The sequence below is a fragment of the Lycium ferocissimum genome, chromosome 9, assembly GCF_029784015.1.
Source record: "Lycium ferocissimum isolate CSIRO_LF1 chromosome 9, AGI_CSIRO_Lferr_CH_V1, whole genome shotgun sequence".
Classification (NCBI taxonomy): Eukaryota; Viridiplantae; Streptophyta; class Magnoliopsida; order Solanales; family Solanaceae; genus Lycium; species Lycium ferocissimum.
The window spans coordinates 28,679,312-28,819,208 of NC_081350.1; the positions used below are offsets into that span (position 1 = coordinate 28,679,312).

Below are 139,897 nucleotides of genomic sequence, written 5' to 3' on the forward strand. Positions count from 1 at the left end.
TGCGTTATAGGGAACATCAAAGGTCTCTATCATAATTAGCCGTGTATTAGAAATATGGCCTTGGATTTCATTTTTACATCTAACAGTGTGGGCAACATGAAGGTAGGCCTCTTGAAGAAATACATCTAGAGAGGTTTTACTTTAAATTTCAGTTTTAACAAAACAAACTGAACCTTGTAAGGTTTCAAAGTATGACGGATATAGCCGTATTGGGTATATCACGTACTGTTAGAACACATGATAAGCATTGATTTTTTCTTTTTTCCGTCTACATAAAGCATAAACATCACCTCTTTTGAGTTTATAGGGCATAGAGGCAATCAAGCTGTATATCTATCTTGGCATGGCGAAGCAGGGATTCACCTTTATCTCTGGTCCTCTGTTTTTGTTTTTTGTTTATCTATTTCTATCAAGATTTGTATATCTGATGTATAAACTATGTATGTAACAAATTTTAATTGATAATTTAATTCCCTAATGTGTAACTGAATTTAGAGTTTTTTTTTTTTTTTTTTTTGTCATCTGATGTCTGGTACTCGCATTGAAGCCCGACTATTCCACATTCACGCTGCGTAGGGCCAATCCGGAGGAAGCGCTAACTACCAAGGAGTTTTCCATACTTGGGTCTCGAATCGTGGAAACTGAATTCACAGTTATGTTTCATTTTTCGTTTTATGATTTGGAATTTGGGAAGTATTATTAGGTCCCTGAGAAATAGAAAACATTATAGTTCTTTAATATTTTTTTTTTTTGGTTGTAAGTTCAACTACAATAGAGTTGATTCTGAGAACCAAAGTCTGTAGGTTTTACTTTGTGCCGTAATTATAATTCGTTCTCTTCTGATTACTAAATTGAGCATACACTTGTGATGTGTTATCTTACGTATATTTATATATGGTTACATAATATCAATGAACTCACATTTCATTTCTAATTTATCTCTCTATTTATAAATCACTCATTAAACTCTTTTATGTTAATTGTGCTTACGTTTTTACTTCCAAAGATGAATGAAACATTTTCCAACAAATAATGACAAACCTATTTGTTTCAAAAGTACTCCTCATTATTATTATTTACCTCTTCTCCTAAAAATAATCTACTTTCTTTGTTGCGTTAAGTTTCTCAGACGGTGCATCTATTGTGTTCAAACTTTTTTTGTTTTTCTATTTATTCTATTATATTGTATGAAACATAAAGAGTCTACCTTTAAAGTTTCTTAATTTCAACAATTAAGAGTACATTTATTCTTATAATAATTAGGACATTCATTCTAACAATAATATGGAAAAGGGTTTAACAAAAATATTTAGAGATTAAAAACCCCAAAAAAGGAGAAAAAGATAATTCTTGGCCATAAAGAGGTGTCATATCACCTTGTTTATGCCTACCTTTATATTATATATAGATTAGTAGGGTTGAGTAATGTAATAGAATTGATAACGTAGTTTAAGTAATTGTAATAAAATTAATAGCAACAACCATGTTCAATGATTCATTATTATGCATTTAGTGTTTTTGAGAAATGAGAAGAATGGACAGTTGGACACCACCAAAATCTATCAATAAAATCTTCCTAGCTATATGCAAAAGAAAAAATATTAATCGTAAATAAGTTATTCAGACATTACTCATTGTTGCCCAAAGCATAGTTTTAACCAAACTATAAATAAATTCTCACTTGAAAGTTGGAGGTATCACCCGAGCTTTGTTTAGTAAAAAGTACTTTCCCTAATCCGATTTGTATTACACTATACCACTGGATATGATTTTAAAATATACTTTTATAAAAAGTTTTACCACTGGTTTTGTTAATTTAGATTTACTATCCTAAGCCAACTTTCTCATGTTTTGCCATATGACCTAGCAAGTATCCTAAGTCGATTTTACCATTCAGATATGATAAATTTTATGCAAATGCACGTAACTCTTACATGAAAGAAATAAAATTTGTAATTTTATGCCAGGAAAGATTTTTTTTTTTTTTTTACGTTATCCGATACTTGGTTGATTATCAAGCCAACGGTGGCACATCATTCAACAAATTCAAGATTTTTTAAATTCATAAATTAAAGTAACTTACTCCATTTATACCGTGGTCTCAGCTTTATTAAAAAAAATGTATAATGAACCTACCAAAAAATCTAACCATCTAAGAAGTAGATATGTAACTGTATACAAACTTGCCGAAAACTCGAATTACACAGGTCAAAAAAGACGGCATGTACAGATCTCCCATTCGCTTTCAACTCCTGTTGGTTTTGTTTTTGTTATGGACTTTAGAGCTTTAATTTATGGTATAAGGCAAAATACATGATGAGACTTTTGGGATTTTTGATTAGGCAAAGGATGCTTCATTTTCTGAGTGTAAAGTACATGTCAAATCTGTTATAATAACCATTTAAGGTGGCATTATTCAAAGTATTAATGATGGACACTTATTGCGATGTTTAATTGAGCTTTATGAGGCTTTATTATTCCATTAGTTAGTAGAATAAATTAACCAAAAAATGCCCAAAAAAAAAAAGGAGAAAAAAAAAAAATAGGAATGTATCTATGCCTGGCTTTATATTGTATATGGATGTCTTAAACTTTAAGAGCATTTAACTAAAAGAATCCGATGATTCCTTTTTCTTGTCTTTGTTAAAGTTCAAATCTTTGAATCAATAGGATCCTAAATCAGATATATTACTTCATCTCTAAAGGCCAATTACCATAAGTTGAGCATCCTCTTATGGTTACCCACAATAAGATACCAATCATATTTTCTTTGAATGCCATATCAGTAAGTCCTTTTGGGCTAGAGTTACACAACAATGTAACTCAAGCTCTATCACCACCTCTTCTTTTCAGAACACTGACAGTTGGATCAATACCTAGAATAGGCTAAGAAAAAAAGACTTCAATCATCTCATCCATTGGACTGGCCTAATGCCCTTCTGTTTCTGGAGAATATGGTTGAATAGGAATAGTAATCTCTTCAACCACAAACATGAGGACCTCTCCTTCACTCATATATATAGTCAAGCCATAGAATACACTCAAGTATGGCCAGAACCACCATCTCCATAAAGTAGGAACCCCCAGACCCCACCCCCTATAAGCTTAATACAGATGGAGCATGCCAAGGAAACCCAAGGGTAGGAGGAATAGGAGGAGTATTTAGGGATATGAGTGGTAACTGGATTTTGGGTTACATGAAGGGGCTCCCACATACCACTAATAATCATGCTGAACTAACAACTATTTTGCAGGGACTCAAAATAGCTCTAGAACACAATCTAAAGCCTTTAGAGATCAATACTGATTCAACTGAGGTAATCAAATTGATTAATGAAGGACATTTGCCTTATAACTCTATAATTTCTGATTGCAGATGCTTGATGAGAAAGCTGGGACATCCAGTGCTAAAGCATAGCTATCGAGAGCAGAACAAGGTTGCAGACCTGCTAGCCAAGAAGGGGGGAAGGCAGCAGCTTTTTGAAGGAATGAAAATCCTGACAGTTGCGCCAGTGTTTGTTAGAAGTGTTTTTTGGGCAGACAGGGTGGCAACTGTTTATAATCATAATGTGTTATTTTGTAACAACTATAAGGGTGCAAATTCTAGACAATCTAATGGCTCCAATGCCATTAACTCGAACATAGTTTCTGTAGATGTAAGCTAATACATCAGTAATGTCCATCTAACCAAAAAAAAAAAAAGTTGAGTGACTATCCAGGCCACTAACTCTATAATGCGTCAAAAAGTGAACGATGGTGTTTGATGCGAAGCAATAGAAGATTAAAAATGTAAACCGTTTAAACCTGAGCACTAGAGATTGTTAATTAATCATCCAATTCTCTTTTGCTAACTTAAACACTTAAATTCTTGTGGTGACCATAGTACAGTCATCATTAGAGGTGAACAAATGCACTCAAGCTATTTAAGTTTCAACTAAAATAATCATTCAAATTAGGGCCATATTCACTGAACAGTCGCTAGATGACAACAACACATTATCAACATAATGACCATTGACCTCTACATTATCAATTACAATAATTTGATGGCCATCACTCTTTATCAATGGGAACATAATTAGATGAACCAACTAAAAGGATTATTATACTCCACTAGTCAGTTTTTGAGTTGCTCTTTTGTTTTTGATACATTATTGAAATGTGACTATATAATGATCATTATATTGGTGGGAACCAGTTCCTTATAATATTTGGAATATATAAGTTGTATGTACTCAATTAGACTTGTCACATATAGTACACAACACTAATGATAGTTGTCTTCTTACAAAGGAGTAATGCATCTTCCTGTTTGAAATCCTCATGGGGGATCCAGGACACCAAGTTTATGGGTTTCATATTCTAGCCTGTTTGAGTTAGTAGTGTTAAGTTAATAATTTATAATACATATTAAAGTATTTTTTTAAAAAAAATATACAATTTAAACTAAAATTATTTGATTTTGTCTAATCATACCGTCAACTCTACATCCGCCCCTGGCAACCCTCCTCCCCCACTATAAAAACAAGGTTTTGCAATTTGCCCTTTGTCTTCATCAAGGAAAGACAAATTAAGGAAATTGAAGGAGGTCCATTTGAAACAATTTAACTTCTATGTGTTGGATTTTGCATCTGTTACTGCTCAATTTTCTAGAATAATTATTTGTTGAGTTGTCGGAGAAGTCAAATAGTTGATTTAGTAGAATATTTAGGTTTTTAGTTTTAGTAAAAGTCTAATACTTTTGCTATAGGAGAAGTCTACTACTTTATTTATGTGCCTATATAAAGACTTATGATTAATAAAATATATAAGAGACAATTTTCATTAATATTTTCTACCTTGTTGTTTACATTTCTCCAGAAAATCATGACACTATGTGGATTACATTAGAATATAGAATTATATTGATATAATAAAACTTGAACCCAATGTAGAAACTTTGAGATGCAACATAAGTGTTTTATGGATTACTGTTTATTAGAATATGAATTTCTCTTATCCATGGTGACTTGAACATGTGTTAGTATTTTTCTTTTTGTCAAATGAGCCTTTGCTTGGATGGCTCCCAGAAATAATACATCGAGCGATTTTTCCACAGAAGGCTGATTATTTTTCTTTCTGTCCATTGATATAGCAAAATATTTAGGAAAAAAAAAGTTTACTACACTCGAAATTTATCCAAACCAATAAATACAATATATAAATCGTGCATATAAATTTTTATTACATACTCATGACTAAGAGATATATTTTCACTTTAAGTTGTCCCTCTTTAACTTTAAGTTTATTGATTTGATATAGAGCCTCTTTGGATGGGCTTAAAAAAAGCAACTTAACAGCTTATAAGCAAAAAAAAAAAAAAGTCGGAAATTTCAACTTATTTTTTTTGCTTATAAGTTCGCTTTTTTAAACTAAGCCCAATCCAAGCCAACTTATTTTTTTGAAAGCTTTATTTTAAGACAAAATGGCTTATGTTTACGCCTAAATTAAAAAAAATTAAAAACTTAAATTTTTATGTTTTTTCAAGAACTTATAAGCTAAGCCAAACGGGCTTATAATTACTAAGTGCACGTAAGTATCATCCAAATTCAGGTGCACTAGCTACTAAAGCAAAGACAAAACAAATGTACGTTGTCATACGAAGTGAAGATAACTAACTAATTCTCAAGATCTAATCTCAAATGAAAATTAAATCAGTAATTAATACTCTACCTATTCTAATATAATAGGGTATTCTAGTATCGGTGGTCGAACTAGCTTAACCTCTCATGCTAGGTCTAGGAAGGTTGGGCTCGGAGTCGGAAAGTAATTTAGGCGTTGTTTAGTAGCTAGTTAGAGTTACACAAGTATTGATAATATAGAGATTAATTAAAAGAGAATCGATGTATTATTTAATGTGGATATTAGTTATGCAGGGTGAAATTATTCATTTATTATTTTCATCTTCTATTCTGCATAAAATAATACATAGATTTTCTCATAACTTAAACATGTATTAGTTATGCGGCTTCCTAAATTGCAAATTAAACACCGTATTAGGTTTTTTGTTGAATTTTATACAAAGCAAAAGAATGCTACCAAACATGGTATTACTTATACATGATTTAATATGTGAATAACTTAGCTCCTAACCAGCTACCAAACAACTCTAAGTGATATATATTATTACTTTAATTTATACTTCCTCCGTCCTAATTTAAGTGTCTTGCTTTCTTTCTGATCTGTCCCAAAAAGAGTGTCTCTTTCTATATTTAGTGATTTGATAATCCAAACATCATACACGATAAATTTAAAACCACAAGATTTAAATTTAAGACCACAAGAATTAAAAATCTCTTTCTATTTCTTAAACTTAATGTCTTAACAAATTAAGACACCTAAATTGAGACAAAAAAAGTTTTTTTAAAATTAAATTTCTTAACTTTGTCTTAAACAAAACCGATGGTGGATAGATAAGAATCTATTGCAGTGCCTAAACAAAAGTATCGAATTCCCCCGCAACATTAGAAAACTCCTGAAATTTAAAACGACCTCGTCTTGTTTGTCAGATTATTTTTAATTAAGAAAACAACAAAGCGGACAAGCCGAGGAAAACATATTCATTTCGTATTCCAATCGATATGATAGCGCGTAGGGTTACTCTCTCCGACACGTCACACCAACTGTCAAGACATCCGAGAATGTTCTAATTTCACTCGTTCAAGTGCTTGTCCTTAACTCAATAATTATGCGTGATATCCACGCGCCTTTTCACTCTCGTGGAGGTGGAACCCATGTCAGTTTTGAGATTAATAATTGCTTTAATAAACTGTAAGCTATACTCTGATAAAGACATAAATTAATGACAAATTAAAAAAAAGCTTACTGCGTCCCTAAACTGGCCCCTCCTCCCCCCTCCCCCTTTTTTATTTTTTTCATTTTTTTTTATTTTGGGACCTATTGAACTCCCAAACTCATTCTTAAATGTGTCTATCAAACCTCTTAAATTTAATTTTTATTAGAAGTAGCTATTAAATTGAGGAAATAAAGGTGGAGTAATATTTTAGACATATGGTAAGCTATTATGTAGGTCATAGATGTGTCGGTTTCTGCTCTTCTACTGCCACCTTAATTAAGAGCTATTTTTTCCCCCTCTCAATTGCTCTTAATCTTAACTAAAAGATGACATAATTAAATTAATATATATATATGAACATATTACTATATTGAAGATTAAACACTATATAGTCAGATTATATTTGATAGACATACATGAGGACCTGAACAGCGATTAAGTAGAAATAATATTTAGTTATGGTGTCAAAATAAATAAATAAAAAGGGCAAATTTAAGGGCGCATATGCATTTAACCCTTAAAAAAACAAAAATTCGGAGAGAGACCAAAAGGTGGAGCTCACTGTTCTTTTCCTTCTTGCTTACATCAAAGATTAACTTTTTATACTGTTTTTAAGTGAGTTTGTTGTGGGAGAAAGAAATAAAGAGAGGAATCCAATTCGTTATCCAAAGACACCACCTTTTTGGGGTTTTTAGTACTGTAAAGAGAGTTTGCAGCAAATATATATCATAAGTGCATTTAGACAAAGCTAAAAAGAATAGAGGAAAAAAAGCATATTCTTGCTGCTATTGTTTTTCCTTTGAGAAAGAGAATCTAAACTTAAGATATTCATAGTGGGAATCTTTGGGGTCTCAAAAATTAAACCATTCATTGGTTTTCTTGAAAGGTAAGCTCATCTCTTTTCTTTGAACCATTAAACCCCTCAGCTAAATTGGCTGCTAATTCTTTTATGAGTGTGTTATGATGTTCTTTTACCTCTTAGGTCTTTAATTTGTTGCATGGCCACTATCTGCAACCACTTGTAATATTACTTTCTTCATGACCATCCATTTTCTTGTTATGGGTGGGGTGTAGTGTTTCCATTTTGACTTGGCAAGTGTACTCTTTGTTCCACCATTTTTTGTCACTTGAAGAAATGATTTTTGCTAGGCTTTAACATGTGGGGTATATGGTCTGTTTCTTGGTTGCCCTTTTGAGGTAAATCATGTTGTTACTCAAAACCTTCACTTTTACTCTGTGATTTTTGCATATGCCATCAGATTTATCCTCTAGGGTGGCGGCTAGACTTGTGCTACTTATTAATATATCTCTGTTTGTCTTCAGATTTTTGAGGTTCTGTATCAAGGTTCAAAACTTTGGTTCATGATTTTTGCCTTTTCATTTTGTCTTGTTGTGCTTTAGTTGAGCTGCTTTAATTTCTTTATAGCTGTAATTATTTGTGGGGTGTTCCCTTCTGGTTTCATCTTTAATGCTATGATTATCAGTCTTTAACGGACCATATAGTGGGACCATTGCTAGATCTTACACTAATTGTTTGCATTTGTACCTTGTGCATGATCTGATTCTGCTTCTTGCTTGTTTTCTGTTCTCAATCTTTTCTTTCCATGCATTTCCTTGTAAACCTTGATTTGAGAAGTTGAATACAAGAGGATTTTTTTTTTCTGATTGCAGGAAAAAATAGAAAGAGGGACACACAGTTAGCAAATAATAATGGTTTCGAGATCATATTCCAACTTACTAGATCTTACTTCTGGTGATTCACCAACGTTCGGTCGAGGGGGTAGGAAGCTTTCGAGGGTTGCAACTGTAGCTGGGGTTTTATCTGAGCTTGATGATGAAAGTAAAAGTAATGCTTCTGATGCTCCATCATCGATTTCTCAAGAACGGATGATAATTGTTGGGAATCAACTTCCTCTTAGAGCACATAAGAGAACAGATGGTGAAAAAGGCTGGAACTTTAGTTGGGACGAGGATTCCCTTCTTTTACAGCTAAAAGATGGTCTTGGAGAAGATATAGAAGTGATTTATGTAGGCAGCCTTAAAGAAGAAATTGACCCGAGTGAGCAAGATGATGTTGCCCAAACTTTGCTCGAAACGTTTAAATGCGTACCAGCTTTCATACCACCTGAGTTGTTCAGTAAATTCTATCTTGGTTTCTGCAAACAGCATTTATGGCCTTTGTTTCACTATATGCTTCCGCTATCTCCAGATCTTGGTGGTCGATTTGATCGGTCGCTCTGGCAAGCTTATGTCTCGGTGAACAAAATCTTCGCGGACAAAGTAATGGAAGTGATTAATCCTGATGATGATTTTGTCTGGGTTCATGATTACCATTTGATGGTTTTACCTACATTCTTGAGGAAGAGGTTTAACAGAGTGAAGCTCGGATTTTTCCTCCATAGCCCGTTTCCATCGTCTGAGATATACCGAACTCTACCTATAAGGGATGAAATTCTTCGAGCACTCTTGAACTCTGACCTTATAGGCTTTCATACCTTTGATTATGCAAGACATTTCCTTTCTTGTTGTAGTAGAATGCTCGGTATTTCGTATCAATCTAAACGAGGTTATATAGGATTAGAGTACTATGGCCGCACTGTTAGCATTAAGATTCTGCCAGTTGGAATTCATATGGGTCAACTTCGATCGGTGCTGGAACTTCATGAGACAGAAACAAGGGTTGCAGAGCTACGAGATAAATTCTATGGTCAGACGGTTTTACTTGGAGTTGATGATATGGATATATTCAAAGGAATAAGCTTGAAACTTTTGGCGTTCGAGCTTCTCCTCTCTCAACATCCTGATAAGAGAGGTGAACTGGTTTTGGTTCAAATTGCAAATCCTGCCAGAGGCCGAGGGAAAGATGTGGAGGAAGTCCGGGCTGAAACTTATGCAACTGTAAATAGAATTAATCAGAAATTTGGAAGGACTGGATATGAACCGGTTATCCTGGTTGATAAGCCTCTTCAGTTCTACGAGCGCATTGCTTACTATGCTGTTGCGGAATGCTGTCTTGTTACTGCAGTAAGGGACGGCATGAATCTAATACCTTATGAATATGTTATATGCCGGCAAGGAACCGAGAAGCTGGATGCTACCTTGGGGTTGGACCCCACAGAACCAAAGAAGAGCATGTTGGTTGTTTCCGAGTTTATCGGTTGCTCTCCATCTCTCAGTGGTGCAATAAGGGTCAATCCGTGGAATATTGATGCTGTTGCTGAAGCTATGGATTCTGCTTTAATTGTATCTGAGGCAGAAAAGCAGATGCGTCATGAGAAGCATTATAAGTATGTGTGTACTCATGATGTGGCATATTGGGCTCAGAGCTTTTTGCAAGATCTTGAAAGAGCGTGTCGGGATCATGTGAGAAGGAGGTGTTGGGGTATTGGATTTGGATTGGGGTTCCGTGTGGTTGCCTTGGATCCTAGCTTCCGGAAACTTTCAGTTGAGCATATTGTATCTGCTTACAAAAGGACCAAGAACCGGGCGATCCTTTTGGATTATGATGGTACAATGACAGTGAGAAACTCTATCAGCAAGGGTCCCAATGCCGAGGTTATTAGTATCTTAAACAACTTGTGCAGGGATCCGAAGAATATCGTTTTCATTGTTAGTGGAAAAGACACAAAGACTTTAACTCAGTGGTTTTCTTCGTGTGAAACACTAGGGCTTGCAGCAGAGCATGGCTATTTTGTGAGGTAAATCTTTTATTTATATCCTGGAATTACCCGTGTTGATTTCTACTGTTAACCCCCAAAATGATAGATTATCAAGTTGATTCATTCCACTGGTGTAAAAAGATTGTTGCTAATCACTAACGAAATCTTAAGCCGTGGTGTGCAAAGTGTTCTCACTCGAAGTACAAAGTTTGCTTCAATTTGTCAAATAAAGATTGAGCAGAATTAAGAATGCTAGAAAGATCTTTCTGCTACTAGTTGACTAAGTAGATGACATAGTCCTTCTGCTCCTCATTTTGCTGGTATTACTTTTCATTGGTTCTTCTTTCTTGTTTTTACTTTCTTTAAGGCCTTAGGGTGGTCCCTGCCACCAGGGGAGGGGCACTGTGGTGTTTAAGATGCTTGAAAATAGAGAACCACCGAATGAAAGGGTAAGGATGAGTTCCTACTTGTAGTAGAGAAACCGGCTTTTGTAGAATATTGAAATATTAAACATGTAGCCAGTGACAGTGGCATTTTGGCTTAACCGTTTTTAAGGTTCATTTTCTGTTCTGTAGCATAACTAGTGGAGGTCCATCTAGTGGCAGAGACACCCATCTACATCGCTTCGTCGAAAAAATTCACACACACACAATAGACAGACTGCTTGAAAATAATGCAGAACAAACATTAATGTGGGGCTAGAAGCAATGCCTTAAGTTACAACTTCTATAGCTTCAGTTTATAAAAAAAATGTTTTATCATCTCTATGGGATCCTGGTGTTGTAAATTTAACTCAAGATGTCCAAATCAAGAATGCCAATCTGATAAAAAACACAGTGCAATCTTTAATGCTTTTACTGAACTTTACCTTTCTCAACCTACTCTCGGTGCTTGATGTTTTGTTTTCTCTATGAAGCTGAAACAATTCTTTTTCAGGCCAAATCGCGATGCCAAATGGGAAACTTGTGTTGCAGTGGTGGACTTTTATTGGAAGCAGATTGCTGAGCCTGTAATGAGCCTCTACACAGAAACCACTGATGGTTCCTTCATAGATAGCAAGGAAAGCACGCTTGTTTGGAATTACCAATACGCAGACCCAGATTTTGGATCATGTCAAGCAAAAGAGCTTCTAGATCACTTGAAAAGCGTTCTTGCAAATGAACCGGTTACTGTCAAGAGTGGCCAGCACATTGTAGAAGTTAAGCCTCAGGTGAGCAGTATGATGTCTTCTCCACATTTCTCACCTGAAGCACTTGCACGAATCTGTATTGGTGAAAATATCTAAATATCCTATTCATTCTAGTCTATAACCATTTTGACCTGATAACCTCCTTTGTACTTTATCTAAAAAATCTTTAATCAAGACCATCCTTGTTAGTCATTGCTTCAACTTCCAATATTGATTCCCACATATTACTGACCATAAAAGTTTGCTTAGAGCCTCTCGCTCAGCTAGTGTTGTAAAGGAATAGAAAACATTTTCTAAAAAAATGTTTTTCTCCATACCAGACACACCCTTAATGAAACATATGGAGTAACAAGTATGATAGTTTTATAGTTTTATTTGGGTAGTAATCACATTTGGAAAACTTAAAGTTGTGTTTAGAACACAAACATGATCTGCGAAGAGTTAGCAACTCTATTTTCGAACTAATCATGTTTATCTTGAAATATTTTTCACTATAAATCATGTCTTTCCATACAGGTATGTTAATCATGTAACCTTACTTTGGAATTTCTTGTCCTTTTGTTTGCTTTTACCTTAATTTGATGGTTTGCTTTGCCATGAACGTTCATTCTATTGACTAGGGTGTCAACAAAGGTCTTGTAGCAGAACGTCTCCTAGAAACAATGCAGCAGAGAGGAACGGCTGCAGATTTTGTGCTCTGCATAGGGGATGATCGATCAGACGAGGATATGTTCGAGGTGATAATGAGTGCTGTCGCAAGTGCCTCGCTTTCCCCAGTCGCTGAAGTGTTTGCTTGCACAGTTGGCCAGAAACCAAGCAAGGCCAAGTATTATTTAGAGGACACGACGGAGATTCTAAGAATGTTGGAGGGCCTGGCTTCTGCTTCTGAGCATTCTGCTAAACATGTTTCTATATCTCCTCAACGCGTAATCATCGACCGAGAATAGGCAAATGAATATCTGAAGAGTGAAAAAAAAAAAAAAAAATTGAAAGAAGGCTTTCTTGGACATGAACAGTTGCTATTAAGTGTATTGAATCTTCTACTTAGTTGATTTTCTTTTGGGATCTTTGTTAGCTGTCTCCTAGAAATATCATCGTCTTTTGTTTGCCGATTGGTTAAAGGTATGTTTGTTGTCCAGTTCAACTGGAATTTAAACATAAATGTAAATTAGCTATTCATTTAGTGCAATTTCTTGGCGCATCTTTCCATTATACCTTATTGATCATACTGAAGTGACCCGGCCACCTTAGTGTAATTTCCCTTAGGATTTTTTTTATTTCTTTTCGAGCACTTTCAACTCCTAGGTCTTACTGCAGAAAAATATCCTCCTATTAGGTTTAGGAGTTTTTATTTTTTATTTTTTTGGATTATTATACTGCATCTCCGCCCGCCAAAACAATGTCAGAATGTTTTCAATATATAATCTTCGCCAAGTCGAAATTATTTCACATACTTCAAATCATACTTAGTTTATAGAGTATTGAGTCACTTGTCCTTATTTTTTTTTTTTTTTTTAATATATTTACTACTCCCTCCGGTTCAAAAAGAGTGTATACTTAGTTATTTGCACGCCATTTAAGAAAATACTAGTTTTTAGGCAAAAATAGGTAATAGGCAAAAATTACCCCTAATTAAATAAGTATTGAAATTTGGTCACTTAAGACTTCAGAAAGACAAATTTGAAAAAATAAGATTAATTTTTTTTTAATTTAATAAGTGAACGCTCTTTTGGAATTAAAAAATAAAACCTAACTGTAATCCCACAGGTAAGGTCTTGAGAATGTTCCTGTGCATTATTTCATTTATTCGTCCATAACGGCTCGTAGATGTAGTAGTTGAATCTCATGTTTTGGCATGGACACTTTATGATGCAATTATCCAATGTTGTTCGTTTGGAAAATATTCTAAAATTAATTGTGCATATATGATTAGTATTTTAATGTATTTCTTTTTCTATTATATATAAGCATGAAAGATAGACCAACACAGCTGCTCCAACTTGTACCATAATCTTTACAAATTATACATGCAATGAATGCTTGTACCATAAGCTATACAACTTGTACACTTTATTCAACTATTTTTTTTTATCCCACGTGGACATATGTCATAGTACTTAATATTTATTCCTTCTCATGTATAGACGTATACACTTCAATTTTAATTCTCCGACACATTTATTTCCTCCGTACACTTTTGACTTTTCACGTTCTTGCTGAATATTTATTCTCTTCTCGTGTATAGACATATGCAGTTCAATTTTAGTTCTCCTACACAAATTTATTTTCTCCTTGCACTTTTACTTATTCACTTTTGACTTTTCACGTTCTTCTTTGAATATTTATTTTCTTCTCTTGTATACATGTATGCACTTCAATTTTAATTATCCGACACATTTATTTCTTCCGTGCACTTTTAATTGTTCACTTTTGACTTTTCACGTTATTTAAGAATTAATAAATGAAGTACTCCCTCCGTCCCATATTTCTTGACCACATTACTTGGCTTTTCACGTTTTTTAAGAATTAATAAATGAAGTACTCCCTTCGTCCCATATTACTTGGTCACATTACTATACTTACTTTTCTAGTTCTTTAAGAATTAATAAAAATGAAGTACTCCCTTCGTCCCATATTACTTGGTCACAGTACTAAAATATATATCTATTCCCAAGGTGGACGAACACAACAACAATAAGTTGTACAAAAAGCAACTGAAATTTTACTCTAAGCATGGACTAACATGTGTACATTTCAGAAGTTGAACATTAATTTTACGTCTTGTGTGTTTACTTTTTACCTCTTGTGTGTTTACTTTTTAAGTCTCCACAGGTCCGCAATGTCTTAATTATCGTTTCATTTCCTTCATTTGACATGTACTCCCTCTGTCTCAATTTAAGTGTCTACATTTGACTAGACATGGAGTTTAAGAAATAAAGATAGCCTTTCAAATCTTGTGGTTCTAAATTAAAAATGTGTATAATATAATAAAATATTCTTTCTTTGAATCTTGTGGTTATAAATTTGACATATAGGATATTTGAATTGTCAACTTGAGGTGGACATAATCAAAATAAGATAAATTTTAACAATAATTAAAAAATTAAAGGGAAAAATAAGACGGAAAGAAAAAAAATATAGAGACTCACTGTATCATTTGCATAATGGGCCCGTGCTAGTATTAATATAATTGTGATTCGCTCGATGCAAGTATGGCAGTGAGTATCGATCACGTGCTTTCACTATCAAAATCACTAATTTCCGTTGAACGGTAAAGAATTACGACGAAAAATCCATCAAACGTTACTGAAAAATTTCTTTGAAGATTAGCTTTTCTTGTAGTGTTTCATTGTTTCGGCATGACAATACACTGCGAATTAATTGATTAAAAATCACACATAAGTATAAACTATAAAGTGACATCACTTTTTTAAGTGTTAAAAGTAATTTCTATAAATACTTGATTACGTGCTTAAGTAAAATTGTTAGAATGGATAATAAGTACCCTATGTTTGCCAATACTTAAATAATCGTAATAGGCAATTATTTTGGAAAAAAGAAACAAAGAAAGAGAGGGGAAGAAGAAATGTGTTGAAACAACATTAAAACTAGGGTTCACGTTACGTATATAACAAAAAGTGCCACTGTTTTTTCTCCAATCTCCCCCCAAATTCTCCCCTTTTTACTCTTTCAATCCATTAAACTTTGCTTCTCCTTCTTTCTCAAACTCAATGGCAAAGAAATCCAAAGATAAGCAAAAACAACAACCAACCAATAATGAAACCTCAAATTCATCAGATAATATTTTCAATACCCTTTTTGGAGCAACAGAAGATTCCAACATTTCTTCACTCTTTTCTGATAACAATCCCTTCAAAAGAAAACCTAATGACAATTCCACAGCTACCCAAGAACCAAAAATAGATGTTCTAGAAGCTTCTATTGAGAATCAAACTGATACTGCAGAAATCAAGAAAAGGAAAAAAAAGGATAAAAATGTAATTTTGAATGTAGAATCTGAGGACCAAGATGGAAAATCCAAAGGGTTTCTTCATCTGGTGTTGATGAATCAAATGGTGTAGTTCTTGATTCTGTAAAGAAGAAGAAAAAGGATAAAAATATAATTTTGAATGAAGAATCTGAGGACCAAGATGGAAAATCCAAAAGGGTTTCTTCATCTGGTGTTGATGAATCAAATGGTGTAGTTCTTGATTCTGTAAAGAAGAAGAAAAAGGATAAAAATGTAATTTTGGGTAAAGAAGAAGTTAATGAGGATAAGGGTAGTAGTGACCCCAAAAGGGTTGATTTTTCTGAGTTTGTGGAATCAAATGATGGAATATCTGAAAAGAAAAAGAAGAAAAAGAGGAAAAGGGATGAGATTGAGGCCGAGTATGAGGCGAAAAAATATGGGGTTGTTGATGTGGTGGAAGTGGAAAAAGGGATTGGAGAAATGGTGGTAGGCGAAAAGAGGAAGAAAATGGATAATCCAGAGGATATGATGGTAAAAAATGAGGGATTTGATGATGAGAATAAACTTTTAAGGACAATATTTGTTGGGAATTTGGATTTGAAGATAAAAAAGAAGGCTTTATTGAAGGAGTTTGGGAGTTTTGGTGAGATAGAATCAGTTAGGATTCGGTCTATTCCGTTAACTGATGTGAGTGGTGGTTAGCTATTTATACTTTGTATTAATGTGCTTTATGTGTTAAGAATTATGGCTGATTTTGATTTTGAAATGTTCCTTTTTGGCAGAGTGCAACACCAAGGAAGGCGGCTATCATTAAGAAAAAACTCAATGACAATGCGGACAGGTTTGATGAACGCATAACGATTAAACTGCATTATGTTTTTCTTATAATAGTTAAATGTACCGTAATAGGGTGAAATGGATACTGAGGATTCATTTAGCTGACCCCAGCTAATTTGTGATAGAGGCGTGTCATTGATTGATTGTTGATGATGTTTTTCATAATTATTGTCCAGCAAGTTGGACTATGTTTTGTATGCTAATTGATCATGTATATGGTTGATAGAAACATCTTTTCGTATCTTGTAATATCTTTAGGGGATTTTACACAAATAACCGAGCAGATTTACGTTTACTTTTTCCAGCCGGTATACATAGATTCTTCACTGATTATACACATATTTTGCATGGATTATACATATATTATACATCCGCTGGCTTTAGTTTAAGCGGTTGGGTGGGCGGCTATTTAGATTTATTCGTTTAACATTTTAATGGGTATGGGAGATAAAACTTTCTTGTGCATAAAATGCTGTTACTTTGCATTCATTGTCGTATCACTATATTTCTTTATATCTGATTTCCTATTGTATGATAAGGTTATTTGGTTGTAATTGCAGTGTTAATGCTTATGTTGTTTTTAAATCAGAGGAATCTGCCCAGGCTTCTTTGGCGCATAATATGGCAGTGGTAAGCTATGTACAGTAGATTCATTTCATATTCTTCTGAAGAAATTCTTTTTCAGGAGTCAGATAGTTGGGAAGTTTTGCTTATTGTTACTTATCTATATAGGTTGGAGGAAGACATATCCGAGTTGACAGAGCATGTCCACCACGCAAGAAGATGAAGGGAGACAATAGTACACTGTATGACAACAAAAGGACTGTTTTTGTTGGTAACCTTCCATTTGATGTGAAGGTTAGTTACTTGAGAGTGTATGCTTGTTCCTGTTCAAATCAGTTTTCTTTTTCTGTAGCCCAAAATGATTTTTTTTCACTTTCTTGCAGGATGAAGAAATTTATCAGCTGTTTTCTGGTATGAAAGAGTTCGCATCGAGCATTGAAGCTATTCGGGTGATCAGAGATCCCAGTACTCTCCTAGGAAAAGGAATTGCTTATGTTTTGTTCAAAACGAGGGTATATACTATCAACTTCTCCTACTTTCAAATTTATAATAAAATTACGGTTATTTTTCTTACATTGTACTCACTTTGAGGTGATTCACAGTCTTGAATATTGGCACTTTGGTTCTGGAGACAAACTAGAAATATAGCTGTTTCTGGAAACAGTCTTATGAGTCTTATGTGTTTGCTTTTACATGCATTGGGGTCGTCTGGATGATGGATACAGTGGAATTATATAGCCTACTAGTTTAGAACCAAGGCATTGTGATTGTTTACTTCACTCCTCATTTGGGATTCGCACGCAAGACAAAACTCATTTAGTTTCACCTCACCTGGGGAAAGAGAGACAAGTCTTAATCTATTTAGTTTCTTCACATCTAATTGTTGTGCTAACTTGGGAGGAGTTTAAGATTTGTTCTATGTGCTTCATATTAGACAGATGACTATTTTAGCTATTGTTGGAACGTTATATTGGAGCATCAAATTTTGATTCTAGATTAGTTCTTGCTTTTAGTTATAGCATTCTACAGTTTGCATGGTTAAGGGAAATTTGTGGTTTTGGGATTTGTTGTGGGTCATTGGTTCTAGTCGAAAAGGCCAGTTAACTATTTGGGGATATTCGATTTTTCCTTTTGTCCTAGAAGATTCAACTAGCTTTTCCCCAGCTTACTTTGTCACTGCTGCTTTACTTTTTCTTTATTGGGACAAGGATATATATCTTCAATTATAGAGTTAATTTGAAAAGTTGCAAGTAGGAATATCTTTCCCTATTTTGTTACTCTTCTCCTGTCTGTACCTGAGAGTAGCAGTTCCTATTCCATAATATAAATCCAAACTTAAACTGCTGAGTTTTCTTTTTTTATGTTTTTGATATTCTACCTTGTACTTGTCCTCTTTGTTTATTTATTTATCTATTTTTGATGAGGGTACTTATCCGCTTTATTCTAGTGAAACTAGAACCACTAAAAAAGGAGACCTCCTAAAGTGACCCTAACCACCTTTTCCCTTTGCTTTGCACATAAGCACTGAAGCCTGTAATTTTCTTGATCTTTTACAAAATGTGAAAGCAAATTTAACCTCTGAAACTTTACTACCAATCGCCTTCTAGGAACAGGAAGAAAACGAGTCAAGATCCAAGGAAAGATGGAACTCCTTTCTTTCAAACTAGCAAAAGACTAATGGATACGTTTTCTTGAGCAAGTATCCTTTGTCTCCCTCTCGTGCTGACAGAAAGTGTGCTGACAGACTGGATGAATAGCAAATTGACCATTAACTTATCTTCTTGGCTTTTCAATAAATTAGACCATGGTTTGTAATGATGTAGTGACGAATGTTCCACATTAACAAGAAAAACTTCTTGCCTCACTTCCACCTGCATTTAGGGGGGAGATGAGAGAAGGAAGGTCCTATTTATGTTAATCTTCCAGCAGTAGACAGTAAATTTTTTCCTTGAGGTGGATGATCCATAATCAGCCTTATGATGGGTTTTTGGTTAATCTAGCTTTACTACCTCAGTCTTGTCGATTGGAGCCAGTTGCGCAATAAACAGATAATCTGTCTGCCTTTTACAATGTTTGGAATAACATGTTTAATATATGTATCATTCTTTGTCTATATGGTTCTTTTAACAAAGTAGTACGTTGTTATGAAACAAACATCATAGAAGGAATAATAAAATTACCTATAAAAAAAATTACAGGGAATGATATATTGGAAGAACGGTTCAGTCTCTAGACTCTTTTTTTCTTTTCTAATATTACTTTTTGGAAGGATGAGAGAGTCACTAATTTTTCAGTAAATTTGTATCCCGGTTGCTTAAATTGAAAGATAAACTGTTCCTTATATATTATACTTGGGTCTGCAGGAAGCTGCGAATGTTCTTTCTAGAAAGCGTAACTTGAAGCTACGGGATCGTGAGCTGAGGTTGTCTCATTCTAAAGCAACTTCTACTCCATCTAAGAGGAAAAGCTTGTCAACTGAAGACAGATTCAGGTCCCCGGCAAAGAAGTTTGCAGTAGATTCAGCTACACCAGGCAGTAGTAGTAGCTATAAGGCGAATACAAAGTCTGCCATGTCCTACCAGGGTGTGAAGGCAAGCAAATCTGGTGTGCAGAAGAAAACTCAATCGAGGATGAGCGACCGAGGAAAATTGAAACCTAAAACACAGATATCACAAAAGCCAAAAGAGCGCAATGCAAAGAGACCATCTGTTGCTGCCAGGAAAGCAAAAGAACTCAGGGCTGCTGCCTCTGGCTTGAAACAAGGCGGGACAAAACGGAAGCTGGAACACCGAACACCTGACACTGCAGGCAGAAAGAAGAAATTTAGAAAATCTTAGGTCTTACGTTGTTCAACAATGTTATACATGAGATAGTATTCATTCATTCACTTTTCAGGATTGTAGCTTTCTGTTTCATCTAGAATTAAATTTAACTCCCTTATTAATCAAGGTTTAGTGTTTTACGTTATTGATTCTGTCAGTCTGTCCGATTATTCCTGATTGTTGTGCTGACAGATAATAGACACTCTTCTGAGGCTCTCATAAGTTATAATGGATGGCTTAGTGTCCTGTTAACTGCCTGTGATTATCTTCTTGACCATGCTTCACGCCTAAACGAATAGGTTGGTAACTGGATGACGTTTTTTCCTTTTATTCCATTTTATGTTTTGTACAAGACACTAGTTTGTGAAATCAACCATTAATGTTTGTATCAGAGTAGACTACTTACATCACGCTCTCTTGGGGTGTGTGAATGCAGGATACTTTGTATACCGGGCTACCCTTGGGGTGTGTGAACGCATGATTCTTCGTATACTGCGTTCACATGTGTATGAACGCATGTGCGGGGCTACATTGGGGTGTGTGAATGCATGATGCTTAGTATTCCGTTTCCTTTGTTTTCTGGTTGTATTCTTTACAAGTGGTATCAAGTCACGGGTTCGATTCCATGAATGACATGATGCATGTGGCAGAGGGTGGTTGTTGGTTACGCCAACATCCTACCTATGGTGAGGCCTAGGTGATAAGCCGGGGATGACCCGAGTCAGAGTCATGGTCGAACGTGATGTTTGCTTGATGGGCTTAGCTAAGAAATAAAGTGCGCCCTTGCTATCAACTATCTTTTGGCATGATGAAAGGCACAGGATACTTTTATACTGGGCTACCTACTTGGTCTTTTTTCAACAATAATCCCTTTGGCTCCCCTGTATCCTATCTCTTCTAGCCGCCGAATTCCTTCTTATATCGATTCCTCCAACTCATGATAGCACTAGAAATCATTCTGAAATTATTGCTCTACTTTTTCCCATGCAAGCTCTGTTTAAAACCCCAGAAAAGGTCTAATTGCGCCCAAAATATAAGCATATCGAATCGAGTTGTTTAAGATTTTGTTTCTCCAACTCTTCATTCATCTAAATATGAAACTAACGAAAAGGAAACAGATGAAACAAATGAATATAACATCTAGTGCGATGTCTCCCACTAGCATGTCAAATAAACTATTACAGAATCATGACTGGATCTTACATTTCAATATATTCAAATGACATCAGATTCTTTTCCTTTTCTTTTTTTTGTGGTTATTTTTGCAACTTATAGCTAAACAAATGCTTCAGGACCAAATTCAATAGCTCCGTAACTTTCTGCAGCTGAGACTCGAGCACAATGCAACTGTCTAATGCTAATCTGTACAGATAACGAAGTCATGCCGAGGAAAGTTAGTGGTAGTGACGGCACTTCACAATGTTTTCCGATGCTGCTGAGCTCTGTAGTTAGTTCTTGTTTCCAATCAACGTGGGCGTAACAGTTACAAGACCGATAAGGAAAAGAGTAGCTATAGAATGCATGTCATACAGATCACCCACTGATTGCAATTCACCAAGAGTTATTCCAGCCTGCATTAATCCTAGGTCAGCAGAGTCAATTTTAAATTTAATACAGCAGAAATAAATTAATGCCATGAAATATCCTAAACTCATAGCTCGTACACTAGTGTCTGTATTTTATGTAAATAGATAAGTACCCTGACAGTGACATAAGCAGCTGGAATGATCCCAATGACAGTTGCAAAGAAGAATGTATGGTAAGGCACATCCACGATCGGTGAAGCAACATTGATAAATGTGTTTGGCAGTGTCGGTGTAACTCTCAAGAAAAGCATGTAATTTAGCAGCCGCGTTTTTCTTCTAGCCACCTGATAGAACAGACATACTTTACTGCAATACTAGCATTAAGGAAAGCAGAAGAAGATGACTAGGTTGTGAGTTGAAAATCACCTGGTCACGGAAGAAAGTTAACTTATCAGGCCATAGAGAGAACACGAGGGGCCGCCCGATCAGTTTGGATAGGAAATAGCAAGATGATGCACCTGCAGTAGCAGTGAACACGACCAGTGCTACACCTCTTAAGACTCCGAAAAGAGATCCAGCAAGCAGCGACATGAAAACTGTTCCTGGGATCATAAATGTCTGCATAAAAATGTACACTACACAGTATCCCACAAGGACCTGAACAGTATAGTCACTGGTATAGCTCTCCAGGTGATCCCTACAGAACATTTAAAACGATTAAAAATCAAAAATCAATTCATATTCTCAAAAGATGCTGGAGCACATAATATTAGTACAAACTAAGAAGAAAGAAATATACATGACTTGCATGCACGTTCAACTACAAGTGCAGTATTTTGCATAACAATAATGCCAAATGTTCAACTACAAGCGCTACTTTTGTAGATATGTATGTATGTGCTTGCACAAATACAAAGCTTTAACACTTAAGTGCACCGTTCAAAGCCAGGAGACCTTTGGGATATCACCGTCAATTCCTTGGCCAAGTACTCCATTCATGCAATGGGTGGCGAATTCACTGCTTGGAATTATTACTCCCTCTATCCCAAATGTCTGTGACACTCTTTCCTTTTTAGTCAGCCCAAGAAAGAATGACACCTTTCTATATTTAGTAACAACTTAACTTTAAACTTCATATTTTACCCTTAATGATTTATAGGCACACAAATATATATGACTGTTTTAGACCACAAGCTTCAAAAGTCTTTCTTTCATTCTTAAATTTCGTGCCCCGTCAAAAATAACATCATATAAATTGGGACAGAGGGAGCAACAGTTTATGACTTTCATTTATTTGCTGCATTACACATGTACCATCTAAGAATCCGTTCTAAACGCCATTCAACGGGATTTATTTAAGGCTCTCCATCAATTAGCAGGCAACTGCGAGCGTTTGAAATGCACCTAAAACCCCTAAATGAAATAGGCACAGAGGCATAGTCAGATGGGCAGACTTTTACTTCCCAAATCCTTGAAACTATGATGGGGAGACTTTTACTTCCCAAATCCTTGAAACTAGTAAATGTTCGTAAAGTCAGATTATATTTAACTCCCTCATGATCATTTCCCTGAAGTCCATCCCAATATGACGCAAATGCTCAGCCAATACACAGCTTGCAAACTATCCTCTTTTCACATGTAAAGGGAAACTGACGAAGCATCTATGCCGAGTCTTAATTATCAACAATTCCACATCCAACGCCGTGGTCAATTGCTTCTCAGCCCACCATTTAGTGCAATACACAAGATATTCTAAACTTTCTACTTTGATCCATAAAATGCAAAAAGGCTAAAGATCCTTAAAATACTAAAAAAGCTAAGTTTTTTATCCTCCTTTTCCTTCAGAAAATCTGTTCACTCTGCTTCTTACAACCATTAGGAAATAGTGAATACTTCTCTAATTCAAGCAGTTCAGCTGAATCAGCTCCATCTAGATTCTCTTCTATGCTAATGGATTTATCGATACTTATGCCACCACCATTATGTCCTTTTCAAAGACATCTTTTTTACAAACCCCTTTATGCCCTTTACCATCCAACATTTCACAAATCAACAAATTATGACCTTTTTCATTAAAAGTCAAGTTTTTTTTTTTTTTTCAATGTTTTGGTTTGGGGTTCTTTTTTTGGGTTGTGGGGGGGTTACAATTTTAGCACTTTCTCATAATCATCTTCTCACAAGAACCAAAAATAATCAAGAAAAGCTTCTCAAGCTCAAAAATGAATTAAATTTAGAAAAGAAAAAAAAAGATGTACATAGACAATTAGAATGATAAAATAGTTTACCATTTACCTGAGTATTTGAAGATCTTCAAGATTTCTTGGAAGTTTAAGGAAACTGTAATCTGATGCAGGCATGGTAAGATACACACAAGCAAGACCCAATGCATAACTCAAAACGACACCACCAAATACCCCAATCTCCCAAAACGACAATGGAAACTTAGATTCATTTACAACAACAACACTTGCCTCTTTACCATTCCCTTGAATTTCACATTTCAATAAAGATGTTCCAACTTCTCCCTCCATTTTTTTATCTAACAAAAGTCACACAAATTAATGAAATGAGAAAAAGGAAACAACAAAAATATAACAAGAGAGAGAAAGGAAATTTAGTTTTGTGGGGTTTCTTTCTTTTTGTTTTTGCTTTAGGAATACTCTTCCTTCATTCCCCTTCCTTTCCTTTCTCTCTCTCAGTTTAAAAAAGTTTCCTTTTTCTATGTGTTTGTCTTTCTCAAATCAATTTGTGGAGGGGGAAGATAAAGCATATTCTTTCATTCTCTGAATGAAAAACAAAAAGGTAGGGGAAAGTTGAGCCAATTGTATATTTTGAGGGGGTAACTGTCTAATTAATGAAAAGGTGATAGGAAAGAAATGGTTGACGTTGAAACGTTCTCATCGTTTGTTTGGTCTTTGTGTATTAATTTTAATATGTTAAATAGCATTCGAACATGAGACCTCAATTACGATAGCCTCATGCTCAACTAACTGAGCCATCCTTAAGGGTAGATCAGTGCTCTAATTTCAAAACGATAAATCCACATATTAATTTTAAGTTCATTAAAGAATATAGGGAAAAAGGTCAAATTTACCCTCCAAGTATGGTTTATAGTTTAAATTTGTCCTCCGTCAAAGTTTGGGATCAAATTTGCCCTCTCTGTCAAAGTTCGGGATCAAATTTGCTCTCCCCGTTAGGATACTTGATAAATTTGTCCTTATATGGATGGAAATTTGACTTGGACTCCACAACACAAAAAAATTAGCCGCGTCGGATCCACGTAGGCTCCACGTAGACTCCCAAACCTAATTCTCTTTTTAACCCGTAACCTCTTTTCCAATCCCAATTCTCTTAACCCGTTTCCACAACCCTAGTTCATTGTATTTTAGAAAGAGGGGGAACTCAAGAGAGAACAAAAGGGTAATCAACAATATTGTTCTCCATCGAAAAGGGTCATCAGTTGGTTTATAAATTGTTGTCAATTTAGGTCTTGAAACATCTTTTTTCATTTTGCTAATTAGTATCAACATGAAAATGTAGTGAATATGGCATATTTAGATTGACCAAGACATCTATTTACCTATGCCTTTATTATAACATAGATTACTGAATAGTTTCAATTGAAATGTGGCAAATTAGTTAAATGTTTATTGAGCTTTTGGAATAATGTTTTATAGGAACAAATATTACAAAGCGGCTGATGAAGCCGTGCATTCCTGGGTAGGGTATGTTAGAGAAGAAATGGGAAGATAAACTCGTCATATATATATGCTGCTAAGATATTATGCCATCTGTGAAATCAAAAGGTAGAAGCAATAAAAAATGTTGAATTGTTCATTTATATTACGTAAGAAGAGCTCCTTGCCGATGAGCAACCCCATTTATCATAGCACCAATAGCATAGCACCATTGGCATAGTAAACACCATAACACCAAAGTAGGTTGTGGAGACGGTTAAGAGAATGGGATTGAGAAACGGGTTTAAAAGAGAATTATTTGGGAGTCTACGCGAGCCTATGCATCCGACGCGCTAATTTTTGTGTTATGAGTCCAAGTCAGATTTCCATCCATATAAGGGCAAATTTATCAAGTATCCTAACGGGGAGGGCAAATTTGATCTCAAACTTTAACAGAGAGGGCAAATTTGATCCCAAACTTTGACGGAGGGCAAATTTAAACTATAAACCGTACTTGGAGGGTAAATTTGACCCTTTTCCCGAGAATATTACTATTATATATAAGCACTGATCCTAAATGTTTGTCGCATCACGACCTTAAAGATCCTGTAGAAGCCTACACGTGGCTTTACGAGCAAAAGTTTTACTCGGGGTAAAGTCAGTGGAAAAGTGTTACATTTTTAGACAAGCAAAGAAAAAAAAAAAGAGGAAAGGATATATAGTTGGTATTTTAAAGATAGTTGATTTGGTGGATTAAATTGTTTGGAATTCCAGAAGCACGGTCACTTGTCGATTGATGATTTGTGGACAATTTTATCCATCACTTTTGAAATTCTATGATGTATTACAATTTACAAATACATAAGGGGTTGTTTGGTTTGAACACAAGTTATGATGAGATTAATTATATTGAGATAAGTTATACTGAGATTATTTATGTTGGAATTAGTTATGCTGATATTATTTCTTATTGATTGTTTGGTTTGTTGTATTAAAAGTAACATGCATTGCATAACTTTTAAGAAAAAGTTATCTGTTTACAAAAATACCCTCCACGTAGAAAAAGGGTTTTGAGAACCTCAAGGTTATTTTAGTTAATTTCATTGTTTTATCCTGGGATAAGCTATCCTACTATTCTTCTTTCTATCATGCCACTTACATTTGTACTTTTGTGCTCTTTATGTCTACAGAACAAAATTCACTATATCACTTAAAGATTTGAGGATAGTTTGAAAAATCTTTTCTCAAAGAAAGGTAAAATCAGGCTTTTTAGTGGCAATTAAAAAAGTCCCCACTAAAAGTTAACCATCCAAAAACATGTATAATATGTATATATTTAATAAGAAATATCCCAAAAAACACTGAGGCGTTTTTATATATAATATGTATCATTTGTGTATAAAAATATATATCAGTACCTATCTCTAATGTATAGAAACTGTATAAAATATGAATCACTAAAGTATGTATCATTTTTGTATATAATATGTATCATTTATGTATATAATCTGTTCTTTAATTATTAGAGAAGAGTTTAACTTTTTTTTTTCTTTAAAAAAAAATTAGACCAGACCATCAAAGTTAAACTCAAAAGAATGGAGAAAAAACATGGAGTAACTCAAAGCCCAGACTTGAAGAACTATAATTTATTTTCTACTTTTACTTAATTCAGAGATAAAACTTTTTATTGGCTTGATAATTTTAAATGGTGAAACTCTAACTTACTTCCATTAACTTCATTCAAAGGATAACGTATTTTTTTCCAAAAGATATGACTGTGGCGAGCTTGTACATAGGTCTTTTGGTGGCTTGTACATACCAAACTTTTGATGGCCCAAACGGTCATAAATCAGCAGATAAAATATACAGGACTATTCGTGCTTATAGCTTTTACTCTTAGTTTTGCCCACTGTGAAAATGTGTTTTTGTCAAATAACACAACTTAGGAGTTCTGTAACTATAATCTAAACTGCTTGTTCAAAAATGCAATGTAAATATAATCTACTCTTTGGTTTGAATTAGATTGTGATTAGATAGCTTCACTACTTTAACCTCTTCTTATAATTCTTCCTCCGGTGACATAGGTGATACACTTTGGGTATGTTTGATAATCCCCAAAAAGGTCTACTGAAAAAGCGGTAAAAAAATTTGATACAAATTTTTATATTTTAGTTGCGCCTGCGCTAAATTAATCGCATTTAAACTAAGATTAAGAGAAATGTAAATTGCTTATACAGTGTAACATCAGTAAAAACTTATCAATATGAAATTACTATTATTTGCCGTATATTACAAAGATAGACTAAATTAATTTAAAACATTTTAAAAACGTTTAAAGACAAGACAGTGGCTGATACAAATTATTGAATCGTGGCAATTGAACCTAAACCGACAGTGGCTGATACAAATTGTTGAATCGTGGCAATTGAACCTAAACCACAAATTAGGCCTAAAAAGTTACATTTGGTAGAAAATCAGACTCAAACCTAACAAATTTAATAAGCTAATAAAAGTTAAGCAAAATAAGAAGGAAAGAAAATGACACTGAACAAAACTATAATTACTGCTCACTTTGCTAATCAAATTCACAGTCAATCAATGTCAAGTTTCTCTTCAAGGCAAAATAGTCGCACAATTGTTTTATAAATTTAGTGACAGAAGATTCTATTTGTGAAATATATGAGGATCGGACTGAAAATAACAAATATCAATTTCAACAACTATAATTATTGATGATTACTATTATTGGAGAACTAAAACATATGTGATGCATACGGAGAGGGTGACAGTTGTGGGAGCAGTGGTCCATGTATACATATATGGTGCAGACCAAATAGGAATTATTTGGAGGATTACATGGCTGAACATGGAGCAATGTAATTGTATATTCCTTTTTTTTTTTTTTTTTCTCTCTCTATAAAATAATATTTTTTTAGAACTTCTAAGAATTCAAATTTGATAGGACTTAAATCCTCTGAGGGTAAACAAGGAGTCGATTGGTTTGGAAGCAAGTTATGCACATATTAATAATGTAAAAATTAATGCACGAATTAATAATGATGGCATTTTAATGTGGGAATTAGGATTTGCAGGAATTATAATGTAAGTATTGAAACATAATTGATATTGAATAAAAACTAATATGTGCATTCAATTTAAAATATTTCTTCCTTTTTTATCAATAAGAAAATATCGTTTTACTATATTGAGGTCATTTTTGTCATTCTAATTCATGTATTATTAAAACCTTATTTTTAGTCCACATTCTATCTTACATTAATTTATAATACATAGATTCTCGCATAATTTATGCAGAAAAACAATGAAGCAAAAAATTGTTGCGACAATACTGTAGTATATTTTATGTGGAAAAAGAAAAGAGTAACCAAACATTATATGGAATGCTAGATTCATTGTGTACTGAATTGCTTTCTAGATTATATATAACTATTTTTAAATTTTTACTTACTTACCAAACTACATCAAATAAATTATAAGAAATTACTTATTTTTCAAAAAGACATTTTCCTTCATGCAAACACACCCCTAATGTTACTAATTAATTGTGTCGTCTCAAACGAGGATGAGCATGTGGGTGTGTCAAGGAACGAAGGGAACAGACAAGCAATGATTTGCGGTACATACGTTAAACGTGAATTAGCACATGCTTTTTCTCCCCAAATTCGTTCTTTAGTGCTCTACGCCACGTTAATTACTTGGATCTTTTTTAAGATTTGAGACTCTGAGAGTGCCCACATGATATTGATGAGGTAGAGAGATTCTACTATAATGTTTGATCACTTTCAAGTTATGCATTATTCTGATTTGTCTGCTACTCCTTTTGGTCTTATTAGCTCATCAAGGACAGAGCTCTATCACAATATCTTTTGATTCTTATAATTCTAGCTAGCTGCTTTTAATTGATGGAAAAAGAATGAGAAAAGTTCATACATCTTAAAGTTCCCAAAAAAAAAAGACACTAGTGTGATCATAAAAAACAAGTACTCCCTCGTCCCAAAATAAGTGTCACCTTAAGAATTTAAGACAAAAATTGGGAGGTGTTTCCAACTACTCCCTTAGTATTAAAGAATTAGTCCTATTTAATATTGCTTAATTTAAAAAAAAATAGGAATAGTTTAGTAAACTCCACATTATATTTATTGATTTCTTAATGGGCGTGATTTTTGCTAAGGTGAGACTTATTTTGGAATAGAGGGAGTATTAATTTTCTTATTGTAGACGCTTTTAATTGAAGAGTTTTATTATGTAGTTTTCCTAAATGAAATTATGAAAGTCCTTTTCCTTTTTCTGGGTGCTGGGTGGTGGTTTAGAAATGATTGGGGGGGCGCGGGGGAGGACGAGGGTGGGGTGGGGGTGGGGGTCGTTGATTAAATTTAAGTCTCACACTGATAGATGGTGGACCTGTTAATTATTTGTTCTTTTTAAGGGGCCAATTAACTAAGATATTTAGTTTTTTTTTTTTTAACTGCACTAAGATATTTAGTTAGTTGAGGGTGAACATGGTTTTTATGATCTATTTTTTTACACATAAAAGCAATCAGTCTCTCATATGACTCGAGAAATAAAACCAACATAGCGACGATCTTTTACTTGAATTCAATCTTAAGCAGCTCAAAGCTATTTGGATCTTTCATATATAATCCCAAGAAGTTTATTTTGATTAATGTTTTAACAAATTTATAAGATACATATTTCAGCGCGGCAAAACAAGAACTTTCTTTTACGTTTTTATTAAAAAGATCTTCCACTGAAAGTCTGAAATGAGAGTAACTAACATGTACTTTTCTCTTGTAACAATATAAATTGTTAGTTTCCTGAAATTGCGTGTGAACTCATGTGCAATATATTTCAGGGAATTGCGTATCACATGCTTAAGGTTATTTAATTAAGCAATCATAACAAAATCCACAAAGTATCCAACATTGACGTGAGACAAAGTATTTAAATACTATAATATGAAGTACAAATCACCATTCTAATCTTTGCCATTATTGGCTTGAAAGCAATCCTTTCATTTTCTTCTAAAGAACTAATTAAAAAAAGTACCTGTCATTAGGTAGGTCCAAAACCATGTTCATACGCAACAAAATAGTTAATTATATGATTTAGAGCCAATAACTCGTGAGAAATTTACAATGTCAAAACGAAATTAAAAAAAAAAAAAGATAGAGAGAACGATCAACTTTAATTAAGTAAAGGCTACAACTAGATTTCTCCATAACAGTCTTTATCTATAACAACATTTCACTGTAATAACTATTTTTCTTCAGAATCGTTTTTCATGTTATGTATATTATATATTCTTTATAATAACATGAAAAAAAAATATCATGACAAATCACGTTATTATAGAAAGATTTGACTGTATTTCATTTTTAAATTTTTCTCTCATTTTCGCGAAGGAGAAGATTTGATTCAACTAGTGAGATTAGGTTTTAAGATATGTCCATAAGACCATAACTTTAGGATCAACACTGACATGCCGAACAAACATTAATGTTTAAACAAAACAATTACTAAAAAAGTGGCCAACATTACTGTCATAAATAATTTTTTAAATAATCGAGCTACTATTATAAAGTTTCTTGGTTATCATTAATTAACTCTTCCATATTTCTCTTTGATATTGATAAGTCATTTTCACACTGCAACTCTCACATTTTCTAATGTGTTTAAGAGATTTTGACAGACAGGGCTACTCTAGTGGTGTGGTACGTGCCTTGGTGGGCTTAAGATGGCACACGTACTAAAGCAATATAATGACATGAGACAATTATGTCGTCAAAATCATGGATAAATACACTAACAAACAAACTAGCGAGTGTCACATGGTCTTTTCAGTTTTTATTCCTTTATTCCTTTCTATGAAACTTTTTGTACATTAGCCCAAAGGTTAGTAGGTTACAAACGATAAGTTAGAACACAAAGCACAGCTTTTGTTTTATCCATGCAATTTAGTCATCATAGATTTATATATCCAAGGATGTCATGGGACTATATAGTGGACAAATTAGTTATTAGATAGTTGTGCTGGTAAAATATACTAGCGAATACCTCATAAAATCAGTCGAGGTGTGTACGAACGAACTAAGTGACCGTGATTATAAACAAAAAAAAGATGTCATGGGACTATAACTACGTCATGTTGGAAAACCAACTTTCTAAGTTGTGGAGATAAAAAACTTAAATGGACCCTTACTGGAGAGAGGAAAAAAAAAAAAAAGACTCTTCTACTTCGTAAATAGGGTTTATTTAGCTATTATTCTTGAACTCAGGGCCGGCCCAAGGGGAAGGCCACTGCGCCATTGCCTTAGGCCCTAAAATTTAGGGGGCCCCATTTTCTAGTAATAATATATGCATATATATATATATTTTTTTTGAATAATGTTGAAGACTATGCTATAGAAATTATAAAAAACTTTAAAAAGGAGAGAAATTTCTTGGAATAGTACTTGATATTACGTTCACAAATTTAAGCAATGAGAGCAACTCATGTAAATCGTTACCCACCTTTTTTTTTGGTTTATTTACATTTGATATTGGAGTAAATTATCCAAATTACATGAAAATCTATACTCCTACTTCTTTTCTTTTTTGTCCAAGTAAGCTAAAAAAAAAAGTTTTACTTCTTGTATTTTAAAAAAATTAGGGCCTATTTTTAAAGTTTGAGTTTAGGCCACAAAATTTGTTGAGCCGCCCCTGCTTGAACTCCCAAAAATAATTGAGATAATTAAAATTTAGATTCAAAGTTTACTTGTAGTCACCTATAAGAATAAAAAAAAAATACTCCTTGAGAGACGTTCTCACCCTATGTTGATCGGTAAGGTGATCTCACCCTTCGTCGTTTCGCGGGCCATGTTGAATCCATTGAGGACTCGGACTGCTGGTACGATCTAGTCTAGTAGTCCCAGTTGCTCGATGACTCTCCATCGGATGATATTAGTAGAGCTACCTGGATCAATTAGTACACGTTTAATTCTAAATTTATTAACAAGGACAAATAATTCCAATGCATCGTTGTGAGGCTGAACGATGCCTTCCATGTCCTCATTATTGAATGAGATGGGACCGTCGGGGTCGTAACTCTGAATACGCTTCTCTCTTGTTATGGAAACTTTGGTACGCTTCATTACCGGCCCTTAGGGAATGTTCACTCCCCCTATGATCATGTGGATCACCTGCTGAGGCTCTTCCGATCTATCTTACTTGTTGGCGTCCACGTTCTTGAAGTGAGTTTTGGCTCGTTCACTTAGGAATTCTCTAAGGTGACCTAAATTAAATAGACGAACAACCTCCTTTCTTAACTGTCAACAATCTTCGGTTCGATGACCGTAGGTGGGATGGTATTAACAAATCAGGCTCTTATCCCATTTTTCAGGGTTGGATTGAATTGGCCTTAGGTGCCTTGTTTCTCTGTTATGGATGACGGCCGCTGCTATGGTCACTACATTGACGCAGAAATTATACTCGGACAATCTCGAGGCTTCTTTATTTCCCAAGGATCTATCAATAGCATTCCTGTTCATCAATCCCCGATTACTCGGGCCTCGATCATTCCTCCTATCATTTTCTCCTGGTTCGCCGTTGCGCACATTACCCCTTCGATCAGGTGGATAAGGCTGATACCTGTCATATGACGGTCTCGGTTCTCGATTTGTCGTTCTTCTCGATCGATCATTTCCTTTACTGGGATGCCACGATCCCGATGTGGCACTCAAAATCTTATCATCCTCGACCCTGATCTTCGATTGATACCCGTTGTGCACATCGGCCCAAGCGATTGTTGGGTATTCCACCAGATTTTGCTTTAACTCCATAGATATGATCGAGCTTCTTGAGTTGAGCCCCTGGGTAAAAGACTGAACGGCCCAATCATCTGTAACCGAAGGCAGGTCCGTACGCTTCATTTGAAACCGGGCCACAAACTCACGGAGGGCTTCATCATCTCGCTGTTTAATGTTGAACAAGTCGGATTTTCGGGTTTCAACCTTAATGGCTCTGGCATGAGCTTTGACAAAAGCATCCGCAAGCATAGCGAACGATTCAATCGAATGCTCGGGTAAGTTGTGATTCCAAATCATTGTTCCTGAAAGACAGGGTTTCCCCGAACTTCTTAAGTAGCACCGACTCCCTCTCATCCTCGGCGAGGTCGTTGTCTTTAATAGCATATGTGTATGCAGTCACATGCTTGTTTGGGTCAGTGGTCCCGTTATACTTTGGGATATCGGGCATATAAAACCTCTTTGGGATCGGATTTGGCACTGCACTTGGAGGCAAAGGCATTTGAACGAACTTTTTCGAGTTCGGTCCTTGCAATACCGGGGGTGCCCCAGGAATTTAGTCGACCCTCGCATTATAGTTATCCACCTTCTTGTCGTTCGCCTCTATCTTCTTTTCCACGGATTCTACTCGTTTCGTCAGTTCTTTGAGCATTTTTATCAGCTCGACATTTTGTCCGAGATTGTTCTCGTTGTTCCCAGCAACCTGTCTTTCTTCAGTTTCCTCAGTCTGTTCAGATGGAGCAGCATCGGGTGCTCGATTTTGGTTTTGCAGTTGTGCTATAACCGCCTGCTGGGCTTGCAATTGGGCCATAGCCATGTCCAGTCGTTCGGAGAGTCGTTGCGGTGTGGCTCCATTATCCCCCCCCTGCGGCACGTCGCTACCGATGACCCGTCTCGGTCGGGATCGGCGTGGGGGCACGTTGTTGTTAGGATCCCCATTGTCGTTTTCCTCGTGATGGCTTGATTCAGCGTGAAAATTAACAGAATGAGAGTCTGACATGTCGGGTAAACCTGAAATCAAACTTCAAAGAACAAGTGTAAAAATATCAAGTGTTATCAGCATTCGTATTAAACCACCACTATTATCCAAGGCCCCACGGTGGGTGCCAAACTGTTTACCCTTAAAATGGATAACAATTAAATTTATATGTGCTGCTAAAGATATGCGGTTTGATTTAACACAAGATTGGATTATGTGACAAACAATGAAATAGAATGAAATATAATAGATCTGACCGCGATAAGTATCAATCGGCCTCGGGTACTAAGAACCGATGTCTATCCACTACGGCCGGATAATGAACAATGAACAATGGTGAAAACTTAGAAAAGATGAATGAACTCTGATAATTATATTGCCTGCTTAGTACACGGGTGTGTGTGTGTGTGTCCAAAACTGGCTGAAAATAAATGAGGGCCTCCTCCTTATATAGTAGAGGAGTCCTAACCCTAGTACAAATCTAAATATGGCACAAAATCCCTCAATAACTGGTGGCGGATATTTTGGTCTCCCCATTATGGTGATTAACTGCCTTCTCATCGTGTCTCGGTATCTCATTCCAATCCAAGCTCGAAACCCGGGACCTGATGTGATCGGTCCGACCAAAATCGAACCTAGCTTCTATATCGGGAAACCGAGGATTTCCATGCCCTCGGTTTTACCCGTATACACTTCTTCTACATTTAGGAGTATTAGGACTTAATTTGCCCCACATAAAATAACTGTTATTTTCATTAAAACCTTGGTAATTAATTTTGCAGAATCTGAAAATCATATCATTTGGCATATGAATCGATTTTGTTTAGTGTCACCTCGTGATAAAATCTTTCGTTAAAGCCAAATTCAATTTCATATTCAAAAGCCAAAGTAAATTTTTCTAGATGCAAAACCACACAACCAAAAGTTTCATGGAAATTGCTTAAATACATGCACACCAAATGCACATCACGTAGTATAAGAAAAAACTAGCTATTTCATGTTATAATTTTGAGAATCAGTTAAAAGCCAAACTAACAAATGTAAACTTTTAGATGACCATACAAAGTCTGATTTAGGATAACTCAATTGTTCATGCTATGATGCTTTATAAACATAAGCGAATTAAAATCTTGATAAGTTGGAAAATTATACCACTAATAAAATAATCATTATATATTTGCTTCTTCAAATGTTCAGTGAGAAAATTTAAAACACCCACAATTAAAAGAGTTGCAAAAGCAGAGGCGGATGGAGCTCTATAACTTGGGGTTCAATTGAACCCCAAATTTTCATTGTGGGGTATAAATTTATGTGTAAAAATTTACTAAAATTACAATAAATAGTAGATATGAACCCATAATTTTAGAAATATAATGATTTAGTGCTAAAAATTTAAGATGTTGAAACTCCTAAAATTTAAATCTTAGATCCGCCTTTGTGCAAAAGTGGCTCTAAGGAGACAAAACAGTTAAAGTGAAATATCTCTCATAATGCAAAATGCCATACACATTAACAATCTACAAATTCGCTGTTGCAACCTATTTTTACCAAGGCTAAACAAAGTACAACTTATGGGGCTCTAAAAGGATTAATTATGTACAGAGTCGCCACTTAGCATTTAAGGTATACTAGGGTACCTATAAATTATTTGTATGCAGCTTAAAAATGGTCTGTGAAAACAAGTGAGATTCTGGGTAAGGGTTCAAATTATTCCGAAGTGAAGGTGTTAAGCATCCTTCAAAATCCACAAAATATGGTTCCCAACTGAACCTGATTTGATTACATGAGGGTTGTGTAAAAATGATTGGTTATTATGTACAAAAAATTATAAAATGTTCGAACAAAGAATAATGAATGTGAATGTTATGTAGAAAATGTAAATATCTGTGCATGTATGAAAATATATATAACAAGATAGAAAAGTAAAGTATAAAAATTATTGTATTTATGAACAAATATATAAGAATAATCTTTGAGTTTTTAAAAGAATTAGATTTCAAAGTATATAAGAAAAGCCCGTAAAGAATGACTTAAAGAATGAAAGTTGATCTATAAAGGATAAGTAGCCACTGAAACATTTAATTGAAAAATAAATAAAGTACAGAAAGAAGGGGAGTAAAATGTCTAACAATATTAGCTAATAAAATTAATTATTAATGGACTGAAGAATGAATGTAACATAAAAGATTAAAAAAAATGACTGAATGTAATGCTTTTTTATTTTTATTTTTTTTTATTTTCAAGGGACATGAGCGTTTAAAAGATATTTACAAATGTTTAAGAGAATTAATTTAAAAGACTGATTTTAGTAAACGAACATAAGATACGCAATGCCAAGAATATTAACAAATATGAGTGCAATTTTATGAATAAGATGTGATATAAGGAAAGCATACAAGTGAAATAAAATAATAATGACCTAATGTTAATTTGCCTAAAACACGTAGTGAACTTTAAATAAAAAATGTATAACATTAATAAATAAATTCCACCAACCGGCACCCCAAAAAGTAAAGGTTCACTATATTTTATGCTTTGAATAATTTTAAGAACATAAAAGTAAATACAGATAGAAATCTGAAAAGATCTTCGAGAGTCGTCTTCGGGAAGTAACTCTGGATACCTGCATAAAACTTAATAAAAATGTTAGTAATTGATAAATATTTTACTAAATGAATTAAAGAAACGATAATAAATATATATTGCGATTTAAAATAAAAATGATCCGTCTTATGTACAGGGAAGGCCTCGAGAATCAACGGAAATTTCTTCATCGGTCAAAATATATTATTTGTTTTTTAACTCACAAAAGAAAAGCAATTAGTAGAAAATTGATGAACAAACGCCCAAAATGAAATAAAACAGTACATCAACCCAACATAATTTACCGGAGATGGAGGTTGGCGTGAGAGCTACTTGAGCAAAATAAAATAGGGGCCGGAAGTGGTGAGCAAATAAAAAGGAGAAATAGTTTCTCCCAAAATCAAAGAGATGAGAGGAGTTTGTGAGTATGAGAAAGGGAGAAAAGTGAGAAATCTTCTTCTTCTTCTTCATTTTTTTTTTTTTTTTTTTTTTTTAAGAAAGAGGTACGAAAGAGTTTAAAAAGAAAGATCAGCAAAGTCTTCAAAGTTATGTAAGAGGAAAAAAAATAAAATTAGAAGCAAAAGTCTTCAAAGTTAGAAAGAGTGTAGAAGTTTGAAAAGGAAAGTGTAGGTAAAGAAAAAGGAAGATATGTGCAAAAGTGGCTTTGAAAAAAAGTCAAAATTAAAGGAACATGTTTCCATTTTTCTTGGGAGTAAGAATAGAGATGTGATTTGATACCACAGATAGTTTAACCAAAAATGTCGTAATTAATTGTGTTTGCGATAAACTCTTTCGATTTTATGTACTGACGGACTGTATTAAATTATAACTAAATACATATAAGAAATGTAAGTATTAATATGCAATTAAAATACGTAAATAAATATGTGATTGTTATTTAAAAAATATACTGTGTTGTGAAGAAATTAAAAAAAAACTAATTATTTCTGAAATAAAATTGCAGTGTTGCACCGTGTATGTGCAGATGACTGTGAAAAAGTAATGATGATCAAAATTAATTTAAATGGCAATAAATTGATAAAATTTCTAATATTTGCATAAATATGGATAATTATCAATAAATTGTGTTAAGATAAAAAAAAATGTAAAAAGTTGTATTTTGTGCCATTTAACGATTACGGATCCCTGAGACGTTATTTTCAAGCACGATGAGAGAAAATTGGGTGTTAACATTCGCACCAACAAATAATATACAACCATAAATACTCTAAAATAGAAAGGAGATTCTATGTATCATCTTGAGGCCAAAGATCTACGTATTATAAAGTCCGGTTAGTATTCAAATGTTAGCATAAACATACCTGGAACTTAGACATCTTTGTACTAAGTTATTCTCTTTCAATTTTCCGTAAGAATAGAGTGAGAAATATCCTTAAGATTGTTGGAAATCTTACGGAAAATACTTGATCACGAACCTTGTCTGAAAATACTTGATCACGAACCCTTGTAAATAAACTCTTGATAGCTTGAGGCATGTCAATTAAGACACTGTCCTTAAGGATATTTCACCCTGTGTTGGTGTATCCCCAGGATTCAACAAGCTCTTCTAGTACAAAACTAGGAGCCAGAATCTAATAAAGATTAACCAAAAGAGAAAACCCAGCACAAGAAAAGAAAGGAGGAATAATTATTGTTCTTGTTCAATTCACCAATGGAGTAGGACATCCCTTTATATAGAAGATGATATATTCTTATTTCCACGCTGAAGAAGAGTCCAACGGATAAGTAATATTAATACCAATTACTAGAGAAGAATGAAGGTAATAAAGAGAGTATATTGGTATGTTAATTTGGTCAAAAAAACGTTGGAGAAATTGAATTAGAATAATGGTCAATAAATGACTATTTAAGGTGGGAAAATCAATGTTGGTAATTGACAATTTTGCTCACTTATTCTTCCCACAATAACAGCAATTAAGGCTATTGAAAGGTGGCAAAAATTGTCTTACAATTTTAATGGGAGCTACTATAAATCTTTTTGAGATATACATAACTATTTTTTAAACATTGAATAAATAGCTACTCAAGAAATTGAAGACGCTTTGATTTTTTCGACCACAAGAGTAATCTGTAGGAATAAGAAGGTTTAGTAGAATCAAAAGGGAAAATGGAAAAATTGATAGAATGATTTACGGAAATTGAAACAGTACCTTCTCTGATTGTCTGGATTTATCTCATCGGAGAAGTTAACAAATTAAAGAAACGGACATAAATCATGGCATCAAGAAATAATTTTCCTTTTTTTTGCCTTTTCTAATATATATCCTTTGTTTTCTACAAATGATAAATCTGTGTTATTATAGTGCCGATCAACGTTTAACCAAAAAAAAGTGGCAATCAACGTGACTAACCATATATATATATATCGTTCGGGTTGATCCCATGTTAGTTGATACAGTTGTCATTTACGGATTATCCTGAGTACGGCCTTGTCGGTCGTAGATGGTATTGATTATTTTACAGAATGGCCTTGTCGGCCTAGATTGCTCGTATATGTTCTACTTTCATGAGTTACAGGTTGATTCGCTCGGTCAAGTAAGGCATCGGGTGATGGTCAGGCCTCCCTAAGTTTGGGGTGTGACAGGAAGGTTAGTTAGCCGAGTGTAGTGTCATACTTCATGTGGGATAGGCAAGGGGCTAGTTTCTTCTCTGCTTCTCCTTATTAGCAGTATTATTTAGTAATCGTGTAGTTTCTTTGTTCCTCAATGTTTATGATAATCTGTCGCTTCATGTGCTTTGTATCCTGTTATTTTGCCGTCTTATTTTTTTGCTACACTGCTTTGAATTCTTCTTTTCTTTTGAGCTGAGGGCCTATCAAAAACAGCCTCTCTACCCCATAAAATGTAAGGGTAAAATCTGCGTACATCCTACCCTCCCCAAACCACGCTTGTGGGACTACAATGGGTCTATTGTTATTGTTGTTGTATTAAATTCAATAGACACTTTAATACAACCAACAAGTTTTTTTATTTAATTTCATGAGTAGATCACTTAACATTGAGAGGCACACACAAAAGGAATGCACAAAAGCAGGAAGACACACAGCACCCTTTATATGGGACATATCAATCATGGTACACAGAAACATTTGGCCTTGGCTCAAAATCTTCAGCAAAGGACTTTTCTTGTTTGAGACTAGTGTCATCATCATGGTAACTAGATAAGTTTGGCCTTGGCTCGAAATCTTTCGAGAATACTGATTTCTCAGCATCTTTGAGCTTGGTGTCGTCATGGTAGACAGATACATTAGGCCTTGGTTCAAAGGCTTCACGACCTCCAACAGAAGATGATGTGTGACAATCAGCTTCCTCTTTGGAGAGAGGAACTGAATGTGGTCCAGGCATAAGATGTTGGATTGCTTCTGGCATTGGCTCGTCTTTCATCACAGCTCTCCAGTATTCTCCGGGGTCCTTTCTTGCATGAGCGTACTGCCCAAAAATGAGGGACGAAAAAAAGACTGTTTAATTAATCCTATGCTGCATAAATTAGTTAATTCTTTACGAGTACATATTTTATACAGATATGTGCAAATATTTTATGTATAGTTCTAGTGCATTTCAAGAAGTTTTCACAAAATATCAATATTCCTGTTACGCCCAATCGATAGGAATAGTCAAGACAAATGAATGATTTCCCTCGCTAAATGGGCTAAACACAGCTACGTTTGTAGAAACATTAATGAAATGTCACTCAAGCATTCATTTTAATTAGACAATTAAAATATATAAGCTTATAATTAATCGGACTATAAGAATAATTCAATTGCTAAACTCTGATATAAAGACATTTTGGGTGTGTTCGGTTTTCCAATTTTCTCATGTTCGTTTGGTCAAAAATTTTGGAAAGCATTTTCTTTAGGAAAACAAATTCCTTAAAAATAGGAAAAATGACTTTCCTAATCAAAGTAGCGAAAATAAGTCCACAATTGGCATTTCACCAACCACCCTACCACCACCTAACCCACCTCCAACCACCAAACCCCAACAATTCCCACAACCCCACGCACTTTCCCCACCCACCACCCCTCCACACACCCCCCCCCCCCAATCCCTAATTTTTTTTTAATGTTTTAAATTTATTTTTTTTGGGGGGGTTTTCTACACCCATCCCCATCTTTGCCTCCCCCTCCACAAAATATATAGTTTTTTTCTTAAAAAAAAAAAATTAAAAAGTTTTTTTTGTTTGGTTATTTACACCACCCCTCCGCCCTCCCCTGCAACCCTTATTCCCTCCTGAATTTTCTACTTCATATTTAATTTTACCTTTATAAAAATGGAAAGTTTGCATGGTTAAATTTGGCGTGGGGTGGGTGGTGAGGGATAGTGGGTGGTGGTGGGGTGGATAAGAAAAAAATTCCCATTTTTTATAAAAGTTAAATAAAAAATATGAAATATAAAATTTGGAGGGGGTGGGAAGGTTGGATAGAGCGGTGGTGTGGGGTGGGTGGTGGTGTGGGTTAAGGGGTGGGTGAAGATGAAGTGGTTGGAGGGTGGTGATTGGGTGGGGGTGGGATTTGGTTGGGGTGGGGGTGGTGAAGGGTGGGTGCTTGGGGTGAGTGGTGCGTGGGGGTGGGCTAGGGTGGGGGTTGGTGTGGTATGGGGTGGTAGGGTTGGGGTGAGGTTGGTGGGGCATGAGTCATATTTTCTGAAAAATGTTTTCTACTAACTAACCGAGCATAAGAAAATAAGTAAGAAGTTTACTTATTTTTCACTATCCAACTGAATATGAGAAAATAAATAGAAATTCACTTATTTTTCAAGAACACAATATTTTCCAGGAACACATTTGCCTTGGAAGACATTTTCCTCCGTGCCGAACACACCCTTTATTTCGAAAGACAAGGCACAGATAATAAAGCAGTGCACGACAATGCAATAAGAAATTCATAAACCTCCAACGGAGGCTAGCTTATAATAAAGTTAATCATGTAAGAACACTTACCAGGGCAAGTGAAAAGAGCAAGATGAGAGTAATAGGCGATTTCATGACTTCAAAAGGAGTATTATGTCTGTATAAGCTGTTGTTATTGATGTTTGCTTAATGGCTTTCATGCATGGATAAGCTTTATAGACAGGTTGGGCTATTATAATTATTTAATAAAATCATATTGCAGGCAACACGCTATTAATGTCAGGCTTCAACATGATTCACGCACTCCTGTACGTAGGACCAAGTTAATAAAGGGTTTGCGAACATCCAATAGGATAGAAGACTATATGTCTATATCATCAATTAAAATATTTCTTTGATTGAAAGTATAGTATTAATAATTACTAATTATAAAAGAACATAGTACATACGTAGAACAATGGGAGGAGTATAGTAATCATCATCCAAATAGAAAAGCTAATAGGGCATCTTTCACAAAGATTTTATTGGAGTCCAAATCTTTTTGCTAATCTTTGTCTGATAAGGTTTGTTATAAGTAATTATTATAGGCACCATTTGCTCATAATAATACTGCTCCGAATTCAGCAACTGCAAATACTAAGGGCCTGTTTGGAAAGTCACCCATGTAATTGAAACTGGTGTAATTACACAGTTCGACATGTTTGTCAGGCCAAGTAATTACATAGTCATTATGTAATTGGGTGTAATTGAGAGGTAGTAATTACACTCTTCAATTCTCAAGGGGATTGAGAATTGGATGTAATTGCATGTTGTAATCACAAGGTTACTTCTTGATTTCTTTCCTTTTTGTTTTTATTTTAACTAGTTCCTCAGCACGTGCATTGCAGTGCGTACCGAGTTATGCAGTACATAATTTTATAATAATAATAATATTAAATCAAAGTTTCGAATAAATATTGATACATGAAAAGAATAAAATATAAGTTTATGTGAATGATAAAGTTGAATCTCTGTATTATAGCTTATTTGTTAAAACCACAATAATTGGATAGCATATGAACCTACGAAGATGAATAATATAATCAACGTTTAATTAGACACATGTGATTCTTACTTATTTAGCTTTTATAAAGTACATTTACCTAATTAGCGAAAATGTACATGTACTAATGTCGTATGATGACCATATGATTCTTGATATTAGTTATTGGTCTTATCTTCTGCTGAGGCAAAACAAATAAATGTTTTTCCTTCCCCTGAAAATTTGGGTATTATCAACATTTCATTTAGGTTATCTATACATTTATTACTACATGAAAAATATCATTTTTTGTTATGAACTTTGCAGAATATGTATTTTTGTGTAGTGATGAAAGTATTCATCTTATAAATGATTTAAAAAGCAGTTGATGTCATTTAAAAATAAAATAAAAACAACTACAAGCGACAACTATACATACTCTATTATACTGAAACTTGGTTCTAACAACTTTTAGCAGCAAACCAGCAAGATATATCTTATCCTTTTCTTTTTTTCTTCCCTTTTATATCTTTGTGATATTTGAGTCAATATTAACTCTACATTAAAAAAAAAAAAAAAAAAAAAATTATGGTAATGCTACATTTTTTTTTTCCATAACTTACGTCTTTTGAATTGAAAATTCTATCAGTTAGTGATTCTTTTAAGAAAAAAAAATTATTTTTAGTAAAGAGTGGGACTCGGTAGTGACAACTTACTCTATCGTAACTATTGTATTGCGAATCAAATTGAGCATTGCATATATACAAATTAATTTTGTATTCTCAACGAATACATCATACTATTTGCATACTCAATGAATACATCATATTTTTAGTTTATACTTTATATCTAAATTAAAACTCAGTAGTATAATTTTACATAGCAAACAAATGTCCTAACAGACATTTGTCCTGTATGGTGATTGCAAATGAAAACGGATGATGTTTCCAGTACTGGTGATAAGAATAGGATTACTTGAATAAAAACAATGCGGAAGCAAAAATACAAAGCTTAAAGACAGAATCTAAAAGCATGAGAAATTTGAGAGTAAAAGTCCAAAATTACAAGATTAAGTGATAAGAATCCTAATTGATCTTAGTATTAAAAATTAGCAGATTAAGACTAATTACGATGCTAATAGAGCCAATTCAAGCACTTATATTAAAAGGTAATCTAGACCTCTATTTCGAAGAAATTAGAGACTATAATTAGTATAAGACTAATTACCTTCTTTAATTTACGAATAAGAACCAAAGATATCAACTTAATCTTACCTCCTAGAGGAATCTTTCTTATATTGCATGATATATCCAAGTAGCCAACACGCAAAGGTGTAACAAATAATAATAATGTTGTGTAATGAAAATAACAAAATTCATCCCTATATATAGGGGAAATTATCCCAAATAGCATGAAATTTGAATTCTACGTTTATGAAAATAATAAATACTAAAACCTAACTAGAAAACCTTTTAAACTAGGAAAGCATGTAAAATAATATAATTCTTCAGATTACTTAACAAAGAATAAGGAAAAATGAAAAGTTTTTGGACCAAAATCCACATGGAATTGGGCAGGTAAACCAGCTCCTTGGGGCGTGTAAATCAGGTCATTTGCACGATTACCCTTCAAAGGCACTGGTCTTCAAATTTTGCCCCTCAAATTGGTGGTCTTTAATTTTTGCCCTTCGCCTAATACCCTGAGATCCTGAGTTGAAACCCTGGCTCAATTAAAAAACAAAAAAGAATTTAGCAAGACAGAGTTTCGTAGCAATATTAGGCCTATTCGGGCAAAAGTTAAGCCTTAAGACAGAGTTTTGCAAAATTTCAACTGAATAAAAAAGATTTTATTTTTTATTTTTGCCTTAATGCAAACCTCTACCTTAAGGTAGAGTTTTGCCTTCAAGTTTAAGACAAAACTCTACCTTTGCCTGAAACACTACCTGAAGGTAGAAAACTCTACCTTGAGAATTTTTTTTAATTTTTGACTAAGCGGGGTTTCGAGCCCGAAACCAAGGAGTGTTAGCGAAGGTCAAAAATTAAAGACCGCCAATTTGAGGGGTAAAAATTAAAGACCATTGTCTTTGAAGGGAATTCCGCACAAAAAAGGGGTAAATCAACACTCCTGGGTAGGGGTGTACAAAGTAAACCGATAAACCATACCAAACCGATAAACCGAGTCAAACCGAGAAAAAAACCCGACTAGTGGTCTGGTTTGACTTAGTTTGGTGTTAAAAAAAAAAACTGACCATAATTAGTTTGGTTTGATTTTAGCTAAAAAAAGTCAAACCCAACCGAACCAACCCGACATTATATGTATTCAATTTTTAAAATATTTTATATATAAAAATATTTATTTGTAATGTAATTTATAAATATTTCTTAAATTTTTTTGTAGTTTTTTTTTATCTATTATCACATTATTCAAGCTTAAACTTAAAATTTTGAATGTCAATAAGCATTATATCCTATGAATGTTAGTAACTCATATAAAGTCCAAACCAAAACCAACTCAACGCTAATACTAACAAAAGAAATTCAATTTACTAATAGGAATGACAATAATGTTAGATATCTATTCTTTAGTTTTGCATAATTGGTTTAGAGATTAAAAATACATAACTTAAGTTTTTTTTTCTTGTCACGTAATTGATACTTATTAGCCGTACTTATTTTGGCATGACTTAGAATTTTTATATTATGGTCATTTTCTTTATGGCTTATTAATTACCAATATTTATTTTAACCGATTTTATTATCTTTTGTTGAATATTTAAATACAATATCATCACTCTTCTCACATTTTGTGTTATTTTCTTATGAAACACCTTAATTATATAGTTGTATCTTACTAGAACTAAAGAAATATTTGAAGTAAAAGTTATATATTTTGTATCAAGACTATTCCGGAAAAAAACCCGAAAAAACCGAGAAAACCGAATAACCCGAGGTTGAAAAATCAGATTTTATTGGTTTGGTTGTGTCATAATCTCGTGATTACATTAATTTGACTACAATAAGGGTTCTTTTGTGGTCCTCACATTATTTCATTTTTCATATATGATGCAAACAGTCTGGCGAATTAATTGAGAATATTCATATTTTCATGTTCCCTTTCATATATAGGACTGAGAAAAATCGACATCTTTTTTTTGAGTTTGACTTTTATCTATCCGTCACATTTCAGTATTGTGGCAAACAGCTTTCATAGCTCAGTTGGTTAGAGCACCCGTTTAGTAAGCGGGAGGTCTTGAGTTCGACTCTCAATGAAAGCATTTTTAATATTTTTTTCCTCTCAGATAGCAGCTTTTTGATTGCCTGTATGCACAACTTTATATTTTGTCAAAAATCTTGAAACAAAGCATGTTTTGAGAACAAAACATTTTCATCTTTTTAAAAGGTCTTAAGAAGTGCAAAATAAAGAAGTTGTTAACAGTCACTGAGAAAGGCAAAAACTAAAACCATGTGGAATTTTCCTGGGAGACCTATTGTAAGAAGAAAGGAACATACCGTCCACAAGCAGCGGCAGCGCTATCCTTATTCAACGGAAGTCAATTGACACTCATTTATCAAAAAATTATATTGTATAGATAAGATTTTATTTAATGTGTATGCTATATGTTGAATGCGCCTAAAAGGCGTAAATTATTTTAAACTCCCCTTAGTGATAATCTTGGCTCCGCCACTGCTCATAACACTAATCCTGGATGAAAATGCAGGCACGTGGGTAGACCAAACGTTTCTGTACTTTTTTTTTTTTTTTTTTTTTTTGGGCACAATCTGATACATCCCAACTGATAACTAAAAAAATAGAGCCATTTAATTTGACACCCATGTCTGAAATAATCCCATGATTAACACCTTTTGTGAGTGATAACATTAGGAAGTAGTCGAAATGTGTAGAACCAAAAAGATCTAAAGTATTGGTTTAAGCAGCGTAGCAGTGTGTAACTCTACATCTACAGTTTACTTGTCAAATTTTCAGTTGACAGTTTGAACCAAGGAGAAATGAAATTATCAGTTGTTAGCATCCAAGCTTAGAAACTCAACTATCACATATGATTCACAATAGTCAGTATGAATTGGTAACTGAAAAATCTGGATAGATTACTTTTTTCAAGCCTGTTTCAAGTTCATATCAATGCTTGTACCAACGGCGGCAAGTCTGCAACATTGCAGCACCAGAAAGAGAGAGGAACAAGGAGAATCTTTTTCATCCATTTGCTCGGAGACGACTTTACAAGATCGTAAACAAAGTTCACAAGAAAAAAAGAAAGAATCAAATTCAACAGTTGTAGAGACAAAGCAACAACACGAAAGTACTTGTGGAACCGAAGTACAAGCTAAAAGATAATGCATCTAGCATCTAAACAAATTTATTTAAGAGATACATTTGGAGCTCATGTAATGTGTGGTGAACTTCCCATATTTGGCAGTGTACAACAAAACAAAAATAAAATAGTATAGAAGTCAAACTTTGTGCACAAATACAGCCATCCATGCAGACAGTACGATAGAAGTGGAGTAGGATATTCTGGTGACTGTTTATTTCAGCACGAGGAAAAGTCTGCATTCTTTCGTAACGCCACGAATCAAGGCAGAAATAATTGCTCTAGTTTACCCCAATGGTTATCCTTGGCTTGCTTCATATCAGTTAGACAATGGTAGCGATAACAAAATCACAATGATTATTCTATTACTGGGCCTCGAAGATACGAATCACAAGCATCCTTTTTTTTATGAAGTAATTAGATTTCATTAAGGCATCCAGTAGATGCAAAGAAACAAAAGGGGGATTTGTCAGCTCAGTAAAATACAAAAAACTTATAGAGCTAAGGAGCTGACAAGATCCAGGTAGTGATCTAAGTTATTTACAGGGGAAAGTTGGGCCAACAATAAAGGTTAACCGAACAACAAGCCTTAAGCTTACAAGTTGGAGTTGAAACCCCATCGAAACATCTCCTGTTTCTTAAAAATGCAGGCTGGGGTCATGATCCAGATTTTCCTGATGGATTTTCTAACTTTCATAGAGCTCCAACTAGTGTAAGCATCTCTGATATTGAAGGGCATAGACCAGTTTATACCAAAAAGGGCTAGGAACTTGGTCCAAAAGTCTGTTGCAAAAGGACAGTGAATCACAAGCATCATTTATTAGCTGAACCATGAAAAACACCCCCCTCCCCTGCCCACAAAGAAAAAGAAAGAGAAGAAGAGGCGAGCATATAACGTAAAATGTCATGGTTGTCTATTTGATATCATAAAGATGCTTGATCACAAGACAATTACTGAAATATGTTGTCTGTTCTTTCTAACGGACAAAAAAGGAACAAGAAAAAGAAAAAAAAAAAAACAACACATAAAATCATACTCAAAAGAGGCTCCAGCAAATGTGCCAAGCCAAGTGTCAATTTTTGCTCATACTGACTAATCTATGTCAAAGTAGTTACTGAAACATAACTCTTTCGAACAAAATTTCTGACTAGTATGTACCATGTGACATTATTGGGAATGAAACCAACAGCTATGCCTCTAGTAAACAGGGTATAAGCATCATCAAGCATGCGCATTTTACAATAGGAAGAAATCAAGGTGTTATAAGTGATAGTATCAGGACAAACTCCTTCAAGTTCTAATTTTTCAAAGAGGTTCTGAGCTTCTCGAATTCGACCAGTCTTACAAAGGCCATTTATTAGACTGTTGTATGTGACTATATCAGGAGTCAATCCACGATGTACCAGGTCTCTGAGAAACTCAAGGGCATTTTGAACCTTACCTATTCTACAAAAGCCGTTGATCAAGATGTTGCACGTTACATGATTAGGTTTTGTTCCCTTTCTCATCATTTCTTCAAAAAGTCCTAATGCTCTCTCAACTGCTCCATCGTTGCAAAGTGTTTTTACGAGGCCATTGTATGTGATTTCATCAAGGGGACATCCTCTGAATAACATATCATTTACAAGCTTAAGCGCCTCTTGGGTTTTACCTTTCCTCAAGAAAGCATGAATCAACGTGTTGTATGTAACTGTATTCGCAATAACTCCTTCCAGGAACATATCTCGGTATGTCCCCAACGCTTCATCCATCTTGTCAACCTTGCAAAAGCCTAAAATCAAAGCATTGAATGTAAAAATGTCTGGTTTACATCCGTTGCTCGACATATCGCCAAAAATTTCTAACGCCTGTTGGATCATTCCTTGTTTACTCAAAGCTGATATAAGAGAGTTATAACCCACTATATTTAGGCTGAGACTTTTTGCTGACATCTCAGTGACAAGGTCATAAGCTTCCTGTAGACGGCCAGCCTTGGAGAAGCCATCAATCAAGTTTGTGTACGTGATCGCATTTGGCTTGCAACCTTTGGATGACATTTTGTTAACAACTTCATGAGCCGATGACAAAATTCCCTTCTTACAAAGACCTCGAATCAAAATGTTGTATGTATAAACATCTGGTTGATAACCTTTAATCAACATGTTCTCATTCAGAATGGATTTTGCTTCATCAAACCGTCCATTAGTCACATAGCCATTGATCAACGTATTAAAGAGGACATTATTATGTTCAGGTGCTTTATTGAGCAGAACCTGTGCTTCATCAACTCTCCCTGTTCGACATAAAGCATGCATCAGAAAGCCATAAGTTATAGCATCGGGGGTGAAACCTCGAAGAAGCATCCGATCAACCAGTTTTGCGGCCTCATGAATCCTATCAGCTCGACAAAGCCCATGGATAATGTCATTGAAAGTATTGACGTCGGGTATGCAACCCATAAGAAACATCTCCTCCAAAAGTTTCAATGCATCATTTACCCGATTAGACTTTGAAAGTGCATGAATAAGAATCTGGTAAATTACCGAATTTGGTACACACCCATGTTTTGTCATGTCTCTAAGAAGTGAACAAGCAGAGTCTACCTCATTGACTATACAAAATGCTTGTATCACTCGAGCAAAAGTGAATACAGAAGGAGAAATACCTTTCCCCAACATTTCATAAAATACATTTGGAGCAACTTTTGGACAATTTCCAGCCAACAGAATATCCAACACTTGATTGTATGACTTAAATGTGGGTTCACAAGAGAAAGTATTCCACATATCCAATAGTATTCTAGTTGCTTGCCCTGGTAAACCAGCTCTTCCGTAATGCCTCATTATCATAATAAAGAGGGACTCTTTGAAAACTACCCCTTCGTCTTTCATCTGTGATAATAATTGATCTATAATCTTAAATTCCTTGGCAGCGCCAAGTTTGTCAATCAAAGTATAGTAGACATAAAATGAGTGGCAATAGCTTGTCTGGCTACCGGCCCAGTGGAATAGCTCCAACGATGTTGGTACATCCAAAGGTAGCGCCAATAACTTATTGAGCTGATACGGGGTAATTTTATTAAGTGATGTTTGGAGTTGTTTGAAGTCAAAAGGCTCAAGTAATCTTTCCCATTCATTCTCAGACTCCGACCCATCGTCCCTGTCTTTAGCATTATTACCACACTTGTCATCAGTCACACAAGTACAAAATGCAAAAGTAGTGTTCTTATACAGAGATCCTACTAGCTCTTCACGCATGTGAATCAAAAGTTTCGGCCTTTTTAACATACCTATGGCAGTGCAGAAATTTCAGAAACGAACCATTACATTTGATTCAAATACTTGTTCAAGAATTGCCATGATAGCTTCTCCATTTTGGATTATCAATCACCACACAGATATTTCTTTTCCTAAAATATTCAAGAATATAAGATAAAACGTCATCTTCAGATCAATAATGCGCAAATACACTTTTAAAATCCATTGGAACCCAAATCATCTTATTTACAACTCAACAACGTAGGGTCTAATGATAAGCATAAACCATAAATTCACTACTGCAACATCCCCCTATACATAATGAAACAGTTAATCACCACAAACTAACCAGGAGAATTCATCAACAAGCCAACACTCCAATAAATTCTTCTGATACAGAGAAAACGGAACAGCAATGAAAATGACCCTCGAACCAGGATGATGTGTATGTGTAGCTGCCTTCTTTTGTTTATGCCTTTTGCCCTTTGCTGATTTTTTTTTGGCAGGTCCCTCTTTCTAGTTCTAGGTTTCTCTATGTTGCGATTGTGGATGGACCGGCTAACGTGTTTAACATTACACGTTGCTGCAAGTTTTCTAAATTGTACATTTCCCTTATTAGTTTTCATATTACTCTTTTTATATTACTACTCAGCCCCTAAAGGTGGCCGTCGTCTGCAGTTTATTAGTGCACGATTCCCCTTAAATATGCCTTGTATTCTCTTTGTGAACTTCATGTTGAATGAAAACCTGCATTTTCCTTTCTTTTCTCTTTAGTTTCTTTTACTAGTTAATGTTAATGGCTATTCCCACTTGGGTGTCTAGTTTAGGGTTTTTGAGTGTGTCATTCATTTTTTCCTTTTCCAAAACGGCCATATGAATAAAAATATCTTGGGAAGGATGAAATGAATATTCCCTTCCCTTGGAATTTTTTTTTTTTTTTTTGTGGATAGGGTGGAATTTTGCCAAGTGGCGGGCTATCGTTGGTTAGATTTTTTTTATTTTGATAAAAATACTAATCCTAATTAAAAAAAAAAGCAAAATTAAAAAGACTCAGTTCTCGATACTGATTTATTACAATCTTTAACTTGGGAATTAACGAAAATAGATAGAACGTATTTTTTGAAAAATTTTCTTTCTTTTGTTGCAAATTAAAAACAAATCGCATATTCTAAAAATGAGACTCTTTTTTCAGTTTCCAAATTTCCTAATAAAAATCTGCTAAAAAAGATATGAAAGTTAAAAATGTCAAAGATTAGACTGAAAAGGAAAATTAGTCAATAAGAAAGTAAAAAAAAAAAACGTCTCGGGAGGGTCATGTAGACTCACGGAATGACTCAGTTGACTTCTTGGTTAACTTGGTCATGTAGACTCTATCTAGTGTGATGTCGATTCAAACCGAATCGATCCATAAAGTTCGCCATACATCCAACCACGCCACCAAGGGACATCTTGTTGAGTATACCAAGGCGGCTTCACCGGATGTTTCTTATGAATAGCTTCATCTTTATATTCGGTCTCTACCGCTTCCAACCAATTTGTCACAATAAGCCCTTAAATGTGTATGAGGTCGCCCCGTCCTATGAAAGTATCAAATTTCGGGGTTTGTAGCCTACGGCAAATCGACGTCGGGGCCGAACACACAGATCCCTCGTATTCTACACTCTTAGTTCCCCCTAGCAACTCAAGGTTTCTCATTGCTCTCTTCGAGACTGCGATCTCTTTAACAACATATCATCCGCTCGCTTTTGCCTCTTTCTCCATTTCCTCGTATTGATCTCTATCGGCCGGAACCTCGACTGCTATCGGGTTAGATAGGCTTGTGTTTAAAGCCGCGTACCGCAGGAACATATTACGTGTTAGGAGTGGCGAAATGTGCCCCTTGTATATGCTGGGTTGGATAAGTTTGGACAGTGAGAGTGTTTTGGACTGGAGGTGGTGTGTTGTAAGCGATGTTTGTAGGTAGTTGGTTTGGTGAGTTTAGAGGAGTAGTTGCAGGTGGAGGATTAGTGTTGGTAGGTAACGGAATATACGGAGTGTGAACTAACGATTGACCTGGTGGGTTGATGGGTGGTGGATTAGGAGTAGTATAGGTAGTGTAGGTGGGTGGTTGACTTTGTAGAGGAGTATAGGTAAGGTGGGTGGTTGACTCTGTGGAGGAGTATAGACGGATGATGGATTTGGTGGAGGAAAGTTGTTGTTGGTGGGTGCATCATTTTGTGGAGAAAAATGTTCAGGGACTTGGGATTCGAGCGATGGTAAACGAGGTGGGTTCCGTGCCACAGTTCTGGGTTCAGGAGGTGGACTTTGGAGTGTAACGGATAAGTTGGTCAGGTCCCTAACCCGATTTAGTTCGCCACGTAGCTTGAGTCAAGCGGGCGATATGTTCATCATGTTGCATAGTATTTCTATGTTCAGAAGTCTCGGGAGGATCGTTAGAGATCACGATGTTTTCCAAACCAGTTGAAATAGATACAGCCGGATCAGACATAATAATTTCTTTTCCTTGCATGGCCCAGCTACGTCGAGATAATGATGACGTTTTTGACCTTGTGCGGTAAGGATGGTCGGCCAGCTCGAGTGTCAACACGAATCAACTCTTTGGGAATAAACATAAAAAGAAACATAAAGTGCAAATGATGTTAGTCTTATTAAACTATCTAGGTAAAGTCATGATCACGTAGAGTCAAGTAAGTCATGTAACAAATAATTCATCAAATAAAGTCAAACAAGTTGTCAAACAAATGTAAACAAGTATATCAAACAATGACGCGTCCTAACATGCATGTGACCTCTTTGTGCCAGAGGTAGGCCTAACGTTTATTTGAAGGGTAAAGTGTGCCATAATACGTCATCCCATTGCTTTTGATTAATTAAACCAAGTCTATTTCCCCAAAATAAAGTACAAAGTAATGTAGTATTTGTTACATACCAAATGAATACAAGATAAAGTTTTCCTAATCTAAGTAAAGTAAATGCAATTTCCTATATCTAACTTCCAGCTCCATTTGTGATGTCTTCGATCTTCGTCATTTGTTGTACTCCAATGCAAAATCCATACCTGTCATAGAACGTTAGTCCTCCTAAAGTTTAATTAGTTAAAGCAAATAGTCAATATTTAGGCACAATTAACCTTCAAACATGCACATAAAGTATGATTAGTGTCGCTCGGGGTCGTGGACCCACTTGGACGTTTGGGTAAAGTCATCTAATGGGCTTAATACACCAAGGGTATTAAACCTCCTAGGTCATGAAATGTATGCTCTTAATAAAGGGTGTTGGTTTAGCTCTATCTTAGACTGACTAAGAGTTGGCTTCCTATGACACAAAGTTCCCGTAGACAACTTGGGAGTGGAAAGTCCGTGGCTGTCGACTGCACCGCCGATCGACTAAATCCATAAGATTAATCCAACTAAAGGGTGATTTTGTAGTGCACGGCCGCGAACCGCGAAACCGCTTTAAGTGTGTGAATTTTCGAGGAGTGGAGGAAAATGATACGGGATGATAGTTTATCAAAGCAGTAACACGTAAACAGTTTATATCAAACAAATAATTAATAGCATGTAAAAACAGTTAATAACAAATAAAGTAATTAACAAACACACAAAGCCTATTTAAACTAAATCCGTTATGGTTAGAACCTAAGTGAGTCCCCAGCGGAGTCGCCAAGCTGTTATACCCTATTTTAACCGGGATCAAAATAGTTTACAACATCCGGGTAATTTCGGGGTTAATTAAAGTAAGGGAGTCGCCACCTAATTATTTACGGTGAATTAGGGCACCTAAAGTTTATTTAAAGTTATTTCTAAAGTTAATTTTATTTTAAAGTCTACGAAACCGAAAGATCTGAGTAAGGGTTCAACTAACCTAGAGAGAAGGTATTAGGCATCCTCTAAGATCCATTTAATAATGGTTAACCGACCGGACTCAAATTTAATTAGGCTAAAAATGTAGATGTAATATTTTATAATATTTAAGAAAATATTTCATAAGTATCGCCAAGGTTATGATATAAACATGTTATTTTAAATAAAACTTGTAGAAAATAATGATGTGCATAAAAGCTTAGTTATAAATAAACTGAAAGAAGCGTAATGTCTCACGTTTACGTGTAGTAGGTTATACCGACTAACAAATTTAAAAGCGTTATTGTAAGATTAATACCGGTAAAGTTTAAAATTTTTATAGAAAAGACTATTAGTTTAATATAAATTATGTAAAGGTTGTTTTATCAAATATATGTTTCAAATGTCGAAAAAAGAGCTAAAGTGAAGAAGTTATCCATAGAATCTTTTGTTTCTCAAAATAAACTAACGTTAGTGTAAAATTTATGAAGTTTCAAATTTCTAAGATATCAAAAGTGAATCTTGATTCTTTTAACTCAAAATATGTAGTCATACTATTTGAAAATCAATTACTCCAATAAATGTTATAGATACTATAAATAGTTTAGAAAATGGAAGTGAATGTAATTTTTGGAATTAACTACCCATTACTAAACTAAAACTCTTAATGTCACTAAGGTTTATCTAAATTAACAAACAAAAGATGTTAATCATACAATACACATTAAATGCACACAAAACAAAAAAAAATGGAGGAGTGGATATAATGGAAGTGGGCTCAGCCCACTTTCTCGGACTGCTGCGGTCTGTTGACTGTTAGGCTTCGGCCCAGCAGCCTTAATATTCATCGCCTGTTGGGCTTCAGCCCAGATTTTTACTTTCTTATGTGGCTGCGGACAGGACTGATATGGAGGAGGTCATGTTGGGCTTTTGGCCCAACGCCAAAATGCGGGAGAAGACGAATCCGAGGAACTCGTATACGATAATCATGCATAAAACAAAAAGAAAAAGAATTAGTATATAACCTATAAATAAGACTAAACATGCATAATGTGAATTCAAAAGGAGGACAGATTAATAACTCATATACGTACTATGTATACCTAGTATATTCCATTTATACACATTCATATGAAACATAGAAACAATCTGAAAGACATACTAGAACTGGTATACCTCAGTATACCTTAAATATATCTGAATCTCGGTATACCGTGGGCATCGCAATTTGTATACTTCAAGTATATTTGAGTATATCATCCTATAATTGATATAGAATACCAAAAACGCACAAACCAGCAAACCTCAAATTCGATTATTATACTATACTTTTATCTCTCAAAACATGCAGGATACCTTTCAGGGAATTGGAATTGCTTCCCCCAAAAAAGAACCCCCCTCGGCTATGGATTTAAGATCATATTTATAGGTAAAAGGCTAGGGTTTTTCAGACTTTTGAATTCAAAATTTGTAGAAAAAGAAAAGTCACGGGTGGAGATTTTCTGGTATCGGATCCGAATCGAATCCAAAATGGACCGTTCGAATTGAATGTTGAAGGTGTTTTTGAGTAGGTAGTCACGTGATTCAGCTCAGACATGGCTGAAAAAGTGGAGATTCGTCTTTGGTATCGTTATTCACATAAGGGTCCAAAACAAAGCTTGCACGAAAGTGGGCGAACAGACCTGGAATGGCGAAAGGCGATTAGGGCTTTGCTAAAAATGGGAATGGAGAGGAAAGGAAGAGGGGTAAGCAGATTGCACGAAAATGGGGTGCTTTTCTCTGCTATGGTTGAAAAGGGTGGGTGTTTTGTAACCAAAATGGTGAAAGGAGAGATGAAGAAGACGACAGGAGCTATGCGTATTGCACGAAACTAGAGTGGCATAAATCTGCCATTGTTGAAAGGGGTTTGGATTCTTGCTGGAAATGGAAGAGAGAAAGAGAGTGGTCGAAGAGGAGCGTATGAGAGAGAAGGAGAAGGAGGGAGGCGCGGCTGGTGTGGGTTTTTAGGTTTAGGTTTCAGCTGATAAACAAATGGGCCGGACGGGTCAAAGGGGGTAATGGGCTGGATCGGGTAGAGAAGCTAATGGGATGGCCGGGTAGTGAAGGGTGTTTGGACCATTAATTTGGCTGGTCATTATCCGAATTTTAGGCCCTTTTCCTCCCTTAATTAATTTATGTGGATATCTTCGTCTTAATAATTTGGACTAGGATTAACCACCTTCGAATATATAATACAATTTCCTATTAAAATAAATAACCACGTAATAAATATTTGAAAGTATTAACATATTGTTTTGTTAATTAAATTTGAAATAAATCGTCCAAATTTATTAATGATCAAGAAACACAGATAAATTAATTGAAGAAAAGGTAGGACAAAATTGCGTGTCAACAGATGCCCCTCGTTGACCGGAGACGATGTAAGAGTTTTTGGGCAACGAAATTGACATAATAGCCAATTTTGTTCTGACAAACGGATATGAACTCGGAAAAATTTGGAGAAAATATGGGTTTAGGAGAATTGGTGTTCGAAAATATTATGGGGTGCAAGGAATTACGGCCGAACCCATTTCGAATTGCCTACGTATCTCGGGTTTTGTGAAAATCAAGCTGTATGAAGTTTGAAAGAAGCGGGTCGATACTGAAGCTATGCTTTTTGCCTCAGTGTTGAATTATGGTGAGACCGGATATAGAAAAGGCTTGCAAGATTGTGAAAGGAGTTGCTTGAGTAGAGTTTTAGCGGTGGATATGAAAGAACATTAACCTACGCATCACGTGTTTGTGGACGCAGGCGGAGTTGAGTTCGAGAGTAGATCCGTGACCCTTGCTTGTGAGTTTGATATTCCTCTTCAGCAAATTTGCTCCAGTTCACTGCGTAAGATAAAGTTTCACGTTGTCTTTGTGTCTCTATACGGGGGTCGTACTTTCTGTCAAAAACTGAAATTCATGTCAAAATCAGTAATAAAATTTGAGGTAAAATTAAAATGTAAAGTAAATATGAGTGTGAGAATGAAGATGAAGCCGTGTAGCCTATAATGAGGCGGTGTGGCCAAATGTTGTCTCTGGTTGTCTTCAGGGACTTGAATGAATGCGTGATGTTTATGCTGAAAATGTAATAATGTTCTAGTTGTATTTGATAGTAATAAGGTCTCCGGCTGTCTTCCAAGACTTGATGGTAAATAATGTCTGTGGAATTTAAGGTAAAGTCATTAAAGTAGGTAAAGTGGATGATAAAGTAAAGTAATAATATAGAGAGTAAAGTAAAAGTGTAGCCGTTTGGCTAATGCAGATGAGGCTGTGTAGCCATGTGATGTCTCTGGTTGTCTTCAGAGACTTGATAAAGATTCCCGTAAAGATCGGGGTTAAGCTGTTAAAATTGTTATAGCCCGTATTTCGTACGTTCGGATATTGCGAGATAATGGTGAGAAGTTAAGGACAAGACTATGTCCCAAAAATTATTTTAATGTACAAGTTGGTTGCGAATATTATTAGTATGGAAATATCGAGAAAGTTTAAGGGTAAAAAGAAAAAAAAATTCACAAAGGAGTTCATGGAAATATTGTGGAAGGCTAGGGGTAAAATGGGAACTTCACAAAAAGTCTTGAAAATTCTTGAAAAGGGCCATTTGGCCGTGTGGAGTGTGTGTATATGTATGTGGGTCCCATTATTTTATGGCCATGTGATTATATGTATGGACCAAGGCTTATAAGTCATCTTTTAATTTAAAGAAAAAGGAAGAAAATTCTAGAAAAAGGGAACAATTAGTCATCTTATTTTTTTTAATATTAAAGGAGTTTCAAGAAAGGGGACATGTGCCCCTCACATGTTTAAGGGAGCTATATATATATATATGTTAGCAAGAATAAGTCATCTAGAGGGTTCATTATTTTTTTACAACATAAGAAGTTGGAGAGAGGAAAAAAAAAAAAAAAGAAGGGAGCTAGGTTCGGCCAAGCTTGGGAAAAGCAAGAACCTTGAAAAAAAAAGTTTGCTCAAAAATTATTTTCTACTAATTGGAAGGTCCCTAGCAAGGTGAAGTGGTCATTGGAGCAAGTAGAACATCTATTTTTGTGAGTTACAAATTCTAGCCACAAGGAAGCTAAGTGGAAAGGTAAGAGTTTAACTTCTTTTATATGTTATGGATGATTGTGAATGTCGTAGAATGTAGAAATGGATGAAATATATGAAAATATGTGTGTTGGTGTATGGTCGTGTACATGCCATATTTGGCCGTATATGTGTTGTATGGTATTGAAGTGATGAGTTAACTTTATGTAGCATGTTGGTTGTTGTTGTTGTTGAAATGTAAGGTATAGAAACGGATGAGAATATGCATGTTGAAGTTGTGGCCGAATATAGTGTGTTGTGTAGAACAAATGAATTGATTTTATTTAGCAATTTGGTTGTTGTGGTTGTGCATGTTTTGTACATGTTGTGATATATAGAAATTGATGAAAGTTCATGAAAGCATGTATGTGGGTGTTGTGGCCGAAGAATGGGCTGTTTTGATGTGGAAGGAATGGACTCATTTTACTTAGTATTTTAATTGTTGTTGTTATGGAATGTGTGATGAAAATGAAGGTTTGATGACTCATATCGAAGTTGTAATTGGTTGCGGGCTTTGATTAGAACCTAAAGTGATTCTAACATAGTTCCTTGAATTTATGGAAATAATGTTGTAAATGGATGGATTATTGGTGTCATTGATAAATTTGGAAGAAAGAAATGTATTGTCGTAGTTAGATTGAATATGAATGAAATGTCGTTGAATTGGATGACAAAGGTCGTTAATGATAGAATGCGTCTTGAATTGATGGTTGATATTGTTAGAATAATTATTGGTATTGTTGTTGATATTTTGGCCGAGTTAAATTCTCGGGTTTGTTGTTGTATTTTTAGCCGAGTTGAATCCTCGGGGATGGTGTATTTACGGGAGAGATGCTGCCGAAATTTCGGCAGATCATAAGTGAATTTATGTGAAGGATTAAGACAAGTATATGGTGGCGAATCTAATGATTGCATCGATCTCCTTGGATGTAGATTAGCGATAGCGAGCTTGGACAACTAAGCGTAGCTAATAGGACATAGACCAGGTATGTTAAGGCTTGTCCCTTTCTTTCAAAAGCATGATTCCGATGTTACGATTTCATAAATGTTTTCATAACTGCTTTGTTTTTAAAAGTTAAATGTTTATAATTTTAAGGCATGATTTTCCTCCCGATAACTTGTAATATTTTCCAAGATGTCCATATGTATTTTCCAAACTAGAGGTTTATGATCTTGTAAGCTCTTATAACAATAACGATGGGTATGTGTTACAATGACAATGATGATATTAAGAATGAGAATATTTTATGAAGACTATGATAAGAATGATTTTCCAAAAGAATGGCTTCGGAAATGTTCGTGAAAGGTTCTGTACTTCAAACGTTCATAACTTTCTTATACTAAATCGGATTGGTCTGAAACTTGTTTCTGAACCTTCAAGTGTCGATCTATGTACGTACCCACCGAGTCTGGAGCATTTGTTCTATGTGCATAAGTATATGATTTGGCACCTTACGAGATTTGTTACCTTATTCTACGTTCTCTTAATGTATCCTTCATTGATAGTCTCATCTTATAACAATCGTTCCTCCGAGGTGAGATATAGCGAAGTGATTCTATTTTCAGTACTACCTAAGTTCATGATTCTCGAGAATCCTGTGGCGTTGTTGACTTCACCTAAGATAGTTGATATCCTAAGGAAAGATATGACGATAATGATAATGCTAATGATGATGTTGATTTCATTCATGCATTTTTTTTATCTATATATGTGTGTACATGTATGTAAGTATGTATGCATTGCATCCCACTGATCAGTTGGGTAAGATGATACCGAGTCCCGCAAAGGCCGGGTAAGACAGCACCGAGTCCCGCAAGGGCCGGGTAAGATGGTACCGAGTCCCGAAAGGGCCGGGTAAGATGGCACCATGAAAGACGCTACCGAGTCCCGAAAGGGCCGGGTAAGATAACACTATGTAAGACGCTATATATGTATATTACTGAGATACTATATACGTATGGACATGTATGGAAAAGTTCCTGAAAAGTTGAGCATGCACGACATGCACTTTGAAAAGGGTATTCAGGGGCACAGGTTGATCTCTTTATATTACTTTATCTCCATACGTTCATTATACTATTCTCCATGTTTGGTATTTCTTACTATGTCACTATTCATGCCTTACATACTCAGTACATTGCTCGTACTGACCCCCTGTTCTTCGGGGGCTGCGTTTCATGCCATGCAGGTACACCCAGATGAGTGGAAGATGTTCCAGCGGAGTTGGCAAGCTCCATTTGCCCCGGAGTGTTGCCGAGTTAGAATATTATGCTACGATGTCTTGTACGAAGTTAGAGACTTTGCAGACAGAGTCGTGGGTATAGAGTGTCAGTTCTGAGGCGGCTCCATCGGCCGATGTGTCATCTTGTATTATGATATAAGTTCTACATGATTACAGATTTTGTTTAGTTTGACAAGACGAAAAAAATATTTCTGAAAGTTGTATTATGTTTTTCATTATTATTTGGTTTAAAGGCCCAGAGGAATTATGTATGTAATAAGCGTCAGTGGATTCGCTCGGCTCCGAATATGGAGTTGGGTGCCCATCACACCCTGGTAAGATCGGGGTGTGACAAAGTGGTATCAGAGCAGGTCGGTCTAAGGGTTGTCTTGCAAAGTCGTGTCAGAGAGTCCTTTGTTTATGGGTGTGGCGACCACATCTATAAACGGGAGGAGAGGCGGGGCATCTAGGGGTTGTTGACCTTCTTTCTGTCTTCGCAGGTTGAAAGGGAAACAAACAAGACATTATATACTTTTTATCTTAAGATTATTATTTGTCCGACATATGAAGATAACACTAGTCTACTTTTTTATCTGGAACTGGAAGAACTAAAAAGGATAGAAGGAACCTAATCTGATTATAAATTCCTATATTTATTTATGTTATCAGTGATATGAAATGATGAAAAGTGTGTTGTACAAATGGTGTCAAATAATGAACCTACACTACAAATGGTGTCAAATAATGAACCTACACAACAACTTTTAAATAATTCAACCTCAAAAGTTTGTTGTGCATTGCTCATCTCTTTTTTATATTGGATTTACAAATTTCCTTTTGATCTTTTTTGTCTCTTCACTTCGGGCTTTTTTCTAACTAGAAATAATTCATCCACATTGTCACAATTTTAAAAATAGCCAAGAAGATCGAGATCAATTCCTAGCGAGTTCAGTCATTGATAGAGATATTCCTCAAATTATGTCGAGTTGTCACATGAGCAAGTAACTAGTGAGAAATTGAATGGGTGATTGGTACTCCATCAGGTACGATGTTGTCAAGAAGATAAGAGGATGTTTGCCAACATTATTTTTGTTTGAGTTTTAAGTTGTAAATATAAACAATGTCATGGAGTTTTAGAAAAAACAGTCTCTGTCAATTTATTTTTTTTTTAAGTTGGGAATATTCTTATCTGAATATTATTCCCGAATGAAAAAATAATTAAATTATACTCCCTCCGTCCCAATTTAAGTGTCTTAGTTTGATTGAGCACGGAGTTATAGAAATAAAGAGAGATTTTTAATCATGTGGTCTTAAATTAAAGATGTGTTTAATCCTTTAAATCTTGTGTTTTTAAACTCATGTAAATGTTGGAATTCGAAAACTTCTTAAATAAAGAAAGAGACTTTTTTGGAACAAATCAAAAAAGAAAGTAAAACACTATAATTGGGATGGAGGGAATAATTAATTTTAAGCATGTGGCCTTTTTCAAATAGTAGTGGTACAAATGGTTATTTTTTAAATTGCACCCCCCCCCCCCAGCCCCAAAATCACAAATCAATTAGCGGTGAGCCCGTGACCATGGCCGGCCCAATTAGCGGATCTGTCCATTTTTTTTTTATTTTTTTTTTTTACTTTCTTTTCTGCTTGCGTCAAGTTTAAAATGATTTAACCAAAAAAAAAAAAAAAAACTTTGAAATGCAACACTATTCTACATATATAGTTGCAATATCCTAATTCATATTGTCACATTTTAATTTGATATAATTATTTTGCAAAAAGTAAAAATAGATAAACGCTACTGAATATTTTTGGATAATATTGCAATAGCGTTTTCAAATTGGCAAATTAGCAAAATAAGAAGAATGAAGTTGTTGAAAAGAGTGAAAAATGAGTTATCCGAATTTAATTTTGATATTTAGATTAGAGTAAAGTACTATAAATACTGTTATAATAAGTCTAAAATGTGGATACGTCGCTTATATTATAAAATGGAACATAATATTTTCTAGTTCTTATGTAATTTAGTCAAAATCTTGCTCATACTAAGTTCAAGTATTTCTTTTTCTTTACAAAGTGAAAATAAAATAGAAAGATGAGCATAAATAGACACTTTTGGTGTGATATTATAAAATGGTTTATCTATTTTACTCACTGTCTACTCGTGCATTAGAAAAGCTTACGATAATAATTTTGATGTCTAAAATTTTCTCGTTCAAATATATAAATTTAAAGGGAGACAATTTGTAGTTTTTTCTAGGCCCGTCAATAGTTCGGTTCAGCCAGTTAGTTTATGAAAATTAAACTATATCAAATTTTAATTATTTTATTTTGTATAACCAAAATAACACTTCTTGAAATTATCCCAATCATCTCAGTTTTTTTTTATATAAATACTATTCGGTTAATTTTTGATATTTTTTAAACCGAGAGCCACTAGTATAAATTAGAACACGGTTCCACGCATACTTGCATTGGACGCAAAAACTCTCTAGACAATTTTAGGAGCCGTTTGGACATGGTTTGAAATCATGTTTGGACATGTAATTTGGATATCTTAAGTTGTATCTTCTCTTATAAACATAAAAACCCACAAGTTGTGAATACTATCAAAACATTCTCGATTCTTATACAATCTTACCAAATGAGTAAGTCATAGTTCATAACAAAATTAATACGCTACTAGAAGGCCTTTCTAAAAAATACAAATCAATTGGTCAAACTTTAGTTCAATAAAAATGAAAATTTAACATGAATTGTAATTTAACTACTCTTTAATATAATCCTCCCACATGGTAGACATAAATAAAGGTTGGTGGAAGTTAATGAGATTGGTAAATGGTTGGTGGGAGTAATTGTTAAAAATATTTACCATCTTATGGGTCTTTTTTTTTTTATAAAATATAAACTTATGGGTCAAGTTTTATATTTAAAATTTTTGAAACCATGGAGATGAAACCATGCCTTCCAAACCATGAGATGAAATACATTCCAAATCATTTCGTGATTTCAAATGATTTCAAACCGCATGTCCAAACGCCTACTTAATGTTTAAAAGATGATGAATAAAGGGTACATGAGAAAAGTCGAAAAGATAGATTCATCCCACCGTTTTATAATTGTGCAAATCAAATTGAGCAAAGATAGAAATCTAAATCACACTAGTAAAATATTCAATACCATCTAGCTTGTTAATTAAGATCATTCGAATACCTTGTGACTTGCCTACTCAAGATGCTTGAACGATTTTAGTTTCAATAGGAGTTAGCAAATATATAGGATTAAAATTAGAGAATTTGGGTGATAATTACCTATTGTTGTTGTTTCCGTCACCTAGGCCAAGGCGAAAAATTTAATGATTTGTTATTTTGAACTTAATATATAAAATATATTTTACACATAAATTATTCGATATGGTTTGGTACCTTTCGATTTAGTTTTATAAAATTAAGAACCTACCTTAATTATCGGTTGTATATAGATTTTTATATAAAAAATTATGATTTTATTAAAGGAAATATAATAATGGATTCAGTTTAGATTGGTTCAGTCAGCTTTTAGAAAATCACTGACACCCCTAGTTTTTTCAATAATCTTATTATTTACAAAATTATCAATATTTTGTGAATGACATTTGAATAGGAAGAAATTTATGAACAACGTTATTTAAATTTAAATAGAAAGGGAAGTCTAGAAAACTCAAATTACATAAATTCGTTTTTCTATAAAAAGAGGGTCCAACTTTTCTTCCCCAATTGAGAGGATTGTTCTTTGAGAACCGCATCATCATTAAACTACAGAGAGGTAATCAATACTTTATTATTATATTTATATACAATGATTTTTTTTCTTCATACATACGTCTCACATAATAGATTTATTTTTATCTTTAGGTACAATAATTTTTTTTCATATCTTCTATATCAACTCCATTAGTTTATGATAAAAAGAAAGAAAGGAAACGTCCGACCATGTCAAACACGATTTCATTAACTAGTTATATACCCGTTAAAATGAGACGAATGTATAATTTAGAAGACAAAAAAGAGATCCAAGAGAAGTGAGAACGGATTTGGGTTTTGAGGTTCAAGGTGAGACGAGACATTTGCAAAAACATAATCATCTCAAAAAGAAATTAAATATGCTTAATCAAATATCATGAGGAGTTGAGGACCAAAATTATGATTTATGCATAATTGAGGAACCAAAGAAAAAACAATTTTCAGAAGAAGAACAAAGATATTTTCTCCGGTTAAAAAAAAAAAGTGTCAAATTTTTTTTTTTTTTTGGTTCAAAAAGAGTGTCAGGTTTTTTTTTTTTTCTTTTTTTTCAAAAATAGTAACTACTTAGCCACTAATCAAAAAGTTAATTAAAATTATTTTTTCACTATTCACCCTTATTAAGTGTTTGTCAAAGTGATCAAATCTAATACTTAGCCGACGAAGGGTGGAAAACAAAAGGGATAGTTTAGTCCAATTACTTATTTCAAGAAAGACCGCTCTTTTTCAAAAAAAAAAGAGGGAATATCTTTCGTTTGAAGTGGCTTTTTCAAATGATTCATTTCAAGTGCACCCATTCCAAAATTTATTATATTATTATATTATTTTTAATAATAAAAGTATTTGACCATATTAATATATAGTGAAAAACTTTTTTTCAATACTCACAATTTTTAGTTAATAAAGTGGCTTTTAAAAAAATTAATCTTATTTTTCAAGAAAAGATATTTTTTGATATATTTATTTAAAAGAGATAGTTTTGTCCAATTACTTGTTTTTAAAAACATTTATATTTTTTCTAAAAACTTAGCCAAGTTTCTAAAATCAACTCACTTTTTTGGAAAAAAAAAAAAGTATTTATTGAAAAAATAAATTTTATTTAGCTTTTAAAAAAATAAGTGTATTTTTCTCAAAAATATTTTTATTAACATACTTTTTGAACCAGAGGAGTATCCCATTAGTTCCAAAATTGGAATTTCGAAAACACTCTCAAGGAAGTTCGAAAACACTCTCAAGGATTAGTTGCATGACCTATTGATATATTGGGCCTTAGAAGATTCCATGTGTTCATTAATCATTTTTGGATGAACTTCCCCTAATACTTCATGTGATTTCGAGCTATTTTACGTCACATTTTCTAAAGGACCACATTTTAGCCAATCATCTCACCAAATTATCTTTTCCATATTTATCTTCCAGATTATGTAACTAATTACAACTCTTGGAGTAGCCTGATTTCGAATAGTTTATTCAAGATCTGATAATTTTTGTGTACCCATTTAAGAGTTAAAGTTTTGTTTTATTTTCAACCAATTAGTATTCAACTTATATTTTGCTTTATATTTTTTGACATTATTATTATGAGAATACCAATAACACTTTTTAGTCGTACTACTCTTTTTTTTTTTTTTCGATTTGCTTTTCTCCTTGTTTGGTAGGCAAATATCATTAAGAAAGTTAAATTTAAATGTTGTTAAACTAAAATAGCTTAAAAGTCATAATAAGCAGACTCATTATCTATTTAAATGATGTTAATTTTTTAAATAATGGCTCATATCTTGTTCATATAACATTAATTTATTAACCATAAGTAGTTAACCAACTTTTTGTGAGTTGCCTTGCTAATTTTGATAATTATGTGACAACTTACTATATTCATATTTTTTTTTTTTATAATTTTGACAATTAAATTTTTGTTTTGCTATTTTTTCAAAAAAAATTTAAATAAAGGTTAAACATCCAAAATATGTATAATATGTGTATATTTAGTAAGAAATATCCCAAAAAACTACGAGGAGATTTTTGTATATAATATGTATCATTTGTGTATAAAAATTAACGCAAACACTATCTCTAATGTATAGAAAATAAAATATAAAAAAGGTGTGTATCATTTTTGTATATAATATATCATTTTTGTATATAATGTGTATTATAGAATAGAAAATAATATTTTTTGTATATAATATGTATCATTTTTTGTCTAGAAAGTGTATATATAATTCCAATATATCTCTATAGAAAGTGTATCATACGTATAAAAATGTATCATAGAAACCGTATCATTGTGGTATATAATATGTATCACTATTGTATATGTAAAAAAATATATCATATCATTATTGTATAATATGTGTATAATAAATATATAATTAACGTATAATTTATGTATAATAAGGAAGCATTGCCATATCAACATCACATAAATCCTTAAAAAAAATTACTGTATTAGGGATCAAATTAATTAGTTCCATAAAAGTAGTACATTAATAGAGTATAAATAAATAATTAAAGAGGTTAAAGGGAGTGAAATTAGGAGAGTTGCAAGAAAGAAGCATATATGAAAAAGGACACGTAGAGGTGGGGCTCATTGTTTCTCTATACTAGTTCTAGGACTGGCAACAGAGCAGCTGCAGAGGCATATATGAAAATAGGCTATCTGTTGCTACCCCTACTACCCCATATACATATACTACTAATATACATACACATCTTTACATATGCAAGTCAAAAAATTTCTCTCAGAATATAACAAGAGTTGTTTTTTTAAGGTTTTTCCTCTCTCTAATATCTCTTTCTTTGTGTCTGTGTTCTTGATGTATTTTCTTGTGTTTTAAGGATGGGTACATTAATGTATAATGTAAAACGTGACTATATGTTTATCCTATCTGTGTTCTTGAAAGATATCTTGGTTTTCGTTTTTGTATACTATGGGGTTTTAAGGAGGGTGTTCTACTGTTCTTAGGTATCTTCTTCTTCTTCTTTTTTTCTTTGTTTTCTTATGGGTACGTAACCTTTATGCATTCTTATGGATTTTCTTGTTTTTTTAACATATATACTACGTATGGGTTTTCTGAAGAGGGGTGTTTTTAGTTTATGTAGTTAATGACCCTTATGCATAACTCATATATGTATTCTTTATGTATACCGTAAGTATTTTTCTGCATGTCAAGTGGTGGTGATATGGTTTTTTTTTTTTTTTAATGGTTTTGATCTATGAGATGGTTTGTTGCTTGGTCTTCCATTGTTATTTCACTTTTACAGTAAACCCATTGCATTGGAAATCGTTCTGTTTCTATTTTTGGTAAAAGGGTTTTGAATTAATACATGTCATTATGGGTAGTCTTTTTTCTCTTGAGTTATTGACGTTGGCTAGAAAAGGAAAGAAACTTCAGCTTTAATTTCTATCTCAGCTGTTATCAGTCTTTTCATTTCTTTGAGCTTTATTTAGTTGTGCTAATTACTACTACCCTTTTATTTATTGTTAGTAAAGTTGCAGTCGTTTTTAAGTAGCTAAAGAGTCGTCTACTTATCCTAAAGTAATATTGTACTGCCATTACTTATAAAGGAAATAAATCTTTTGCAGGGATTCTCTAAGGTCTACTTTTCTTCTCTTTGGGGTTTTAAAAACTGAGGTATCTTCATATCTTCTCTCTCTATGTATCTATATGTGTGTGTGTACTGTATAAGGTGGATTTATTTGTTTATGGTGAGTTTTTGTTTGCTCTCTTTATGTGTTTCTGGTTATTCATGTTGAGTCATGCATATAACAGTATTTGTAAGGAGAAAGAAAATTTGTGTTTTGCTAGTTTTGATTCGTATGATCTGATTATTATTTTTTTGCCTTTTGTTGTATCAGTGTGTGTCTCTGCTTTAGTGCTATTTGCATGTTGAGTGTGTGTGTCTTTAGCTCCTCATTTATGGAGTATCTGTTTAGTCAAACTCTTGGTCCAGTTCTATGTGCTGAATCTGTTTGCCAAAAATGAAAATCTTAGCTCTTTTTGGTCCTAGTAGTACTTCATCTTTAGCTATAAAGATGAAATCCTTTTCCCTAAAAAGCAATAGACTTAATTTGTTTTCTTTGTACCAATTATATTATTCATTCGTAAATTGTGGGTGCATTCACCAAAAAAGATTTGCTAAAAAAAGAATATATTTGTCCTCTAGTTCTTTTTGCATAAAAGTGGAACAGGGATGTGGTTTTATCTTTACCCACAAAAGCAAAGAAAATTTGAATAATTCATTTTTCTTAGCTGTTGGCAGAGGCTTGAGGTCTACTAAATTGTTTATAAAAGATTGGACTTATCATAGGTTGGCTTTAATACTATATTAAAGTATGTATTTGCCTTATCTAAAAGCTTAAGTTGTTTGAAGGGGTGCATTTTTATTAATTTAAATGTATTATGATATCCCTTCGCGCGTGGGTATGCAAAAGAATCTAAGCATCCAAATCTAAAGCTTAACATGAGGGTGGAGTAATCGACTACACAACCCAAATATAATTCAATAGTGTACATTTTACAATGTTATTCTTCTTATATTTACTATCTGCAGTTTCCTCTAGCTTGAGCTACATATAGTAGAGAACCATTTGTAGCATGTTCTATAGGGATTTTATGGTACATCAAGATTTATTGCAATTAATTTCCTGAGAAGTGAGATGACAACTAGTAATTGTTCAAACTTCGATGTACCATCATTATGCTTCTAATTTCTCTTTTTTTCCCCATCATCTTAACCTTTTTTGGCTCTTTGTTTTAGCTTCTTTCTCTTTTTCCTGTTTTTCCTTAAGTTTTTCTTGGGGATGTTGTCGAGTGCCTTATTCTGCACTGATGTGAATACTTCTTACAGATATAAGATTAAATTTGGAATAATATTTGTAGTATGATTTTCAAATTTTGTTGGTTATGTGGCTGTAACTGCACTCTTTAGCTAATATATATTTGTATGCTAATGTTCAACCATATAGATGGTTGTTACCGTTCTCAAAAAAAAAAAACCATATAGACGGTTTATTGGTAGGTAATAGTTTGATCATGTTTGAATGTCCTATTCCCATTTCATTTCAGCTTAAGTCCCTCTGTTTTAGTAAATTTCATCTTTCAATTGACTAAGTGGAATTAATACAGACAAATTCTTTGGTCTATGTTATGTGCCTTTATTGTCTGTGCATGCATGTATACTGAGCTTGTGTTTCTTCATCTTCTCGAATCTATTACTCTTCCTGCTTTGACTCCTTAATGATATGTGGTTGTATTTGTACTATCCTATCTGCCACCACATTTGAAGCATTTGCTGCCTGCATAAAGGGTTTGAAATCTATCCTCTTTTCCACCCCTTACCTGTATTGACAATTCTCTGATTATAATTCTTATTGCCAGAGACTGCAGCATGTCTGAATTTCACTAGAGATAAAAATTCTGAGCTTGTCTAGCCTTTGTCCTGTTGATATGTCTGTTAAAATTACACCATGTTACAACATTCAATCATATCACATCATTTTTGTTTTGTTCTTTTTGGTACCAATTAAAATATTGATTAGTAAATTTGAATTCACTTACTGATCATTTAGAGGTATTAACAAACTGACAGCATATATAAAGCAGACTTGATTATATTTAGGTCTTTTCCCACCTGAAAGATGATACTGTATCATTTTGTAAAGCTAATGGCACTTATAATTCCATTACTATTGCTTTTAACTTCTATCTGAATATATTAATGAATTGAGTTTAGTTTCTTTGGTCTTAGGTTAATTACTAGAAATGGCATCTGCTAAAGATGAAGCTACAACAACAAAACCAAACCGTGCTCCTATGGCTCGGCAAGGAATAGGTTCAAAAGGCCAAAAGATTCGCCTACTCACCAACCATTTTAAAGTAGGGATGACCAATTCTGATGGGCACTTCTACCATTATAGTGTAAGCTTTCATCTATTTATATTACATTCAATTTCATTGAGCCGAAGTACAATGTGCAACCTGAATTGAATAAATCTCAAAATTGAATTGGATAATAATGATCATTATTGCCTCAGGTTGCTCTAAATTATGAAGACGGAAATCCCGTAGAGGTAAAAGGCATTGGACGAAAAATTCTTGACAAGGTCCAACAAACATATTCAATAGAGCTGGCCAACAAAAATTTTGCCTATGACGGGGAGAAGAGCCTGTTCACTATTGGTGCACTACCGGGTAACAAGTTTGAGTTCACTGTTGTCCTGGAGGATATCTCTTCGTCTAGGTGCAGTTCCGAACTTTCTTTTTAGCATCTCTATTAAATGCTTTCCTTTTAATATAAACCAATTGTATTTATCAACTAAAGTTTTGCTTCATGTGTACAGAAGCACTCGAGTCAGCCCTGAAGGGAGCCCCAGTGAAGTTGATCGGAAAAGGTCAAAGAGGCAGCCTTGGTCCAAGGCATATAAAGTGGTAATTAAGTATGCTGTGAGAATATCGATGCAAGCAATTGCCAACGCACTACGGGGACAAGACTCTGAACAGTACCAAGAGGCTGTGAGAGTGCTTGATATACTTCTGAGGCAGCATGCTGCCAAACGGTATGGAGTTTGCTTATTTTTCTGCTTTGATAACTTTTCTGGTTTACTAAAACTCGTGTTTTTTTGTTACAGGGGCTGCCTTATTGTGCGCCAATCTTTTTTCCACAATGAGCCTAGAAACTTCGTTGATCTTGGTGGAGGAGTCCTAGGATGCCGAGGTTTCCATTCAAGCTTTCGGGCCACGCAAGGAGGCCTTTCGTTGAACATGGGTAAATTTTTATCCAGAAAATCACTACATTTTCTCATCCCCAATTCACTATCTTATAACTTATGAATTTGCAGATGTATCAACCACAATGATTGTGCAGCCTGGGCCATTGATAGACTTCCTTCTTGCGAATCAAAATGCAAGAGATCCTTACCAGATTGATTGGTCCAAGGTAATTATTACTCATTCTCTTTTTCCTGCAACAGTAACTTTTTAATTTTCATATTTGCTCCTCTGTCCAGGCAAAGAGGACGCTGAAGAGTCTGAGGATCACGGCCAGCCCCTCAAATAGGGAATTCAAAATCACCGGCCTCACAGAAAAGCCTTGCAAAGAGCAGACGTCAGTTTGTTCATTATGAATCCATTTTTCCTTTTCACATTTTCTTGACTGATTTGCTGTGGAGCACATATTACATCTCAGTTGTTTTGCATTTCAGTTTCATGTTGAAGCAGAAAAGTGGAAGTGGGGAAGTGCAAGAGGTTGAGACTACTGTTTATGAGTACTTCACTCATCATCGCCGTATTCCTTTGCGATATTCTGGAGATTTCCCTTGCATTAACGTTGGCAAACCAAAACACCCAACTTTTATTCCTCTTGAGGTACTAGACAAGTTACATTTCATATATGCAGCTTTTAAGGTTGTGACCTCACAATTTTTCCTTCTATCTTGTCAGCTTTGTTCTCTGGTGTCTCTGCAGCGCTACACCAAGGCGTTGTCCAATCTACAAAGAGCAGCCCTTGTAGAAAAATCCCGGCAAAAGCCCCAAGAAAGGATGAGAACATTGACTGATGTAAGCTCTTGAATTAATTGTAGCTTGTCCTCATTTCATTCAAGCTATGCATTTCACTGTCATGTAAACTTGCAGGCTCTAAAGACCAGCAACTATAAGGCTGACCCTCTTCTTGAATCTGCTGGTATTTCAATCAATGATCAGTTTACTCAAGTCGAAGGTCGTGTCTTGCCAACACCAAAGGTGACATAGTCGATGTTCAATGTCCTTCTGTTGTTGATCTCTTGTAGATTATAGACTTTGAGTTTGTACAGTATGGCTGACAAGACTCAACATTTCTTATTACTTGTACTACAGTTGAGGGTAGGGCATCAACAAGACTTGCTTCCTATAAAAGGAAGGTGGAATTTTAACCAGAAGGTAGGCATCTCCTCAACATTTTTTACTTTCTCCCCATGATTAATCAATGCTAGTCCACTGAATTGGAGTCTTAACAAAACAGCAATTGGTTGAACCGGCCAAACTCGAGCGTTGGGCAGTTGTGAACTTCTCTGCCCGCTGTGATATCCGTAAGCTTTGTATGGATCTACAAAGGTGTGGGAAAATGAAAGGAATGGTGAGTACCTTTCCAACTCTGGGGTGCAATATGTGCGTGTGTGTTTGTTTAAATCATACTTCTGCTTCATTAACGTGTTCTATCATCTATGTAGTTTATCAATCCACCATTTGCTCATATCTTTGAGGAGAATCAGCAGTTCAGGCGCAACCCTGCTCCTGTGAGAGTTGAGAAGATGCTAGAACTGTTGAGATCAAAACTTCCAGATGCACCTCAGTTCCTTCTCTGCATCCTACCAGAGAGAAAGAACTCTGACCTTTATGGTTTCTTTCTAAGAACCAACTAATCTTCGTTTCTTCTGGATCTTACATTTGAAATTTTTATATAATAATGTTTCTGGTAATTTTCCCTATTGAAGGCCCCTGGAAGAAAAGGAACTTAGCTGATCTTGGAGTTGTTACACAATACATTGCTCCTACAAAGGTCAATGATCAGTACCTTACCAATGTGCTCTTGAAGATCAATGCAAAGGCAAGATTTGAATTGACAAAAAGTTTTTACACCAATTATTAGTGACTCCTGATTGATTAAACATCTCTTTTATATCTGGTGCTTCTTTGCAGCTGGGAGGCATGAATTCCTTTTTGACTATGGAGCTTAACCCTGTATTACCTCAGATTTCAAAAGTCCCAACTATCATTATTGGGATGGATGTCTCTCATGGATCACCTGGACGAGCAGATGTTCCATCCATTGCAGCGGTAGTAAAAGATTATTGCTCGTTTTATACTCTGCTTACTTCTCTTGGTCTTATATAACACTGATTTTTGTATTTGAAATCACCAGGTGGTTAGTTCTAGACAATGGCCCTTTATTTCACGCTATCGAGCAGCTGTTTGTACTCAGTCACCAAAGCTGGAGATGATAGATTCTTTGTACAAGAAAGTATCAGATACTGAAGATGAGGGCCTTTTCAGGTAGTTGCTGACTCAATGTCGTTGTTCGTTTTTAAATGTTTATATTTATTGTGTCGAGCTGATTATAATTGATACTAGAATACTCTCTATGCTATGTAGTACATTGAATGTCCCCATTTTTGTTGCTTAAGAAGTTTGTCCTGTTTCCAGGGAGCTGTTGAAGGACTTCTACACAAGTTCTAACAATGTGAAACCTGAACATATCATTATTTTCAGGTATAATTTCTAAAGCAAGTTAAGCGAACTGATTCAGTCTTGAAATGGTTGCTCAAATGCAGTTCTGTGAATCTGGAACTAGATGTTGTCCCATATCTACATTTTGTCCAGAGTTTCCCCTATTTGTCACAATCTTTTCTCCCCTTCTCGAGTAGACTTGAAGCAAAAACATAAAAACAATGGAAGACATTACTTCTGAGGGCTTTAATTCTTGTGTGTACCTGCACTGTGCTTTAAAGTTCTCTAATTTATTGCTATATTGATTTTATGGAACATCTAACTTAAGGATAGACTTAAACTATTACATCACAGCACTACTCTCGAGACCAAAGCATATTTTATGGTTCTTCTCATTCCTGCACATTAAAAGTTTATCATTACTAATGATTAAGCTTCCATCGATGTACAGAGATGGAGTTAGTGAGTCCCAGTTCAACCAAGTCATAAACATCGAGCTGAATCAAATTATCGAGGTTTGAATGTGCAGTAACAGCAGCTTAGTTTTTCCATGGCACCTGTTCTCTTTCTGATCACCAAATATGACTGTATTCTCTAGGCCTGCAATCATTTGGAGGAAAATTGGTCTCCAAAGTTCACAGTCATTGTTGCACAAAAGAACCACCACACAAAGTTTTTCCAGACCAACTCATCGGATAATGTTCCTCCTGGTTTGTACTTTTAGCTACCTAACTTGCATTATTAGTGGAGTATATTTTGATTGATTGGTTCTGTAGAAACTTCCTTGAAATATCTATGCCAGGGACTGTGATTGATAATGCCATCTGCCATTCAAAGACCAATGACTTCTACATGTGTGCTCACAATGGGCCTATTGTGAGTTTGTAAATCCCTTCTTTGAGTCAGCTCCACGATTCTTATTAATTGCTTCCCGTGATGAGTTTCTGTCATCTTTGTGCTATTCAGGGAACAACACGAGCCACACACTACCATGTTCTGCATGATGAAATTGGATTCTCAGCAGATGACATGCAAGAGCTGGTCCATTCTCTGTCTTACGTGTAAGCAAGCAATCTCCTTCTATGAATGGATGCTACTACTTGTTCAAATTCTTCCTTGAGAGGTTTCATTTATCTTTTCTACTACTGGACTGCAGGTATCAGAGGAGTACCACAGCCATCTCTGTAGGTAAGAATAATCATTATGTTTTACTAGTACTGTTTTTTCTGAAATTATGATTCTTTACTGGCTTTTAAGGTGTTAACGATAGAATATGATCACATACTATTCCTCCTATGGTGATCTGATGAGCTTCGTTTTCTTTCCGTGCAATTGCACCTATATGCTATGCCCATTTGGCAGCAGCACAGGTGGCGCAGTTTATCAAGTTTGATGAACTGTCAGAGACATCCTCGAGCCATGGTGGAGTTACGATAGCTGGTGTTGTTCCGGTCCCTGCATTGCCTCGACTTCACAAGAATGTGCACAGTTCGATGTTCTTCTGCTGAGTCCTACACCTGGAAAATAGATTTGGAGAAAAAACCTACTCTTAGGGGAAATTTTTGGGTTCTGTAATGATGAGTCTTAGAACTCAGTATTATCACTGGAAGTCTGGTATTTTTTATCAACATTTATCTAAACCACTGTTGGTGGAGAAAACTCTCTTATGCTAATTTCTGGTTATGTTGCGATGAATGCCAGAAATAAGTAAATTATAGTCCTTGTGCCATTGCATTGGCTTGTTTATGTGAAAGAGGTTTTAGAAACACTAGTTTTGTTGTTAACCTTTCTGCAAAATATTACTTAAAACTATATGACAAGAAATTTGGTGCCCCTTGAGATTTGATATGAGACAGGTCTACTTAGGTGCATATTCTGTTGTCTTTGCTAACTTAATGCTTTTCCTTTTTTCCTTCGTTCGTCTCTGGTTTTTATTGCAGCCACAAGTTTATTGAAATTCTTTGTACTGTTGATAGCAAATGGTTAAGACAAAAGAATTGATTATTTCATCATTTTATCTGGAAAATCAGGGAGAGATTCGACAATCTATTACAGTATTGTCCTATACCACGGAATGAGTTTCTCTTAAAATTAATAAGAGGCTATGCAAGTTAAAGATTTTTGTGAATATTTGATTTTCACCATCACTTTGTCCAGAACCACGCTCATTAGTCATTACCACCACTATCATTGCCAAAAATTACCCAAACTTACAGGTATGTCGCCAACCATTCCTACTGGCGACTGTATACGCCATGTTAACCACCACAACGGGCACTGCCAGCCACTATATAGAGGTTACCAACACTTCATACAAGCTAAAACTATTGGTCTTACCCCCATTAATGGAGATACACCTGTGAAAAAAGATTTGAAGAGAAAAACTACTCTTAGGGGAAATTTCTGGTTCTGTAATGGTGAATCTTAGAACTCAATATTATCGCTGGTGGTCTCAAGGCTTTTTTTCAACATTTCTCTAAGCCACTGTTGGTGGAAAAAACAAACTTACTGTTATTTCTGGTTATGTTATGATGAATGCCAGGAGTCAGTAAATTATAGTCCTTCTGCTGCTGTGTCTCTTGCATAAACCATTACATTGGCTTTGTTTATATGATAGAGTGGTTTGAGGGAACTCTAGCTTTGCTATTTAGACCTTTCTGCAAAACATTAATCTATATGACGAGTTTTGGTGCCCCTTTATGAGACAGGTCTAATTAGGTGCTTATCCCAATTGTCTTTGCTAACTTAATGCTTTTTCTCTTTTTTTCTTAGTTCATCCCTGGTGTTTATTGTCAGCCTCAAGTTTATAAAAAAATATTTTACTGTTGATAACAAATGGTTAAGACAAAAGAATTGATTATTCAATCATTTTATTTAGAAAATCACTCATTTGATTGGAGAGAATCGACAATATCCTATACCAGGGAAGAAGTTCCTCCTATAAAATTAATATGAGGCTATTCAAGTTAAAAGAGTTTTGTGAATATGGCTCCAGTTTGAGTTGCAAACATTCTTGATCTTATTATTTGGAATCATGACGAGGGATGTTGAGAAGTTAATGTGATAATATTTAAGGAATTTCGAGGGTCAATACAACTAATGTCTGAAGTTAGCAACCAAGAGGGGAGGTGGAGTAGACGGGATTTTGTCTCGGCTACAAAATAATTTGAGAAGACGTTAAATAATTTGAGAAATCTGAATATAGCTTAAATAGTAAGGTCAAAACTGACTACTGACTGCAATTCCTACTAGTATATTTTTTGGGTAAGGAATTAGTACCAGACACATATATGAATATATCAACAACATCCATCTTTGTTAACAGAAAAATGAATATCTGACGACTGATAGAGAAATTGAGTGCAAAATCTCCATTCTCAAGCACCTGGGCACTGCTGAAAGTCACTAAAATTGGCAATTTGCATCTGTAAATATGGTTAAGTTGGCTGCGTAGCTGCACATATGGTGTTAAGAATGGAAATAATTCTAATATTGAGTACGGTTTAGAACGACCTGGTTAGTTTATCTAGTTTTCCCAATTAAACAGTTTTTTCAGCTTACATTGGTTTCATTAATCACAAAAGTGTTTTGATTATGGTATAAGATATTACTTTACCATTAACACCGTATTAATAACAAATCGTTACTTCAAAAGGATTGATTATTATTGCATTTATAAGAAGAATCCATAATTTATAATTGGAAACGAAAAGAGATTCGATAGTCCAAATAAAATTAAGATGAAGTAGCAGGTTCATCAACACTGGCCAGGGAAACAATTGGAATACCAATAGCATTAAGCAACATAGATGAAGCCCCTGTAACACTCAACTACAAAATTCATGGTTACACTAGCAGATAATCATGTCTTCCGAGATAATTGCTGGATAATTCATCGATGAACGAGAAAACCAAATTACAATCACCATGATTACGACTACTACAATAATATGTCACTAATATTGCAAGCTTCCTTCATTTTTAAGATTATAGACCAAAAATGTATACAACTGCAGTTGGGTTTAACTCCTTTTTACCCCATGGGTCTGTAGTAGTGCTTTAGTTCCTTCTACCTTTATTACGCCTCGTAGGTACCGTTGTCCAACCATCCTCGTCCACTTCAGCTTGCTGCTTTATCACAGGTTCAACTATCATATCCTGGCCCAAACTTGACTGTGTTTCCATAGAATCAATTGCCATATCTGATGCATTGTTGCCCAAGTTCTCATTTCTGTCACCGCCATCATTACTACTATCGTCGTCGTCACTAGCATCCTGGAAAGTTTTGGAAAAAGGAAGCAACAAAATCAATCATCGTTCACTTAAATCCATAAAATTATTGAGCTTTTATTGTAGAGATTATTTAAAGCATTTTGCCTGCAAATAACTAGGGAAAAAAAGATGCAATACAAGGGCAATATTCAAGAGAGCAATAGTTTCAGTACAATGCACTTTTTCACTTGGGAATGATATTGGTCAAGATATCATCAGAATCATACTGAGATGGGAATTTATTTTGAGGCTGCTAAAAATAATATAAGAGGAGACGGCTGGAGAAAGTTCAAGACATTTCATAGAACTTCTAGCATCACTTTTGGGGCTAAAAGGAAATCAGGAACATTGCCATTTTGGAAAAACTCCCAACTAATTAATAGCAAGTGGAAGTATTAGAATAACGTTCCCATCCCCGGAGAGAAAAGTGTCATTTCAACAAAATAACAGCATACAACAATTATGGGTAGGAAAATTTACTTCGCATCCGGGAAAAAATCACGATCTTCCAGAATTTATTACAGATTCAGATGCATGGTATGAGTGGGTTGAAAGGAGGACAAATTTCTCGCAGATTCAATGATTCAGGTACCTGCTACCTCCCACCAACACGGGTACCGAGTAACTCTGTCCACTAAGACTTGCTAATGAAGTGGCTATAGAGGTTTAACATTAGTTGTACTCATTGTGTATGTGTCATTAAAAACGAGTATGGTGTTGAAGGATACTGGTGTTCCAGTGATGTTAGAACACTCGTCGGTGTTTCTGCTTGGAACGGCATCAAATAACTTTGACCTTGCTGCTTTAAGGCTAAAGTTGCATTCAAAGTTGGTAATAGCAGAATAATTGTTTGTTGAATGGATGCTTGGGCTGGTCAAGGCTTTTTGATGGACTTATTCCCTGGATTATTTACCTTAGCAGTAAACAACACTTCTTCACTGGCTGACTTAGAACCAATGGGTGTGAAATATCAACTTCAGAGGAAATTTTAATGATTAGGGGGTAACTAGGACTCTGAACTTTTTAATCTGCTGAGCGTGAATCTGCAGCTGTCAGATTTAGAGGATCATTACATGGAAACCCCACAAAAAAAGTAATGCTCTCTGTGAATTCTTGCTACATGGATCTTGTAAAGGTTAATAATCTAGCAAAGCCTTGGCCGAAAAAAAAAAAAAATGAAGGCCCAAAGTGCCCGTCAAGGTTGCATGTTTCACATGGATAGCAGGCAATAAGCTTGTCTTACACATGAGAATCTACAAAAGAGGGGGATCATCATTTATTTATTTTTAATCAGGGGGAGAGGGATTGTCCTAAAACAATAGTCATTTGTTTTTGCACTGTCATGTTACTGCATCTGCACGATTGTGGCATATCTTTTTGAATATGATTGGGTGGCAATGGGTCATGCCAAGTACAACAGGGAACCTTTTGAGATGTATAGATAGGGAGCTAGAAAGGCGAAGCTTCTCTGGTGGAACACTGTATATACCGCATTACCACTTGCATATGGTGGACTAAATAAAATGATATAAATAGAAGATGGAATGAAGATGTTTTTGTTTTAACGAAGTAAAAGTATTTTCATTCATAAACATGGCCAAACTGACCGTATACAAGGGAATGGAATGAAGATGTTGACAACGATAAAGGCTAATTGTATATTTTTGTTTTGCTTTTGGTATGGACAGTAATAGGTAAATGAGGTTGAAATAGTGCTACAGGTACCAGAATCACTACAGGACTACCTGAGGCTGACTTTTGTTTTTTTGGTGCTCCTTTGCTGATTTTGTACAGCTTTAACAGAACACCCTTCTTACAGTATTTTTTATAAAATATACCTTACCTTCTCCAACATAGAGTACAAAATCCTCCTATATTTCCTCTGAAAAGTTCAGGGAACTAAAGAAGTTGCAAGAAGTAACACTAACAATGTTACTTGTATTTGTTACCATTTTAAAAAAAAAAAAAAAAAAAATTGTATGCACACTTGCACAGATATTTCTTATTCAAACTTGTATGCACAGATATGAATCAGTGCTAATTCACTGCAAGATGACCAACCAGCTGTGGGACTTGATTTGAAATTTGTTTGAGATGAAATGGTGTATGCCAAGAACAACTACATTGCCAGAGAGCTCGCTTGCTGTATCTGGTGGCTGGTGTGTAGTGAAAGAAACCAAGGATACTTAGGTGGGAAAAAGGAGACTGTCCTTAACTGAAATATAAATGTTTGGTTTTGCTATATCTGTGGTGCAAAAGGCTGATGAATATGTTCTAGACACGCTGTTAGTGTTTCTCAGATCCTTACTGGAATTACATATGGAGTTGAATTTTTTGCCTCTTTTGCAATGTACATATTCAGCATTTCCTACTGTTGGTTTACATTAATAAAATGATTACCTGACTTATCAGATAGAATTCATATGTGAACCCTAACTAATTTGGGATCGAAGAGTAGGTGATTGATTGATATACTACCATGTTAGGCAGCATGCAAATCCTAGCAACCATTTTCAGATGTGAGAATGAGTAATCCAGCATTGTGATTGTCATGTTACAGAATGGTTGCATATCTTGTAAGGTCTTTTTTTATTCTTCTCAAGTTCCTATTTCCTAAGAACAAGCAACACAAGTGTAAAACCCACAATTACCTTCATCTCATACGGTTAAATTTTCACAAATACTTGATATGTGAATTAAGGCCTATATTCCTTCTACATAAATAACTCATTCAACGTACTAGTTATTTCTTTATTACTTTTTGTTATGCATGTGATAGGATACAGCCAACCTTATCAAAAATGATAGGATATAGCGAAATAAGTAGACCATCAACAGAGAAACTTTTCTACCAATCACAGACAGAATAAATATGCTGCCTATAAAAAAGGATGCTTACTTGTCTGACATAAGTAGCAGGTCTCCTCCCAACATTTGTTTCTCTTAGCACTTTGATTGAATTGAAGTTCCCTTCCAGACACTCTTCATGCATATACATCAATTTTTCTGCTACCTGATAGAGATCACAAATGTTGCTTTGTTATGGAAGCATACTCCACAACCTTACAGAAATGCATGATCACACTGAACAAACAAATCTCCAAGCAAGCTAGTATTTGATGATTTCGATCTGAATAGACCAGTGCGGTTCCAAATGATTCATATAACTGACCCCAATTCTGTCCAACATAGAGGCATAATTAATTTATTGATTGATTTGGAACAAAAAGGTCTTGGCCCTTCTAACATCACCTGTTTGTTAACCAAGACTCTAAAAGCGACAATGTGCAGCACCAAGAAATCCTTGATACCCACAAATTTCTAAAACGGCAAATGGACCTTATAACCCAACAAGCATCATCTAGAACTTTGACTGCTTGAATGATTACTTTAATATCTACAGATTGCTCCTTATGAGGAATTCAACCATAGAAAGCCGCTTGAAGAGGGAGACCTGCCTACGTTTTTAAAGCCTCAATCTTTTCTTTTCTTTTCTTTTTTTTCTTGAGAGAGGAAGATTGGAGCTTCAGTATTCTAACCTACAAAGCAAAACTCCAGTAATCCAAAGTTCCTCATTGAATGAGCACATATTTTTTCAAAGGGTTACAATACTCAACAAGGATAGGCAGAACTCCAATACATTCCTTCTCTTCTATTGTTCAAATTTCCGACTGCAAATAATTTATAATTAAAATAAGCAAAAAGATGAAATATCCAAGTTCAAACACAGGAATTCATAGTATTCATGAAAACAACTACTCGTGTATGAAAAACTGCCCCACTTAATTTCATTGTCTACAAGAAATCATTCCCAAATATATTTTCCAGGTTACGCTAATAGCCAAAAAGCCAACAGAGATAATACAAATTACACTGACAAGGAGTTAGCACTCTACCTCCTCAAGGCTGCCATCACTGACTTCAGTATTTAGAGATATCATGAACTCATCTAGAATATCTTCTATATCATCCATATATACTTTTTCTGCATAGGAAGGAACCCACAATAATAAATGAAAAACAAATACTTTAATCAAACAATAGAAGGGAGGAAACAAGGATATATTAGCAGTTTTAAACGCCTCTAATGTGATACTCCATCCTTTTCAATATCTGTTAATTTCCTTTAGAAAAAATGCCTTCTTTTATACTTACTTCAATTTTCAATATTTCCATTTTAATCATGTTTAACACCAGAAGACTCAAAGGTTATCTTTAGGGCCCGTTTGGCCATGGATAATTTTCACTTTTTCCGGGATTGTATCCTGGATTCATGTTTGGACATAGAATTGTTACAAAGTTCCAAAAACTCCAAACACCTGTTTTCACTCCAAATCACTCACAAAAATTCAACATTTGTCCAAACAAAACTCCAATTTCCAAATAACATTTTTCAACTTTTTCTCAAATTTCACATTTTTTATGTCCGAACGCCCACTTGACATGTTATATTCTAGAACTAAGTGTCTAGTAAAACTAAAACACATAAAATTAAAATAGAAGGAGTATTAAACAGCAAGAAGTACCTTTGGATTGTGTGAAAGCGTTAAAAATGTCAAGATTGAGCTGATTAGATTTTTCACGAGTGCCTCGACCACCCCACTCGTTTTCGATAGCCATTTGCAAGGCAGTCCATCTACACAGCACCAAACCAATGCCTTCTTGTAGCTGTGCAGCTGCCTCAGCCGTGAGTTGCTGAACTGATGCTTTGCTGCTACTACTTTCCATTCTAAACACTCTGCAAAAAATAAAGAGTCGTAATTGTAAAGAGAAACCAATAGGTCAATAGTGAATTTAGCTGAAAACTAGTGGATTTTAATTCTGTGTGGCTCGCGATTGGGAGATTAATGTTAAAAAATTGATTGAGAAAGGGTTGTTTTAGGGTTGAGGGGACTTACGGGTAGGGTTTTTGACGGAACAGGGTTTTGGATGCACGGGGAAAATGGTGGCGCGTGGGGAAGAAAGGAGTGCGAGGCAAATTAGGGCACGAGATTTTGTAGGAAATTGGCTGCTCATGTAACTACTCAACTAGAGTAGTCATCAGAAGTGTCCATTAAAATACCAACAAAATCAAAATTGAATTAGCAGATTGTTTAATTGAATTAATGGCCTGCTGAAAACTTGGGGTTAACTGGATTAGACCCATTAGACGGACCCAAAACATACACTACCAGAGGAATTACAGTCAAGTATTAAATTATAGCAGATCCATATACAAATCCAACTCACATACGGTGCAGTAAAAGAAAGAAATTGACAGTCCAATTAACAAGAAAATTAATGAAGCAGGACATACCCATGAACCAAAAGTAAGGTGAAAGCAAATACCTTGTGAACCGAAAAGAAGCAGTGGCAAACAAAAAGAGTGAAATAAAGGAAAGGTAGAGATAATAGGGTTAGAGCAATTTATTTGATAAAGAGGGAGTAAAACGGTTGATAGAGATTTTTTGATAGAGATATAGAAGCAAAAAAGATGTAGTTAGGTGAGGCCCGGGCTTAAGCCCAAGTTATAAAAATAAATATTTTAATTAAAGAAATATAATTTATGTCAGTAATAATTAAATTTCATATAAATATATTTTCAATATATAAAAGTAGAACTTTCATTTCGCTCCTTTAATATTTTAACTTTCATTTTGATGAAATTATTTATTTCAAATCAAATGCGGAGCTAGAATTTTACGTTTATAAGTTCTGGATCCTAATTTTTAAAAGTTATTTAGTTCTAAATTAATAATCAATACATAATTAATGAACTTTTAAGACAACTACAGAATTTGTATAGCGGATGGGGCTGTTCCTCCCTTAATAAGGGGTCACGGGTTCGACCCTGGATATGGAAAAATCTTTGGAGGGAGCGCTTCCCCGAATGGGCGCCACGCAATGCGAATTATCTGGATTAATCGGGCTCAAATGAGGATATCGGGCACCGAATAGAAAACCAAAAAATAGGGAAAATGAGGTAGGAGGTTCGACAACTCTTGAAAAATAGACCTTAAGAACAAAAAGTAAATTTGACTTTAAAAAATAAGATTAGGACCTAGAAGTAATTAATTAAAAAGTTTAAAATTTTATTGAAAACTTTTGTGAGGACTACAAAAGCCCCTTAGTTGTCCCTTATAATATATAGTAGTAATATATATATATATATACATACAAATTCTTTTTTACTATGGGAGTCGTTACTAGGTAATCTACTTGTGGGTTCTAAGAGAACAAAAGACCTACTCGTGTTGAATTGCTAGTCAAATGAGTGAAACTTTTCAAAAACTCTATTCTTATAATTTTGTTGCGAATACATTTATTGTATTTTATAATTAATTATTATGTTTCCATGAATCTTAATAATTGTATTTCAAGACTAAAGATTTAAACCACCAATATATGAAAACTCAACATGAACCAAGCGAAGTAATTGTACATTATTTTCATTATATAGGTGCAGATCTTATAAGTTTTAAATATTAATTACGTCTAATTATAATCTTAATAATGTTATTGAGATATCCCAAGGTTTGAAAAGACTCACGCAAACCAAACAAAGTCTTTAGAACATGTAAATGTGTGTCCGATATAATTAGCTGTTCAAGGGAGAAAATAACAAGAAAAACTCAAGATTGAAGTTAAGAAAGGTCATGTCTCATTAGCTATAGTGGCTTGGGCCTAAAAAAAAGCTCGTAGTACTCGTGCATCACGAAAATGGTGGAGTTGAAAAATAAAATGGCTAGCGCAAGGACAACATATTATATGTTATCACATGAGCCATCGCGAGGAGGGGCATGGGTAGACATTCCTTTCTCGCAATGCTCTCACGTCGTATTAAAGGTCAGAATTGAGCAAATTCGAAGCACATGATGGAGGTTGCATATTTAAAAAAAAATGGGGTAGGGAAAGTTAAGAAATGGCTTTTCAAAGGAGTGCAATCAGTTTACAGGAGTACCAAAGGAAAAGAGAGAAGTACCCAAAAGACTGCAAACATGTAAAAAGTTTATAGTTTTCTTCAAAATGCTACTATAACGACCCTTTGTATTTGCTAGTGCAAACAATAAGCCCCATAATATATGTATGTTGATACTTGCCTCTTTGTTTCTTTGTGTTGTTTCCCTATAGCTGAAAGGTCTGTTAAATGCACATTACTTCCTCCTGGTTCTAGCAATAACTATATGTATGTATTGTAATGACTGCTGTTGATAAATGCTAATGTAAAGTTAACACACTTTATTCTCTAGAATGGCTCATTCTGGCCAAAGACTACCTGCTGCTCTAATCGACGACATGTCTGGAGGAAGAAATAGATGGACAACACAAGAAGGAATCGCGTTAAATGTTTTCCAAAAACTTGTCAATATGATGAACGGACACATCCGCTACGTTAGAGAGGAAAACAGGTGTTATTTCCTAATTAAAGTGGAACTTAAAACATCGAAATCTACACAACACACTTCGAATTTGGAAGGAACCCAAGAAATGGAAATCTAGACAACATGGTCGAATTTTGGATGCAGGCAGAGTGTCCTATGTCATATATCAAGGTACCTTAAACTCTCCTACCCCTATTTTGGATGGAAAACGACAAATCCTCTTATTATCCGATTTCAAAAAAAAAAAATAGTCAATTCTCTGGTCTGCTCCGACCAAGCAATTAAACAAAATAGAGGGGTATATTTGACCCTTTTCCCTTTATTAAATTTTATAAATAGTGCACTGCAAGCAAATTCGTTCTTAGATACTTTTTTGGGGGGGGGGGGGGGGGGGGGGCAGTATGACCAATGTAGCTAAGGAACAACGCCCAATCCACAACAATCAAATACCATCACTGGAAAAGGTCAAGTTTTCTAAATCAAAACAGACAGCAACATATTAATGTTCCTTTGATTAGCAATTAATTTATTTAAAGATGCATCCAGGGGATGCAACACCCTATGTTGCTCGGACCCTTCACTTTTGCTGCCGCACCCGTGTCCGACACGGCACGACACCGACACCGACACCGACACCGGATTCGTGTCGGATCTGGTCAAATGACATTGGATACTTTGACCAAATCCATGGACCAATCTGAGAAAAAATTTGAGGCTAAATTGAAAGAAACTGAGAGCTCTTGAAGAGTAGACACTTATTGTATCTAGAAGAGTTTCAAGTTAATTAAAAATTAAAATTTAATTATAAATGAAACATAACTATAAAAAATTATTTTTGTTTTTTTATTTCTAGGGATAGATTTAGTTATTTTTCTTATAATTTTGAATTATTTTAGCCGAATCCCCGCACCCGTATCCGCACCTAGATCCGTACCCCCGAATCTTAAAATTTAGATTATGCCGAATCCGACCTCTAGATCCGTACCCGTATCCGACACTCGACACCAAGTCCGAGCAACATAGGCAACACCCACACATGCAGTATACATGAACTCGCTATGTAGACCATCGCACTATCACTTTTTATAACATCACACAAAACCCAACAAATCAAACAACAACCAAAAACGGTAAGGAAAACTATCATCTTGATACAGTATTGCACCATGCCTTTAACAACAACTAAGAAACATGATACTGAAATCAATATGCCTTTGTTGCTTAAAGTTATTAATCCTGCTAGTCCAGCCAACTAAACTATATTTAGGTATGAAATCATATCCAAAAAGGTGCAATCATGTATAAACATACGTTGACATTTTAATTAAGATCAAACGATACACGCAAACAGATACTGATACTTGTTTTAGGCATGATGAACTGATGCTAGGTTTGGTAAAGAATTCCAAGTAACGAACTGACATCATGTTAACAATAAACCATATAAGCAAACAAAAAGACTGAATGAAATAGCACACTATAAACCAAACTGAACCATCCAGAATGCCATTATCGATATCATAGCAGGCATGCAATGGATAGAAATTCTTTATATATCTTAACCAATTTGTAACTTATCAATGAATCATAGACTGAATCATATTTGAGTTACTTCATATGCCAGCAGCTTGGCTAGATTTGGATTTCGACAATGATTAAGTTAAATGGCAACAGGAGACAGGCCAATGTCTAACATACACTTAGTGAAATAGCGACTACCTAAACCAAAAAAAGAAACAGTTGAACCCATAAGCAACCAGTAATCGACCAATCTCACATTCGAATTATTCATTCAGTTGTCCAAGCAGTAAGCCGAGGCAAGTTTGAAAGAACTATTAGAATTAAGCATGAACAGCTTTAAACCAAACAGGCCTGCTGATGACTGGATAAGCTCACTCAACATCTATTTAACAATTACAAAGAAGGAATGCCAGAGGTCCAACTTATTTTACCATGTCTATTATAGTTCATGTATATATACCAAGTTCATATCCAAGCTCAAAAGGTTTGCCACACTGACACATAACCAAATTCAAAACATCTTCATCTGCATATCCGTAATAAATACTTTTAAAAGCTATCAGACCCAATCTAGATAACTTGGATCTTGCTGCAATTTAACTTATCACATGCTATCACTAATTGGTATAATCATCTTCGGATAAACTCTTACGAACACATAAATACTGAAATTAACTGGATTGAATTGAGACATAAACAGCTAAACTGTGAACTGGAAATTAAACCCTGAATAAAACATGAACCTCTAGATATCTTAACTATTAAACCGAAACTAAACTAACTAAGAGGGAAGTTATTCACCTTTTCCGAGTGCAGCGAAGTGGGTTTTGAATCTCCGATCTATACTCGAACACTTGTCAAATCCGAGCTTGCGATTCAAAGCCCAACCAACGCAAACGAAAAAACAGCGACTGGGTATTCAACACGGTTACGATTACAGATTCAGAATCCTTTCTTTTCCGATCTGTTCCTCTATTTTTTAGGGAGATGACGATGAAAGAGGGAGAGAACAGAGCTGGGGGCCGGGGGGGTGCGGCTAGAGGTTTCATATTTTGTTAAAAGGAAATGGGCCGGTCGGGTCGTGGGTTAATGGACTGGGTCAATTTTCTTTTGGGCTGGGTATTAAAATGTGGATTCATTAATGGACTGGTCCAAGAAGGTTTGTGGATTAATTGGAACGGATGAATCCACAATTTGGCATATGTATTTAAAATAGGGTCTTTGACATATATATACATCTTAAGGAGAAATATTTACGAAACGTGACGATAGTTTTATATTTACAAAACATAACATTACAAATCCTATACAAAACATGCTTTATATTTAAAAAAAAAAAAAAAAAAATTAAATTATTTTTTATTTTTTTAAAATCATTTTTTAAAAAAATATTTTTTTATTTTTTTTTAAAAAAATATTTTTTTTAATTTATTTTTATTTTTTAAAAAAATTAATATTTTTTTTTTGCTCAAAAACTTATGTATGAAAGTTGTATGAAATGTGTATATCTCGCTCAAGACTTAAAAAGTTTGCTCAAAATTTAGTATGAAAAATGTATGAAATGTGTATATCTCGTTCAAGGCTTAAAAATCCGCTCAAAATTGTGTGTATGAAAACAATATGAAATTTGTATCTTGCTCATGTCTTAAAATTTCGCTCACATTTTCATGTATAAAGTTCATGTTAGATTTACGTAAAATTAATACAACTACAACAACATTGTATATAACTTTGATACAACATTCAAGACTTAAAATAATCGCTCAAATTTTTGTGTATGAAATGTGTATATCTTGCTCAAGGCTTAAAAAGTTCGCTCAAATTTTATGTATGAAGAACGTATGAAATGTGTATATCTTGATCAAGGCTTAAACATTATGCTTAAAATTTTATGCATGAGAATGGTATGAAATGTGTATATCTTCTCAAGACTTAGAATTTCATTCACATTGTTTGTATATAAATTTCATATTAGGTTTCGGAAAATTAATACAACTACAACAACATTGTAACAATTTTCATACAATATTCGAGGCTTAAAGTTTTCGCTCAAAATTTTGTATATGAAAATTATATTAAAAATTTTGCTCACACATACACATTTCATACAACTTTCATACATAGAAATATGAGGTAATTTTTTAAGCCATTGAGCAAAAAAAAAAAAATTAATATTTAAAAAATATATATAAATTATTTTTTTTATAAAAAATATATATATTTTACCGGAAAAAAAAATAAAAAAACGAAAAATATATGAAAATCCGTCATGTTTTGTAATATATCGTTATGTTTTGTAAATAAGGAAAAACTATACGTTACGTTTCGTAAATATTTATAATACGTATATATACGTAGTTTTCCTTTAAAATATGGGGTTTTATAAATGGGTCTTTGACATATATATACATCTTAAGGAGAAATATTTACGAAACGTGACGATAGTTTTATATTTACAAAACATAACATTACAAATCCTATACAAAACATGCTTTATATTTAAAAAAAAATTGTTTTTAAATTATTTTTTATTTTTTAAAAATCATTTTTTAAAAAAATATTTTTTTATTTTTTTTAATTTATTTTTATTTTTTAAAAAAATTAATATTTTTTTTTTTTGCTCAAAAACTTATGTATGAAAGTTGTATGAAATGTGTATATCTCGCTCAAGACTTAAAAAGTTTGCTCAAAATTTAGTGTATGAAAAATGTATGAAATGTGTATATTTCGTTCAAGGCTTAAAAATCCGCTCAAAATTGTGTGTATGAAAACAATATGAAATTTGTATCTTGCTCATGTCTTAAAATTTAGCTCACATTTTCATGTATAAAGTTCATGTTAGATTTCGTAAAATTAATACAACTACAACAACATTGTAACAATTTTCATACAATATTCAAGGCTTAAAGTTTTTGCTCAAAATTTTGTATATGAAAATTATATTAAAAATTTTGCTCACACATACACATTTCATACAACTTTCATACACAGAAATATGAGGTAATTTTTTAAGCCATTGAGCAAAAAAAAAAAAATTAATATTTAAAAAAATATATATAAAAATTATTATTTTTAAAAATATATATATTTTCTGGAAAAAAAATAAAAAAACGAAAAATATATGAAAATCCGTCATGTTTTGTAATATATCGTTATGTTTTGTAAATAAGGAAAACTATCGTTACGTTTCGTAAATATTTCTCCTTAACATGTATATATACGTAGTTTTTCCTTTATAAATTTGAGTAAAAGACCATCAATTAATGATGGTCTAAAATATTACTTAATATAAAAGTATGTATTTATTAGTACTCAGATAATAAAATTATATGTCGTCGTAATAGCCGTGCAATAATATTTCGAAAGTCCACAGTAAATAAACACTATTATTTAATTATGCGAAGATAAATATAATGCGTGTGCGTAAGCTGGTAAAAAAAAATGCTGAAATGATAAAAAATGTGAATTATAATAATACCGGAAGCAAAATAATAATAATAATAATAATAATAATAATAATAATAATAATAATAATAATAGTGGTAGTAGTAACGGTAATAAAAGAAAAATAACAGGATAATGAAATGCCGGTATTAATAAAAGTTAATAATTATAGTATACATGAACTCGCTATGTAGACCATCGCACTATCACTTTTTATAACATCACACAAAACCTGACAAATCAAACAACAACCAAAAACAGTAAGGAAAACTATCATCTTGATACAGTATTGCACCATGCCTTTAACAACAACTAAGAAACATGATACTGAAATCAATATGACTATCCACAATTTCCGCAACACGGGGAATGAATGTATCCTCGGCGGATGCAAGTAAGATAATGTCCGTCATATAGAGCTTTGAGGAATGTACTAATAGCCATAAATAACTCTGCCTATGTGCAAAGAAAATTCATCAACAAGATGTCATAGGATTTTCAATAATGTATTAATGGCTTTAAATAACACCGCTTTGTAGTAGATTAACGATTATCTTAAAATAGCCAAATCCTCTAAATAAAAATGTACTTGAAAATTACCCACACTTGAATAGATACTGAGGATTCATATCGAAAATACCAACAAAATCAAAATTGTGATAATGTTTAAGGAATTTCGAGGGTCAATACAACTAATGTCTGAAGTTAGCAACCAAGAGGGGAGGTGGAGTAGACGGGATTTTGTCTCGGCTACAAAATAATTTGAGAAATCTGAATATGGCTTAAATAGTAAGTCAAAAGCCCATTCATTGACCGCAATCCTACTAGTATATTTTTTGGGTAAGGAATTAGTACCAGACACATATATGAATATATCAACAACATCCATCTTTGTTGACAGAAAAGTGAATATCTGACGACTGATAGAGAAATTATCATGAGTGCAAAATCTCCATTCTCAAGCACCTCGGCACTGCTGAAAGTCACTAAAATTGGCAATTTGCATCTGTAAATATGGTTAAGTTGGCTGCGTAGCTCCACATATGGTGTTAAGAATGGATATAATTCTAATATTGAGTACGGTTTAGAACGACCTGGTTAGTTTATCTAGTTTTCCCAATTAAACAGTTTTTTCAGCTTACATTGGTTTCATTAATCACAATAGTGTTTTGATTATGGTATAAGATATTACTTTACCATTAACACCGTATTAATAACAAATCGTTACTTCAAAAGGATTGATTATTATTGCATTTATAAGAAGAATCCATAATTTATAATTGGAAACGAAAAGAGATTCGATAGTCCAAATAAAATTAAGATGAAGTAGCAGGTTCATCAACACTGGCCAGGGAAACAATTGGAATACCAATAGCATTAAGCAACACAGATGAAGCCCCTGTAACACTCAACTACAAAATTCATGGTTACACTAGCAGATAATCATGTCTTCCGAGATAATTGCTGGATAATTCATCGATGAACGAGAAAACCAAATTACAATCACCATGATTACGACTACTACAATAATATGTCACTAATATTGCAAGCTTACTTCATTTTTAAGATTATAGACCAAAAATGTATACAACTGCAGTTGGGTTTAACTCCTTTTTACCCCATGGGTCTGTAGTAGTGCTTTAGTTCCTTCTACCTTTATTACGCCTCGTAGGTACCGTTGTCCAACCATCCTCGTCCACTTCAGCTTGCTGCTTTATCACAGGTTCAACTATCATATCCTGGCCCAAACTTGACTGTGTTTCCATAGAATCAATTGCCATATCTGATGCATTGTTGCCCAAGTTCTCATTTCTGTCACCGCCATCATTACTACTATCGTCGTCATCACTAGCATCCTGGAAAGTTTTGGAAAAAGGAAGCAATAAAATCAATCATCGTTCACTTAAATCCATAAAATTATTGAGCTTTTATTGTAGAGATTATTTAAAGCATTTTGCCTGCAAATAACTAGGAAAAAAAAGATGCATTGCAAGGGCAATATTCAAGAGAGCAATAGTTTCAGTACAATGCACTTTTTCACTTGGGAATGATATTGGTCAAGATATCATCAGAATCATACTGAGATGGGAATTTATTTTGAGGCTGCTAAAAATAATATAAGAGTAGACGGCTGGAGAAAGTTCAAGACATTTCATAGAACTTCTAGCATCACTTTTGGGGCTAAAAGGAAATCAGGAGCATTGCCATTTTGGAAAAACTCCCAACTAATTAATAGCAAGTGGAAGTATTAGAATAACGTTCCCATCCCCGGAGAGAAAAGTGTCATTTCAATAAAATAACAGCATACAACAATTATGGGTAGGAAAATTTACTTCGCATCCGGGAAAAAAATCACGATCTTCCAGAATTTATTACAGATTCAGATGCATGGTATGAGTGGGTTGAAAGGAGGACAAATTTCTGCTGATTCATCGATTCGAGTGCTGCGCTACCTCCCACCAACATAGCTAACTCTGTCCACTAAAGACTTGCTAATGAAGTGGCTATAGAGGTTTAACATTAGTTGTACTCATTGTGTATGTGTCATTAAAAACGAGTATGGTGTTGAAGGATACTGGCGTTCCAGTGTGTTAGAACACTCATCGGTGTTTCTGCTTCGAACGACATCAAATAACTTTGACCTTGCTGCTTTAAGGCTAAAGTTGGATTCAAAGTTGGTAATAGCAGAATAATTGTTTGTTGAATGGATGCTTGGGCCGGTCAAGGCTTTTTGATGGACTTATTCCCTGGATTATTTACCTTAGCAGTAAACAACACTTCCTCACTGGCTGACTTAGAACCAATGGGTGTGAAATATCAACTTGAGAGGAAATTTTAATGATTGGGGGGTAACTAGGACTCTGAACTTTTTAATCTGCTGAGCGTGAATCTGCAGCTGTCAGATTTAGAGGATCATTACATGGAAACCCCACAAAAAAAGTAATGCTCTTTGTGAATTCTTGCTACATGGATCTTGTAAAGGTTAATAATCTAGCAAAGCCTTGGCCGCAAAAAAAAAAATGAAGGCCCAAGGTGCCCGTCAAGGTTGCATGTTTCACATGGATAGCGAGCAATAAGCTTGTCTTACACATGAAAATCTACAAAAGAGAGAGATCGTCATTTATTTATTTTTAATCAGGGGCGGGAGGGATTGTCCTAAAACAATAGTCATTTGTTTTTGCACTGTCATGGTACTGCATCTGCACGATTGTGGCATATCTTTTTTAATATGATTGGGTGGCAATAGGTCATGCCAAGTACAACAAGGAACCTTTTGAGATGTATAGATAGGGAGCTAGAAAGGCGAAGCTTCTCTGGTGGAACACTGTATATACCGCATTACCACTTGCATATGGTGGACTAAATAAAATGATATAAATAGAAGATGGAATGAAGATGTTTTTTTTTTTTAAAGCAAGTAAAAGTGTTTTCATTCATAAACATGGCCAAACTGACCGTATACAAGGGAATGGAATGAAGATGTTGACAACGATAAAGGCTAATTGTATATTTTTGTTTTGCTTTTGGTATGGACAGTAATAGGTAAATGAGGTTGAAATAGTGCTACAGGTACCAGAATCACTACAGGACTACCTGAGGCTGACTTTTGTTTTTTGGTGCTCCTTTGCTGATTTTGTACAGCTTTAACAGAACACCCTTCTTACAGTATTTTTTATAAAATATACCTTACCTTCTCCAACACAGAGTACAAAATCCTCCTATATTTCCTCTGAAAAGTTCAGGGAACTAAAGAAATTGCAAGAAGTAACACTAACAATGTTACTTGTATTTGTTACCATTTAAAAAAAAAAACACTTTTTGTATGCACACTTGCACAGATATTTCTTATTCAAACTTGTATGCACAGATATGAATCAGTACTAATTCACTGCAAGATTACCAACCAGCTCTGGGACTTGATTTGGAATTTGTTTGAGATGAAATGGTGTATGCCAAGAACAACTACATTGCCAGAGAGCTCGCTTGCTGTATCTGGTGGCTGGTGTGTAGTGAAAGGTGGGAAAAAGGAGACTGTCCTTAACTGAAATATAAATGTTTGGTTTTCCTATATCTGTGGTGCACAAGGCTGATGAATATGTTCTAGATGCGCTGTTAGTGTTTCTCAGATCCTTACTGGAGTTACATATGGAGTTGAATTTTTTGCCTCTTTTGCAATGTACATATTTAGCATTTCCTACTGTTGGTTTACATTAATAAAATGATTACCTGACTTATCAGATAGAATTCATATGTGAACCCTAACTAATTTGGGATCGAAGAGTAGGTGATTGATTGATATACTACCATGTTAGGTAGCATGCAAATCCTAGCAACCATTTTCAGATGTGAGAATGAGTAATCCAGCGTTGTGCTTGTCATGTTACAGAATAGTTGCATATCTTGTAAGGTCTTTTTTAATTCTTCTCAAGTTCCTATTTCCTAAGAACAAGCAACACAAGTGCAAAACCCACAATTACCTTCATCTCATACGATTAAATTTTCACAAATACTTGATATGTGAATTAAGGCCTATATTCCTTCTACATAAATAACTCATTCAACATACTAGTTATTTCTTTATTACTGTTTGTTATGCATGTGATAGGATGCAGCCAACCTTATCAAAAATGATAGGATATAGCGAAATAAGTAGACCATCAACAGAGAAACTTTTCTACCAATCACAGACAGAATAAATATGCTGCCTATAAAAAAGGATGCTTACTTGTCTGACATAAGTAGCAGGTCTCCTCCCAACATTTGTTTCTCTTAGCACTTTGATTGAATTGAAGTTCCTGTTATACCCTATTTTAACCGGGATCAAAATAGTTTCTGACGTCAGGTAATTAGGGGTTATTTAAAGTTAGGAGTCCCCTAATTATTTATGGTGAATTAGAGTACCTAAAGTTAATTAAAATAATTATCTAAAGTTGATTTTATTTTGCAAAAGATTTTAGGTACGGGTTACTAATCTAGAGGGAAGGTATTAGGCGTCTAAATTCCATTAATAATGGTTAACCGACCGGACTTATGTTAATTAATTAGGACTAAAATATATGAATATAATATTTTAAATATTTGGGAAAATAGTTTGTAAATGTTGCTAAAGTTATAGTAGAAATGTAAACATACTGTTGTAGATAAAAATTGTAAAAGGATAATAGTTTGCATAAAAAGACCTCAATTATAAATAAACCACAAAGGAAGCTTAAAAATCAAGTTTTATTTTGAAAATTACTTTATTGCATCCTCAAGCTAATTTACCCCAAAACAGAGATCGAGAGCTTTGGATTCGCAAAAATGAATCAAGGTCGAGACAAAACCGATTCCCATCCTCCATAAAAATATATTCCAGCTGATTTGTAATTTTAAAATTGCACCTTAAATTTAAAGTCGAAATTTAGTAGGTGAACTCAATTAATGTATTGAAGGAAGCATTATTACTTTTTAGGACTTCACTAGAGTAATATCCCAATTATCCCCCCTTCTAAAGCTAAAATGTCCTAAACTCTAAGCCTAATATTCCTAGACAATTAAGATAAACAATCACAAGTTAAGAGAAAAAAACAAGACAAATAACCATAAGAGGAGAAATAAAATGCAGCCATCATTCCCCTCGGCTCCTCTCTTTTTCTTGCATTTTCAAAAGCCGAGAAGAATTGATGAAGGGGTGAATGTAGACTCTCGATTTGCCTTTTTGTTTCTGTTCGGATATACTTGAGAGAGCGAGAAAAGTGAATGCACATTCGAAGTCTAATGACGGCATAGGGTCTCAAAACGAGACTGCTCAGGCGATGAGAGTCTTTATGGAGACTCCGTTGTGCTCCAAAGTGTACATGTAAAGAAAGAAAAAAATAAAGATTAGCATAGAATTATCATATGATGAACTCAACGGATTTCAAACCAAACGAGAAGGCTGTTATGAAAGCACTATGACAACACTATGAAAAACAGATTTCAGACCAACAGAGAGGGCTATATATCCAATCATAGAATAAATGAGAAAGTGTTATTTCCAGATTTGTTTTTCATTGTTAAGTGACGGGTTAAAGTTTATTTTTCATGCATTGCCAACGGACGGTCTACTCCCAAAATAACAGAAATATTTCAACCACTAATAGCTGAAGCGAAGGGTACTTTTCCATCATCAAGAAAGTGAAGTTTTAGAAAAAAATGGATGAGAGCATAAAGGTCCAAGATATACATATCAAAAGCAACCACAAGAATTTGTGCCTTCACATACAGGAGTGAAAGGAAAACTCTATTTACAGCTAGAACATTCCATGATACAAAACGTTAGAATAGTTACACTAGGTATCATTTAAACAGGGTATGATCTAGATCGAAACTTGGGTTTAGCTAAATGCTTAAGAATGGGTCTTCATCCTATTCATTTCGTTTAGGTAATTCCAACAGTAATATGTAAATGTCTTATTTCATTTTAATCAACACATAAACAGTTATACTAGACAGAAAACTCAAAGCATGACTAATATGAATTTGAAAGCTGAAGAGATATGTCATACAAGGTTTAAATCCGAATCATTTCCCAGTTCTCTTAGATAGACTTGGATACATATTCATTTTTATAATTCTTGACAAACTGGTTTCTATGTCAAAGGACAGAAGGAAATCACACTCGCTCATTCGTGTTCAATAGAAACTAGAAACTGCAAGGCACAGGACATACTCAGGACGCAATCTTTCCAACTGGTACCACTATGCTTTCATCTACCAACTTCAAAACAAGTAGGGCATAATAGGAAAGCACAAACAGGAAAAGATATTGACTGGAACAGGGACTGAACTAACTTAACCAAACACATACTAAGTATACAAAAAAACGAACAGATTCAGAATAATGCAACAACTTTGCTGGATTTAAAACTCTCATGAACTCATTAAGAGGACAAACAGTTAGTTATTTATAAATCATGACCAAATATGCTTCGAAAACATACCAACGATGGGATTAGGCCAATAGGACTAAACGTGGACAAACTGCAGAACAGAGTATTTTGTTGTCGAATTCCTATATGCAACATCTAAACCCCATAACGGACCTTGAATACAATCATATTACACTGCTAACACATAACAGAGACTATTAAGGCTAATATAGGTATTGACAGATTCATTTCATGAATTTTCATAAGCAAACACTCGGATATGACTGGTATCATGGTCTAAGATATGTTTATCTTCATATAGGCATACTAATCACACTGAAAATAGAACTAAGTCTAATACATTATTGCCAATAGAACTGAGCACAGAACACAGATTTGAGATCTCATTGAATCAGCAACCAACATCGATATGTCGTATAATCATTTCATCACATCTAAACCTAATAAATTGCATTCATAACAGAATATGCTATTTCGAACAAAAGAACAGAAGAGGGACAGTGCCGACCTGTTTTGGGTACAGTGAACTGAGGCGACGAGGTCTCGAACCCGACGAACTCGAACTCAAAAAGGTCTTTCGAATCGAAATCGGCAGGACAGTATATCCTTCTTTAAAAAAAAGAAGTATGGTTTAATTTTTTTCGAATAATCTCAAAACGAAAGTAACGAATATGCCCGAAACAGAACGGGATTTGAATAAATTCGAGATTTAGAGTAAGAGTCGAAAATAGAAGTATTGAAGGTGGTAGAGTCGGTTGTTCCCCTAATCCGTCTTGAATCCCCCTTCGGCTGAGCAAATAAAAACGTATTTATAGGTGTTCCAAACTAGGGTTTCATTTGGGCGGGATTTTAAGTCAAATTGTTTCAAAATCAGAACGTTGGAGCCAATTCACGTGATTTGTTTCAGATGTTTGCCCCCAATGGACCGATTTTTCTATTCTTCGTGAAGCTATTGTGTTTTTAAGCGAAAACGAGAGACTCTTCCTCTGTCAACGACAGAAAAAGGCAAGCAAAGCAGAAGGAAAAAGACAATTTATGTGGAAATGGGGCGGACACAGACTGCTTTTCCTAAAGGGGATCTGCATTTTGCTAAAATGGAGGAAGAAAGGGAGGGAAGAGAATTGCACGAAAAGGGTATCTGTTAGTGTCTGTGCGCAGCTAAAGGAGGCTGGTATTTAGCTGAAAATGGAGGAAGAAAAGGGAGAAAGAGAGGCGGGTGAAGATGAGAGAGAAAGGGAAAGAGGGAGGCGGCTGAGTTTAGGTTTAGGAAATGGAAGAGGGATATTTGTTCAATGGGCTGGTCTGAATCGGGTTGGGCTGTGCGTTTGGGCTGCATATTAATTGGGCTGCTATTATGGCAGCTATGGCCGAAAATTGGGATAAGTGGGCTGATCGTTTGGCTTTGGGGAATTAATTGGGCTGAAATTGTGGCCATTCCTCCTTCATTTTAATTATTCCTAGGCTTCTAATTTAATAACTAGCACAATATATATTATGTGAAATTAATATGTAGAAAATAAAGACTTGATAAAGTATAATTAGTTTAACGAGCACAAAATCCGAAAATAAAATGACGATGAACCGTTTTGAAATTTGTGATAAGATAATGCTAGTAACGTTGATAGTAAAATAGTGAAAATTAATAATAGTGAAAATAAAGTGTTTAGCTCGTCAACAAATTTAGAAGCCCGACGAAATAAATTAGAATAAAGGAGGGACAAAATTGGGTGTCAACAGTTCCCTTCCAGACACTCTTCATGTATATACATCAATTTTTCTGCTACCTGATAGAGATCACAAATGTTGCTTTGTTATGGAAGCATACTCCACAACCTTACAGAAATGCGTGATCACACCGAACAAACAAATCTCCAAGCAAGCTAGTATTTGATGATTTCGATCTGAATAGAGCAGTGCGGTTCCAAATGATTCATAAAACTGACCCCAATTCTGTCCAACATAGAAGCATAATTAATTTATTTATTGATTTGGAACAAAAAGGTCTTGGCCCTTCTAACATCACCTGTCTGTCATAACCAAGACTCTAAAAGCGACAATGTGCAGCACCAAGAAATCCTTGATACCCACAAATTTCTAAAACGGCAAATGGACCTTATAACCCAACAAGCATCATCTAGAACTTTGACTCGCTTTTGAATGATTACTTTAATATCTACAGATTGCTCCTTGCGAGGAATTCAACCATAGAAAGCCGCTTGAAGAGGGAGACCTGCCTACGTTTTTAAAGCCACAATCTTTTTCTTTTCTTTTTCTTTTTTTTTCTTGAGAGAAGAAGATTGGAGCTTGATATTCTAACCTACAAAGCAAAACTCAGTAATCCAAAGTTCCTCGTTGAACGAGCACATATTTTTTCAAAGGGTTACAATACTCAACAAGGATAGGCAGAACTCCAATACATTCCTTCTCTTCTATTGTTCAAATTTCCGACCGCAAATAATTTATAATTAAAATAAGCAAAAAGATGAAATATCCAAGTTCAAACACGGGGAATTCATAGTATTCATGAAAACAACTACTCGTGTATGAAAAACTGCCCCACTTAATTTCATTGTCTATAAGAAATCATTCCCAAATATATTTTCCTGGTTACGCTAATAGCCAAAAAGCCAACAGAGATAATACAAATTACACGACAAGGAGTTAGCACTCTACCTCCTCAAGGTTGCCATCACCGACTTCGGTATTTAGAGATATCATGAACTCATCTAGAATATCTTCTATATCATCCATATATACTTTTTCTGCATAGGAAGGAACGCACAATAATAAATGGAAAACAAATACTTTAATCAAACAATAGAAAGGAGGAAACAAGGATATATTAGCAGCTTTAAACGCCTCTAATGTGCTACTCCATCCTTTTCAATATCTGTTAATTTCCTTTAGAAAAAATGCCTTCTTTTATACTTACTTCAATTTTCAATATTTCCATTTTAATCATGTTTAACACCAGAAGACTCAAAGGTTATCTTTAGGGCCCGTTTGGCCATGGATAATTTTCACTTTTTCGGGATTGTATCCTGGATTCATGTTTGGACATAGAATTGTTACAAAGTTCCTTAAAAAACTCCAAACACTCGTTTTCACTCCAAATCACTCACAAAAATTCAACATTTGTCCAAACAAAACTCCACTTTCCAAATAACATTTTTCAACTTTTTCTCAAATTTCACATTTTTTATGTCCGAACACCCACTTAACATGTTATATTCTAGAACTAAGTGTCTAGTAAAACTAAAACACATAAAATTAAAATAGAAGGAGTATTAAACGAGAAGTACCTTTGGATTGTGCGAAAGCGTTAAAAATGTCAAGATTGAGTGATTAGATTTTTCACGAGTGCCTCGACCACCCCACTCGTTTTCGATAGCCATTTGCAAGCGGTCCATTTACACACCACCAACTCAATGCCTCTTGTAGCGGTGCTTGCTCTCAGCCCGTGAGTTGCTGAACGATGCTTTGCTGCTACTACTTTCCATTCTAAACACTCGCAAAAAATAAAGAGTCGTAATTGTAAAGAGAAACCAATAGGTCAATAGTGAATTTAGCTGAAAACTAGTGGATTTTAATTCTGTGTGGCTCGCGATTGGGAGATTAATGTTAAAAAAATTGATTGAGAAAGGGTTGAGGGGACTTACGGGTCGGGTTTTTGACGGAACAGGGTTTTGGATGCACGGGGAAAATGGTGGCGCGTGGGGAAGAAAGGAGTGCGAGGCAAATTAAGGCACGAGATTTTGTAGGAAATTGGCTGCTCATGTAACAACTCAACTAGAGTAGTCATCAGAAGTGTCCAATATGAATTTCTTTTTTTCTTTTTTTTTTTTTAACACAAAAATGGAGTGGATTCATAATGGGAAAACATAACTAATTGTCCGCCCAACTCAAACTAATTACTCGCTCATGCCCCTCCCAAATTATTTTCGCTTCTGCCCAGCTCGGTCCAAACTAATTAGCCGACGTGCTCTTCTCGCTCAAACCCCTTCCTCCATGATATCATCACAGTATATTTATATACTATCATGGAGGAATAAGAGAAGGATTTAAGTAGTCCTCCATGATATCATCTCAGTATATTTATATACCACGATGGTACCATGGTCCTGAGGAATGCCTCATTGAAGGACTGAAGCAGTCCTCCATGATACCATCAGAGTATATGTATATAAGACGATGGTATCATAGAGTTTTTTTTGGAGAAAAGTGTGTCATTTTTAATAAATGAATATGTTTATTGATAGTACCGTCTCAGTATATTTATATACCATGATCGTATCATGAGAACTCACAGAAGGACTGAAACATCTTTCGTGATACCATCTCAGTATATTTATATATCATGATGGTATCATGGAGGACTAAGAGAACGATTGAAGCAATCTTCAATGATATCATCTCAGTATATTTATATACCATATTGGTATCATAATTGGGGGCATCTCGGGTAAATACTTTTAATCTTTTCTGGGGGTAGGAAAGTAATGAGGGTATGGGCGGGCAATTATTTTGATTTAAGGGGGCATGCGTGATCTTTCCCCGTAAATAAATAGATATATATGGCCTGTTTGGAAAGCTACCCATGTAACTGGAATGGAATGTAATTGGGTGTAATTCACATTTTGACATGCTTGTAAGGCCAAGTAATTACATGGTCAACATGTAATTGGGTGTAATTGGAAGGGTAATTACACTCTGCAATTCTCAATTGGGGGTTGAGAACTATGTGTAATTACACTTTGTAATTACAGAGTTACTTTTTATTTTTTTCTTTTTATTACAATTTATTTTCTTTTTAATTTATTCTTTATTTATATTAGTTTAATTTCTTTTTTATTTTTACATTTTAAATTATTTTCATTTTTTAAAATATTTTTTTCTATTATTTATCTTTCATTTTCTTTCTCCTCATTTCCAACCTTTACTTTATGTGATTCCATGTAATTGCTCTTATTTTTTTTATATTTTTTCTTATTTTCTTTATTTAGCATAACTACGTTATTATTCTAATTTTTGAAACTACACTTCCTAATATTATAAACAATGAGTCATTAGCAAAATTGACATATAACGAGTGATGTTATTAAAGTGAAATTTTGTTGTTGAATAAGGTTATAGACTTGTATATGTTTTCGTTTTTGGTTGAGAGTGAGACTTATATATGTTTTCACTTTCTTTTGAATTATATTTACTTAACTTATATTCGAACTTATTTTATGTTTTGTTGGAATCTGACATAAAAGTATCATGTTAAACTTTTTTTTTTTTGGATTTCAAATTTAGGTTATATTTTCTATTTCAATTTATTTGCTTTAGTACTATTCACTTATTGTTTTACATTTCATGTTGTTCGTATACCACTTACGATGGTTTTTTTTTTTTTTTTTTTGACAAACATTTGAATAATGTTATGACAATATATGTATAAATATTAATCTTTTTGTCAATCATCCAGCTCATTGTGTTCTTACAAAATGTATGCTTTTAATTAATTAAAATAAAACATTAATAATTTGAAAAATATATACAAATTTTACAATATTACTTACAAATATGTTACTATTAATTAATATATTTTCAAAGAAACAATATGTATCTTAAATACCTAATTTAATATATCATTTATAAACCTAATTTTTATTTTTAAACTAATCTAACCGTGCAATTACACATGTGCAACCAAACAATATGCTTGTTATTACTTTCCATTCAAATTACGTTATAACAAAAAACAAATCGTCGTAATTGTGAAGAGAATTACAATAGGTTGTGTAATTATTATCGTAATAATTACACCAATTCCAATTACCAGGTGGTTTTCAAAAAGATTAATGCTAAAAAATTGCTTTTGCAAAAGCTACACAAACAAATAAGAGTAATCAATTTTTCACGTACAATTTATTGAACCAAACGCCTTCAATTTATATACATCAGAACTTTTTTGTAGTCCTCACAGGGTTACATTTGTAATTTCGCTTTTTTTTCTCATTAAATAAATGCATTGCACGTATTGTCCTTTAGGTGTGATGAGTGTCAAAATGAAGTTTTTTTTTTTTTTTTAAAGCTTCCATGGTTTCCATTTGGGAAAAACATCTTCCCGATCCGAACTCAAACTAAAATTTCTTTTCCTCCTTGTTATTGTCTTTTGATCAATTAAAGGGTTTTAGCTTTTTGTTTCTAATTTATTTGCGGACTCAAACCTTCTTCATCTCCATGATATCTTTCATACCTAATCAATTTCATTGTATCCTATATTAAATCCATATATTGAAATCAAGAAATAGTTGGAGTGTTTGTGTGTGGTATATAAATATTAGGGGTAGATATCAGGAAGACTTCGATTTGTCTTGAACTGTCCAGTAACCTCTTTGATATATAAAGTTCAAACTCATTTTTTTTTTTTTTTGGTATGTGTGTGGGGGGGGGGGGTGTTGGGTGAGTTAGAATAGGAAAGGCAAAAATGGTATATAAATATTGAGACTCTTCTTTGGCTCTAATGCTAACCCTAAACAATTCATTTGATTAAATAATGACACAGTATTTTTCAGCTAAACATCTTAAGTCAAAAAAAAAAAAAAAAAGCAGATTCATAAGCCATCATAATTTCAGTGGGATCTTCTACTTTTTTCAACCCCTAACTCAACATTAGTAGGGATGCTTTGATTTAAAATAGAAATTTTGTTGATAGAACTTTTTCTCTTGTCTCAATAGAATAAAAGAGCTTATAAAGCGACCGTGATACGATCCTTCCTAGAAGGAATAGCATTTGAGTTGATGCACGAGTTCTTCATTGAGGGCATCTAGGCTGGAAGAAAAGTTACTCTTGCAGATGAATATGTGCAAGTAATTAGGTTTGGTCCTGATAATTAAATTATGTTTTGTGGTAGTAGCCACTCCATTTTGTGTTACAACTCAAAAAAAAGGGGACCTGCTAATGCGGGACAGATACTGTCTGTTATTGACAATATTGACTTTGGAGGTATAGAGAACGGGTAATGCTTCTTCTACATGATCTTGATTGGCTCTTCCCTTATCATGGCTTATATTAATTTGTGTCATTTGAACTATAAAGCAATTTTCTTCAAGTTTTCTAGGTTATGCAATTTCTGTTTCCTACTTGTTTGGCCTCTACTGATAGTTCTTCCTTTGATAAGCTATGTTTGGACACAGTATCCCAGTTTTGAGTAGCTACTACTCATTAACTGTTAAGAAATGGCTTTTCAAAGGAGTGCAATGACCTATTGGAGTCTCTTTACAATTAGACTCTTTATTTTTTACCCAAGTGTTTAGAATGGAAACATGTAAAAAGTTTATAGTTTTCTTCAAAATCTACTATTGGGTTTGACCCTTTGTATTTGCTAGTCCAAACAATAAGCCCCATATATATGTATGTTGATACTTGCCTCTTTGTTTCTTTGTGTTGTTTCCCTATAGCTGAAAGGTCTGTTAAATGCACATTACTTCCTCCTGGTTCTAGCAATAACTATATGTATGTATTGTAATGACAGTTGTTGATAAATGCTAATGTAAAGTTAACACACTTTATTCTCTAGAATGGCTCATTCTGGCCAAAGACTACCTGCTGCTCTAATCGATGACATGTCTGGAGGAAGAAATAGATGGACAACACAAGAAGGAATCGCGTTAAATGTTTTCCGGAAACTTGTCAATATGATGAACGGACACATCCGCTACGTTAGAGAGGAAAACAAGTGTTATTTCCTAATTAAAGTGGAACTTAAAACATCGAAATCTACACAACACACTTCGAATTTGGAAGGAACTCAAGAAATGGAAATCTAGACAACATGGTCGAATTTTGGATGCAGGCAGAGTGTCCTATGTCATATATCAAGGTACCTTAAACTCTCCTACCCCTATTTTGGATGGAAAACGACAAATCCTCTTATTATCCGATTTAAAAAAAAAAAAAAATTAGTCAATTCTGTGGTCTGCTCCGACCAAGCAATTAAACAAAATAGAGAGGTATATTTGACCCTTTTCCCTTTATTAAATTTTATAAATAGTGCTCGCAAGCAAATTCGTTCTTAGATGGGGAGGGCGGGGGGGGGGGGGGGCAGTATGACCAATGTAGCTAAGGAACAACGCCCAATCCACAACAATCAAATACCATCACTGGAAAAGGTCAAGTTTTCTAAATCAAAACAGACAGCAACATATTAATGTTCCTTTGATTAGCAATTAATTTATTTAAAGATGCATCCAGGGGATGCAACACCCACACATGCAGTATACATGAACTCGCTATGTAGACCATCGCACTATCACTTTTTATAACATCACACAAAACCCAACAAATCAAACAACAACCAAAAACGGTAAGGAAAACTATCATCTTGATACAGTATTGCACCATGCCTTTAACAACAACTAAGAAACATGATACTGAAATCAATATGACTATCCACAATTTCCACAACACGGGGAATGAATGTATCCTCGACAGATGCAAGTAACAGTATAATGTCTGTCATATAGAGCTTTGAGGAATGTACTAATAGCCATAAATAACTCTGCCTATGTGCAAAGAAAATTCATCAACAAGATGTCATAGGATTTTCAATAATGTATTAATGGCCTTAAGTAACACCGCGTTGCAGTAGATTAACGATTATCTTAAAATAGCCAAATCCTCTAAATAAAAATGTACTTGAAAATTACCCACACTTGAACCGATACTGAGGATTCATATCGAAAATACCAACAAAATCAAAATTGAATTAGCAGATTGTTTAATTGAATTAATGGCCTGCTGAAAACTTGGGGTTAACTGGATTAGACCCATTAGACGGACCCAAAACATACACTACCAGAGGAATTACAGTCAAGTATTAAATCATAGTAGACCCATATACAAATCCAACTCATATATGGTGCAGTAAAAGAAAGAAATTGACAGTCCAATTAACAAGCAAATTAATGAAGCAGGACATACCCATGAACCAAAAGTAAGGTGACAGCAAATACCTTGTGAACCAAAAAGAAGCAGTGGCAAACAAAAAAAGTGAAATAAAGGAAAGGTAGAGATAATAGGGTTAGAGCAATTTGATAAAGAGGGAGTAAAAGGGTTGATAGAGATTTTTTGATAGAGATATAAAAGCAAAAAAATGTAGTTACGTGAGGCCCGGGCTTAAACCCAAGTTATAAAAATAGATATTTTAATTAAAGAAATATAATTTATGTCAGTAATAATTAAATTTCATATAAGTATATTTTCAATATATAAAAGCAAAACTTTCATTTCACTCCTTTAATATATTAACTTTCATTTTGATGAAATTATTTACTTCAAATCAAAAGCTGAGCCAGAATTTTACGTTTATAAGTTCTGGATCCTAATTTTTAAAAGTTATTTAGTTCTAAATTAATAATCAATACATAGTTAATGAACTTTTAAGACAAATACAGAATTTGTGTAGCGGATGGGGCTGTTCCTCCCTTAATAAGGGGTCACGGGTTCGAACCTGGATATGGAAAAATCTTTGGAGGGAGCGCTTCCCCGAATGGGCGCTACGCAATGCGAATTATCTGGATTAATCGGGCTCAAATGAGGATATCGGGCACCGAATAGAAAACCAAAAAATAGGGAAAATGAGGTAGGAGGTTCGACAACTTTTGAAAAATAGACCTTAAGAACAAAAAGTAAATTTGACTTTAAAAAATAAGATTAGGACCTAGAAGTAATTAATTGAAAAGTTTAAAATTTTATTGAAAACTTTTGCGAGGACTACAAAAGCCCCTTAGTTGTCCCTTATAATATATAGTAGTAATATATATATATATATATATATATATATATATATATATACAAATTCTTTTTTACTATGGGAGTCGTTCCTAGGTAATCTACTTGTGGGTTCTAAGAGAACAAAAGACCTACTCGTGTTGAATTGCTAGTCAAATGAGTGAAACTTTTCAAAAACTCTATTCTTATAATTTTGTTGCGAATACATTTATTGTATTTTATAATTAATTATTATGTTTCCATGAATCTTAATAATTGTATTTCAAGACTAAAGATTTAAACCACCAATATATGAAAACTCAACATGAACCAAGCAAAGTAATTGTACATTATTTTCATTATATAGGTGCAGATCTTATAAGTTTTAAATATTAATTACGTCTAATTATAATCTTAATAATGTTATTGAGATATCCCAAGGTTTGAAAAGACCCACGCAAACCAAACAAAGTCTTTAGAACATGTAAATGTGTGTGCGATATAATTAGTTGTTCAAGGGAGAAAATAACAAGAAAAACTCAAGATTGAAGTTAAGAAAGGTCATGTCTCATTAGCTATAGTGGCTTGAGCCTAAAAAAAAGCTCGTAGTACTCGTGCATCACGAAAATGGTGGAGTTGAAAAATAAAATGGCTAGCGCAAGGACAACATATTATATGTTATCACATGAGCCATCGCGAGGAGGGGCATGGGTAGACATTCCCTTCTCGCAATGCTCTCACGTCGTATTAAAGGTCAGAATTGAGCAAATTCGAAGCACATGATGGAGGTTGCATATTTAAAAAAAATGGGGTAGGGAAAGTTAGAAATGGGAGAGGGATTACAAGGTGGGGAATCGAACTCCCACCAACAAGGTGAAAGTTCAAGTAACTAACCCACTAAGCTCGCATTACACAAATCACAATGTCTAAAAATACTTGGTAGTATAGAGAAAGAAAAATTAATGAGGTTTTCTAGAGTTGTTCAAAGACTTCGAAAGAGACGTGACTAATGCTTAATTACACATTCAAAGTGATTTAATTATGATATTTTACATAACATTTATTGGTTGAATGTTATTATTATCATAATTTTACTTAAATTTTATTATATGTTATCAAAAATCACACAAACTCTCTAAATCTGAATTTTAGTATTTGACCTTGCAAGATAATTTCACAACTCATACTCTTCAAATATGATAAATTAAATTAAATATATAAAAAATGTTAACGAATGAAAAATACTTTTGATAGAAGTATTTCACCTAAAAAATAGTATATTTGAAAGAAAAAGAAAAAGATAAGAGTCTGTTTGAATGAGCTTAGAACTTATGAATTACAGTATAAGCATTTGATTTATTTTTATTATTTTGGCTTAAAAAAATACTTAAAAATACTATTTCATCTTATCCAAATACTATAAAAGTGTTTAAAAATTATTTTGTTTAAAAAACACCTAAAATAAGTCAATCCGAGCAGGCTCTAAATTTTAATATGTAGGATACATACTTTGGCCTCATTTGTTTGCACTTGTTGGAGGTCCGAATCTGAATGGTTCAGACCTTAAGCCACTAGTGCATTTGTTTGCATTAAGATCTAAGCATTTATTGGGTCTGAATATGTCTTAATCATTAAGATCTTGAACCAAGTCTTAATATCATTAACAAGTATTTTTGTATGGAACTTTTTTATCACCAGTTCTAACCCCAACCCCAACCCTCCACCTCAATCCCACCCCCACCCCCACCCACTCTCCACTCCAACCTCACCCCACCATTCACCCACCTTCCACTCCAAACTCCCCACCACCAATCCCCACCCCCACCACCCACCACCAACCCCACCTCCACTCCCCACCAACAACCCCTACCCCCACCACCCATCCCCACTCCCCACTACCCTACCCCTACCACCAACCCCACCCCACTCCCCACCAACCCTAACCCCACAATCTCCCACCCCTCACCCCAACCACCCACTTACCCCTCCACCCCCACTCACCATCCACCATGACTACAAAACATCTCCACCATTACTAGTGAACATAAATGTTTCATTTTTTTTAATCAAATAATATTTTTTTAATTAAATTTGTATTTATTTTCTACTATTTAGTTACTTTTTAATTTGAATTGTATATTTATTATGTTTAAATAAACACATTATGCACATTCAGATATTGAAAAACAAACAGTCTTAATCATTAAGTGTTCAAACCTAGAGACAACATCTTAATGATTCAGATGCACATTTAGATTCAAACGTCTTAATCTTAATAAAAACAAATGAAGAGGGGATTCTGCAAAGCTTATACTTTGCTTTTTGTTTTTTACGCTTTCCGCCTCTTGCTTTTTTTACTTTGGCTGATTGGACCCTTTCGTTCTTTGTTAATACAAAATAACCCCTTGGGGTTTTAATTAAAAAAAAAAAAAAATTTACAAAAAAGGTATCCAATTCAAAATTTGAACTTAAAAACAACCTTCAAAAGTCAAAAGGATCGAATCGAACCGGTTCATTCGAATTTCAATTTTAACTCCCCCACTTTCAAACTTTGTCACGTCCCTCCATATTTCCTTCTCCCCAAAAAATTCCCTCTCAATCTCTAGGGTTTTCTCCATAATTCTTGCACAAATGTCAACATCCACAGTCTCCATATCAGCCAATCCAGCCTCGGGTCCGACCCGTCGCCGAGCCGTCGAGAAAAAACAACCTAACCTAGATTTAACCGACTCCAACTTAGCCGCCGCCACCGCCGCCGCCGTTGATCCAATCAGAACCGACGGTCGAGATGCGATTCAAGTGGTTAAGAAACCCTTGCCCAATACTAGTGTTCCGATATCATCTACCCGGCGCACTACCGGCTCGGCTCCTAAGAAACACTCTAAGCCGCCTAAACCGAGGTGGTTAACTGTGGTTAGTGTATTAACTAAGAATTTGTTGTTGGTTCTTGTCGTACTTGGTTTAATTCAGATTGTTCGTAGAGTTATTGGGAATTTATATAAGGAGGATGATTCTGATGGTTTTTCTGTAATTTCGGGTGATTTCGATGGGAAGTTTGCGGAAATGGAATCGTTTGTTAAGAAAACGACGAAAATGATGCAAGTTCAGATTGATGTAATTGATTCGAAAATTGATTCGGGGATTAAGAATGTGAGGGAGGAGTTGAATGTGAAGGTGGATGGTAAAGTAGGGGAATTGGAGTTGAAGTTGAAGGAAGTGAGTGGCGAAAACGAGAATTTAGGGAAGTTGATGGGTGAATTTAGAGAGAAAAATTGGGTGTCGAGGGACGAGGTGGAGAGTATATTGGAGGAATATAGGAAGGCGAAAGGGAGTAGTGAAGTTGATGATAAGAGTTTGGATGAATTTCGGGTGTATGCGAGGGAGATAGTTGAGAAAGAGATTGAGAAACATGCTGCTGATGGATTAGGGAGAGTGGATTATGCGTTGGGATCGGGTGGGGCTCGTGTAGTGAAGCATTCAGAGCCGTTTATTACGAAATCTGGCGGTGGTGGTGATGTTTTTAGTCGGTTAACTAACCGGAATGCTGTTAGTAATGATGCTCAGAAGATAGTTACACCCAGTTTTGGAGAACCTGGTCAGTGTTTTCCTCTTAAAGGGGATACCGGGTTTGTCCAGATTAGGCTCCGGACAGCTATTATACCTGAAGCTGTCACCTTGGAACATGTTGCAAAGGTAACGCCTTTTTCTATTGGATAGTAATAATGATTGTATTGTATAATGTTTTCTTTATGCTTGTGATGGTGCTGACACTGATTCTTTAGTACCTTGCATTTATTTGAGCTTCACCCTTACATGTGACTATTTATGTGATGACTAACTCATAATGTGATGATAAAGCTTGTGATAACTTCTAATGTTTGGCCATTTTGTGAATGTTATACAACCGAGCCTTTAGTCATTATGAGCACAATTTAGTTCGAGTCTGGCATTTAGATTTTGATTGAAATTGGTCAGTCTGAGCCTAGGAGGGTCAGCATGAATTAAGCCGTTTTATGTATAGACAACATATTAGAAGCACAAGTAGCTTTCATATAAATGTGTACCAGAATGAGAAGTATTTTACCAGAATGAAAGTATATTCCATCTAGGGTTGCCTACTGCTTTGTGTGCTTCACAAATTCACCTAGGGCTCCGATTAATGCTAGTGTTGTCAAAGGGTTATAGGGCACTTAAGGCCTGAAGCGAGGCGCAAAACATGTTGTGAGCACTTTCCTTAGTGGACGCTTAAATAGTTAAATGTCGTCATCAAGGCTCTAAGCTATACTTTTCCTTACTAATGAGCATTCTCCTAAAAATCTGTCCATATAGTATATATGTTATTCATTGCTTATTATTATTAGTCTTGGACTAAACATACATATTTGTATTTTTTCTCCATCTGCACTTTTCTTCATAAAAGCCCACGCTATATTAGTCCTTTGCGCTTAAAGCCCCAACGTACCCTAGAGTTTTTATGCGCTTTTCGCCTTCGATAACACTTATTAATGCGTAAGTTAAGTGTATGGACTCAAAATTAGAAAGTGCAGGGTTGGGCTAGGCCAAATTGAGTCTTCTCTTTCTTAGTAAGATGTTAATTATTGGGTGAGAATCTTTAACTAGAGGATGCAAACCCGTCCACCTCATATTTGTGTTCTTAGTGATCGAGGGATATATTCTACAATTGACATGCCTTGCATCTTAATAAGAGGCGCTTTCTGTGGAGATCCATTGAATTAATGCTTGTATATGTTGCTTCTATTCGGAGGTAGTATGGATAACTGATTGGACTGAGATCCAGAACTGATGGCTTGGGCCCCAAACTAGGCAATTGTCGTCTGGAGATTAATTGAAGATATAAGTGATAAAAGTCAAGTGAGTGGCATTCATACTAATCAATCATTTTGGCACTATCAACTATTCTGCTTTAGCTGAACATGTAGTAGTTGAGAGTTCTTATTTGTCTTTCTCTTCTCTGTTAATTCCTCATTTGTCTTCATTACATCTCTCTTAGCCTTTCATCTTTATCTTCACATACATACCTGAATTTCCTATCCCTCTCTGTTTGTTCTTCCATAACTATCATCATCTGAAGTCTAAACCACTATAAACACTGCTTTTGCATCCACAAGTGTGCTTATTCTGGCAAACTTTCTCTGCTATATAGTTGTTTGCTTATGTTTGTGACAGGTGCATATGTGTATCGATGTGTTTATCTTTGTAAATTTGTGTCTCTTTGTGTTATTTCTAGATGCCGGAGTCTTTTTAGTTTCTAGAGCCATGGTAACCTTTAATCTACTAACAAAAGCAAAGAACTGCTCTAATCTTGGTCCGGACACATGACTGATTCTGCTTGTATCCTAACCTAAGGAGCATTATTTATATCGATTGCTGAGAATTGTCTGGTTAGGTTGTTTTCCAGACAAGGGACAAAACCACTCAGACCAAGATGTATTCTCTTCTACCTTTTAAACGATACTTGGTAGTTTATTTTGTTTGAATGTATATGTAGACTTCCCTCGTTTAATGATCAGTAGCATCACAATAGAAACCACTGATTACAAACTGCCTTTTTAAACTAGTACTCTAGCGGTGTAACTGTCCAAGATGCCTTCTTGAATCTTTCTACTTTCTACTTTCTACTTTCTCTGTTGAGAAAAGTATTCAAGCCATATCTTTACAATCCTCTTCGCATAGGTGGATCTCATACTTAATTGAATGTTATTGATTGAATATGCTTAGAGAGCATTACGTGATCACATGCTGTTACTTGGGCGTACAGCTCATTTTAATGAACGTTAGGGTTTATTTTTGCTGGTGATACATCAATTAAAACATTTTCCAATTGTGCCCCAGATCTTAGTTCAAGTGGGAAAGGTTGAGGGACTTGTGATTTAGGTCACATGTTCTAGCCTGCAATGCAGAAAGCTTGGTATTTAAGTGGAGAAGGGTAGAGAGTCGGGCCCATTATCCCCAAGTTTTGAAGGCTGCGGTTGGTTCTCAGGGTTGGCCCATATGAATTTCTCAGTCAGAAAAAAACATTTTCCAGTTGTATGAAATAAGAAGTATAACTTAGATGAACTTGCTTGTTGCCAGCAAAACTTGAGTTTCCAATAGTGCAAGTTGCGACCATTTCTCATTTAAGCCGGGTTGTTCAGAGGCTAGGATGAAGGGCAGTGCTTCCTATGGATAGACTGCTTCCTTAGCCTTAGAATCTTGTCTAAACTGCACCTTTACACATTAGTTTTTGAGTGATGATTTTTTTTTTTTGTTTTTTTTGTTTTTTGTTTTGCATAATTATGGATAAACACCTTGTAGCATATCAACCAAGGAAAATTCCATAAAAAGCCTTGAGTTTGAGGCCAGGTAATGACTAATATACTGATTTTTTATTTGAAGTGCTAATTTTATATTTGGTATGTGAACTTTTTGAGTTTCTTTGAGTAACTACTTTTTCGATGCTTCATACTTTGAGACTTGAGCTCTAGCATCTATGGTGTTCTTTGTGCTTGTCCTCTTAGAACTATATTCATACCTTGAGCAGGGTTTCTTATTCTGCTGGATTCTATAGGAGCTTAGGAGTTCATATGATCTGATCAATGTACTGCTGTATTGCGTTTGAGCTGTTAATGATTTTAACCAAAGGTCATTAGAAAAATATTTATAAGCAGAAGTGTGGCACGCTATAACATGCATGTTTACCTTGCTGAACAATTTGAGTCCGTCGGAGAAGCATATTTCCCAAACACTTAGAATGAAGAAATCAACGGTGATAAATCATTTTACTTGATAAAAGAAAGTATATAAAGCTTGAATGGGTGCTCTTGCTAGTCTCTTCTGTCAATACTTCTCCTCTTCCCCACATTTTACTTTGATTATTTATGGAACACCAAACGTTTAGATTTGTCTACCCAAGGTTTAGCAGTCCCGCTGTGATTAGCACTACATTGCTAGTGAATTTGCATCATTTAATGACAGAATGTGCTTTCTGAACAATTTACATTGTTAACCTGCTTTATGCTGAATGATTTCTGGCGCACCCTTATCAAAAAAGGATTGCTGGTTCTATGTGGTTATGCTTCTTAAGCACCAAGTTACTAACTCCAAATTTTTTGAACAGAGTGTTGCTTACGATAGGTCCAGTGCTCCGAAGAACTGCAGGGTATCAGGATGGCTTCATGATCAAAAAGAGACTGATCTAGCAGCCAGTAGTGAGAAGATGTTCCTTTTGACGGAATTCATATATGATCTGGACAAGAGCAATGCTCAGACTTTCAATGTTTTAGAGTCTGCAGGCTCTAGTCTCATCGACACAATCAGGTTTGATTTCACATCCAACCATGGAAAGCCACACACATGCATCTATAGATTGAGGGTACATGGCCGTGAACCAAACTCCTTGATAATGCAGTCTTGATGGTAAAATGATTTAAATTATTTTGACATTCCTCTCCTTAACAATGTAGTGCTTTTGTGTCATTCTGGTAGAAACCCAATCCTACATGTGAGTTGTAATCTTTTGGCTAAGTATGGACTTAAGATTCTTGCCCTTTTGTCATTTACCAGTATTGAGTTTGGGCTAGGTGTAAAAATGTCTTGTTCCTTTCGGCTCCCGAACTGCTGTAAAATTGATGATTTGATTCCCTTCTATGAGATGTAAAGATGATGACTGTCGTGTAAAATCCCTTCATTTTTATTATTGTTTTTTTTCCCACAATCTTGCTTTGCAGAGATGCAAATCTGTGCTTTCCTAAGCTTTACAACATTGTCTTTTTTTCTTTTTTCTTTTCATTTTCTTTTTTTTTTTTAGTGGTGGTGGGGTGGAACCATTGGATTATTCCCTTCCCGGTAAAAACTTTCCCGCACGGTGTGTATACACCATGAAATGAATGATTTTGGTAATTTTGACCTCAGAAAGTTAAACTTGTGCGTAAAGAGGGACAGAGAAAGAACCACATTTATTGACATGGTATTGCTCGACTGTTGTGTGTAGTTGCTAGGCTTTCAAGCATTATTACGTGTATTAGGCTTTATGGAGAGATTCAGTGTGTAAGAGCCCGTTTGGATTTAGCTTATAAGTTGCTTATAAGTCAAGTTTTCGCTTTTTTTGAGTGTTTGTTGAAACCTAACAATAAATTGTTTTTAAAATTTTGTCTTAAAATAAGTCTAAAAAAATAATTGGGCCTATTTGTCTTACCTTATCTAAAGCAAAGCTGAAAACAGCTTATAAGTAAAAAAAAAATCAGTTGGGCTACCCTAACTTATTTTTTTTTAGCTTTTAAGCTGTTTGCAGCTTATAAGCTGCTTTTTTTTTAAGCCCATCCAAACAGGCTCTAAATCTTTTTCTGGTGGATATTACTAATACCTGACGTTGAAAAATTGGGCTGAATTAGTTGAGTACTCTAAATTACATTCCGGTCCTTAGTCTTCAACTTAAGTCCCGATTTAGCATCAAATGAGATAAAAGTACCGTGTAAAAGTCCGTTAGGAATCTCGTCAGCAGAGGAAAGTGTCAATAGAAACATATAGCAACATGTACAGAGCATAACATTCATCTAAATTAGTGTTCACTTTGCTAGAACATCAATGGTGGTGCATACCAAGTATAATATTCATCTTTTTCTCCTTTTCAAAAAAAAAAAAAAAAATATTCATCTTTTTCTAATAGAACTCTTCTCAAATTTGCCTGATTTTTTAATTTTAGACACTTGCCATGTATCACAACCATCATTGAGGGTTACTATACTAAATACATAGCAGCAGTAGCAAATCCTATATTAGGGTAGCTCTGGCTTACATTTTAAATAGGATGCCCTTTTTATTTTCTCGTTATATTCTTTTTAATCAAATGGTGGTGTTATAGAAGACTTTTCCAAAACGTTAAGACTTATTTAAAGACGAATGGGTACATGCAAGGTGCTTTTCTTTGGTTTATGTCAGAAATTAAGGTACAACAACAACAACAACCCAGTGAAATCTCACAACGCGTGAGATGCAGGGAAGGAGGTACGAAGACTCGACTCCTACCAAGGTAGGACGAAGCGTTTCCGAAAGACCCTGGTTCAATAAAAGCATAAAAAGAGGTCGGATAAGCCAAGAAATTCAAATTGGCGATATGGAAATGAAAATAACGTGTTATTGTAAGCCATGATGAAGCGAGTTTGCGAAAGGGTGCTTCAGCTAAAGTAGTTCAAAGTAATTCCTTTATTGGGTTCTTCATTCTTGTATCTTGAAGTGATGGCCTTTCTTTCGATGTGGCTCTCCGTTACATTGTATGCAGAAGGGGGAAGTTGACGAAAGCTAAAAATGTTAACTTTGACATCTGCAAGGTTAATAGTTGAACGATCTCTTTCTTGTCTTGAAGATCTGATTTTTCTATTTGTGTGAACAGTCAATGTCCAATTTAAACGTTGTACCTGATCTATTTAATGTCAGGGTGTCGTTGCTCCTACCACGTTAGTTTCATAGTTATTTAATGGAAACTTAAAGATATTAAACGATACAGAAAGGATAATTTCGAAGAAACTAGGAAGTACTTCGTATTTTTTTTCCTGAAAAAGCTTTTAAAGGTATAAAGATTTGGATTCTGTAGTCTCCAAACTATCAACACTATCAAGAAGCAATTTTTTAATAACAATGGTGTCACACTCATCTGAGTATATCACTCTATTCTGCTACCTTCCACCAATATCTCACTATGATTAAATTTATGTGAAGCTAAAAGTGCTTATTTTAAATTATTGAGGTTTTGGCCATATTTGTAATTAAAAACATACGTATTTTTTCAATAGTAACAAAAGTTATTTTTCGAATGCTAAAAAAAATAGTTTTTTCCCACAAGTACATCTAGAACCTATTGTTACTTTGATGTTACCAAAAGTGTCTTTCAAATTATTAAGTCAAACACAAAATAGTTTTTTCCCACAAGTACATCTAGAACCTATTGTTACTTTGATGTTACCAAAAGTGTCTTTCAAATTATTAAGTCAAATACAAACGGCTACTTTTTCAAATATACTCTTTTCAAAAGCATTTTTCAAAATAATCAGATTCTATAAGTTTAGCCAAATAGACTACTAAGCCTTAATCTCCAAAGTATTCGTCCAACTCATTGACTATCAGAAAACACCTTAACTTGACATTAACATCCTACTCTCATTTACTGGGGACGTGAACGAAAGTGAATAACAAATTAAATTGAGTCAGTATTTAGATACGTTCTATGTTGATAAGGCTTAAAACCAAAAAGAAATGAAAGATACAGTGTCTTAAGTTTACTACAATAACTACTACTAGTAATTAATACTTATATCTCAGATGGTCTCTTCTTTTAATTTGTACTATAGCCATAGGCACTGATTTCTTGCAAGCAGTTGTGCTGAATATTTTGACAGTGAATGAAGAGTCCCCCTCATCATATATGAAAATCAAGAAGTAGCCATCTTTCAGAGAGTGATAGTTGATGAAATCTTCCCATCCTTCTCCAATGAAGAATACTCCATCTTCAGTCTTTTCCACAGATACAAGCCAAGCTTTCCCAGTCAAGTCTTTAATTGTGCTTGTTTCTTTGATGCTCTCCCCAAATTCCCTAGTGAAGTTCTTTGGTAATTTCTGTAAAAACCAAAGTAGTGATAGACCTTTGTAATGTTTCAATAAGACAATAAATATGAAATTTGAACACATAATTTAAAAAGTATAATGAGTTCAGAATTAAAAAATCTTGAAGGTTGAATATATTAAATTTAAAACTTGAGTCTGACTATGTACTAATTAAAAATGTGGAGATTAATGTTTGAGTAAAACAAATCAGTAGATCTAGGTAACAAAAAGGGCTTGATTATCAACTTGTACTTTTAATTAAGTTTCAAAAGTCCATGAAGTAGTCGGTAAAATATTTTACCATATAGGATAGCAATAAACGGATACGCTAGGGTTAAGAGTGTCTTCTAAAGACATTAAACTAATACCCCAAAGCCAAAAACTATGTACATAGTTACTGCAGAGTAATGTTATTACAGAGGCAAAAACTATGTACATTGTTGCCGAAGCAAAAACAAGAAGAAACATCTTAAATTCAGGCCCTTAATTAAAATAAAAAATAAAAAAAATAGAGGGTGATTTAACCGTCATATTGAAGAAAAGATTTTTAGTGGTTAATTTGCAAAAACTAAAAAGCTTTCCGCGACAAAACTTTATTTGTGTACATAACTTACATTAGTTGTGCTAGCTTAGATTTGTTTTTGACTCACAAGTTGATGGATCAAATCTTACACTTTTGGGTTCACAACTTTTGATCGATCACCAACATACTATAAAAAAATAAAAAGAAGTCTAATACAACTAATAATGTTAGTTATAAAATAACGTTTTTAGTAGTATATGAGTGCAATTTGCAACTTATAACGCATGTTATATCGTTAGCATACAAGTAAAAGCTTACACTGTTAAGTCACCAAAGCTGCAAAATAATGTGAAATTTATAATACTGATAGTGTATGTAATTTGAACACAAGGAAAATACACGCAAGCGTATACATGGAGATAACACACACACTACTCCATACGTAAACACACAATAATCCACACCCACTAAACAAATGGGGTCGTTTGGTAACTGGTTAGGGTTATGCAGGTATTAATAATACATGAATACATGAAATAGTAATGAGGGAATCTATGTATTATTTTATGCAGGGTTTAGTTATTCATGTATTAGTTATTCCATATTTTGCCCTGCATAACATAATACATAAATTCCCCCATAGCTTGTACATGTATTAGTTACATGGGTTTCTAAATCGCAAACCAAACACCATATTAATTTTATACATGAATAACTTAGCTCCTAACCAGCTACCAAACGTGATAGTATTTATGCAGGATTTTAATACATGAATAACTTACTTCTAACCGGCTACCAAACGACCCCATAATGTACTAAGAGAAAATCAGTTTTTGAGTGATAAGAGAGAAAAAGTAGGTACAAGTTGTCGAGAGCTCCAATCAGAATGGAATAGGGTGAAGAACTCAGGCTGCCGGCGGTGGCTGGAGGAGCAAGTTAGTTTTTCTTCCTTTTCTGAATTAACCAAAGGCTTCTTCCTTGGTCGTCCCCTTTTCCGTTTCATCTCCATTCTTTTTCTTTCTAAAGACAACTGAAAAACTTTGAATTATATAAAGCTTCCAAAAAGGAATGCAAAGTGTGAATAATTTTTTTTTTTTTTAAACACAGCTGTACAAGAGTTAAAAAGTTTTCTTTAAAATCTCTATACACATTTCTTTGCAGAAAGCTAAAAATGGTACTACTACTTTGGTATCGTCTGCAAGTAAAAGTTGAATGATATCTTTTGTCCTGAAGATCTGATTTCTCCATTTGGGTAATAGAGTGTTGTGTACGTGACACTGTATATATGTATGATACAGTATTTCTGATTATTCAATATTATAGACTTATAGTGAACGTGATTAATGATACAGATTTAAAATCACGAGGAAATAGTTCTCTATTACCACAAATTTGAATAGAAGAAATGATATTTTCAATCTTTTATGTGTGAAAACAAAAATCTTTGCTAAAAAGATATAATTTTTTTTTTTTTTGGTAAAGGATCATCACTACAGCTTATTAAGTTAGTTAATAAAAGTTCAATCCAAAGAGTTGTACAAACTAGATAGGGGTCGTTAGGTAGTTGGTTTGGAGGTGAGTTATGCAGGTATTAAATCCTTCATAAGTAATAGTACAACGTTTGGTACGTAGCTGGTTAGAACATAAGTTATTCATGTATAAAATTTTAATACGGTGTTTGGTTTACAATTTAGAGACCCACATAACTAATACATGTATAAATTATGAAAAAATCTATATATATTTCATGCAAGATAGAAGGTCAAATGATTAATACATGTTATGTTATGCGTGTGTTTTGAGATCTTCTTCCATTTTCAAGGGTCTCGTCATCACTTCGAGGGCGCCACCTTTCAAGTGTTTATCTGCAACTTCAGTGATTGGTTCTGATTAATAAACTTGAAGGTGTAATAACTAATACATTACTAGCTTTAACCCGCACGCGAAGAAGCCAAAGGGGTTTCAACGTCTACTATATACAACAACAACAACAACAACCCAGTGAAATCCCACGTGCGGGGTCCAGGGGGAGGGTAAGTGTCGCGGGACTTACTCCTACCAAGGTAGGACGGCTATTTTCGAAAGACCCTCGGCTCAATAGAAAGCATAAAAAGAGGTCAGATAAGGCCAAGAAATTCAAAGCGATATGGAAATGAAAATAACGAAAGCGACTAAGCCATGATGAACGTTTGCAAAGGACGATGGCTATCACGTATAAAATAAGATAATCAAAGTACGAGTAAAATAATAGATAGTAGCAGAAATCAAAGCACAAGAACTTATATCGCGATAATGCGGCTACTAATATGAAAGGATAAACGATACTATCTACTAGCCTTCTACCCTAATCTGAGTCCTCCATACCCTCCTATCTAAGGTCATGTCCTTGGTAAGCTGTAACTGCGCCATGTCCTGTCTAATCACCTCTCCCTAATACTTCTTCGGCCTACCCCTACCTCTTCTGAAACCATCCATGGCCAACCTTTCACACTTCCGCACTAGGGCATCTGTGTCTCTCCTCTTCACATGTCCAAACCATCTAAGTCTCGCTTTCCGCATCTTGTCTTCCATCGAGGCCACTCCCACTTTGTCCCGGATAGCCTCATTCCTAATCCTGTCACTCCGGTGTGCCCACACATCCATCTCAACATTCTCATCTCGGCAACTTTCATCTTTGAATGTGAACGATCTTAATCGGCCAACACTCCGCCCCATACAACATAGTCGGTCTAACCACTACTTTGTAGAACTTGCCCTTAAGTTGTGGTGGCACCTTCTTATCACATAGCACTCCGGAAGAGAGCCTCCATTTCATCTACCCTGCCCCAATACGATGTGTGACATCATCATCAATCTCCCCACTGCCTTGTATAATAGACCCAAGATAGATAATTGAAACTACTTTTCTTCTGGATGACCTGGGTACCAAGCCTCACTTCCACGCCAGCCTCTTGAGGTGCTTCACTGAACTTGCACTCCAAGTACTCTGTCTGGTCCTACTCAGCTTGAACTCTTTAGACTCCAGAGTCTGTCTCCAAGCCTCCAGCTTAGCGTTAACTCCGCTACAAGTCTCGTCAATCAGGACTATATCATCCGTGAAAAGCATACACCATGGCACCTCACCTTGAATTTGTCGCGTCAATTCATCCATCACCAAGGCAAATAAAAACAGACTAAGAGTTGATCCTTGATGCAACCCCATCATAATTGGGAAGTGCTCTGAGTCTCCTCCTACTGTCCTTACCCTGGTCTTGGCTCCCTTATACATGTCCTTGATCACCCTAATGTACTTGCTGTACACACCTTTAGCCTCCAAGCATCTCCATAGGATCTCCCTTGGAACTTTGTCGTAAGCCTTTTCTAGGTCGATGAATACCATGTGTAAGTCCCTCTTCCTCTCCCTATACTGCTCCACTAGTCTCCTTACAAGATGGATGGCTTCTGTAGTTGAGCGTCTCAGCATGAATCTGAACTGGTTCTATGAAATAGGTACGCCCTCCTTACCCTCATCTCCACCACCCTTTCCCACACTTTCATGGTGGCTTAGCAAAACTGATACCTCTATAGTTGTTGCAACTCTGGATATCGCCCTTGTTCTTGTATAGAGGGATCATTACACTCGACCTCTATTCTTCGGGCATCATTGTTGTCTTAAAGATGACATTAAACAACCTAGTCAGCCACTCCAAACCTGCCGAGCCCGCAATCTTCCAAAATTCTCCAGGAATCTCGTCAGGTCCGGTCGCTCTTCCCTTGCGCATCCTACGAACAACACCCTTAACCTCCTCAACCTTAATACTCCTGCAATACCCAAAATCGCGACGCCTCCCTGTATGTTCTAAATCTCCCAACACAATGTCCCTGTCCCCTTCTTCATTCAAGAGTTTGTGGAAGTATGATTGTCATCTCCGTCTAATGTGGGCCTCCTCTACCAATACTTTGCCATGCTCGTCCTTGATGCACTTCACTTGATCCACATCACGTGCCCTCCTCTCCTCGCCTTGGCTAGCCTCGAACAATATCTTATCCTCGCCTTTTTCCTCTAGTTCAAAAAGGCGTTCAAAAGTCGTTGTTTTTGCCATCGAAACCGCCAACTTCGCCTCCTCCCTCGCCATCTTATAAAGTTCCCTATACGTCTGTTGACACCCAATTTTGTCCCGCCTTCCCTAAATATTTATTTAAATTTATAGTAATTTTGGCAATTTAAGAAATGATTATTTATATTTCTATTATAATTATTGACTTTTACTAATACTGACATTTTATTATCTTGTTATAGTCACCACTATCACTATTATTATTATTATTATTATTATTATTATTATTATTATTATTATTATTATTATTATTATTATTATTATTATTATTATTATTATTATTATTATTATTATTATTATTATTATTATTATTATTATTATTATTATTATTATTATTATTATTATTATTATTATTATTATTATTATTATTATTATTATTATTATTATTATTATTATTATTATTATTATTATTATTATTATTATTATTATTATTATTATTATTATTATTATTATTATTATTATTATTATTATTATTATTATTATTATTATTATTATTACTACTACTACTACTACTATTATTTTGCTATTATTTACTACCAGTATTATAATAATTCGCATTTTTATCAGTTCAGCATTTTTATTATCTTATGCACATGCATCACATTCATTTCGCACGATTAAATAATAGTGTTTATTTACTGTTGAACTTTCAAAATACTATTGCACGGCTATTACGAAATCATATAATTTTATTTTTATTATCTGAGTACTACTAATTACATATTTTAGTCCGTAGTAATTGATATATTTCAATTAGCAATTCAGCTGGCCCGTGTCTTAATTTACCCAGCCTAACATTTTAAATCAACTCAGTCCATTAATTACCAGCCCATTTTTAATTCGACCTAGTCCACTACCCGAAACACCCGACCCGTCCGCTTCAAAATAAGGGAACCACTAGGGTTTCCCTTTCTCCTTCAGCCGCACCTCCCCTGTCCTCTCATCATCTCTCTCTTCCTTTTCTCTCTTTCCCCTTCAATGAAAACAAAGAAAAGCTCGTAATCCTTTCGTTCCTAACAGTTATGCATGGCCATTTTCAGAATCACAATTAATGCGTACCTTCCCCCATCCGGATTCAAACGTTTGAAAGAGGGTAAGCTTTGTTTTCTTCCTCTTTTTCTGCTCGCGTCTGAAACAACTTTGATGGGTTTTTTCAAGTTGTGATTTAAATTCGTTCCTTTTTACTTTCGGGTACGAAGGGTTTTAATGGTTTTTGTTTTCTTTCTCTGTGGTTTTCGATTCAACGACCTCCTCGCGTTGACTGGGAAAGATTTGATTTTCAAATACCCGCCTATTTTCAAACCCAAGCAAAACCCTAGAAATTCCCCTATAAATATTCGCTTCCTAATCTGAAAAAGGGAGTTGGGGAAAAAGCCGCAAAACCCCCCCAAGAAACATAAGTTTTAGTCGCCTAGAATACACTAAAATATCGGTCCTTTTAGCAGTCTCAATCTTGTTTCAATATGGAGTCAAAATACTGAATCAATCCTGTTTTCGTTTGCCTTGGTACTGCCTCGAATCCGAGTATCGCAAGCTTGGATTTGATAGTGTTCGAGTGGATATTAAAGCCCCGCACCCACTTCGCTGCACCCGAAGCAGGTGATTCCCCTTTCCCTTTCGTGCTTTTTTATTATAGGTTGCTTGTTCTGTGTTGGTTCATTTTACTGCCGCCAGGGGATTTGTGTATTCAGTTTGAGTATCTGTATACGTGTTAGGATAGTCGAGTTTCTGTGTATGAATCATATTCGTTCAGTTTGACTTAGTTAAAAGGAATAGGGTTATGTGAAATGATTTACCTGGTTATTAAACGTGTTAATCAGCTCAATAATGTTCGTATGCAGGATGATTAAGCTTGCCTGATATGTTAAATTAGTTCAACATGGTCTAAGGCCTGCTATTTAAATCTTAAATAGGTTGATCTTATTTTGCTGAGTGTGTTTGAATGTCTCGTTTCTTATTCATCGCTGGCTGTTATATGGTTAGCCGCGACTAGTTGCTATGTCAGTGAAGGTTCCTTTGTTTCATTCATTGAAAAACCATAGCATGTTTAGCTTGATTTGTTGTAATAAAATGACATACTTTTCTTTGATTTGGTTGCTTCGTAGTCGTAGTCGAAGGAGAAAGACCCTGCTGTTTCGCCTAGTGTTTGAATTGCCTAGTCTGCTTAAGTTAGTTAATTCAACGAAGCCTCGTACGAGGAGTTTATTTTACAGTTAAGCATGATTGCGTGTTTGTTTGGTTCAAACCTCCTGTAACTGTTTTTTTTTTTTTAGCTTGAGCCCATATGAACAAATTCTTTACTTATAAGTAACATTGTCCCTCCACTGTTTCTCCATTCGAGATGCATAGAAATAGGGCTTATGAGAGTGAAAGTTAATTCTGTATGTTTAAAAGGAATCAGTTTTCCAGAAGTTGTTCTGTGCTATCTTTATGTCTTGCTCGTCCATCACTGGGCCTGTATCTTTGGTTTATTAGCTATGTGTTTGAGAAAGAGGATTGCTGGACTTTCTTGATTGCTAGCTTCTGCCTTGTTAAGCCTTTCGTGTGGTTCTTAGTTGCTTACGTTATCTTTGAAACCATGCAAGAGATAAATTCTCAGATTAGCTTAAGTTACCTCATTCCTTTGAGCCATTCTTGTCCTTCTTTTTGAGTCGTCTTTATCGTCGTGCAAACCACTATAATGCTATTTTGAGTCACCTGTTACTGCTGGGCTGCCCATCTGCCTGGCTATTATGTTGTTTGGAATCATGGTTATGCTCGTGAGAATTTCCTATGCGGCTGTTTTATTCACTGTGCCTATCCTTTCTTAATTGATTGGTTGCTGTGATGTAATGTTGATACTATATTTAGAGAGCCACTGGTTTTAAAGAAAATAGATGCTTCATTTGACGTGGGTGTAGTGTTAAGCCTAACTGCTACTGTTTCGATGTACCTACAATTGAGTTTCTATGTTTAACATAATTGGTTGGTTAGAATGTTCTAATACACTTATAATTGCTTCAATTTGGTTAAGGCAGTGAGGGTGTATACCTATGTATTTTTGAAGTATATCCATGGAGTATGTCTAATATACATAATATATATATAATCTATTAAGCTGTTTTGAGTTTATATTTTCACATGTTTAACCCTATATATTGATTACGTACTAATCCTTTTCTTTGTTTTTATGCATGACCATCGCACACGAGTCCGAGGGACTCGTTCTTCTCCTGCCTTCGCTGTTGGGCTAAAAGCCCAACGCAATCTTCTCGAGTCAACCTCCCATCAGTTCTGTCCGCAGTAAAAAAATAGAAAACAAAGTTATGGGCCAAGGTCCATATAACGACGCAGTAGCCCACAGCAATATAAAGAAATTATCGGGCAAAAAGTCCAATAGCAGCAGATCAGCGGCCCAAATGGGCTGAGCCCATTTAATTTATCTATTCTTCTATTTTTATTTATGCATTTAATTTGTATAGCATGACTAACATTTTTAAAAAAAAATTTAGACGAACCTTAGTGGAATTAGTAGGTTTAGTTTTAGTAATGGGTAGTTAAACCAATAATTAATTCCATAAGTTTTCATTCTCTTCTTTTCATGTTAAAATGCCTAATATTTATTTTATTTGGAATAATTGATTTGCAAAATGGCATGACTATATATTTTAAGTAAAAGGAATCATATTTTATCCTTACCATCATATATATATTTCAAAACATCATTAATATGCAAGTATAAACTCAAGTGTATTTTATAAATAACTTTTCAAGTTTGAATCAATCATATATTTTTTAGCTAAGCACAGTTAGTAAAAATAATAAAAAGGATAAAGAAGAACCGCATTTTCGTCTACTCATATGCAAACTATCTTTTGCAAGTTTTATTTTAAAATAGCATTAGTATTTAAAATTATATCAACATTTACAAGTTTTATTTTAAATGGCATTTGAAATTCCTTTTTCATGCAAATTATCACATTTTCTATAAATTTCATCCTAAATAGCATTTTATTTAAAGCCTTAGCCATATTTATAAATATTATTTTACAATAGCATTATTATATTTCTTTCTTCAAAATCTTAGTAATATTATAAGCCATTCTCTTAAAATTTAAGTACCTTATTTAACCTTAATTAATTAACCTAAGTTTGGTCGGATAACCGTAAGTTAACGGATTCTAGAGGATGCCTAATCCCTTCCCTTTAGGATAATTAGAACCCTTACCTAGAATTAAGATTAAGCAGACCATTAACGGAGGTTTAGCTAGGCTTTACCTTAGTTAATAATTAGGTGCCCTAATTCACCTTAAAATCAATTAGGTGGCGACTCCTTAAAATCAATCAATAGGAATCACCAATATGTTGTACCTTAATTTAACCCAGTTAAAATAGGGTATAACAACGTCCACTTCTCCACCTCATCCTTGCTTTCTATTAACTTCGCATACGCCACCTTCTTTGCTTCCACCTTTCTTTGCACTTATCCATTCCACCACCAATCCCCTCGATGCCCACCACGACTACCTGTCAAGACCCCCAGCACTTCCCTAGCTACTGCCCTAATGCAACTAGCCGTTCTATCCCACATACTGGTCGCATCCCTACTACTATCCCAGGCCCTCACAGCCTTCAATTTCTCTCCCATCTCTAGGGCACTAGTCATGGTAAAACTCCCCCATCTGATCCTAGGCCGATCACCCACGACCCTCTTCTTTCTCGTCATCTTGATCCCTAAATCCATCACCAAGAGCTTATGTCGGGTTGTGAGGTTGTCGCTCGGGATAACCTTATAGTCTTTGCCTGAGACCTTTATCATCCTTCCTAAGGAGTAAAAAGTCTATCTGAGTCTTAGCTAACGAACTACGGAAGGTTACCAAGTGCTCCTCCTTCTTTGGAAAACTCGAATTGGCTATCACCAACCCAAAAGCTCTTGCGAAATCCAAAAGTGCAACTCCTCCTCCATTCCTGTCCCCGAAGCCAAAATCTCCATGCACATCATCATAACCCCCCGAAATAGGCCGGATATGCCCATTGAAATCACCTCCCACGAATAGCTTCTCAGTAGGCGGTATGCCTCCCACTAACTCATCCAAATCCTCCCAAAAGCAGTGTAATTTTAATCATGTATAAACAGTGTAATTTTCTGCCGAACCCTCTTCGCCTTCCTCCCTCCGCATTCTTGATTTGCACTGAGCTTGCACTGCTGCAAGGAGGCATCGGACAATAAGGCTCATCAACAATTAGAGGATTCCGAACATTGTTCACGAAAATATCCTCAAAATTTATAGTTATACGATTAGGCCCAAAGCTTAATTCTCGCTCCATTTTGAGTAGCGATGAGAGTGAAATTTTTGATGTGTATGTCTCTGACAACATCATATTAGTGTCTTCCCTAAGCTTCGGATGCTTATTCCACTGCCAGGGCTACAAGTGACCCCTGAAATGTTGACGTTTTGGCTGCCAGTGACCATAGACATACAATCATATCTGGTGCCAATGTTGGAATCCAAAACTTAGATGTTGGTGGAGACACCAATATGAATGTCATCGGTGTTGAAGCTGTCGCCTGGTGCCGTTATGTTAAGATGACTAAATCTCACATTATTGCAATTGAAGAGGTTGAAATGGTACTTCTTGTTATTGATGCATTGCATGTTGTGCACTACAGCATTCTGACTAAAATCGAATTTCAATGTAGAAGGAAGGGTTGCACATTGAGGATTGTTCCAAGCGGAAGGCCCTTGTCCATCTAAAGTTCCGCCTTCTTCAATCTCTAAGTCATTCACATGTTGAAAAGAAATCCAAGTTGTATTGCAGAACAGAGAAGGATCTGTTGGATTTTAATAATCATTGGATTTGGAAGGTCAAGGATCCTTTGCATGGTCCAATGAAGTTTGCAGCATATACCCAGTACACCTCTGAAGGTATCAAGAGTGTGGTTGGCATGCATCCGTCCAAGCACTTAAAAATGCCTTAATATATTATCCGTCACTCCATCTATTTTAGCATCATAGGAAAGGACATTGAAGAGTTGTCCTCAACATTAGTGCACAAAAGAACAAGGCCTAATATAAAAATTATTTCAAAACAAGCACTACTACAAAAAGTGGCTTTAGCGGCATTAAAAACGACTTTAGAGGCCATAACAAGTATCGTTATACCTTTTACCGACCATTGGTCATTAGGAGGCGATGCGGGGGTCAGTAAAGCCTTTCGCGTCTATTCTCATAAAAGCTGGTAAAGGCTATGATTTATGCCGCTAAAAATTATTAGTTTAGGGGCAGTTGTTTGTGATAATTAAATTTTGGATGCTAAATTCAATGCATAACAGCTAACTAGATATGCTATTTTAGCGTCCATTTTCGTAGCTGATAAATTCAATTAAATTGTAATACTTTTAACGACAATTATTTTGTGGCAATTAGAATAGCTACAATATCCCTTCTGAAAACATCTTAGTTTGCCATCTAATATTTTGAAGCCATCTGGCGAACCACATACTACTAGTTTAAAATTTTTCTTAAGTTTGAATATCAAGCTATGTGGACAGGGCGGTTTAATGAAATTGGTGGCCTAAAGCCAACCTTTAATAAAAATCTCAAATATATTAACTAAAATGTGCATCTCGTGGGGTGCACGTACATCTCGTGGGGTGCACGCGCATCTCGTGCGTCGCACGTGCATCTCGTGCGTCGCACGTGCATCCCGCCTCAATTAATAAAAACTCTTTAAAAATCAAATATGTATTGTTAAAATATGTGTGTGAGGTATGTATATAACAAACTAAAAAAATATTAGTGCAAGCTCAAAATTATGAAGGATGATCCTATAACTATTTCAGGGATTTGATGATCAAACTCGAAATTATTAAACATCGTCTAAACTTATGAATATAAAAAAAATTATAAACAAGAGTGAGTTTACTTGTATATTAGATAGGTTAATTGTTGAATAGAGAAATAAAATTATGTAGACGTGGTAGACTATTTCAATAGAGATGAACTATAAGATTGGTAAAAAATACTTTAAGTTATACTAATGGATGAGAGAGAGAGATTTTATTAACTATTTGATACTTCAGAAAAATGAACCCAAAAATCTCTATAATGGAGATTATAGATTTTCTCCTCCTACTTTTAATTTGAATGAAATAAATAAGGATGAATTTGTTATTTGTTTACAAAAATAAAGTAGAATCCGCAGAGAAAAGAGGAGGAAAGAATTGAAAATTGAAAAAATTAGTAGTTTCCCAAGTGGTACTTAAATTCATCACTCCGTACCCATATTCCCTTCTCTAAGTCAAAACTACATTCCCACCACCTTCATGGGCCCTTCCACAATTGCACTTTATTTTTCCACACAAGGCAGGTAACATATTAAACCTTCTTCTCCATTTTAGTGTTTTTAGAAGCAGAAAATTTTGTGCAACGTATGATTCTTTTTATTTCTAAAAGTCTCGTCTCTTGTTCATATCATTGTATTCAGGTGATTTTCACATTTTTTGTTCCATGGAAGACATACCCTCATCTTCTATTAGAATCCGAAACGCCAATGAAGAGATGAAGATGATACGGCTGCATTTCATACAGGATCAGGAGAAAAGTCATGGGCAACTTGAAGAGTTGATGTAATAGAATGAATTATTAATGCTACAAAAAGAAAAAACAAGGAAACTTCAAGCCGGGATTAAGCAATGCAAACTTAAGTATCTGGAAGAAGAACTAAGAAAACATGAAATAAAAACGAGCAAACAAAGCTTGAGCTTAAGAAAAAAGAGATGAAAGAGAGAGAAATGTTGGAAAGGAGGAAGGCTAAGGAGATACTATTGGAAGCGGCTGAAAGAAGAACTAACAAAATTGATGAAACGGAAGAAATAAAAATGAGCAAACAAAGCTTGAGCTTAAGATTTAAAAAAAATTGAATAAAAATAAAATAAAGATGATTCAAAAAGAGAGAGAAACGTTGGAAAGGAGGAAGGCTGAGGAGATAATATTGTATTTGAAGTGGAATATGAACTTAGCGATTCCTTTTCAACCCTTTTTTTCGAACTTGATGGATTTGATTTTGACTTGGGCTTTTTGAGCTTGGTCTTGATCCGGACAAAATCGATAAAACGGAAGAAATCGTTTGATCCACGAGTGGATGGAAAGGATTCTTTCGACCAATAAGAAATAAAAGATAAATTCCACTCTCAACTTGCATCAGAGCATCATTTTGAGGCGTTGATTTACTAGATTTGATATAATTGTAATTGTGCCCAATTAAAAAATTTTTTTGAATAAAATAAAATAAAGATTTATTTTTGATTGTAATCCAAAATGGATTAAATTTAATAAAACTTCGTTATCCACAAGAGTAAGTAATAAACCAATAAAAGCTAAATACAAGAAAAGATACGAAGAGACATAAGCTAAATACAAGAAAAAGATACGAAAGATTCTAGGTTCAATTCGATTCGTTTTTTATTATTTCGGTTGTTACACAAATCGATTTGTTCGGTTTATTCGAAATTTAAACAAGTAGCTATTTCATTTCAGTTTTAGAGTAAACATAACAAAAAAATATATATTTGATAATCCTTCTCTTACTTGCAACATAATGGCAAAATAAGAGCTTGACAACTTGTGCAAGCATACAAATCCGCCAACACCACATTATATATACAAATTAATAACCCCAACCGGACAAGCATAACAACTAGTCATCCTAAAAAAAAAAAAAAACTCTAATTTGTACAAGGCAAGATCAATTACTCGCTAGCGAAGCCATGGGTGGAGGCAATGGCCAAAAGGCAAAGATCGAGGAGAAAAAAATGAGAAAATTGACTAATCCTCATTCATCCCACCAAGTTAAAAGAATCTTGTATAAAAAGTATTAGTCATATTAGTCACTAGTGGCATATAAATTCGGTTTGTTCGGTCGGTTCGGTTGATAATGATTATATAAACCAATCATAGATGTAAATCGATATCGAATTGAATTATTCGAATTGTTTCGAATCGGTTTGGAAATTCGGATTGAACCGATTTGTGCACCGGCCTACCTTCTCCTACAATGAAACTAATTTTGTCCTCGTTGATCAAAAAATGAGAATCCTCTCATCCCACCAACAAAGAATCTTGTATAAAAGCATCTATGTAAGCACGATTATATGACCAATCATAGATGCCATTGAGAATTTTGTCCCACAGAATTCTCTTAGGGCCTTTTTTAACAAAAGAATTAAAAGTGGTCTAAGTAGAAAATGGTGAAAGAGATTGAAGATCTAAAGAGAGAAAATGAACAACTTCATAAAAGAATAATGGAGTTGGAAGTAAAACGTGTTGATCAAAATCAATCACTAAAGTTGCAGATTGAACAGTTAAAAGGTGCCCTCGAAATGACACGAGACCCATGAAAATGAAAGAAAATTTCGAAGTCCAACACAGTATTGGAGTTTTACTTGTAAATAGTTTTTTTTTTTGTATTTTATATAATCGTTTTTATTCAAATTCTTTTTTCGCATTGAAAATCAACTAAACAATAAATAATTTTGAAATTATGACTAAAGTTTAATTAACAATCCAAAAAGTAATTATTCGTCAATTACTTCTACTATACTGCTACTCAAATAAATAAAGAGGACTATACACATGATTATAACCATCCAAAATGGCTTTTCTAAACATACAAAGATGGTTTCTAGGATCAAATGGTGGACTACAAAATTCGTCTTCTATAGTGGCAGGTTGTAATTGATTAGGGCCTGTTTAGACATGATTTGAAATTAGTGATCTAATATCAGGTTGATTTAAAGTTAACATTTTGTTTGGACATGCAATTTGAATTTCATAAGTTGTATTTTTTCTCATAAACATGAAAACCTACAATTTATGAAAACTATCAAAACTTCCCCAATTCTCATATAATCTTGCAAAATAGTAAACGATAGTTCTTAACAAATTATAATACGATACCAGAAAACCTTTCTAAAAAATACAACATTTATTGATCGAATATTAGTCCAACAAAAAAGGAAAATTGAACATGAATTGTAGTGTAAATATTCTTTAATATAGTCCTCGGTGTGTACGGTCTCTTTACGTCGAGCATGCATTTTGTCACGCCCCGAATCATGGCCTGGGTGTAACATAACACTCGGTGCACATTGCGTGTGACCGAAGCGAACCAAGCATTTGCTGAATCAACATGTGACATCAAAACATACTAAATAGAAATAATACTAACACATGCTGATCTACTAAGAGTCTATCTGAAATATCATGAAAGCGGAAATCTTTGAATAAGTCTGAGAGTATAAATACATAGCCAACACGGCTAACACAAAAGTCTGCTAAACTCTGACTGTTTGCAACTATAGTCTATGAAGCCTCTATGAAAATCGAAAACACCGAATGTACGTCAAATGCGAAAAGGCGTAAAGTAATGATAATGCCGAAAAAAAGGCGGGGCTCGCAATCGGTGATGCGGAAATCCTAGCAAGCGGATACGTCGTCAGAACCTCGTATCTGCATCGTGAAATGCAGGCCCCCGGGCAATAAAAGGGGACGTCAGTACATTCGAATTGCACTGGTATGTAAAATAACTGAAAAAAAGAATTGTAAGTGGGGTGCTCGAGAAAAGAGCAACCCAAATCAATAAACATGTAATAAGTTTTGGAACTGAAACTGAACATCTTTGATAACTGAAATGAAACAGAGAAGTAAAGTCATAAATACTCCCTGTTCTGAATAGTGAATCACCTGTTTATCTGAGTAAATAATCTGCGGCCTCAAGCCCAATATATATATATGCGCACAAACTGCGGCCTCGGGCCCAAATATATGTATACATTACTGCGGCCTTACGCCCAATAACACAGGTGTTCCTCATTAAATAATTTACATAAAAGAACTGAGAATCATCTTTGAAAGATACAACATTGACATCGGGACATGTATTCATGAACTGATTATGAGAGCTGAAGCTTTACCTATTTATAAACATGTTGAGTATTCTAGATTGAGACTCATGGGGATCAAACACAAGTCTATATTGATTACGTACTGAGCTCACAACATTCGGAATGAAAGTCATGAATGAATTATGAAACTAGAGAATAGAAGTTCTCCAACTATTCAAGGAACTAAGCTTTACTATATTTCTGAGGCAATTAGTAACGTTGTAAAAGAACGTGGTGTAGGGAGAATCACTAACATTCCCAAACGTAGAGAGTTAGCCTCACATACCTTAACTTCCTGCTTTTGAGTGTAATACAACGTTCGTCAACCCTTTCAACTTTAATCTATAGCAATACAAGTCAAAGGGATTCCATATTAGCAATAATATTCATGCTTTGGTCATCTAAGCATTTTATCAAACACTTGGTGGGCATAAAGCTCCACAACCTTCTTTAATGGTGTTTCCTTCCCCCCAATTCCCATTCTATTACTTCTAGGTGATTCTACAAACTCAATTAGGTGTAATTAACATCATTCTTCATCACCCATATAATTACAACAATCTCAAGTCAACAATCAAAAACCTAGCATAGTTCGTGTAATTCTCTTTACTAAACTCATTTATTATTCTCCCAAGAACTCATCAATTCGCTATTATGAATGATTAGAGTGTAGAAGCATTACCTTTTTGAAGTTCAATCCTCTTGAATTCGAGTTCTAGAATTTCCACGCCCAACAATAATGTTCCGCTCACAACTCTATCGATTAGAAGGGTTTACTCAAGTTAGAAAGGGATTAGGGACTTGAATTCAACCTAGAATCATGATAAAACTTACCTTGGAGGGTTCTTGAGGCTTGGGACTTGTTCCGTCTGACTTTAGGGTGATTTTTTGTGACTAGGGGTGTTAGGGAAATAAACTCCAAGCTTAAATATAACTTAAAAGGCGAAAACCCGACTTTTGACCCCAAACCTGACCTTTTACGCAATGGGCCCGCAATGCACATGCAGCGCGCGACCCCCTGCAGGTCAGTGGTCAGAAAGGATGTATTTGTGCGATCAGCCCGCGACGCGGGGCCATCGCACGCGCCCTCACTAGTGACATGTATCGGTTCTGCGTAGTGTTCGGTAAATAGGCATAACTTCTTGCACAGAGCTCCATTAAGGCTCCATAATATACCGTTGGGAAGGTATTTCAAAGGGAAATTGGACTGGAAGGCAGATGTATCGAAAACTTAGGAGATTCTACAAAATTTTAAGCGCCTTACTAACAGCCATCTTGAGAGGATCATATCTCCTTGCTCAGATCTCTGATTGGCCTGGTCCTTATATCGTTAGAAAGGTATTTCTATGTACTACAACTTTCATTAAGGGTACTTTCCTAAATTCCTAACCAATCAAGGAGTTATGGCTGCCCGAAGTAGGCCTATCAACCATTTTTGCAAAACGTTCAAACCTTCAGTTTTTTCCCCACTAAAACTCTAACGATACGAGTCTAACCTTAGTTTAAGATACGGGGTGTAACACATTTTCTGATTAAAGTAAACATAAACAGCGTTGATAAGAGTAAATATGTTTGGTAGATATTCTTATGAATCTTTTATATAAATATAAACTCATGAGTCAAGTTTTACATTTAACAAAACTTGAAATCGCATCTTACAATTTGAAATCCTACTTTTTGGAGAATTTGATATTTGAAATCATGATTTGAAGTTGAAGTTGAAATTTTGTACATATCATTAAAAAACGTTGATTTCAAATCAAAACATTAAATTGGGGTCCCAAATTCTATGACAAAATGCCTACGAATAAGAGTGCCCTATTTGAGATGCAAACCTACCGAGCCCAAGTATATCTCTTGCCTGAGAAAATTACCCAATTTATTACTAGTGTATGTAGAAATTTTCTATGGATTAGAGTGTGGACACATTCAAAAGAGCATTGGTGACTTGGGAGAAACTGTGCCTGCCTAACCCAGCAGGAGAATTGAGCATAATAGATGTTTACAACTGGAATAGAGCAGTTATTTGTAAGTTATCTTGGGCTATCACTATAAAAAGGAATACCTTATGGATCCAATGGGTCCACAATTTTATATAAACTAGACGGTGTACGCCCGTGCGCACTTTGGATTATAGTGTATCTATGTGTATGTAGTTGTATTTGGATAGTGATAATATATATATATATATATATATACTATGCTCAAAACACGATTAATATAACATTTTAGTTTGTGTTCCGTATCTAAAACTTTATTATATTAGTGTTTGCTATGAATACAAAGTCGGCAAAAATTTATTAATTCTTTTTAAAAGAGAAGACTTGTTTAAAAGGAAACTATTTTCCTCTCTTTGAGATAAAACAGTAGCAATATTTAAGCATCAGTAGATACTTTAAATTTTAATTCGATTAATTTAAAGGTGTAAAATACTTATTATTTTTTTATCAAATTTTGATTTGGATAATTCTAATTCTAATTATTAAATTAATTTTACATGTTTAAAACGAAATAAAGTAGAAATTTGATTTTCTATTTAACCGAAGAAATACTATTTTTTTATTTTTGGTAAATATTCTCGGTTTAGCTCATTTTACTTATCATGTTGTCTTTTGCATGGTTTTTTAAGGAAACGTCAATTAAAACTATAATTTGACTAATTTACCTTATTCATTATTTGATCTTCATTTGATATTATTTTTTCTTTTACGACATTAATCTCTTTTCACATTTATTAGAGTAAGAATAAAAAATAAAAAAAAAGTAATTAAATTCTATCTTATTTTAAAATATAAATATTTTAAGTATATTTATTTTAGTAAACGTAACAAATAAATGACATGGCGGAATAGCAAATACAACAGTTCAATATCTAGATTAGATCAATATAAAAAAAGAAAGAAAATTGTATGGTTTGGCTACTTAACGTTTTGAAGAAAAGCAATAATATGGGGTCCATGTTTTTTGCTGTACAATAATTTCATTTGCTCCCATTAATGGGCTGATACGCATGTGGCAATGATCCATCATTATTGACTTAATGGGATACTTCAGAAATTACACGAATATTGTTTGATTTTTTAATATGAGGTACACTTTTTTTTTTTTTTTTTTTTTGACATTATTAGTTTGCCTTTGTTTTTATTTATATATATATATATATATATATATATATATATATACACACACACTATGTTCAAAACACGATTAATATAACATTGTAGTTTGTGCTCCGTATCCAAAACTTTATTATATTAGTGTTTACTACGAATACAAAGTCTGCAAAAATTTATTAATACTTTTTAAAAGAGAAGTCTTGTTTAAAAGGAAACTATTTTCCTCTCTTTGAGATAAAACAATAGAAATATTTAAGCATCAGTTGATACTTTCAATTTTAATTCGATTAATTTAAAGGTGTAAAATACTTATTATTTTTTATCAAATTTTGATTTGGATAATTTTAATTCAAATTGTTAAATTAATTTTACATGTTTCAAACGAAACAAAGTAGAAATTAGATAAACACGATTAATATAACATTGTAGTTTGTGCTCCGTATCCAAAAATTTATTATATTAGTGTTTGCTATGAATACAAAGTCTGCAAAAATTTATTAATACTTTTTAAAAGAGAAGACTTGTTTAAAAGGAAACTATTTCCCTCTCTTTAAGATAAAACAATAGCACTATTTAAGCATCAGTTTGTACTTTCAATTTTAACTCGATTAATTTAAAGGTGTAAAATACTGATTATTTTTTATCAAATTTTGATTTGGATAATTCTAATTCAAATTGTTAAATTAATTTTACATGTTTAAAACGAAACAAAGTAGAAATTTGATTTTCTATTTAAACGAAGAAATACTATTTTTTAATTTTTGGTAAATATTCTCGGTTTAGCTCATTTTACTTGTCATGTTGTCTTTTGCATGATTTTTTATGGAAACGTCAATTAGAATTAGAATTTGACTAATTTACCTTATTCTTTATATGATCTCCATTTGATATTATTTTTTCTTTTACGACATTAATCTCTTTTCACATTTATTAGAGTAAGAATAAAAATGAAAAAGTAATTAAATTCTATCTTATTTTAAAATATAAATATTTTAAGTATATTTATTTTAGTCAACATAACAAATAAATGACATGGCGAAATAGCAAATACAACAGTTCAATATCTAGATTAGATCTCAGGCTAATATAAAAAAAGAAAGAAAATTGTATGGTTTGGCTACTTAACCTTTTGAAGAAAAGCAATAATATGGGGTCCATGTTTTTTGCTGTATAATAATTTCATTTGCTCCCATTAATGGGTTGATACGCATGTGACAATGAATCCATTATTATTGACTCAATGGGATACTTTGAAAATTACATAAATATTATTTGATTTTTTAATATGGGGTGCACTTTTTTTTTTATATTATTTATTTTTTTAATATGTGGTCCACTTTTTTTTTTTATATTGTTTTATTTTGTTAATATGGGTGGAGATGATGGATTACACTTTTTTTTTTTTAATTTTTTAATTGCTTGGTGTTTAGTATGGGGTCCACCTTTTTTTTTTTTTTTGAAACGGAGGACAATCCACTTTTACTACTGTATAGAAACGTGAGAGTTTCTATATAGTAGTAAAAACGAAGAATTGAATGAGATGCATGCCCCTCCACAAGCAAGCTAGCTTGTGTGCAAGAAAGTGATTCAACACTAGCAGTATGCAAACAACTCTGCAAGGCCACTTTTATAAGGGCAAATTCAGAATAAAAAAAAGCTTCTCAGGCCTTCATCCCTCAATATCCTAAAGTTTACTGGAAAAGAATAACAATAGGGGCTGACACAATACCAAGGCATTAATTCATTGCCTGACTTGCCATTCAAAACAGATTGGCTACAATTGATATACTTTGAGAGATGGAGAATTCATGTATCTATTGAGTGTGTGTTGTGTAATTCAGGAATGGAGGAGACAATAGAGCACCTACAACATTAGATACTCAAAACACATATGGGGAGCACTTCTAAAGTGAATAGGAGCAACAAGACAGGATAGCCAAATGGAAAAATGAGATCTGGCACAATAGGTGAAGAATAATAGAGCTAGAGGACAGAGACTATTTTTTTTTTTTTTTTTTGCTGCAATAATTTACCATGTGTGGATTGAAAGGAATACTAGAAGATTTCACGGGATCCAAGAAGAGAGTCAAATCGGATTGAAAGAAATTGTTGTCCCAACTACATATTTGAGGAAATCAACAGAAAAGGTGAAAGCATACTCCACAAAAACTAAATAATTATCCTGTTAAAAAATACTCTCTCCGGATAAAAAAAAAAAGAGTTCACTTAGCCATTTGCACACCTCTTAAGAAATTACTCACTCAAAAAAAATGTGAATTGACTAAACTACCCCTAATTAAATAGGCGTTGGGATTTGATCACATAACACTTAATAGGGGCAAATCTGAAAAGATAAGGTTAATTGTTTCTTGATTTAACAGGTGGATACTTTTTTGACCCAAGAAAAAAAGGCTAAGTGGACATATTTTTGATCCGGAGGGAGTAGTTTTGAATTGTAAAGTTTTTACTTCTTTCTTAGCAGTAGTATAATTTACTTGTTTGAGGACTGGGGGCCCATTTGGCTTAGCTTATAAGTTGCTGAAAACATTTTTTTGCGCGGATTGCCCTTTTTTTGGGGTGGTCTTTAAATTTTGCCCTTCACATTTGTGGTCTTTAAATTATGCCCCTCATATTCTTTGGTCTTTAATTTTTGCCCTTCGCGTTGCAACCCTGAGCGTTCATGCAGAAATCATGAGGTTATGGGTTCGAACCCCCGCTCAAGCATAAATTAAAAAAAAAAATTGCAAGGCAAGGTTTGGGTCTCGTGTATGCCGAACCCGGCATACACTTGTTAAGGAATTACCAAAGTTATCTTGGGACCGACATACTCATGCCTTTATGGGCGGACTAGGCATAAGTATCGGTCGGCATAACTTTGGTAATTCCTTAACAAGTTTATGCCGGGTCCGGCATACTTATGGGCAAACTTTTAGTTAAGCCTTAACTAAAAGTCTTTTCCTAGTTATGCCTTATGGGGCAGACTTTTAGTTAAGGCACAACTAAAAGTATGTCTCATAAGGCATAACTAAAAGTATGCCTCATAAGGTGGAACTTTTCCTTAAGGCATAACTAAAAATTTGTCTTATAAGACAAAGTCTATGTCTTAAGGAAAAATTATGTCTTATGGGACATACTTTTAGTTATGCCTTAACTAAAAGTCTGTCCCATAAGGCATAACTAGGAAAGACTTTTAGTTAAGGCTTAACTAAAAGTTTGCCCATTAAAAGTTTGACCATAAGTATGCCGGACCCGGCATAAACTTGTGAAGGAATTACCAAAGTTATGTCGGACCGGCATACTTATCAAGTACGCACATAAGGCATAAGTATGTCGGGTCCGGCATAACTTTGGTAATTCCTTAACAAGTTTATGCCGGTGGGGGTATAGCGAAATTTAAACTCTGCCTTGCGAATTTTTTTAAAATTTTTGATTGAGTGGGGGTTCGAACTTGTAACCCATAGGTTTTAGCCGAAGGACAAAATTTAAAGATTTCAAATATGAGGGGCAAAATTTAAAGACCACCCCAAAAGAAGGGAAATTCTGCGAATTGCCCTGCTGAAAACAGCTTATTGAGTGTTTGGTTGGCCAGCTTATAAGAGCCCGTTTGGATTGGCTTATAAGTTGCTTTATAAATTTGTTTTCGACTTTTTTTGAGTATTTGGTGGCGACTTAAAGTCATTTTGTGCTTAAAATAAGCTCAAAAAAATAATTTGGCCCATTTGACTTAGCTTATCTAAAGCAGCTTATAAGCCAAAAAAAATAAGTTAGACTACCCCAACTTATTTTTTTTAACTTATAAGCTGCAAACAGCTTATAGGCATAAGCCCATCCAAACAGGCTCTAAGTTATTTTGTGCTTAAAATAAGCCCAAAAAATAAGTTGGCTCGTTTGGCTTAGCTTAAAAAACATTTCTTTGCGCGGATTGCCCTTCTTTTGGGGTGGTCTTTAAATTTTGCCCCTCATATTTGTGGTCTTTAAATTATGCCCCTCATATTGCTGGTCTTTAATTTTTGCCCTTCGCGTTGCAACCCTGAGCATTCACGCAGAAATCATGAGGTTCTGGGTTCAAATCCCCGCTCAAGCATTAATTTTAAAAAAAATTGCAAGGCAAGGTTTGGATCGCGTGTATCTTTGGATCCGGCATACACTTATTAAGGAATTACCAAAGTTATGCTGGACCCGGCATACTCATGCCTTATGGCCAGACTAGGCATAAGTATGCCGGGTCCGGCATAACTTTGGCAAATCCTTAACAAGTTTATGCCGGGTCCGGCATACTTATGAGCAAATTTTTAATGGGTAAACTTTTAGTTAAG

The 139,897-nt window shown here is 34.5% G+C and overlaps 10 protein-coding genes, 1 non-coding gene and 1 pseudogene across 22 annotated transcripts; 5 read left to right on the forward strand and 7 right to left on the reverse strand.

The window, feature by feature from the left end:
- Window positions 1–7,373: 7,373 nt before the first annotated feature.
- On the forward strand, window positions 7,374–12,872 carry LOC132030161 (alpha,alpha-trehalose-phosphate synthase [UDP-forming] 5). 2 transcript variants are annotated; one of them, XM_059419671.1, is made up of 4 exons: window positions 7,374–7,721; window positions 8,507–10,533; window positions 11,431–11,704; window positions 12,304–12,872. In XM_059419671.1, the coding sequence occupies exons 2-4, from the start codon at window positions 8,546–8,548 to the stop codon at window positions 12,628–12,630; spliced, it is 2,589 nt and encodes an 862-aa protein (XP_059275654.1). In that variant the 5' UTR covers window positions 7,374–7,721; window positions 8,507–8,545; the 3' UTR covers window positions 12,631–12,872. The 2 variants fall into 2 exon arrangements, with proteins under 2 accessions (XP_059275654.1, XP_059275655.1); XM_059419672.1 differs by lacking the exon at window positions 7,374–7,721 and adding an exon at window positions 7,752–8,032.
- A 2,465-nt stretch (window positions 12,873–15,337) lies between these two features.
- LOC132030162 (uncharacterized) lies at window positions 15,338–20,021 on the forward strand. The gene is made up of 7 exons (XM_059419673.1): window positions 15,338–15,728; window positions 15,851–16,340; window positions 16,436–16,494; window positions 17,051–17,120; window positions 17,223–17,348; window positions 17,438–17,566; window positions 19,418–20,021. Exons 1-7 carry the CDS (start codon window positions 15,415–15,417, stop codon window positions 19,889–19,891), a joined length of 1,662 nt encoding a protein of 553 aa, XP_059275656.1. The 5' UTR covers window positions 15,338–15,414; the 3' UTR covers window positions 19,892–20,021.
- A 961-nt stretch (window positions 20,022–20,982) lies between these two features.
- Window positions 20,983–24,199, reverse strand: LOC132030163 (uncharacterized membrane protein At4g09580-like). Its single transcript, XM_059419674.1, has 4 exons — window positions 23,695–24,199; window positions 21,829–22,099; window positions 21,576–21,746; window positions 20,983–21,447 (listed from the first exon to the last, which is right to left on the reverse strand). Exons 1-4 carry the CDS (start codon window positions 23,931–23,933, stop codon window positions 21,325–21,327), a joined length of 804 nt encoding a protein of 267 aa, XP_059275657.1. The 5' UTR covers window positions 23,934–24,199; the 3' UTR covers window positions 20,983–21,324.
- Window positions 24,200–39,371: 15,172 nt separating this feature from the next.
- LOC132030164 (organ-specific protein S2-like) lies at window positions 39,372–41,554 on the reverse strand. Its single transcript, XM_059419675.1, has 2 exons — window positions 41,406–41,554; window positions 39,372–39,892 (listed from the first exon to the last, which is right to left on the reverse strand). Exons 1-2 carry the CDS (start codon window positions 41,448–41,450, stop codon window positions 39,530–39,532), a joined length of 408 nt encoding a protein of 135 aa, XP_059275658.1. The 5' UTR covers window positions 41,451–41,554; the 3' UTR covers window positions 39,372–39,529.
- A 3,982-nt stretch (window positions 41,555–45,536) lies between these two features.
- Window positions 45,537–45,610, forward strand: TRNAT-AGU (transfer RNA threonine (anticodon AGU)). Its single transcript has one exon. It is a non-coding gene; the product is annotated as a tRNA-Thr (tRNA).
- Window positions 45,611–47,686: 2,076 nt separating this feature from the next.
- On the reverse strand, window positions 47,687–50,394 carry LOC132030165 (pentatricopeptide repeat-containing protein At5g64320, mitochondrial). The gene is made up of 2 exons (XM_059419676.1): window positions 50,245–50,394; window positions 47,687–50,055 (listed from the first exon to the last, which is right to left on the reverse strand). The coding sequence occupies exon 2, from the start codon at window positions 49,931–49,933 to the stop codon at window positions 47,765–47,767; it is 2,169 nt and encodes a 722-aa protein (XP_059275659.1). The 5' UTR covers window positions 49,934–50,055; window positions 50,245–50,394; the 3' UTR covers window positions 47,687–47,764.
- A 16,960-nt stretch (window positions 50,395–67,354) lies between these two features.
- On the forward strand, window positions 67,355–74,889 carry LOC132030166 (protein argonaute 4A-like). Of its 10 annotated transcripts, none has more exons than XM_059419679.1 (23): window positions 67,355–67,485; window positions 69,602–69,771; window positions 69,888–70,093; window positions 70,194–70,409; window positions 70,482–70,618; window positions 70,692–70,789; window positions 70,860–70,957; window positions 71,055–71,217; window positions 71,293–71,409; window positions 71,485–71,592; window positions 71,707–71,769; window positions 71,852–71,965; window positions 72,060–72,228; window positions 72,324–72,436; window positions 72,529–72,666; window positions 72,752–72,882; window positions 73,033–73,098; window positions 73,508–73,571; window positions 73,655–73,766; window positions 73,859–73,932; window positions 74,023–74,117; window positions 74,213–74,244; window positions 74,389–74,889. In XM_059419679.1, the coding sequence occupies exons 2-23, from the start codon at window positions 69,616–69,618 to the stop codon at window positions 74,562–74,564; spliced, it is 2,646 nt and encodes an 881-aa protein (XP_059275662.1). In that variant the 5' UTR covers window positions 67,355–67,485; window positions 69,602–69,615; the 3' UTR covers window positions 74,565–74,889. The 10 variants fall into 10 exon arrangements, with proteins under 10 accessions (XP_059275662.1, XP_059275660.1, XP_059275669.1 ...); XM_059419677.1 differs by having other exon boundaries at window positions 67,428–67,485; window positions 69,587–69,771; XM_059419686.1 differs by lacking the exon at window positions 67,355–67,485 and adding an exon at window positions 68,192–68,469.
- A 1,931-nt stretch (window positions 74,890–76,820) lies between these two features.
- Window positions 76,821–100,382, reverse strand: LOC132030168 (uncharacterized). 2 transcript variants are annotated; one of them, XM_059419688.1, is made up of 5 exons: window positions 100,225–100,382; window positions 81,855–82,066; window positions 81,225–81,313; window positions 80,228–80,341; window positions 76,821–77,331 (listed from the first exon to the last, which is right to left on the reverse strand). In XM_059419688.1, the coding sequence occupies exons 1-5, from the start codon at window positions 100,365–100,367 to the stop codon at window positions 77,116–77,118; spliced, it is 774 nt and encodes a 257-aa protein (XP_059275671.1). In that variant the 5' UTR covers window positions 100,368–100,382; the 3' UTR covers window positions 76,821–77,115. The 2 variants fall into 2 exon arrangements, with proteins under 2 accessions (XP_059275671.1, XP_059275672.1); XM_059419689.1 differs by lacking the exon at window positions 100,225–100,382 and adding an exon at window positions 82,227–82,368.
- LOC132029465 (uncharacterized) lies at window positions 91,048–99,975 on the reverse strand (annotated as a pseudogene).
- An 8,423-nt stretch (window positions 100,383–108,805) lies between the features above and the next one.
- Window positions 108,806–114,035, forward strand: LOC132030169 (SUN domain-containing protein 1-like). Its single transcript, XM_059419690.1, has 2 exons — window positions 108,806–110,018; window positions 113,443–114,035. The coding sequence occupies exons 1-2, from the start codon at window positions 108,957–108,959 to the stop codon at window positions 113,737–113,739; spliced, it is 1,359 nt and encodes a 452-aa protein (XP_059275673.1). The 5' UTR covers window positions 108,806–108,956; the 3' UTR covers window positions 113,740–114,035.
- A 2,472-nt stretch (window positions 114,036–116,507) lies between these two features.
- Window positions 116,508–118,474, reverse strand: LOC132069369 (B3 domain-containing protein At3g18960-like). Its single transcript, XM_059462733.1, has 2 exons — window positions 118,307–118,474; window positions 116,508–116,933 (listed from the first exon to the last, which is right to left on the reverse strand). The coding sequence occupies exons 1-2, from the start codon at window positions 118,451–118,453 to the stop codon at window positions 116,622–116,624; spliced, it is 459 nt and encodes a 152-aa protein (XP_059318716.1). The 5' UTR covers window positions 118,454–118,474; the 3' UTR covers window positions 116,508–116,621.
- Window positions 118,475–126,310: 7,836 nt separating this feature from the next.
- On the reverse strand, window positions 126,311–126,848 carry LOC132031762 (uncharacterized). Its single transcript, XM_059421675.1, has 2 exons — window positions 126,714–126,848; window positions 126,311–126,619 (listed from the first exon to the last, which is right to left on the reverse strand). Exons 1-2 carry the CDS (start codon window positions 126,846–126,848, stop codon window positions 126,311–126,313), a joined length of 444 nt encoding a protein of 147 aa, XP_059277658.1.
- Between the last annotated feature and the right edge of the window lie 13,049 nt (window positions 126,849–139,897).

Coding starts and splice junctions, on each gene's coding strand:
- LOC132030168 (XM_059419688.1), bottom strand. CDS start 100,367: ATGACTACTCTAGTTGAGTTGTTACATGAGCAGCCAATTTCCTACAAA. Junction 81,314..81,854: donor CGCTTTCACACAATCCAAAG/GTACTTCTTGCT, acceptor CTTCCTATGCAG/AAAAAGTATATATGGATGAT. Junction 80,342..81,224: donor GTGATGGCAGCCTTGAGGAG/GTAGAGTGCTAA, acceptor GATCTCTATCAG/GTAGCAGAAAAATTGATGTA.
- LOC132030169 (XM_059419690.1), top strand. CDS start 108,957: ATGTCAACATCCACAGTCTCCATATCAGCCAATCCAGCCTCGGGTCCG. Junction 110,019..113,442: donor CCTTGGAACATGTTGCAAAG/GTAACGCCTTTT, acceptor TTTTTTGAACAG/AGTGTTGCTTACGATAGGTC.
- LOC132031762 (XM_059421675.1), bottom strand. CDS start 126,848: ATGGAGCGAGAATTAAGCTTTGGGCCTAATCGTATAACTATAAATTTT. Junction 126,620..126,713: donor CTTGCAGCAGTGCAAGCTCA/GTGCAAATCAAG, acceptor TGCTTTTGGGAG/GATTTGGATGAGTTAGTGGG.
- LOC132030166 (XM_059419679.1), top strand. CDS start 69,616: ATGGCATCTGCTAAAGATGAAGCTACAACAACAAAACCAAACCGTGCT. Junction 71,593..71,706: donor GTGTCTTGCCAACACCAAAG/GTGACATAGTCG, acceptor CTTGTACTACAG/TTGAGGGTAGGGCATCAACA. Junction 71,770..71,851: donor GGTGGAATTTTAACCAGAAG/GTAGGCATCTCC, acceptor TTAACAAAACAG/CAATTGGTTGAACCGGCCAA.
- LOC132030163 (XM_059419674.1), bottom strand. CDS start 23,933: ATGGAGGGAGAAGTTGGAACATCTTTATTGAAATGTGAAATTCAAGGG. Junction 22,100..23,694: donor GAAGATCTTCAAATACTCAG/GTAAATGGTAAA, acceptor AATGTTCTGTAG/GGATCACCTGGAGAGCTATA. Junction 21,448..21,575: donor CTGCTTATGTCACTGTCAGG/GTACTTATCTAT, acceptor GGATTAATGCAG/GCTGGAATAACTCTTGGTGA.
- LOC132030161 (XM_059419671.1), top strand. CDS start 8,546: ATGGTTTCGAGATCATATTCCAACTTACTAGATCTTACTTCTGGTGAT. Junction 10,534..11,430: donor GAGCATGGCTATTTTGTGAG/GTAAATCTTTTA, acceptor ATTCTTTTTCAG/GCCAAATCGCGATGCCAAAT. Junction 11,705..12,303: donor TTGTAGAAGTTAAGCCTCAG/GTGAGCAGTATG, acceptor TCTATTGACTAG/GGTGTCAACAAAGGTCTTGT.
- LOC132030162 (XM_059419673.1), top strand. CDS start 15,415: ATGGCAAAGAAATCCAAAGATAAGCAAAAACAACAACCAACCAATAAT. Junction 16,341..16,435: donor GGTCTATTCCGTTAACTGAT/GTGAGTGGTGGT, acceptor CCTTTTTGGCAG/AGTGCAACACCAAGGAAGGC. Junction 17,121..17,222: donor TGGCGCATAATATGGCAGTG/GTAAGCTATGTA, acceptor TTATCTATATAG/GTTGGAGGAAGACATATCCG.
- LOC132030165 (XM_059419676.1), bottom strand. CDS start 49,933: ATGTTAAAAAGGCCGAAACTTTTGATTCACATGCGTGAAGAGCTAGTA.
- LOC132030164 (XM_059419675.1), bottom strand. CDS start 41,450: ATGAAATCGCCTATTACTCTCATCTTGCTCTTTTCACTTGCCCTG. Junction 39,893..41,405: donor TGCTCTTTTCACTTGCCCTG/GTAAGTGTTCTT, acceptor ATTTTTGGGCAG/TACGCTCATGCAAGAAAGGA.
- LOC132069369 (XM_059462733.1), bottom strand. CDS start 118,453: ATGGAGATGAAACGGAAAAGGGGACGACCAAGGAAGAAGCCTTTGGTT. Junction 116,934..118,306: donor ATTGGAGCTCTCGACAACTT/GTACCTACTTTT, acceptor TGGTTTTTACAG/AAATTACCAAAGAACTTCAC.